A 119,722-nucleotide genomic window follows, 5' to 3' on the forward strand; every position below is an offset into this window, starting at 1 on the left:
AGCCTTTCCCAAACTTCCTGTTGGTCTCCCATATCCTGATCACAGTTTATGGTCAGACAAAATGCTCCTGTTGGTCTAAGAATTATTTTGAGATGACAACGGTTGAGATATAAAGTCTGCCATATGCTTAAATTGTTTTTTTTTATTTCCCACACTCCAGTCAAAAAGAGCAAAACCTGAAATGTGCCTTTTTTTTTTCCATGAGATGGTTTGAAAACCCAAAGCTCACAACTAATGCAGATGCATCTGTGTATTAACAGTCAAACCAAGCCCCTTCCAAGAATGACCTTTCTCTATACAGAACAATGTGTGCTAGCTGGAACCCAAAGGAACACTACTGCTGATATTCTTTTCCAACTAGTCAGAAATGTGTTTAAATTAAAATCCTTAAATTAGAATCCAAATTGTTCCAATTTTTACTAATGGACAATGCAATACAAAAGAGATGAGGAGACAACAGAATTGACACAAAGGGATTTTTCCCCCTGGTCTTGTAGCTGAATTTTTCGTGTATTAAAACCCCTGTGATACAATTATCAGCAATAATATACATTATTTCACCAATATTCCTACTACAAATGCTGGAACAGAATTTTATATAGAAAAAGTTTACTTGACAGTTACAATGTTAGGACATGTTTGTACAGCAGAAATGTACCGGATAAAATTATTTACACAAATGGAATTGTTTGCTATATTTGGTCCGATCAACTTAATGGAGGTTAAATTACAATAATTTAAGATATTTCAGGCAAAGCATTGTTCATCTAAATCGGATTTAATAAGGTTATTGGAAATGTTAGGTTGAAGTTCAGAGAAAATAAATAGGATAACAACACACAAGCACATGCAATGTGTTGTATAAACTTTAGTGAAAGAAAAAGATTGAACCAGATGAAAAGACAAATAATTGTGATACACCAGTTGACCCGCTAAGTCACGTGTTTTTTATACTACCATCATTCAAGTCCAGCTTGCAATTTATGGGTAAATGCAGTGATTTTTACGCTCCCTGTAGGGAGCCACGCTCGAAGAGTCGTGGGTTAAAGAATCAGCACTAAAGTTTTGTAACCCCTATTTGTGCCGAATTATACATCTATTAGATGAGCTGGTCTGCAAGAACCCAAACTCATTACATTTAGAGCCTCTATTGGTCTGGTTTCAAATCCAGGTCCCAGAGGTGAAAGGACGGTGTGCGAACCCACTGCACCATTCAGTCCCTTTTGGAAGATGCTATTAACAGGCATTTTAAAGGCTGCCAGGAATACTTCTTTACATAAAGAAAATTGGGATGCCACGCAGCTTTAAAATTAACATCAACACTACTAACCTCATTCATAGTGAAATTTTGTTGCACAGGTACATTTTCACAGCTACCCCAGGCAGCTGTTGCGGTGAAAAAATTGGAAGCGAACACCAGCGTCAAAAATATCCACTGCATGGTACGGTTTCGGGAGAAATCTGAAACACAAATATTTCTTAACCACTTAAACTCTGAAATTGACTGAATCAAAAACAGGGGGGAGAGGAGTTCCCTCTGGAGAAGCATAGCTTTGTCTGGGAACTCACAATCAGGTGCCCATTGAGAGAGAAAATCTCACCATTAGGTACCTTTTTTTAAAATAAGGCTGCTCCACCGTGCGGGACCACTTTAAATTAACACTCCACGGTAAGGTGTAATCCTTGATTATTCTTGTGCAAAATACTCTATTTCTAGCATTTTTTAAAAATTGCCCTCCTAAGCGGTGCTAGCCATTTCTAAAGAATTACTCAGATAAGAGTGTTGAAACATATTTCCGTGTTAAGCCTTAACTGACAACTAATGCTGCGGCACTGACGGCAGTGAGGAGTGATAAGACAATGATAAAACAAACACAAACATATTCAGTGACCCTTTTAAAACGCCGCAAAGATATCAATAATACAGCTCTCCCCAACCAGCTCCGCCCATTATAAGTACACGGGCTACTTAAAATAAATGAAATGTTATAATTCTTTATAACTTTGATTTTTTTTAAAAAACTGGCACATTGATTGTAACATTTCATTTTTCCTTCTCCTTTTCAGACTTGCCTGATCCTAGTTAAGGGGATGGAGACGCTTTCGCTGCAGCGCTCATTAAGGGTCTCTAACGAAAACGTGTACCTCTCTTCTCTTTCCAGACTGTTTTGTATTTCCAGCATGTTCTGTTTTTATTTGAGTTCCCAATATTTACAGTTTTTTAAAAATCTAACCTTCTGGCAATGCCACTCTGTAATTGGGTCCTGAGAAGAGAGAGAGGGCTGAGAACAGCTTTGATGACTTTTTCCAAGTGTATTTTCACTTGACAGTCTCGTTGCTTGGCTCTGGAAACATTTGCGAGCAGTAGTATAATAAGACCCTCAAATTCTATGTACCAGAAGTGGAGAGGTATAGATAATAAGCAGGGTAACCGCTCCCCGCAGATAACTGTTGTTGAGAGCGGCAGGAATTCAACATTCAATGTGTTGACCGTACCGGTTCCGTTACAGCCGACCTCTCAGTCCCAGCCTGTCGCTCATCACATCCTAGCGCTCTCTATAAACATATTACAAGACTCTACATTTAACATACTGTCCCCTTTCAGTTAAAAGGACTTACATGCCCAGCTCACCCTCAACCTGCGAATTTAACAGGGCTCCAGTCTGTATTTGTGAAAATCGACCGCGGTAACTCGGGTCCTTATCACGTTCCCCAGCTCCACTCACCTCAAATGTCGGTACAAATGATCGCAACTCTGTTCAGTCCATTCTCACGGTTTAATAAACCACCCCTACTCCTTCAATAGATTACCAATCTCTCTGTAGAAATAACCCGGCTCTATTCATTTTCATTTCATTTCCGTGGGGTTCCAATCTCACCCAGTGGCTTTCCTCTAAAATCTCCAACAAGCAACGCTTCGACAGTCAATTCCTTCAGTAATCCAACCAGGTGCTGACCTCATTCAAAACGTGCAGAATATTAGACAAAATGATCATATTTCAGCAATGGGGGGGGGGAGAAGAAACTGTGTCTCGGAAGCCCCCTCGTTACAAACACTCCCTTATTACAATAACTCTTCCCACTTTAAATACCCCCGGGTGTTGTAACAACCCCCAATAGCTTACCCTAGAACAAAGCGGAGACTGACCGGCGATGTTGCTGTGGATCTGGAGCTGATTCCGAATCCCAGTTGATGTGTACCGGTGTCTGGTGCGCAGACCCACAACGAGTCCTTATATCCAAGTCAGCGCTACCCAAAGAACCACGAGATCAGAGTTACTTAACAGGTAAGATCAATCCCACTCCGCGGCCCCAAGAGAGATTCCAGTAATGTACACGTCTCTACAAGTGTGTGCAACAGGTAATGTAGAAAAGTGCTAGCTCTCACCAAACTGCTCGTCAAATGTTCCTTGATTCCATCGCGCATTATCTCTTCATAATACAATTAATTACTGTGAAGTATGGTGACTTTCGTCATGTCGGTTCTGAGCACAACAGTATCCTACAAACAGCAATGCCATGAATGAACAATTAATCTCACTTTTGGGTAGTGTTGGTTGAGGGAGCTATGTTGGCCAGGACACCGGGAGAAGTCCCTGCTCTTTTTTGAATAGTGCCATGAGATCCTTAGTAGCCACCTGAGCCAGCAGATGGGGCCTTTTGGTTTGACATTTCAAGGACAGCACCCCTGATAATGCGGCACTCCCTCAGTTCTACACAGCGGTGTCAGCCTAGATTATGTTCCCATGTCTAGAAGTGAGGTTTGAACCCACAACCTGATGCTTCTGGTTTTGTAAAGCTTTATTATGATAATCCACACATTTGGAAGCCAAAGCAAGATAGTCATGTCTGTGCCTATCATTTCTTAGAACGAGATAGGCAGAATCCATTCAGACCATAAGCTAGATAGATCTCTTCCCAAACTTTCTTGCGTACAAAATTCTCCAGTTCACAGTTAAACTCATAGTATGTTACATTACATAGAATGTCCAGCACAGAAACAGGCCATTCAGCCCAACAGGTCCATGCCAGTGCTTGTGCTCCACACGAGCCTCCTCCCTCCCTACTTCATCTAACCCTATCAGCATATCCTTCTATTCCTTTCTCCTTCATGTGTTTATCGAGCTTCCTCTTAAATGCATCTATGCTAGTCACCTCAACTACTCCTTGTGGTAGCGAGTTCCACATTAGAATCATAGAATCACAGAAACTTAGGGCACAGAAGGAGGCCATTCGGCCCATTGTGTCTGTGCCAGCTGAAAAAGAGCTATCCAACCTAATCCCACTTTCCAGCTCTTGGTCCATAGCCTTGTAGGTTACTGTACTTCAAGTGCATATCCAAGTACTTTTTAAAATGAGTTGACAGTTTCTGCCTCCACCACCCTTTCAGGCAGTGAGTTCCAGACCCCCTCCACCCACTGGGTGAAAAAATTCTCCAACTCCCCTCTAATCCTTCTACCAATTACTTTAAATCCATGCCCCCTGTTTATTGACCTCTCTGCTAAGGGAAATAGGTCCTTCCTATCCACTCCATCTAGGCCCTTCATAATTTTACATACCTCAATTAAATCCCCCCTCAGCCTCCTCTGTTCCAAAGAAAACACCAGCCTATCCAATCTTTTCTCATAGCTAAAATTCTCCAGTCCTGGCAACATCCTCGTAAATCTTCTTTGTACCCTCTCCAGTGCAATCACATCTTTTCTGTAATGTGGTGACCAGATCTGTACACAGTACTCTAGCTGTGGCCTAACTAGTGTTTTGTACAGTTCTAGCATAACTTCCCTGTTCTTATAATCAGTGCCTCAGCTAATAAAGGAAAGTATCACGTATGCCTTCTTAGCCACCTTATCTACCTGTCCTGCTACCTTCAGGGATCTGTGGATATGCACTCCAAGGCTCAGTTCCTCTACCCTTCTCAGTATCCTACCCTTTATTGTGTATTCCCTTGCCTTGTTTGCCCTCCCCAAATGCATTACCTCACACTTCTCTGGATTGAATTCCATTCGCCACTTTTCTGTCCACCTGACCAGTCCATTGATATCTTCCAACAGTCTACCTCATTATCAGCCACACGGCCAACTTTTGTATCAGCTGCAAACTTCTTAATCATGCCCCCTACATTTAAGTCTAAATCATTGATTATAGACCTAGTACTGAACCCTGCAGAACCCTACTGGAAACAGCCTTCCAGTCACAAAAACACTCATCGACCGTTACCCTTTGCTTCCTGCCACTGAGCCAATTCTGGATCCAACTTGCCACTTTCCCTTGGATCCCATGGGCTTTTAATTTTTTGATCAATCTGCCACATGGGACCTTGTCAAAAGCCTTGCTAAAATCCATGTAGACTACATCAAACGTGCTTTCCTCATCGACCCTCCTTGTTACCTCCTCAAAAAATTCAATCAAGTTAGTAAGACACAACCTTCCTGTAACAAATCCATACTGACTGTCCTTGATTAATCTGTGCCTTTCTAAATGACGATTAATACCTACCATCAGAATTTTTTCCAATAATTTGCCCACCACCAAGGATAGGCTGACTGGCCTGTAACTACTCAATCTATCCCTTTCTAAACAACAACAGTACAACATTAACAGTCCTCCAGTCCTCTGTCACCACACCTGTAGCCAGAGAGGATTGGAAAATGATGGTCAAAGCCTCAGCTATTTCCTCCCTTACTTCTCTTAACAGACTGGGATACATTTCATCCAGGCCTGGCAATTTATCTACTTTCAAGGATGCTAAATCCCTTAATATTTCCACTCTCACCATGTTCATCCTATCCTATTTTTCACACTCCTCCTTAATTACAATGTCTGCATCGTCCCCCTCTTTTGCAAAGACAGACGCAAAGTATTCATTAAGAACCATACCCACGCCTTCGGCCTCCACACAAAGGCTACCTTTTGGTCTCTAATAGACCGTACACTTACCTTAGTTATCCTCTTGCTCATTCTAACCACTCTCTGGGTAAAGAAATTTACAGCACAGAAGGAGACCATTCTGCCCATCGTGCCTGTGCCGGCTCTTTGAAAGAGCTATCCAATTAGTCTCACTTTCCTGCTCTTTCCCCCTGGCCCTGTAAATTTTTCCCCTTTAAGTATTTAGCCAATAATCTATCTGGTTCTTTTGAAAGTTATCATTGAATCAGCTTCCACCACCCTTTCAGGCAGTGCATTCCAGGTCATAAATTCCTGCATAAAATGTTTCCTCATGTTGCCTCTGGTTCTTTTGCCAATCACCTTAAATCTGGGTGCTCTGGTTACTGAACCTTCTGCCACTGAAAAAAAGTTTCTCCTTATTTACTTTATCAAAACTGTTCATGATTTTGAACTCCTCTATCAAACCTCCTTTTAACCTTCTCTGCTCTAAGGAGAACAACCCCAGCTTCTCCAGTCTCTCCACATAACTGAAGTCACTCATCCCTGGTACCATTCTAGTAAATATCTTCTGCACCCTCTCTAAGGCCTTGACATCCTTCCTAAAGTGTGTTGCCCAGAATTGAACACAATACTTCAGCTGAGGCCTAACCAGTGTTTTATAAAGGTTTAGCATAATATCCTCAGTTTTGTACTCTATGCCTAATCAATGTTTTATAAAAGTTCTGTACTCTATGCCTCTTAATAAAGCCCAGGATCCCATATGCTTTTTAACAGCCTTCACAACTTGTCCTCAAAGATTTGTGGTATGTGCACTCCTGGGTCTCTCTGTTCCTGCACCTCCTTTAAAATTGTACCATTTAGTTTATATTGCCTCTCCTCCTTCTTCCTACCAAAATGTATCACTTCACAATTCTCCACATTAAATTTCATCTACTATGTCTGCCCATTTCACCAGTCCATCTATGTTCTCCTGAAATCTGTTACTATCCTCCATATTGTTTGCTACATTCCCAAGTTTCATCTCCATCTGCAAACTTTGAAATTATACCCTACATACTCAAGTCCAGGTCATTAATATATATCAAAAAGAGCAGTGGACCTAATACCAACCCCTGGGGAACACCACTATATACTTCCCTCCAGTATGAAAAACAACCATTCACCAGTACTCTCTGCTTTCTGGTCCATAGCCAATTTTGCAACCACACTGCCATTAGCCCTTTAATTTTGCTTACAAGTCTATTATGTGGTACTTTATCAAATGCCTTTTGAAAGTCCATATACACAACACCAACCACACTACCCTCATCAACTCTTTCCATTACTTCATCAAAGAACTCAATCAAGTTAGTCAAACACCAGTTTCCTTTAACAAATCTATGCTAACTTTGACTTTCATTTATTAGCCCATACTTTTCCAAGTGCCAATTAATTTTATCCCAGATTATTGTCTCTAAAGGTTTCCCCACCATCAACATTAGGCTGACTGGCCTGTAATTGTCAGGTTTATCTTTCACACCTTTTTTGAACAGGGGTGTAACATTTGCAATCCTCCAGTCCTCTGGCACCATCCCCGTATCTAAGGAGGATTGCAATTTCTACCCTTACTTCCCTCAGGAACCTAGGGTGCATCCCATCTGGTCCAGGTCACCTTTCTACTGCCAACCTTTTAAGTACCTCCTCTTTATCTATTTTTACCCTATCCAATATCACTACTACCTCCTCCTTTGTTCTAACTGGGTAGCCCAGTGGTGAAGGATAGAATACTTAGAGCCTGGTCTTCATTTGCTTCCAAGTCTTTATTCACAGATCCACATTACCCACTCCACACCCTAGATAAGCTCTCATATAAATGGATACAAGAGATTCCCCAACTGATACACACCACCTGAATACAATTAACACTAATTGATATAAATCATATAGATACAATTAACATCCTTTGCTGCTACATTGACAGCATCCTCTTCTCTAGTGAAGACCGATGCAAAGTATTCATTTAGTACCTCAGCCATGCCCTCTGCCTCCACAAGAGGATCTCCTTTTTGGATCTCCTGTAGTATACACCTAGTTGGGTAATAGCTCCTCTATTGTCCCTTAATTCTAACCAAATAGATTCTGTCTTTGATCCGTCAACTACATCATACCTTTCCAGTGCTATAATTGTTTCTTTGATCAATACTGACAAAGCCCTCCTTTCTTTCCTTCCCTATCATTCCTGAATACCTTGTAACTAGGAATATTAAGTACCCAATCTTTCCCTTCTTTGAGCCAGGTCTCTGTTATTGCCATTATATCATAGTCCTATGTGGCGACTTGTACCTGCAACTCACCAACCTTATTTACCACGCTATGCTCATTTATGCACATGCACTCCAAACTCATTTTAGACTGTCTCACAATTGCCCACTGTTTGATCCCTCCTATTTCTGAACTATTCTTTACTCTAGTACTATTTGTCTCTACCAGTCCTCTGTGCACCTTGTTTCTCCTTTCTAATATTTCATTCTGGTGCCCATCCCCTTGCCAAATTAGTTTAAACTCTCCCCCACAGCACTAGTTAACCTCCCTGTGAAAATATATTGGTCCCAGCTCTGTTGAGATACAACCTGTCTGGCTTGTACAGGTCCCTCCTGCCCTAGAAGTGGTCCCAATGCCCCAGGAATCTGAAGCCCTCCCTCCTGCACCATTTCTCCAGCCATCCATTAACCTGTCTTATCCTATTATTCCTATACTCATTAGCACGTGGCACTGAGAGTAATCCAGAGACCTTTGAGGTCCTGCTTTTTAACTTCCTCCCTAGCTCCTGAAACTCTGACTGCAGGATCTCAACTTTTTTCCTTCCTTTGCCATTGGTTCCCACATAGACCATGACTTCTGGCTGTTCCCCTTCCCTCCTCAAAATGTTCTGCAACCTCTCAGTGATATCTTTTACCCTGGCACCAGGGAGTCAACACACCATACGAGACTCACGTCGGTGATTGCAGAAATGCCTATCTATCCTCCTGACTGTCGAATCCCCTATAACAACTGCATTTCTACACTTTCTTTTGCCCCCCCGTGCAGCCGAGTCTCCCACGGTGCCATGGATTTGCATCTGACTGCACTCCCCCGAGGTGACATTACCCTCACTGGTATTCAACGCTGAATACTGGTTCGTGAGTGCCAAACTCCAAGGGGATTCCTGCACTGCCTGCATGTTCCTCTTAGTCTGGCTGGTGGTCACCCACACCCTCTCCTCCTGAACTCTCCATAGCTGCGGGGTGATCACCTCCTAAAACATGCTATCCACGATACTCTCACCTTCCCACATGCACTGTAGTGACGTCAGCCGCACCTCAAGTTCAGAAACTCTGATCTCGAGCTGGAGCAGTTGGCAGCACTTCCTGCACATGTGGTTTTCCAGGACGCACAAAATGTTCTGGAGTTCCCACGTGGCACAGGATTTGCCTGCAACAGGCCTCCGCTGTCCTGCCATATTAGCTAACAATTATTTAAAACTCTTTGTTTAGTTTTAAGGCTATTTAGCTGTTGCACTAACACTGAAACACTGAAAGTCTAACCACTAAAAAGAAACTAACCTGTACTAAAAACATTAACCAATCAACTAAATACTTACACTAACTTAACACTAACTACCAAAAACACTAACTAATAAACTAAATACATTTCTGTAACTTATCCCCACTGCTCCTGCTTGTGTTGTGACGCCACATTTTGATTTTTCTGTCTCTTTCAGACTCACCGCTTTTGCGCTACTTTATGGCCTCTCCCAGGTCCCCCTCTCGCGTCACTTTATAGTCTCTCCCAGGTCCCCCTCTCGCACCACTTCATGGTCTCTCTCAGCCCTCTCACACCACTTTATGGCCTCTCTCAGGTCCCCCTCTCGTACCACTTTATGGTTTCCCTCAGGTCCCCCTCTCACACCACTTTATGGCCTCTCTCAGGTCCCCCTCTCACACCACTTTATGGCCTCTCTCAGGTCCCCCTCTCACACCACTTTATGGCCTCTCCCAGGTCCCCCTCTCGCACCACTTCATGGTCTCTCTCAGCCCTCTCACACCACTTTATGGCCTCTCTCAGGTCCCCCTCTCGTACCACTTTATGGTTTCCCTCAGGTCCCCCTCTCACACCACTTTATGGCCTCTCTCAGGTCCCCCTCTCACACCACTTTATGGCCTCTCTCAGGTCCCCCTCTCACACCACTTCATGGTCATTACAGCTGATTTTTGGCGATTGGATATTCATGGCACTCACAGGCTGGTCAGGAAATTGCAGGTCCATACACCTTGAGTTTCCATCTATTTAAATTAATGACTGGAATAGCAGAGGCTTTGGCCTGCAATTTCTTGACCAGCTCTTCCTATGAGTGCCACAAGTGCCTGATTGGGGAATCGGTTTTATAAAGCAAAAACAACAGATGTCAGTCTGTGCAATTCCAAAATCTTTTGACAGACAGACTGTGTGATACCGTCCAATAACAAACAGCTTACTGATCAGTGGGAATTTTCTCTGGAATCAAGCAAAAATAGTGACCCAAGATATGAGAGAGATGACCTTGCAGTGAAGGTTCAGTGCTTCTAATGGCCTCCATGCCATGCACTATTCCAGAATCACGGGTTGCCAAGCCTCTGCTGCTCTGAACCGGTCAACAAGAGCAATGCAGATTTATTCTTTAATTTTCTCTCTTTCCTCAGAGGAAGTGCTTGTCTTACCGGATGGTCCAATCTGAGGTCAAGAACTTACCAAATGACCTCATATTTAAAGCTCTTTCAACGTATTCCATACTGACCTTTACAATGTCAGTGAGGGATTTAAGATAGGGCCCTGTTATTTATCAAGCAGCACCACAAGCAACAGGCCCCCTCCATATCACATTCTGCTCCTTCACTGAGGGAACAGACCCACTGTACAACCTATTGGAAAAACATTGACTTGTAATTGACAGTCTGTAAATGTAATAGTTAATTTCTCCCCACCCTTTTAAAACTATTTTTCTCCTCTAATTTTAAGTTGATCTCAATCCTGTGATAGGGCAAGTCATTTATCAATTGATATGGTAATTGAGTGATCTACTTTGCCTCTTTTTTTTGAGCTGACAGTTAGGAGCCACCCAAGAGTAGCAAGGGGCAAATTGGCCACCAGTTTACATTCCCTCTCTGTATGCAAATGTCTAATCTCTGCTAGGGGCTCATACTGTGGAGAATCATGCACATGGATTATTGGCTACCGCTCCATAGTACACTGGAGCACCAAAATATTTCTCTCTGTTATATTTATGAATTCCAGAAACGGCAAGAGGAGGTTTTATGTTCTATCTGTCAGCAAAACAAACCCTCTGCTCCATATCTCCAGATGCCACATAATGCACAAGTACACAGGGGACAGAAGATACAAATATGTAAACAGAAACATCAATTTCCACATGAACTGCTTTTTAAAGGAGCATTACAATTTATTTTCTTAAGGTACTTATACTTTCTCTTTTCTTTTGGTCTTCCCACACCACACACCTTCCCATGCAGGCTTCTCGCAATAGTACTGTTCAGCCAGCCACTGAAAGATATATGAGAATGGGCCACAATGGCTCTGCTAATGACTTTCTCAGTTAGTGATAAAGTACATGGCTTCCAATCTGCATCTGCTCACAACAGCATGACTGAGATCATTAACTCATCATGTGAAGACTCTTGGACATTAACCCATGTGTTAATGCTCCACTTTGCTGTGCACCCACTACACCCCTACATTTTCATTAAAATGAGATTGTGTTGTAACGTCTTTACTCTGGAAGGCATGGGGAGTTATAAGGACTTTATGCATTTCAAAGAAGTGACAAGACAGATCGGACAACATTAACAAAAAGAAGTGAGGGTGTTTTTTTGTATTGGTTACACCCCATAAATGGACATAATTGGAGCATAACTGACCTGAAGTATGGGCAGAGATCACATATGCTAGATCTCTGTCCATAATGAACATGATGCGCATTTTTGGAGAAGTGTATGACTGGTACAGGAAGCTCCCTCCAGAAATCCACAGAGACCTCATTCATTTCAGTATGTTAATATAGTGGAAATTAGATCATTTGTACATCAATGACGTTTTCTGGCCTTTACATTGCAAATACACTGAATCTTACTTTTGAATATATAAATTGAGTATCCAAGATTGCTAATCTGTTTTTAAAAAAACCATATAAAGGGAAAGCCTGCAACTTTAATGTCTGCTTTTCAAGTGTTATTTTCAACTGTCCTTGGTGTTGGGGTGGGTGGAAGGGGTTAAGGCCAACTCTGGGACTGAAGACAGTTTGTGGTATGGATTATAGTCCATCTATTTTTTTGCTACCTACCTACCAATTGAGATAATGGGTGCGTGACAAAAATGAAGTGTTTTTATCTAAGTTTTAGTTTAAAATTGGCCCCTTTAATTCTGTCATGTTACTTAGAAGTTAAAAAACTAGTTTCACTCACAAAATTCATGTCCCAGCTTAACTCACTCCAATATTGCAACTATTGTTCAGTTGGCCACTGAGCAGTTAGCGTAGAGGAATCACCAAGGCACTCAATTCAAAAACAAAATTGTTGCGTGATTTGTTCAGGCTTGTGTCTGATTAGCATCTGTTTGAAGTTAACAGGCAGTAGTTCAACTTCTGCTTGGCAATGGTTACTGCTTTGGAGGGACTTTCCAGCCTGCCCTTTTCAAATCACTGACTTTGATCTGGGACCTTTGAAGAGCAGTTATCTGACTCAAACTTCTGAAGAGTATTAGACAAATTGGACATCAGTGGTTGCTGAGAATTGAAAGGAACAACTGCATTAAAAAAAGAAACCATAGGCATTTCAGCACAACAGTTTCAAATTATTTATTATTGTTGCACACACAAGGATCTAGTGTAGTGTAACAGCTGTTGCAAATATATGTTATATTTCTATTATTCACTTGTTCATTTACCTTTTAATACATTTATTCAGCATTTAAAGTCTAAACTAAAGTCTAGTATTAGTGTTACCCTGCCCCACCTCAAAGATGAGGCATGGGACCAACCAGTAATTAACCTAAAAAAGGGCTATCTGTTCATTACCCCACATGATACGTATTCTACCTGAATATCAGGGCAAATGTAAACACTCTTGAGGGTGTAGGGAGTGAGGGCTCACCAAAAAGAGTAGTCTGAAACACAGAACATCCAGAATAAAGGGTAAAAGAACCCCTAATGGGTGTTCCTATGGGAATCAACTTCTGCTTGGCTATGGTTGCTTCTTTGGAGGGACTTTCTCGCCTGCCCTTTTCAAATCACTGAGTTTCATCTGGGACCTTTGAAGAGCAGTTGTCTGACTCAAACTTCTGAAGAGGATGGGAGGGATACCAGCCATGTCAGATTACAACAGAGGAGAACTGTGGGCACTTGATATTATCCTCCCAATTGCATAGATGGCAAAGATGGACTTGCTGGAATTATCTGAGGAACAGTGTATGCATAGATGAAGATTTACCAGGGAGGCTGTGAAAGACTTCTGTTGCAAGTAACCTGCAGCCAACTCCAAATCAGCCGCGGCACTGCCAGTGGCTGTCAAGATCACCACTGCCTGAACTTTTGTGTCTCAGGTTCATTCCAGGCTGTCACAGGGGACCTCAGTAACATCAGTTAATGCACAAAGAACAGATGTGTCAAGCAGGTGACTGATGTGTTTGCCACAGCTAATAACATCATCACCTTCCCCATGGACAACTGGCAACTACATGACAAGGTGCTATATTTATTCCAAATTACAAGATTCTCCCAAGTCTAATGCGCCATAGATCGCACAAATGTGGTCTTACCTGCTCCTGCAGTTAATAATTGTGAATTGATGAACCACACAAGCTATCACTCCATCATTGTGCAACTGGTCGGTGACCGTCTGCACAGGATCGTGCAGGTCAATGCCCACTTCCAGGGCAGTAGTCATGATGACTTTATTTAAGACAATCCACAGTCCAGATGTGAGCAATTGATTAGCCACACTACGAAAGGTTGTTTGGCACTGTCTGCAATGGTTGCAGCCATCTTTCATGGTTTGAGAAAGAAGACCCCTGATGTCTGGATCCTTGTCCTCAATAACTGAGGAGGGACACAAGCTAGTACCCCAGAGAGCAAGTTCTCGTTCATCATGTGCCACTACCACCTGCTGCTGCTTAGTTCTGTTCTGTTTATCAACCAGTACATTGTCCTCAACCTCATTTTCCAAATCTCTAGGGTGGATCTACCTGAGAAGGTGCTGTGCAGGCTCAGAATGAGGGACAGTTTGTGTAATATCTGGAAGTTTCTTCTGGCTTCCTTAGCTCAACTCTGCTTCATGTGATACACCTAAGAAAGAGAAGAACAACATATGATACAACAGTGTCTTGATGACAACTTTCTGCTGAATGTTTATTTGTTCTCAGGATGTGCATGACACTAGCAAGGCAACATTTATTAACCATCCCTATTCACCCTGAAGTAGTAGTGGGCCTTCTCTTTAGACTGTTGTAGTCCTTGTAATGATGGTGCTCCCACAATGGTTATAGGTACGAAATTCTATGATTTTGATCCTGCAACGAGGGAGAAATTATTCTATATGACCAAGTCAGCATGATGTGTGACTTGGAGAGAAATCTAGAGGTAACAATGTCCCCATGTTGTTGCTGCTCATGTCCTTCTCGATGGTAGGAGGTACGTTGGGGGGATTGGATATTGAGTCCAGTGGCATGGGTGTTGATCAAACGGGTTGCTTTATCTTAGATTGTATTGAGTTTCTTGACTGTTGTTGCAGCTGCACCCATCCACGTGAGTGATGAATATTCCATCATAGTCCTAACTTGCACCTGGCAAATGATGGAGAGGCTTTGATGGGTCAGGAGGTGAGCCATTCGTCACACACTACCAACCCTCTGGTCTGCTGTTGTAACCAGAGTGTTGATAAGTTTCTGGTCAATGGTGACTCACAGAATGTTGATGGTGGGGGACTCGGTGATGATGGTGATGTTGAATATCAGGGGGTGCTGGTTAAGCCTTTTTTTGTTAGACGTGATCATTGCTTGGCACTTATGTTGTTGCAAATGTTACCTTCCATTTGTCTGCCCAAGCCTGGATGCAATCCTGGTCTAGCTGAAGGATGGCGTGGCTGCTTCATTATTGAAAGAGTTGTGAATGGAGCCAAACACGAATTGGCAGTGAACAGCTCTACTCCAGACCTTATGACATAGAGAAGATCATTGATGAAGCAGCAGAAATGGCTGGGTCAAGGACGAAGCCCTGAAGTGTCAGTTTAGATCATGTGCTCAAGTCTTGGAGCAGGACTTGAACCCATAGCCTCCTGATACAGAAGCAAGGCTTTTACCAGTAGGCCAAGTTGAGTAGAACAAACATTATTATATGTCCTGGGAGTGCTTTATATTAGCACTGCGTGCCAAAAGTGGAAAATATTCAATTCCCGGTACTAGCATCCTTACCTGTATAAACACAAGTTCCCCTCCTCCACCCGCTCAAAATAAAAAATAAAAGATTGAAGTAACTATACACAGTGAACCAAGTTGAGTCACATGATTTCCAGCTGTCAGCAACATCCTTTTTGCTTCAGTGTAAACAGCTGCTTACATTTATATAGCATGATTAATGCAGTAAAACATCTTAAATGCTTCACCGAGGCAGAAATGAATGCTCAGCAGTGGTAGGAGAAGAGTACGGGATGGGGGTGGGGGGGAATGAAGGTAGGGTCAAAAAGAAAGGTTTTGGAAAGTCTCTTGAAAGAGGTGAAAGAGCAAGGTGTTTAGTAAGAGCATTCCAGAGTCTTTTTTATTGCCCTTCCCTTGTTGCCTTTGAGAAGGTGGCAGTGAGCCGCTTTCTCTTGAACCGCTGCAGTCCATGTGGTGAAGGAAGCGTTCGAAGCCTTTCCCAACACGGCAGTCAACGTCAACATAAAGGCCAACAATGACATCTTCATTCAAAAGGTGTCGGATTTGGTGAAAGAGAAAAATCGACAGGACCTCACCGTCTGGGGCAACGCCAGTGAAGATATTGTGAAGAAATGTTACAGAACGAACCTGAACATCCCAATCACAATGCTGTTAGGTCAAGTGTTCCAGAATTTTGACCCAGCGACGATGAACAAATGGCAATATATGACCAAGTCAGGACGGTGTGCGATTTGGTGGGGAATCTGGAGGTGATGGTGTTCCCCTGCACCTTCTGCCCATGTCCTTCTAGATGGTGGAGTTTGCGGGTTTGGGAGATGCTGTCAAACAAGCCTTGGCCAGCTACTGCAGTACATCCTGTAGATAGTACACACTGCAGCCACAGTGTGCCGGCAGTGTAAAGTGGATTTTTAAGGTGGTTGATCGGCGGCCGATCAAGCGGGCTGCTTTGACCTGGATGGTGTCGAGCTTCTTGAGTGTTGTTGCAGTTTTACCTATCCAGGCAAGTGGAGAGTATTCCATCACACTCCTGACTTGCGCCTTGTAGATGGTGGATAGGCTTTGGGGAGTCAGAAGGTGAGCCGCAAAATACCCAGCCTCTGACCTGCTCTTGTAGGCACGGCATTTATGTGGCTGGTCCAGTTAAGTTTCTGGTCAATGGCGGCCCCCAGGATGTTTATGGTGTTGGATTCGGGATGGTAATGCCATTGAATGTCAAAGGGAGGTGGTTAGACTTGCTCTTGTTAGAGATGGTCATTGCCTGGCACTTGTGTGGCGCATAGGTTACTTGCTACTTATCAGCCGAAGTCTGGATGTTGTTTGGGTCTTGCTATCTCTTCAGGGCTATGTTGGCTAAAGCTCTGTCACTGAAGGTGGAGCAAAGGGGGGCAGGATGAAAGGTGGCCAGAGCCAGAAGAATGGAGGGCACATGTTAGCACTGAGCGCTGGAGAAGGTTGCAGAGGTTGGGAGAAATATTACAGATGAGCAGCTCATAAGGAGGAACAGAGCAAGGGAAAAGGGGTCAGGAAAAATAACTACAGACAAAAAAAAGATAAAAAGTTATCAGTAAAGTGATTAGATGGAGAACAGTTTATGGATCATTCTTTTTCTTTTCTTGTGTATGTGGTCATTTTTCCCTGCCCCATTTTTCCCTTTTTTTGATCTTCCTTATAAGCTGTTCATCTGTAACATCTTCTGGTATAGACCTGAATCATTAACCTAACCTTTTTCTTTTCTCCATGGATGCTGCCTGACTTCCTGAGTGTTTCCAGCATTTTCTGTTTTTATTTCATGTTTCCAACATCTGCAATATTTAGCTTTTTGTTTTCAAGTCTTATACCAGGAGACAGTGAAGTGTATTTTTATTGATTCCTGGAAGAAACAAATAATGTTTCCCTTACCCACCTCAGCGGCATAAATCATTCTTTATGTAAACAATCATTGTTTTCAAATTCTCACTATAAACAAATTAAAAACACCTCCCTCTGTCACTTTATCCATAACTCTCTGTTAGAGAATTTATTTATGATCAGATGTTCTATCTCTTTCCTCAAAATCAATAAAGTTCTTGAAACATTAAGGTTAAGCATTCATAGATTTACTAAGTACATGCAATAGTACTTAAGCATACACTAAAATAGTACTTACAACCATACACCTGGTGATGTAGGTTGCGGACTCTAATGCATTACTGTTCTGAACTCAGTATTCAGGTTGATTGAAGCCTTTGAAACCACATTCTCGTTACAATTCATCACTTTTCGTACCTTTCTCTTACCCCTACTACGTGATCATCAGCATGTTATCCCACTAGCTGATGATCCCAAAAGTTAAAAACAACATACAAGGAGAAAGTACTAAGAACCTATACCTTATCAATAACTTTGTGTGTAAGCTGAATTCCTCACCATCAAACTTTTTTTCCATTGAGCTAATGAGATCAATTTCGTTATCTTATCGCATATTTCTCTTATTACCTATAATTGCTATTTCACCAAATGAAATTTCCATTTAAAAGTCTGCCCTTGGTTCTAAACTCTAATTAAAAAGATAATGTTTTGTACAGATATTTTGTGCTGCAATTATCTCAGTGTTACAGTTCTCTCAAACTTGGGACAGGCACATCTCCAATCTCCAATTAATTTAACTGCTGTGTCAGTTGTCAGTTCAACGGTTCGGTAGGTCACCACCTTAGAATTGCTGTGTAGCTGTACAATTGTAAGACATTACAATTTAAGAAGCATTACTACATTATTAAATCACACCAAGCCAATAGCAGACTTCTGCTGTTATTCTGATTAATCCTTTCCTTACATATCTGAAGTAAAAAATAAGCATTTTAAAATGGATTTCCTGTGAAATTATACCTTTAAAATGATTTAAAATTCATGTTTTAGATTGATTCCAATTCATTTGGACAAACAAACTTACTCATTGTTAAGGCATGAAGAATGTTTCTCTCCCAGTTGCATTGAGACACAGATTTGTGTAGGTTGGGAGATGCTCCACATTGCACATGCTGAGACTGTGGCAGCCTGGGAACTGTTGGCACAGATATAGTTGGTAACTCCCTTCAGCTGGCAGAGTGAAACCTCTGGAAAAAAATATGGTCTCCAACCTCAGGCTTTTGAGAAAGGTTGGGCCTCCACGTAAAACCACTAAGTAAAGTGCTCAAAGACACAAATGCAATTTTATAGATATGCTTAATCATGTTATCGAAGTATGTAATTTTTGTTTTTATTATGTTAGAAATCTTATTCTGAGCCCTGCACATTTGAGTTTGTGAGAAAGTAAAATGTCAAAGGTTTATTAAAAACTGTTTTGATTGGTTTAGTTTCTGTTCTTAATTTGTTATTATTAGTAAATTTTTGTAATAGCTGAGTTCTGACTTGTTGCAGCCTAAAGGATTTTGAAAAAAATTCATTCAGTTTCTGCTTTTTTACAGGTAGATTTTCCTCATGTTCATAGTTAGATATTGGATCTGTTGAAATCAGCTGGTAAGCAGTTTCATAAGAGTAGAAAAGAATAGCATGCAATGCATAATGTATTATTCTGATGTGGAGCTGTGTTCCTTTAAGGCACCAAATCCTAATTGTTGTGAAATAAATACCAGCTCAGATCACGTAGAGTTTAATTGTTGTTTGGTTAGGGAACATTGCACATTCTAAAGTGCTTGTCAGTTCAGAAAAACACAGCATTAAGTAGCTTTTTTTAAAGAATTTTTTAAACACTGTTACATCAGTAGCAAAGTATAATGTCTGGAGTGTGTTATGTTGCTCTCAACTTACTAATTTTAATATAAGATGGATAAATGGAGAGCTAGGTAAAGGCTGCTCCGTTATACTTGAAAAATCATCAAATAAAGTATTAAAAATTACTATTTTCTTTGGGGGGGGGCACATCACTAGACTCCACAGAAAATATATCTAATACATTATATAAGAGTACACTCACTTCTAAATTTGCCACTATTCCACTGATAATAGTGTAAAAAAATATACAATTCCATTCAAACGGATACCATGGAGTTGATTATAAGAAACATAACCACTTTAGTTTCATATTTTTATTGCCAAGAGTAGCACTCATTGCTGCAAGTTTTTTGTATTGTCGCAGTACACAAAGTAAAATGGTAGCATGCATGACAACTCAACTAACAATGTAAGTTCTAAAAACTGCGCACTTTGTTAAATCAAATAGAACTGTGATAGAATAACTGAAATGGGGCAGTCAGATAATTGTGGAACTAAAACTCACTGGGGTACATTTTCAATTTGCTGCCCAGGCATAAGATTGGAGTTGTGGATCGGTTGGCTGCCTGTTATAGAAACTACCCGACTTTTATTTCCATTGAAATTAATGGAAATGAAAATCAGGTGGTTTCTATAATGAGCAACTGATCCACAATGCCAGTTTTACACCTGGGTTGCAAGTTGAAAATCTACCCCATAGTGAAGTCAAACTGTGTAAGTCATGACTACAAAGGATGAGATGGTTTGTGCAGTATTTTCATGTACATCAGTACTAATGGGTCAGTTACCTGCTTATGCCACCTAGTTGATAGCATTAGCTCAGCCAAGTCCTTTGTAATTTGGAAAAAACATGCCAGTGCATGTGTATTGTGGCTCAACAACTTCTAATGATGGATTGATCAGGGTTTCAAAATCACCACAAGTGTTTTCGCTACTCACTTTAATTTTAATGGGGGCAAATGTTGACAACTGACCATGCTTTGGAGGCATTTGTTACTTTTAGTAAAAGTAAACTGCACTCAGTTCACAGCTCAACAAAAAAACAACACATATGATGTAAGCCCAGTTATACTAACTCAGTTATAAAGTGCAATCATAAAAACTAAAGATCAATTGATTTTGATACAGATTGAAGTGTTGATTTTGTATGGATTCTGATCACCTCTTTATGTGTATGCAGGGCAACCTTCTTGATCAGATATAACCATATCTTTAATGTTGACATCATTTGAAATCAGGATATCACGCAGGTAGTTAGTGGTATTTTCTTGTAGGTGGCGTTGTCTTGACAAAATCCAGGCATATTCCTTGTGTCTCAAATTAAAACTAAAGGAGGACCAGCAGGAGTATACCAAGGAGTAACTTGTATAGTCGGTGGATAATACCCAGTATGGCATAAAGGATAATTCTGTGAAAACACAGGACACAGAATATTAATCTGGGATAAAGCAAGTAATTTCCATCGGCTACCTAGATCATAGAAATGTTAATTGTATCATGTGATTTATATCAATTATTGCTAATTGTATTCAGGTGATGTGTGTGTGTGTGTCAATTGGAGACTCTCTTGTATCCTTTTTATATGAAAGCTTATCTAGGGTGTGGTGTGTGTGTAAGAGAGATCCCTGTGAACAAAGGCTTGGAAGCAACTGAAGACCAGGCTCTACTATTCTATCCTTCACCACTTGGCTAACCAATTTATAACAGAATTAACCTCAATAACTGGATAAACCTTTTTTTAAAAACTACAACACATCATGGCAAACAATGAGATGTGAAAAATATCTCCATCAGCTGGTTACAGACAGTCTCACTTGTCATAGAATCATAGAATAATACAGCACAGAAGGAGGACCATTGCGCCCGTGCTGGCTCTTGGAAACAGCTATCCAATTAATCCCAATCCCCTGCAAATTTTTCCAGTTAATATATATCAAAAAGAGCAGTGGTCCCAACACCTACCCCTGGGGGACACCACTGCACACTTCCCACCAGTCTGAAAAACAACCGTTCAGCACTATTCTCTGCTTTCTGTCACTTAGCCAATTTCGTATCCACGTAGCCACTGCCCCTTTTATCCCATGGGCTTCAATTTGGCTAACAAGTCTATTATGTGACACTTTATCAAGCGCCTTTTGAAAGTCCATATACACAACATCAACTACACTACCCTCATCAATCCTCTCCATTACTTCATTAAAGAACTCAATCAAGTTAGTCAAACATGATTTGCCTTTAACAAATGTGTGTTGGCTTTCATTTATTAGCTCATATTTTTCCAAGAGCCAATTAATTTTGTCCCGGATTAATATCTCTAAATGTTTTCCCACCACCAACGTTAGGCTGTCTGGCCTGTAGTTGCTGGGTTTATCCCTCGCCTCATTTTTGAACAGGGGTGTAACGTTTGCAATCCTCCAGTCCTCTGGCACCATCCCCATATCTAAGGAGAATTGGAAGATTGTGGCCAAAGCTTCCTCAATTTCCACCCTTACTTCCCTCCGCAACCTAGGATGCATCCCATCCGGTCCGGGTGACTTTTCTACTTTGAGCACTGCCAACCTTTTAAATACCTCCTCCTTTATCTATTTTTATCCTATTCAATTTCTCTATTACCTCCTCCTTTACTGTTGACATTGGCAGCATCCTATTCTTCAGTGAAGACAGATGCAAAGTACTCATTTAGTACCTCAGCGATGCCCTCTGCTTTCACAAGAAGATCTCCTTTTTGCTCCCTAATCGGCCCCACCCTTCCTTTGACCATCTTTTACTACTTATATGTTTATAAAAGACTTTTAGGTTCCCTTTTATGTTATAGCTTATCTATTCTCATACACTCTCTATGCCACTCTTATTTCCTTTTTCAGTTCTCCCCTGTACTCTTTGTATTCAGCTTGGTTTTCTACTGAATTATGAAGCTGATATTTATCAAAAGCCTCCTTTTTCTGTTTTATTTTAATCCCGATATCTTTAGTCATCCAGGGAGCCCTAGCTTTGTGACTTTGATGTCCACAGGTTGTCCAATTGGCTTTATATGTATAGATATTTACTTCACTCAACAGCCCTGTTGCCAAATCACCAGCAGAACCACTGAAGAAGTATGAAACAGCATAAAGGAATGATTCAACATCATCATTTAAGAAGTAAGGCTAGTAACAAAACAAGAGAATAAAAATATGTGGTCATGAGGACTGGGTCTTTGGACTGTCCAGGTCAGATTGTCTCACTGTATTGCTACAAAATGGGGTGATAGAGCTGCTCCAATATTTAAGATGGACCTTGATTCAAAGATGTCATAGAATCAAAGAATTATAACCAAAGGAAAAAGTAACACACCATGTCACATTAACACTGATCAGTAGAAGAGAACTTTCTACCCAGGAGGACCCTGCATTCTTCTGATATAATGTGGGATAAAGAGGAATGAACAATTGACATAACACTACCTGCATCTATCTATATCTATATCTGTCTGCCTCTCTTGCATTGCATCCAGCAAAGGTTCGTCATATTCCAGACGTTGACGTTTGCTACAGGTGTAAAACAATCTTTAAAAATAAAGAGAAAGAAAGTGAAGCATTTCTAATCTACAAAGGAAGCCCATCAGCAACAGAAAATAACTCCTAATTAATGTCGAGTCATACTGAAAGAAAGTTTACAGGTATACAAAAAGAAAGCTCGAAGGAAACTTTAGTCTGACCTCTAGTTGAGGGTTTGCTAAGAGAAAACAGCCTCTATGTGAAAAATATCTAGAGTAAAAACCCAAAAACATAACAACTGACTTCAATACAATCTTTCAATAACATTCTGAAGCCTCATAAGTGACCTTAAGAAAGTGACCTTCTGCGAGATATTCACTTCCCTATTTGGCCTGGTCTTTCCACACTGTCCCTTCTAAGTTGTGTGCCTGAGAACATGAATTCTGCATTGTATCAATCCTTAATAGCTGTCGATACACCATAGTACTCCATCAGTGGGCTGGATGCAGCAAATGTTGTGTGCCAGTTATCTCCCAGAAGAGCTTTATACATTAAGCCTATGTCTATCTATTTGCATCATGAGAAATTTTGGTGGAAACAAATCATTACCAAATATTAACTGATCTTGATTTACCCTCAATGAATGATATTGCCCATACCGAAGGACTAACAAATGTTACATAATCATTGCAAATGTAATGAGAAACAATCAGTGAATTACCAGAAATAACATGACCATTACTTGATACAGTGAAATGGATTATTAACATTCCAAGACAGGATCTGATTTCATTTGTTCAACGATGTTACACTTATTATTCAGAGAGTTGTATATTTTAGTACATACCTGGAAAGTCTTTAAAGTGTCTTAACCGATTAGCTCCCGCTGAATTAACAAAATGAAACAAAAATTAATGTACGAACACTAACCACATATGCCAAACAGGATCAAAACTAAAAGAAAAAACATCAATATTACTTTAAAAGTAAAACAACCTAAATTCAGGGTAAGTGAACGCCAGTCTCTCATCCTATCTGAAGAAGGTGAAGAGTGTCACATATTCGCCCAAATAATCAAGGGATAGATTTTTTCCCAACAATCCAGCAAACCTTTGCATAAGAAAATGTCAAAACTTAAAGATCTACATTAGGTAAGATTTACTAAATTTATTGTAAGAATGGATTTCATAAAGATTAACTTTCTTCCAAGAATAAAATTATTTAACAGTGTTATGAATTAGAAATGATTTAGAAACCAATAATAATGGAACAATGAAGCTGAAATTTTCAGCCCCCACCATAAACTCCAATCTCTTGTCATAGAACTATCTACCAGTCATTTGCTAAGGTTTAATTGAGCTGTTCAAAAACTCACCATCCTGTTTGGCCCAGAGCTGAGCTTCAAACCTGGGTGTAGATTTTTAACTTGCCACCTGTATTATCAGCATGAGCTATTGTTATTGTGGGGTGAATCGTTTCTAATCACAATTCATTCCAAAATGCATCAAACAGGTGTCAAAAAATAAATACTGGGCTGGATTTTGCTGTAAATATAACGGTGGGGCTAACAGTGCTCACCGTTATTTATGTGGAAATCAAACAGTATCTTCTGGCGACCACGTATGCGCAGTTAAACGCAGAAATCAGAAAGTTGCTGTTCGAGATGCGCTGCTCCTCCAAAACCTACATGAAAATGGCATCTCGCCGGCTGACTTACCATTCAAATGTATTGAACGGCATGAAGTTCCTGTACTGACATCGTAGATATGGACTAAACTCGCCAGGAAATGTTACGTCAAGTCATTTCAAGTCTAAGTAACCTTTTAACTGCGTGATAAGTCTTAATTCCGCCAAACAACCTCTCTGGCTCTGAAAATTAACTTTTACAAGTGTGGTGTCTCATTCCTTCAGATTTTAATTATTGTTGGACATTTAAAAAAGAAATGTAAATACATTTTTTGTTAACTTTTTCTTTCTGTCTCTTTTATCTCTGTCTCTTAATTCAATCTTTCTTTATTTCACTTTCTGTGCCTCATTTGACATCGAATTCACTAATCTAACTTATGCTTCCTGGTTCTGATTCTGCGCTGTTATTAATGATTCTTCAATCTGATTGGTTAAGGAGATACACAGTTGCATGCCCTGTTCACACAGGTCCCAGATGCCCTGTAGAGGGTGCTGCGTCGTTTGGCTGTCCCTTTGACAGTAGCTTCCTGTGCAAAAGCTCATAGAAAGTCTATGGACAAGTGCAAGACTAACGAATGGCGCTGTTCACAACAAAATCCAGCCCATTACTTGTTCTTCCACAGTTGAGGGAGAGGAAGGAAATAAAAATTGCTTTTTTCGTGGAGGACAAAAAGGGAGTAAGCGTTCAATATGATTGGGAGAGTGGGATACACGACACTGTGGGGCAAGACCAAGGAAGATGTAGTCTCTCCAATTAGGGAGGTGAGGAAGGACCCTCTTCCGATGGAGAATCCATGTTTTCTGTGATGAAAAGAGAGGGAAGTGCATGCTCACTGTGAGGGAGTTTTGAAGAATGTGTGCTTTCTGTGTCAGCATGAAAGAGGATGTGCTGACACTGTAGGAAAGGTGGAAAGAGAGGACACACCATCAGTGTGAGGGAAGGATAGGGATGAACATGTTCTCTCTATGGGGAGGTGAGAGGAGGACACATGCTCCCTCTGCGAGGGAATGAGGAAACAGACCACCGGTTGGACAAGTTCCCATGGAGGGGTGAGAGGGGAGGACATGTGCTCTCTGTGGAGAAGGGAGAAGGGAAGACATGCTGTCTCTGCACGGAAGGGAGGGAAAAGAGGGAAGAATGACATGCTCCCTTAGTGGGGGGGGGGGGGGGGGGGGAGGGGTGGGAGAAGCAAACACATTCTCACCAGGCAGGGAGTAGAATGAGTTCTTCATAGGCAGAGGGAAAGGCACGCCCACCATGTGTAGGGAAAGAGATGAGGCCATGCACATTTTACTTGAATCCAATGAAACCCTCGGAGCATGAAAGAATAATTGCCTAGAGCGTTCAGCTAACTTTACGGGGGAGAAATTCGTGGTGGGTGATAGTGCAAAGCGAGTGGTATCACATTGGCCGCCTGTTATATGGCCTACCCGATATTCACTTTCATTGAAGTCAATTCCATTTCTACCCCATCATCTTTTATTTGGAGGTGGCAGCGGGGTAGCAAAAGATGATTCACATGTAAAGGAAAAACCTGTCAAGAATTTTAGACAATAGAGGTGGATTCCACTTATCTTTGTGTACTTACATTTGAAGGCTTTAAATTGAAGCTTAGCTGTTTCATTCACACTAGCTGAAACGATATCTCCTTCAAAAGTTGCCACAGAACCATTACTCCTGCACAAAACACAGAATTTTTTTTTAAAAAAGAATAATCCTTACAGCTTTACTTCAGCATTTTGTGGCCTCAAACAAATAATACAATTTGAGATCTCAGGTGGAGTGCATGAACAGGTCTGGCTCAGTGAGCAGAGGTAGGCAAATGTAGAATTCACTCACCAATCTATCATCCTCTGTAGAAATGCAGGAGTCAATTCACTTACTGCCACTGGAGGAAAATGTTTTCTCCACCTTTCACAACACACAAATGTAGGGAGCTGACTGATTATGAAACAAAATTTCCTCCAATACTACCTTTTACAAAAAGATGGATGGAGGAGATGAAGGAATAGTGTTCACCGTGTGTAGCAATGTTCATCAAAATTTCTTCTGGTCAGTATTTCTAGGGAAATCATAAATGCTTTCAAAATTATTGATCAAAGGATGTCTTCGTGGACTTATTTAAGATGTTTCTCAATAAGCAGAAAAGTTTTGAAAACAACAACCAGTTATTTTCAGAACCTTTAGTCCAGTTGTTTCCTGTAGAAGACATTCACAGCCTCATAGGGTCTTTCTCACTGAGCTTGGAAAAGCAAAGAACTTTGTTACTGAGAATTACCCTGAGAAATCTAGTTCTATTTTCTATATTTAAGATACTCTGACTCCACTTTCTTTACTTAAAAAAGTTATTGATTGTGCACTACACTTCTTCCACTCATACAAGTGAAAAATGTGTTGAACTCAATTGTTCTGATCAGAGATGTTGGCCCTGAAATTCCATAGGGATTTCTACCAATCTCCCACTGTAACTCCATCAGGAGACCGGTGGAAACCTCAAGGAAATGGTGTAAATGGCAGAAAAAGGCCATCTATGCCAGTTGCTTGGGGGTTCTGCTGGACCATTATTCATGGAGCCCACTAGTCATATGAAGTGAGTGCATCTGCTTTTATGGATTGCCAGTTGATGTGGAGCACCCATTTAGTTCAAGATTATTGTTTACAACCAAAAAGGTCTATTTCAATCCTACCCACCCAGCGGAAACCGGGCAGGCAAAATCGGGGGTGAGACTTACCCAACGACGTCCCGCTCCCTTCCCTGACTCTTCAATTTTAACCTGCTCTTCTGAGTAGATGGCAGGGACAACCGCCTGAAACCACGGGGTCCTTCTTTAAAAATGAAAGTTACTACTGAATCTGCTTCTACCACCCTTTCAGGCAGTGCATTCCAGATCATAACAACTCATTGCATAAGCAAATTTCTCCTCATCTCCCCTCTGGTTCCGTTGCCAATTATCATAAATCTGTGTCCTCTGGTTCCCGACCCTCCTGCGAGTGGAAACAGTTTCTCCTTATTTACTCTATCAAAGACCCTCATAATTTTGAGCACCTCTATTAAAGCTCCCCTTAATTTTCTATGCTGTAAGGAGAACAAATCCAGCTTCTCTTGTCTGTCCACATAACTGAAGTCCCTCATCCCTGGTACCATTCCAGTAAATCTCTGTATCCTCTCCAAGGCCTTAACATCCTTCCTAAAGTGTGGCACCCAGAATTGGACACAATGCTCCAGCTGAGGCCTAACCGGTGATTTATAAAGGTTTAGCATAACTTCTTTGCTTCTGTAATCCATGCCCTTATCTGTAAAGACCAGCATCCCATATGCTTTTTTTAACAGCCTTATCAACTTGTCCTGCCACCTTCAAAGATTTGTGTATGTGAACCCCCAGGTCTCTCTGCTCCTGCACCTCCTTTAAAGACATTTTCTTTAGTAATTTCTGCTTAATATCATTACACTTCTTTCTAATGTTGCGTCAACTCCTTTTGCTCCTGGAGATTGCATTCAACTACTCAGCAATCACTTGCCAAGCCTCCTTCCTCATTAAACTATTTGGTTGATTAATTTCACTTCCAAAAATCGGTATCCTCCAGCCTATTGCCTATTTTATCTTCCTCCGGTCACCATTTTCTGACCGGCCCTACCTTCAGTATTTCACATGGTAATTCAGTGAAGGTTACGAGCTTATTTCTGCCCTGATCAAGTGCTTAACTGTGTCATTTTGTTACCTCCCGACTCGACTTTTCCAATGCTCTCCTGGCCGGCCTCCCATCTTCCACCCTCCATAAACTTGAGCTTATCCAAAACTCTGCTGCCAGTATTCTAACCCACACCAAGTCCAGCAACACCTCAATTTTAAAATTCTCATTCTCATGTTCAAATACCTCCATGGCCTCACACTTCCCTATTTCTGTAACCTCCTCCAGCCCTTCAACCCACCAAAAACTCTGCATCCTTCCAACTCTGGATTTTTGTCCAACCCCCACTTCCTTCGCCCCACCATTGGAGGCCGTGCCTTCAGCTGTCTAAGCCCCAAGCTATGGTATTCCTTCCCAGACCTCTCCACCTCTCTCTCTCCTCCTATAAGACTTTCTTTAAAACTTACTTCTTTGACCAAGTTTTTAGTCACCTGAGCTAATATCTCCTTCTTTGGCTCGATTTCAATTTTTGTCTTATTGCGCTCCTGTGAAGATGCTTGGGACATTTTACTATGTTAAAGGCACTATATAAATGCAAGTTGTTGTTGTTATTGCTGACAAATGATAACTGCATCGCGTAACTTACTGCTAGCATTAAATTAAGAAGTATTAGACGTGAATATTGGGCATTGACAGATCTACAGTAACTGAACAGCATTAATACCTGAACACTGCAAAAAGTGCCTTTACACTTGGATAAATAGGATCCAAATTAACTTTAAGGGCTTCTTTAGAGCTTCTGATTTTAAAATAAATTTGTTTACAGGCTATTAAAGCAATTGATTGTGTGTTTGCAATATTAGTTAGCATATTTATGCTCTTGACTTTTATCTATTGCTCTGCCCTCCATCTATTTCTGGAATACTTACATCACCTCCTGAGTGAGAAGCTTTATCCAACCATCTGGTAACAGGGTGTATTTTTCTGCGGTGCATTTGCCTTGCACAAAAGCTGTAGGAAGTCGTTGAATTTCAAACCATGTTCCCATATACTGTGAAATAAGAACATAAACTATTAGATTAATGAGCCTGAGTGCACAGATCACTCAGGATCCAACAGTAACTTAGAAAGAACTCACATTCATTTAGAACCCTTCACATCCTCAGATTATCCCAAAGTGCTTCACAACCAATTCATTAATTTTTGAAATATGATCACTGTTGTTTTTGTAGACATGCACAGCAGTTAACTTGCACAGTAAGGTCCCACAAACAGCAATGAGATGAAAGACCATTTGATGGTATTGGTTGAGGGATGAATGTTGGTTAGGACACAGAAAGAAATCTCTGCTCGTCTTCAAAAAAGTATAATGGAATCTTTTATGTCTACCTGAGCAGGCAGATGGGTTTTGGTTTAATGTCTCATCCAAAGGCAGCACCTCCAACAATGCAATGCTCTCTCAGTACTACACTGAAATGTCAGCCTAGATTATGTGCTTAAGTGGAATTGAACCCAGAACCTTATGGCCCTGAGGGGAGACTGCTACCAGGGAGTCAAGCTGACACTTATAAGAAGACATGTCAACATTGAAAAGGCAATATGCAAAAATATCTTTGCAAGATCAATATAAGGTGCAACAGTCCACTGGTGGCATGAAATGGGTTTGTATCTATGATTCCTCACACACTAAATTACCAAATTCAGCTACACCAGGAGGAGTTCCTCTCCATAGGGTAGGGAGGTACACGTGCATGAGATTGTTGAAGTGCTCCCTGCAAATCCTCTTAATAGATGGTTACAAAGCACCATAGGCAGAAAGATCGGAGCAAATCACCTGCCTTTCCTCCACTATGCTGGGGAATCATGTGGACTTTGGGTCTGAAAAGGAAAATTTATTTAATAGAGTACAAAAGAAAGAATCGCTTTTCATCTCTATGGAATCCAACTTACTGTTGAGAGTGAAGTAAGCAAAAAAGGGTGGACAGTAGGTCTGTCAGTATTTGAAAGTGAAAAGATGGGTCAACATTTTGGATGGAAATCCTTTATAAGAACTAGTGGAGAAAGGCAGGAGGACACCTTTATATGACTGACCAAAACAAGGAAGAGAGGGCAGAATAAAAGGTAAAGCTCTATGGTAACTATTTCTACAAACAGGCAGCCAATGGGTTTAAAAGCCTATTAACAGATTTTGAAAAGCTGTAAAAAAGCAAAACGTACTGGATAAGTCAACTAAACCAGGCTATGAAAAGGCAATAGATGAACAAGAGCTGAATGAAATAGTTCCAAAAAATAACAGAATGAAATAAAATGGAATATGAATGGGACAATCCAGCAAAACAAAGCAGGGAGATAGCTACATCATTAAATAAATTTAAAACAGAAATAGACAGTTTCCTAGAAGTAAAGGGAATTAGGGGTTACGGGGAGCGGGCAGGAAATTGGACATGAATTTAGATTTGAGTTTAGGATCAGATCAGCCATGATCTTATTGAATGGCGGAGCAGGCTCGAGGGGCCGATTGGCCTACTCCTGCTCCTATTTCTTATGTTCTTATGTTCTTATGTCTGAAGTTGCTAAAGTCGATGTTCATTCCAGAGCAGTGAACAGTACCCAAGAGGAAATTGAGATCGTTTTCTTGAAGTATGCATTCAGCTTGATTGTGGTAATATCAGAAGCCAAAGGTAGAAAGACCTGAGCAAGCATGGAAGAGAAGCCAAGGTGGGCCATAGGGAACTCAGGATCACGCTCGTGGGTGGAGGAGAGCTGTTCAGTAGTTGGTCACCTAATCTGTGTTTGACTTCCCCAATAAAGAGGACACCAAATTCTGAGCAATTAATACAGTACACTGTAGGATAGATTTTATAAAATTGTGCACCGGTAACACACATTGAGAATTTGGCTGCAGAGGTCAGAAGGTAAAAGAATCTGCCATGTGCTTAAGTCACTCTCTTCCCACCTCACACACGAGCATGTGCGTGCCCCATACACAATCCTCAGTCAAAAGGATTGACTCCTTATATTTGAACAGTACATAATTCAAGATTAATGTTTATAAAGGCCCTGAAATTTCTCTAGACATAATCTCAGTGGTGTCCTCCAGCGCTGAATCCACCAGAGTTTGCAGGGTCACTGGAAGGGAACCTGCTTTGCATGAGTCAGGCTGACACAAGCACCACTTCAGGAACTTTTCTGCACCCACTTGCCTATGCCTGCCAGAAACACCAGCGCCCACCTGCCAATGTGGGGAGGGGTTGCCCAGGCCTCCTCCGACCTTGCCAATACTCTCATGAGCCTCCTGAAAAAGGGTGCCAAATTGCCGATATTTTGTTCAATTAAAAATTCTTCAAGGGTTCAGGCCTCTTGCCTTGCCTGGATCCCACTGGTGGTCCACATATGCCGTTATGGAGGTTGGTTCGCAGCCACATAGTTGGCATACCAGCTTCCACTACTACACCAGGTCTCCTTCCATCCTGAGGAGCAGGAACTCCTGGCTTAGGGAATCCCCACCCCTTGTCGCCACTTGCTTTGTAAGGGGTGGATGGAAGTTCTGCCCCTTACAAGGCAGAGGAAACTCCTAGAAACAGTGGAATTATGGTGGGAGACCAGAAGAACCCCACCCCCAAAGTGCTCATGCACCTGATTGAGATATGTGAAAAAAGTAAGGAACTAAGACAATCCAGCCCTAAACTTCTAACTCTGAAATGTGCTTTATTTATTCTTCACATTTCTTAATCAGCTGAGTACAAAACTCCAAGCTCGCAACTCATACGCAGTGCATGGTACATTAATAGATAATCTTGCGCTCCTTTCCCCTTCCAAAAAGATTTCTTTCTGTACTGAATAATGTGTGCCAACCAGCACTTAAAGGAAATCTGCTACTGCTGCGTTTTTCCAACCACAAATCATCAGAAAGATTCTTAATTTAAGCCATGCAAGTTATGGAGTTGATTTGTTCAAATTGTTTTCAGTGAGAAACAACATAGAGTATGTACTATCAAGAGGAGACAACTGAACTGAAACAAAAGAGGATTTTTCTCCCCTTGGTCTTATAGCTGATTGCATTGTGTATTAAAACCATTGAGATGAAAAGGATCGTCAAAGGCAGGGTGGGGCCGATTAGGGAGCAAAAAGGAGATCTTCTTGTGGAGGCTGAGGGCATGGCTGAGGTACTAAATGAGTACTTTGGACCTATCTTCATTAAAGAAGAGGATGCTGCCAATGTCAAAATAAAGGAGGAAGTAGTAGAGAAATTGGATGGGATAAAAATAGATAAAGTGGAGGTACTTAAAAGATGGCAGAGCTCAAAGTAGAAAAGTCACCCAGTCTGGATGGGATGCATCCTAGGTTGCTGAAGGAAGTAAGGATGGACATTGTGGAGGCTCTGGCCACAATCTTCCAATCCTCCTTAGATATGGGAGTGGTGCCAGAGGACTGGAGGATTGCAAATGTTACACCCCTGTTCAAAAAAGAGGCAAGTGGTAAACCCAGCAACTACAGGCCAGTCAGCCTAACATTGGTGGTGGGAAAACTTTTACAGACAATAATCTGGGACAAAATTAATTGTCACTTGGAAAAATATGGGTTGATAAATGAAAGCCAGCACAGATTTGTTAAAAGAAAATTGTATTTTATTAACTTGATTGAGTTCTTTGATGAAGTAATGGAGACGGTTGATGTGGGTAGTGCAGATGATGTCATGTATATGGACTTTCAAAAGGCGTTTGATAAAGTACCACATCATAGACTTGTTAGCCAAATTGAAGCCCATGCCCATTAGGGACTGTGGCTGCATGGATACAAAAATGGCTAAGGGACAGAAAGCAAAGAGTAGTGGTGAGCGGTTGTTTTTCAGACCAGAGGGATGTGTGCAGGAGTTGGTGTTGTGACCACTGCTCTTTTTGATATATATTAATAACCTGGACTTGGGTACACAGGGCATAATTTCAACGTTTGCAGATGACGTGAAACTCAGAAATGTAGCAAACAATGAGGAAGATTTTAAGAGACTCCAGGAGGACATAGACAGACTGGTAAAATGGGCAGACACAAGGCAGATGAAATTTAACACTGAGAAGTGTGAAGTGATTCATTTTAGTAGGAAGCATAGGAGAGGCAATATAAACGAAATGGTACAATTTTAAAGTGGGTGCAGGAACAGAGAGACTTGGGGGTGTACGCACACAAGTCTTTGAAGGTGACAGGACAAGTTGAGAAGGCTGTTAAAAATGCATACGACTCCTTGGCTTCATAAATCGAGGCAAAGAGTACAAAAGCAAGGAAGTTAATCTAAACCATTATTAAACACTGGTTCGGCCCTAGCTGTTTTGTGGCCAATTCTGGGCACCACGCTTTAGGAAGGATGTCAACACCTTAGAGAGGATGAAGAGGAGATTTACTAGAATGGTACCAGAGATGAAAGACTTCAGTTAAGTGGAGAGACTAAAGAAACTGGGGTTGTTTTCAATAGAGCAGAGAAGGTTAAGGGGAGATTTCATAGAAGTGTTCAAAATCATGAAGGGTTTTGATAGAGTAAATAAGGAGAAACAGTTTCCAGTGGCAGAAGGGTCAGTAACCAGAGGACACAGATTTAAGGCAATTGGCAAAAGAACCAGTGGAGACATGGGAAAATAATTTTTACACAGTGAGTTGTTATGATCTGGAATACAGTGCCTGAAAGGGTGGTGGAAGCAGATTCAATAATAACTTTCAAAAGGGAATTGGATAAATACTTGAAGTGGGAAAATTTGCAGGGCTATGGGGAAAGAGTAGAGGAGTTGTTCTAATTGGATAGCTCTTTCAAAGAGCCGGCACAGGTACGATGGGTTGAATGGCCTCCTTCTGTGCTGTATCAGTCTATGATTCTATAATTCTATGAAATTATCATTAATAATATACTCCCTCTGAAAATCCATAAGCAAACAGTTTTACATAGGAAAGGTTAGCTTTGTTAGTTAAATTTCTGAGAAGTTTATATAGCTGAATTGTACTGAGACATCAGTGAGCTATTTAACATGCTCTTAACAGAAATCAGTTAAAGAAAAACATCCAGGACATTATGCGATGAATAATGATTACCACTAAAGCAGAGGATTTGGCTGAAATAAGCTTAGTGGTATTACTTGCTGTGGATACAACCAGATGACAACACAGTGTAATTTTTAGCAATGACTCAGAACTAATCATATGGTGTGCTTGGTAGCTTCTTCTACATTGTTTGTTTCTTTGTGTAAATTTTGCAGTCATCAAGGGGGTAGATGTCAATGCTTGAGAATGGAACCATATTTGTCAACCATTGTGAGCATCAAGGACTCCAGTTCGGGCATAGCACACCCAGATCCAGAATAAAGCTCTCTCAATTATCTCAAACATTTGTCTTAAACCCAATCTCAAAAGAAGACTTCTTATTGCAATTATTTAAATTTGGTAGGTACAACAACCATACTTTAGGCCTCTTTAAGTGAATCTGCTAATTTAGTACTGATCTGTGCTGAATAATGCACCCACCAGATGAACCAGATTGTAAGAACCAAAACTCATTTCACATAGGACTTCTATTACCAACAGGAGAGAAGAACCGATTTCATCAGGCTGGGCTGAATTGAAATGCAGGTCCCAGAGGTGAAAGAGCCATTTGCTAAAGCACTGTACGATTCAGTCCCATTGATTAGTGTTGTTTATTAACATTTCTAGAGGCTGCCAGGAATATCTCTTGATGTAAAGGAATTGGTGATGTCATATAATTGTTATTAACTACTAACCTTTCTTAGAGTGAAATTTTGTTGCAAAGATAGTTGGGGACATTGGCCCTTGTTGGACGTGCTAGCTCTGGTGAAACAAATGGAAAAAGCTAACAGCAGCAATAGTAACCCCTTCATGTTACCGTCTTGGTAGGATCTGAAAGACAAAGAGGTTATATTAGGTTTCTCAACCTCATCACTCTGATCTTGGCATTCAGAAACAGGAGAGTGGCGTTTGAGAATAATAGATAATGAGAAACTGTGGCGTCTGTTTAAAGTGTAGCATAGAGGGCAGTCACTTTTTAAGCAGCCTGGGTTGCATGTTGTGTATTGCGTTAACCTGCATCAAAATGTCAAAAAAAGAACATAAACTTTAAAAAGGAATGTTTTTAAACACTGATTTTCATTTTGCCATATCTATTTCCAGGCATCGACAATCCTCAGGTGAATGGGACAGACTCGAGTACACAGGTTCCTTCTTTACCCAGGCTTCGTTTTGTTTTTTATTTTCCCTATTGTAAAAAGTGTTTCTTTTCATCTTTTGGTTCCTTCCCTACCCGTGCATTATTTTTTGATGAAAGCACACAGCTGACCCATTGATCGACAGTGCCAATGTCGCTCTTCACCTTGAGGTAAAGTTGGCCTCTGATATTTTCCCTCTCATTACCTGTGTGGGGAGCATAGCTGTATCCGGGAACTCTTAGTCAGAACCCATTTAAAAGAGTGAAAGTCTGCATAAAGGTAGCCCTTTTAGAGAGAGAATCACCATTAAGGGGTCTTTTAAAAAGGACGCCTCGCCCTGTTTAAAGAATCACCATAACATCCTCCTTTATAAATCCAACAACGAATTATGAACAAAAGATCTTTTTGCTTTTATTTCTTTCTAAAGATTTTATAAAAATATATAAGTGCTGATGAAAACATTGGGAGCCACTGAGATGAGGAGAGACGAACTAATAATGCCGGATAATCAGATTGCCTCAGTGGCTTTATCAAGCCAACTGAGTATTTTAATCCAGCTCCTCCCAATCATTTCCATCCATTATGTAAGGAAAAAATCACTATTTAAACAAAAGGATTGCCATGTTTAGTTTCATTTTTAAAATGGCAGAATTATAGTGACTCATTGAATTATTGCATTCTCCGTTCCTCTTTCAGACTTCCCTACACCAATCTCAGCCGAGAGGTTGGACAGATCTCCTTGAGTTCTGATGAGGTGTCTCAACCTGATGCATTTCCCTCCATTTTCTCTTCCCAGATGACAGACCTACTGTTGTATTTCCAGCATCTGCATACATTTCAGTTTCCAGCACTTGTTGGTCGTTCCTGCAAATCCAGGATTTTTTAATGCCTTTCTTACTCGTTAATCTCGAAACGATATTTAAACAGCTGGAGCAGTAAACAAGAATATATTCTGTCGCTCATCACGTCTCAGCGCTCTCTATAAACACATTACAAGATTCTACATTTACCATCCTGTTCCCTATCAGTTGAAAGGACTCATGCCCAGCTCACCGTCAACCTGTGAATTTAGTAACTCGGGTCGTTATCGGCTCCACTCACCTCAATGCAACACAGTCTATCTGTGTAAATGAACCAGACTCTATTCATTTCAGTGGGGTACCAATCAAATCGCACGGTCTAATAAACCAACTCTGCTCCTTCAATAGATTACCAATCTCTCCGTGTAAATACACTGCCTCTATTCATTTCCAAGAGGTCCCAATGGTTTTCTTCTAAAATCCCCAATCAGCAAACGCTCCGACAATCGATTCCTTCAGTAACACAACCAGGCACTCATTCAAAATGGGCAGAATGTTGGACAAAATTATCACATTTCTGCAGGTGGGCGTGTGCCGGAAGCCTCCTGGTTGCAATTGAGGGATTGAGTCTTGTAAACCACTCTTATTAGAATAAACCCTTCTCCGTTAAAATAACCCCCCGCGTTGTAACAACCCCCAATAGCTTACCCTAGAACAAAGTGGAGACTGAACGGCGATGTTGCTGTGGATCTGGAGCTGACTCCGAATCCCAGTTGATGTGTACCGGTGTCTGGTGCGCAGACCCACAACGAGTCCTTATATCCAAGTCAGCGCTACCCAAAGAACAAGATCAGTTACCTAACAGAGCCAGGTAAAAGCATTCCCATCCCCCGTCCCCAAGGGAGATCCCAGTAATGTACACGTCTGCACAAGTGTGTGCAGCAGGTAATGTAGAAAATTTCTAGCTTTCACCAAAGTGCTCCATATCGCACTCAACTTTATTATTTTTGATGAAAGATGGTATAATTTATTGCAATATACAATTATATGAAGAATCTTCATCAAACAACTCTGTCGCTTTCTGCGTTTGTTGGAAGTGCAGCCCCTAGCTTTGAAGAAAGATGCATTTATATAGCTCTTTATCGGGGCTCTCAGAAACAGCTCAAATACTTCACATTCAATGAATCGCTGACGATTGTTATCTAGGCAAAAGAGACTAGTTTGTACAGCAAGATCCTACAGACAGCGATTAAATAATAACCAGTTAATGTTTTTTTTGTTTGGTGGCGTTAGCCATGAGACAGATAAACCTTCCAGTATCTCTTCAAAATTAAAAATTTCCCACCTAAGCATCTCCATAGCATGTACCATTCCAGCATCAATGGGCTGCTGGGCCTTTACTACTTTAACTGGTCAATAATGAATGTGCAGGAGCCATACTGATTTACTCACCCTTTTTTTTTGCTCATTTCCTCAAAGTGCCTGCTTTACAAGATGGATAGTCGGAGGTCAAGAATCTACCATGTGACCTTATAATTAATGCTCTTACAGCCTTATCTTTAAGAACTGTTACGAGGATTTATGATAGGGCCTTGCTATTTATCATGGAATACCACAAGCAATAGTCCCCCTCTATATCACATACCACCCCTTCACTGAAATCAACAGGACAAACCTATTCAAGTTCCTTGGAAAAATATTAGGCTAGAACTGACAGTGGATTTAATAATTCATTCCTCCCATTAAAAAAAATATTTTTTTTCCCTCCTAATTTAAGCTGTTCTCAATCCCAATGCCACAGATCATTTGTCAGTTGGTACAGAACATGGACAGCCTACTTCCAGGCCTCTGCCTCTCTTGTTTTCGAGCTGGCAGTGAGGAGATGCCCAAGTGTGACATGAGGCAAATCACCCCAATGATTTATGCTACCTCTCTGTAGGCGAGTGTTTGGCCTCTGCTCAAGGACTCAAGCTAAATAAAGGAGAATCACACACATGAATCATCTGCTACTGTCCCGTAGTACAACATATTATAGCACCAAAAAGCTGCTCTCCATTCACACACATATATACTCCAGGAACAGCAAGAGGAGGGTTCAAGTTCTATCAGCAAAACAAACCTACCACTGCATACCTCCAGCTGATACATAATGCACAGTATACAGGGGATCAGATATAAATATCTAAACAGAAATATCAACTTCCACATGAACTGTTTTTAAAGGAGCACTATGCTTTATTTTCTTGACATTCTTAATGTTTAGCCTTCCTTCGATCACTCCGTACCACGTATCTTCCCATGGTGGAAACCCTGTCACCAGGCCTCTGGAAATAATGTTATGGAGCAAACTCCTGGGAGTGTATGAAAATGGACCATAGTGACTTTCCTTGTGACTTTCCCTCTCAGTCAGTGGTAAAGTACACGGCTTCCATTTTCCACCATATCACAAAAGCATAACTGAGATCAGTAATGTACTGTGCAACCATTGCCAGCCTAAATTTTCATGAAGGTAAGGTTGCACCATAACATGCAAAAAGCAAAATGCTGCAGATGCTGGAAGTCTGCAACATAAACAGAAAATGCTGAAAACTCACAGGAGGTCAGTCCGTATCTGTGGAGAGAACAGACAAGTTTGCGGTTCGGGGGTGGACCTTGCTTGAGGGGTTTTCACTACAGTTATGACAGTGGAATGGGAGTAGCTCCGAAGAAATTCCAGCTTCAAGTCTGGTTGCTGAGACATTTAAGCACAGGATGCAGTGCAGAGAAGATTGCTATCTAGTGATCCTTGCTGAAAGGTGAGTGTATATGGATCTTACAAAAGAACAGGAGTAGACTTGAAATTGATACTCCATATAACTGAATAGCCTGCCAATACTCACTGCCTAGACTCACACATGAACAGTGGCCACTTGGGTGAGAAACTAGAGGACTGCAAGCATGCAACATTGCTTCAGAAGAAGTGAAAAGAATTGGGATGGGCAAAGTGAAAGTAATGCTGAGTTTGGGAATTCCCCAATGTGGAGAAATTAAACCTCCATTCCTCATTCTATGGCATTATTTGTTGGTTCTCCTTGGAAGCTATGCTAAACCTTTAAAAAAAACAATGGGTAGTGCCTCAGCTGGAGTATTGTGTTCAATTCTAGATATCATACTTTAGGAAGGATGTCAAGGCCTTAGAGAAAGTGCAGAAGAGATTTACTAGAATGGTATCAGGGATGAGGGACTTCACTTATGTGGAGAGACTGGAGAAGCTGGGGTTGTTCTCCTGAGAGCAGAGAAGGTTAAGAGGAGATTTGATAGAGGTGTTCAAAATCATGAATGGTTTTGATAGAGTAAATAAGGAGAAACTGTTTCCAGTGACAGAAGGGTTGATAACCAAAGGACACAGCTTTAATGTGATCGGCAAAAGAACCAGAGGCGACATGAGGAAACAATTTTTATGCAGAGAGTTGTTATGATCTGGAATGCATCGCCTGAAAGGGCGGTGGAAGCAAATTCAATAATAACTTTCAAAAGGGAATTAGATAAATACTTGAAGGGATAAAAAATTATTGGATTATGGGGAAAGAGCGGGGGAGTGGGACAAATTGGCTAGCTCTACCAAAGAGCTGGCACAGGCATAATGGGCCGAAAGGCCTCCTTCTGTGCTGTAACATACTATGATAATATGATACTTTCTGACATATATTGCACCTATTATTAGAACAGTCTGAGAATGATGCATTCCTGATTATAATATTACACCCTGCACCTCTCGCTATAACACTCGTCGATACACCCAAAACCCTCACTGATATCCCACATCCCTTACTAAAGTATCCTCCACTATCTCTTTTGTCCTTCATTACAACCAATCTTATATACACCATCCAATAATATTATCTGCTATACTCCCTGCCGTCTCCATAACACTCTGATACAGCCTACATCCTTTACAGGGGCATTCACTGATATTACATGTCCTCAGATTACCAATATTATTTAGATTTCTCTTATTAATAGGGAAAATGTATAAAAGGACATATTCTAAAGCAAGTCACTTGCCAGCAGGTGCCACTAATAGTACATTATAGAGAGTATCTAGTACAAAATGGATCCTAAAGGAATAGATGAAGGGGCAAAACCCTCTGGGGAAGGTTAACACCCCTTCCCAACTCAGAATGAAAGGTATCACATACTGAAAAAGCTTGTTTTCATTATACCTTCTGTAATTAATCTCCATACCCAATTCCCTACACCTTAGTCTGGAATATTTTGATGTGGAGATGCCGGTGATGGACTGGGGTTGACAAATGTAAGGACTCTTACAACACCAGGTTATAGTCCAACAGTTTTATTTGAAAATCACAAGCTTTCGGAGGCTTTCTCCTTCGTCAGGTGAAGTGTGGGATTCCTTGAAGGTTACCGCATTTATAGTCAGAGAACAATACCTGGTGATTACAGATAATCTTTCCAACTGCCCGTTGTCAAGGCAATCAAAGTGTTCAGACAGAGAGATGTTACATACAGGACCACCGAATATACAAACGGCCAGAACAAAAGACAGAGAGAGAGAGAGAGAAACATCTGGAAGGAAGAGAAAGAGAGAGAATGACCCGTTGTATTAAAAACAGATAACTTTTTTTCGCTGGTGGGGTTACGTGTAGCTTGACATGAACCCAAGATCCTGGTTGAGGCTGTCCTCGTGGGTGCGGAACTTGGCTATCAATTTCTGCTCGACGATTTTGCGTTGTCGTGTGTCTCGAAGGCCGCCTTGGAGAACGCTTACCCGAAGATCGGTGGCTGAACTTCCTTGACTGCTGAAGTGTTTTGCACAGACATGGGATTTTGTAACATTACATATTTAGTTGGTTTTTTAAAAACACGCAGCTCTAATTGAAATGAGGTTCGTCACATGATTCTGATTCAATGTTTTCTTTCTGAACATAGGCAGGTGTTACTATAAAGAGGCATCAGAAAAACAGCACTGATCAGACAAACAGTAAGATCAAGCTGCACATGAGACTGATATTTCCAGTCAACAGTGTGATTTTCCATCACTGTACGGCTTACTGCTGCCCTTCTACTAAAAGCTCTGTTTCAAAATAGAAAAACTAAGGCAGAGGTCAGTCACTGCAACCCCATATCAGTCTCTGGTCTCTGCACCAACCCCCGCACCCCCCTCCCCCCTCCCCCCACCATCATCAAATATATGGATAGTTTTTCTTTTAAAACAAAAAAGTCATGTTATTACTTTTTTTAATTCAGAAATGTCTTTATAAGATGATCTCTAAAATGTAGCTAGTAAACTCAGACTCCTCGGGTCCTAATTGAGAAAGAACTTAGGTCATCGTAGTGCCTTTCACAACCTCAAGATGTCTCAAAGCAGTTCACAGCCACTGAAGTACTTTCAAAGTGCAGTCACTGTTGTAATGTAGGGAAACATGTCAACCAATATGCATGCAGCAAGGTCCCAGCAACGAAACAGTAATGAAATAAATGACCAGATAATCTGTTTTCGACGTTGGTTGATAAATGTTGGCCAGGACACAGTGAGAACTCCCCTGTTTACCTTTGAATAGTGCCGTGGGATCTTCTATGCCCTCGAGAGGGCAGACAGGGCCATGGTTTAACATCTCATCCGAAAGTCACCACCCCCAACAGTGCAGCATTCCCTCAGTACTGCATTGATTATGTGCTCAAGACTCTGGAGTGGGGCTTGGACCCACAACCTTCTGACTCAAAGGAGAGTGCGCAATCACTGAACCAAGGCTAATACTTAGTCAGAAATAGACCCCCTCCCCTCTCCTAGAAAGATACACACAAAATCCAGTAATGACTGTATGATCCCTTATTAAAGGGGAACTTCAGACTTCAAGTAACTTCTTTATAGAATACCTAAGTACTACTCCACTGTCTAATCCTTATACTATTTAATTTGCATTCCTTTCATCAACACAGGGGAGAAAGAGATTAAAATGAAATCTCTTTCACTTATGGAGAGGAGCCTTTGGTCACCAGGGCAAAATGGGGATAATGTTGTTCTATTTTCTACTGCTAATTAAAATTAGAAAAAAACTTAAAACAAACTAAATTCTAACCCAATTTTAACTCAGGCCAGGAAGTGAGAAAGCGGCAATCCGTCCTGATCTCGGCAGTGTGAGGCCCAGGCAATTTTAACTCTCAGGCCTCATCTGCATGCCCCCAATCAGTTGCCTGACCAGAACCCGCAGGAAATGGCAGCTGGCTGGCAGTTAGAAGTGGAATGTCAGGTGGCAGAAGGCCACCATACCTGTTAGGGCATTTTCTGGCCCCGAATCTTCTTTCCGCTGGGTTCACAAGACTTTCCCGTTCAGGCCACTGGTTAAAATAGCATGACATCATCTGCATATTTAAAGGAGCCCACTGGTTTCCAGCAAGTGTCCTTCCCACCTGCTCAAAGGAGCAGGTTAAAATAGAAGGGAGCGGACAGGATTAAAATCGCCCTTCTATACTCTTGTATAATTTCAACCTACAGCAAACAGTACGACATTATGATCTGTTGCCAAATGGCCGCTAAGGGTGAAGTGGTTGTGGTCACTAAGTGGAAAAGCTTCCACTCCAATACTTGTTTTACTGTGTGAAACATCAAATAGCAGAAACTTCTTATGCAAGAGTTCTTCGTATATTAGGTAAAAGTAATTCGGAGAATAGAATATCCCTTTAAGAACACCATTACCATATTAAAATGAGTAAATTTGTTCCCATGGGCCTCATTAAATGTTTTTGTGAACCTCCTGATCGCAAGGTTGCTATACTTGTCAAAACATGCTTATTGTTGCTTTAACAGCATATTAATGGTCTACTGTATAAAGAATAACAGATGGCTCTGAAATATACTCAAGAGGCTTGGATGATTTCAAAACCTGTAAAAGCAAGTTTCTCACAGTTTGTACACTAATCAAATCCCAGAAAGTTACTGATATTGATATTACAATGTTGCCAATTTTGAATTAAACTCCACCATCTGACTTTGACCATGTGATCACCCCTAATGCTCTGATATCAAAGAGTATTGTGGACAAATGTGAAACTTTACGGTTCAAATTTGCAGAAACTCTTAAAAATAAACTAGCATTGTCACAATTTTTCAGATCTCAAACATACAGAAATCTGTAATAAATAACCTTGATCATCATCACTTGTCTTTATGGCTCTCCAGGAAAACAAAATCAGTGACTGACTCATCTCCAGGATGCTCTTTCCCATATTCCAGATCTTGATATGAGCAGGAATCTCAAAAAAGGGCAACTGCCTTCTCCTGAAGAAAGTGGAGAAAAACAAGGGTCCAACAGATATTTAAATATAAACCAGGCTTTTGAGGCTAAACTTGCAAAAAAAAATGTTTAGTTGACTGATGTTCACAAAATGTATGAGTCTTGCTTGAGAGGGCTCAACATGCATTTATTGTAAGATGCACCAAGAATTCAATTGCTTTACAAAAATGTCAAATGGCTAAATGCTTAGAATCCAAGTGGATGGTTTGCCACAACTCCTCCCTTGGCCACAAGCTCTTTTGATATAGCCTTCATGTTGCTGATGACCTGCATGCTGGACTCAGACTTTAGTGCATTCAGATTGTTGGTTATACGAGCAAATGCCTGAAATAAAGACAGAAAATTAGTTAAATCACTGCATGCATTTTCCAAATAGCATTCAAGCAAATCAGAACGTGCACAGGGGATCATTATTTTTGATTGTGTTGTAATGTAGCATTCCTGGAGACACAGAACACATCATAAAGGTGACCATGTATCCTTTCTAGTGAGGAATATATTTTGGGTTTTTTTTAAGAATAAAGGGGTAATTGCTAATATATTGTAACAAAAAATCAAAATTAGTTAGTATTAACAAAAGGAAACAATAATCAGAATCCATTTGTTATAATATTGCTTTATAGAATACATTAAAGTCTACATGCTCGTAATTGTAAGTATTTCTAGAATTAATACAACCTTATCCTTAAAAGTTGGCGTAGTGGAGCTGGTTGCCTCACCTTCCTCTGGGATGATGGTGTTAGTCTCCTGAGATGTCAGGGTGATGAACCTCTGTCTGTGGAGGTACTATCCGTTCCTCCTGAATCCCCTGCTCCTGGGTTAATTCACATTCTGCACTGGTAGTTTTATTTGGACCAGCTGGCTTATATCTCGACCCTTGATCTTAGGGAAATGTACATCTAGGTGATGCACTTATATCTGCCTGTACCAAACTGACACAGCTGTAAATTTTCAACTTTTTGTAATCTCTCTCTCTCTCTCTCATCCTTTCAGAGTCTGATGTAAGGAATCTTACAACACCAGGTTATAGTCCAACTGTTTTATTTGAAAATCACAAGCTTTCGGAGGCTTTCTCCTTCGTCAGGTGAGCGAGTGTGGGATTCCATGGAAGGTTACCGCATTTATAGTCAGAGAACAATACCTGGTGATTACAGATAATCTTTCCAACTGCCCGTTGTCAAGGCAATCAAAGTGTTCAGACAGAGTGATGATACCTACAGGACCACCGAATACACAAACGGCCAGAACAAAAGAAGGACAGAGAGAGAGAGAGAAACATCCGAAAGGAAGAGAAAGACAGAGAATGACCCGTTGTGTTAAAAAGAGAACTTTTTTCGCTGGTGGGGTTACGTGTAGCGTGACATGAGCCCAAGATCCCAGTTGAGGCCGTCCTCATGGGTGCGGAACTTGGCTATCAATTTCTGTTCGACGAATTTGCGTTGTCGTGTGTCTCGAAGGCCGCCTTGGAGAACGCTTACCCGAAGATCGGTGGCTGAATGTCCTTGACTGCTGAAGTGTTCCCCGACTGGGAGGGAACCCTCCTGTCTGGCAATTGTTGCGCGGTGTCCGTTCATCCATTGTCGCAGTGTCTGCATGGTCTCGCTAATGTACCATGCTCCGGGGCATCCTTTCCTGCAACGTATGAGGTAGACAACGTTGGCCGAGTCACAGGAGTATGAACCATGTACCTGGTGGGTGGTGTCCTCTCGTGTGATGGTGGTGTCTGTGTCGTTGATCTGGCATGTCTTGCAGAGGTTGCCGTGGCAGGGTTGTGTGGTGTCGTGGACGCTGTTCTCCTGAAAGCTGGGTAATTTGCTGCGAACGATGGTCTGTTTGAGGTTGGGTGGCTGTTTGAAGGCGAGTAGTGGAGGCGTGGGGATGACCTTAGCGAGGTGTTCGTCGTCATCGATGACATGTTGAAGGCTGCGGAGAACATGGTGTAGTTTCTCCGCTCCGGGGAAGTACTGGACGACGAAGGGTACTCTGTTGGTTGCGTCCCGTGTTAGTCTTCTGAGGAGGTCGCTGCGATTTTACGCTGTGGCCCGTCGGAACTGTCGATTGACGAGTCGAGCGTCATATCCCGTACTTACGAGGGCGTCTTTCAGCGTCTGTAGTTGTCCATCGCGTTCCTCCTCGTCTGAGCAGATCCTGTGTATTCACAGGGCCTGTCCATAGGGGATGGCCTCTTTGACGTGGTTAGGGTGGGAGCTGGAAAAGTGGAGCATCGTGAGGTTGTCCGTGGGCTTGCGGTAGAGTGAGGTGCTGAGGTGCCCGTCTTTGATGGAGATTCGTGTGTCCAAGAAAGAAACCGATTCTGAGGAGTAGTCCATGGTGAGCTTGATGGTGGGATGGAACTTGTTGATGTTATCGTGTAGTCTCTTCAGCGATTCTTCGCCATGGGTCCATAGGAAGAAAATGTCGTCGATGTATCTGGTGTATAGCATTGGTTGGAGGTCCTGTGCAGTGAAGAAGTCCTGCTCGAACTTGTGCATGAAAATGTTGGCGTATTGGGGTGCGAATTTGGTCCCCATGGCTGTTCCGTGTGTTTGGGTAAAGAACTGGTTGTCGAAGGTGAAGACATTGTGATCCAGGATGAAGCGGATGAGTTGTAGGATGGCGTCTGGGGATTGGCTGTAGTCTGAGGCTGCCTTGCTCAGAGATGCACTTTCTGCCTCTTGCAGAGACACCCTTGTACATACACTAGACAAAGAACTCCTGTCGTAACATAATATTATCATGTAAAGCTTAAAGCTACCTAAAAACTTCTACTTCCACTAAAACACCAAGTTGTATATCCTTGATTCTCAAAGAAACCTCCTCAGTTTTTTCATGAACCAATCTGAGTGACACATGTATTAAAAAAGTTCACCCCATCAGGAATCAATCATCTCAAACAGCCTTATTAGTACCCATCAAAAGCAAAATATTGCGAATGCTGGGAATCTGAAATAAAAAACAGAAAATGCGAGAAATACTCAGCAAGTCAAGCAGCATCTGTGGAGAAAGAAACAAACATAACGTTTCAGGTCAATGACCCTTCTGACGAAAGGTCATCGACCTGATACGTTAACTCTGTTTCTTTCTCCACAGATGCTGCCTGACTTGCTGAGTATTTCCAGCATTTTCTGTTTTTATTATTAGTACCATGATAGCCTCAGGTTAATGAAGCACCAGAATCCAGACATTCCAGGTGGCATTTTCACTCTCCTAACTTCTCCATTTTCTTTTTTATCAAAGAGCCTTACACTTTCAGATTAGGAATGACATTTTTTATTTCCTAACAAGCTATCTTTGAGCCTGTGGCCTTGATTACTTGTGTCTCCCAATTCTTGTAAGGAATGCTTTGATTCACATAAGCATTGATGGTTGTAATTAGCTTTAGCTTTTTGGGTTTCACAGATGTTGGCGTAAAGATTGGCTGACACCACACCTGTTATACAGGCATAAAACAGGCACCAAAACATCCAATCTGGTGGGGGAACTGCACGCGCACATTCCATGCTGGAAGTGCGCCACCCACCGCATTGGTAAATGCAGAAAACGAGGCATCTGGGGCCCACACCTGAAACAGGCATTAGGCCTGTTGCATATGCAAATAAGGGGCCAAATGCCTCTTTGCAAAAATGGTCTGCCCTCAAGACAGCCGGCACCGGACAGGCTGCTTTCAGGAAAGCATGGTGTACATGCACCCTAACCAGCAGTCCTTAAAAGGGACCACTTGAGGCCACCACCAAAAAGGTAAGTTTGTTAAAAAAGTACTTTCCGGCTGAAGAACGTTATCAGCTCCCACTCGATCCCTCCTATTCGCTTCCCCCATCTCCTGATCACCCTCCTCCCTCCTGATCGCTCCAAATCACCCCTCTCCATACCAATTGCTTCCCCCCTCTCCCGATCACTTCTCACCATCCTGATTGCCTCCCACTCCTCCCAGGGCCTACCTGAAATCAAATGCTGATTCACCGGTGAGCTAGCCTGAGGATATCCAGCACACATCTGTAGCTCACCAGTCTAATTTAAATGTGCCCCGAGACCCAATATCAGGTGTACCTCAGGCCTACCTGTTCCGGCACATGATCGTTCCCAATGAAGTAGTCATCGTTGTAATGTAGGGAAACGTGGCAGCCAAATTGCACAAACGGAGGTGCCTCAAATGAGATAAATTACCAAATAATCTGTTTTAGTAATGTTGGGTGAGGGATAAATGTTGGCCAGGGAGAACTCCACTGCTCTTCTTCAAAATGCATCATGGGGTCTTGTTCTCAGAGGGCAGATGGAGCCTCAGTTTAATATCTCATGCAAAGGATGGCACCACCGACAGTGCAGCATTCCCTCAGTGCTGTACTCAAGTATTGGCATTGATTTTGAGCTCAAATGTCTGCAGTAGGGCTTGAATCCACTACCTTCTGACTCAGAAGCAAAAGTGCTACCACTGAATCAAGGCTGACACTTGTATGTACAAAAAAGGACACATACGGCAATCTTGATGGCATTGCAAGTTGATCTAACCCTGACGAGGGCTGCAAACACTCTGTTTGTATAGTAGAAGTTCAATGCAATTGTTACTTTAACTGCCAATGGAACAGCAGTCCTAAAAGATAAATAGGTCTGCAGATCCTTTTCTAAGAGGTGACTTAGGAGAATTAGGAGTCTTATCTTAGGTCCAGGTCATTAAACTTCTACCTACATTTCAGCCAGGTCCTTGCTGCAATGCTCCTGGCATTGACCTGTTTAGCCACCTCCCACCTCTTGCCGGGATACTTGTCAGGAGACCCTTCTGCGGCTGCCCCCTCTCCCACTTGCTGGGACAAGCGCCTCCCTCCTCTTACAAACCCCCTCCATGATGCAGCATCTGAGAACCTGGGGGCCCTAGCATTACTAGCTGTTCCTGCCATTTTCAATGATCACAACAGAATTGAAGTTGCCTGCATCTCCCCTTTAAAGGTGCAGGTGCCTTTAAATGGCATCGGTGGATGCTTAATATCCACTCTCCCCCACCCATTAGACAAGCTGCCAAATAAGCAGCGTGAGTAGTGGCGACAGTTCATCTGTTTTAATCAAATATTGTTCATGCCTCTTGCCCACATGAGCGGGCGCACGGAGCAACTGTTCTGCACACTTTCCGACCAACTACGGACCAGACAAATTTTTCCCCCTTAACACCTATCCCTGCTTAAAAACAACTAGCACAAATCATTTGCTAAAATCGAGTTTCTATCAGAGAACAATGGTACAGGAATCTCACCTCAAGGCACCAGGTTTCACAGAGAACTTTCTCATGTTGAGCTGCTGGGTGCCTTTGGTCAAGAGCGCGAGATGCCCTGGAATACAAGTGAAGAGTAAATAAGTTTCGTAATAAGTTACTGAAATAAAATAAAGTATTGAGAGGATAACATTTCAGTGATTCTGATGAAACCACAATGGAGATTATAGGATTTTGTGTTCCTAGCATAGATCTTTACCTAGGAGCATAGGTACAAGGGTAGGCCATTCAGCCCCTCAAGTCTGTTCCACCATTTAATTAATACAGATCAGCCATGATCTTAACTCCATCTACCCACCTTGGTTGCGTAACCCTCAATACCTTTGCCCAACAAAAACCTATCAAACTCAGTTCTGAAATATTCAGTTGACCTAACAGTTCCAGGGCCGAGTTTCCACTAGATCGCGTTGGCTTTTTAAGCGCAAAACATCGCTGAATTTCGATCTACACTGGGCGTAATTTATGCCGAGCTTAATTCGAGTTTCCACGATGTTTTGCGCTGGCTAAAAAAAAAAATTGGCTGAAGCCAGTCCTGCCACAAAACTGACCACGCCCCCCCTTGGCCACATCAAGGATGGTGTGTTTCCGTCGATTGCGCCCGCCTGCAACCATTCAAGGAGAGTTTCAAAATTAAGCTCGCTTTCTTAGGCTCAAAGGCACGGTTTCAATGTTTCTAAATATTAAGAAATATTTAACTTACTAAGAGACTGACTAGTGTACACCAATGAAAGTAGTAAATGGTTCAGTATAGTTCTTTTAAAAAATCATTTTCAGTGATTTAAAATCAGCTTACTCGCAGATGGAGGACTAGACACTCTTACTAAGAATGCTTATTGTTTCTAATCAACTCATTTTCAGCTGTATTAATATAACTGCACCAGGTTACCGCTCTTAAATACATCTTAAAAACATCGATGAATATTTTTATTGCAAAAAATATTAAACGATTACACTCTATTAAGTTGCCAGATTGCACTGATTCATGGAAGATTTTATGTTTGTGATTATATAATGCATTTTAGCGGAAACTCGCAATAAAACCCAGCCGGTGCAATTTTCGGGCGCGGCAAATGCTGATTGTGCCCAAAGTGGAAATTCAGGGCTCAGATTTCCACTACCCTTTGTGTGAAGAACTGCTTCCTGACAACACCATTGAACTGCCTAGCTCTAATTTTAAGGTTATGCCCCCTTGTTCTGGACTCCCCCACCAGAGGATCTAGTCCTTCTCTATCTGCCCTATCAAATCCTTTAATCATCTTAAACATCTCAATTAGATCACTCCTCAATCTTCTATAAGCAAGGGAATACAAGCCGAGTCGATGCAACTTGTCTTCATAATTTAACCCTTTTAGCCCCGGTATCATTCTGGTGAATCTGCGCTGTAGCCTCTCCAAGGCCAGTATATCCTTCCTGAACTGCGGGGCCCAGAACTAAACACAGTATTCCAGATGAGGTCTAACCAGAGATTTATATAAATGCAACATAACTTCCACTCTTTGTATTTCAGTCCCCTTGAGGTAAAGGCCAACATTCCATTAGCCTTTTAAATAATTTTTTGTACCTGTCCACTAGTTTTTAAGTGATTTCTGTACTTGGACCCCATAATCTCTCTGCTCTTCCACAGTTCCTAGTGTCTCACCATATAGAAAATACTCTGATCTATCTTTCTTAGGTCCAAAGTGGATGACCTCACACTTCCCCACATTAAACGCCATCTGCCACAGTTTTGCCCACTAACTTAATTTATCAATTTCCCTTTGCAACTTTCTGCTCCCATCTACACTATTTACTGTGCCACCTAGCTTTGTGTCACTTAAATACAGTACATTGTACAATTTATAATATATATTGTAACACAGCATAGACATTCCACGGATTCTAAAATACATTGCACCATATGCTCTTTGTAAAACATTGTACATTTTATGCTATATATTGTTATAAGAACATAAGAAATAGGAGCAGGAGTAGGCCAATCGGCCCCTCGAGCCTGCTCCGCCATTCAATAAGATCATGGCTGATCTGATCCTAACCTCAAATCTAAATTCATGTCCAATTTCCTGCCCGCTCCCCGTAACCCCTAATTCCCTTTACTTCGAGGAAACTGTCTATTTCTGTTTTAAATTTATTTAATGATGTAGCTTCCACAGCTTCCTGGGGCAGCAAATTCCACAGACCTACCTACCCTCTGAGTGAAGAAGTTTCTCCTCATCTCAGTTTTGAAAGAGCAGCCCCTTATTCTAAGATTATGCCCCCTAGTTCTAGTTTCACCCATCCTTGGGAACATCCTTACCGCATCCACCCGATCAAGCCCCTTCACAATCTTATATGTTTCAATAAGATCGCCTCTCATTCTTCTGAACTCCAATGAGTGGAGTCCCAATCTACTCAACCTCTCCTCATATGTCCACCCCCTCATCCCCGGGATTAACCAAGTGAACCTTCTTTGTACTGCCTCGAGAGCAAGTATGTCTTTTCTTAAGTATGGACACCAAAACTGTATGCAGTATTCCAGGTGCGGTCTCACCAATACCTTATATAACTGCAGCAATACCTCCCTGTTTTTATATTCTATCCCCCTAGCAATAAAAGCCAACATTCCGTTGGCCTTCTTGATCACCTGCTGCACCTGCATACTAACTTTTTGATTTTCTTGCACTAGGAACCCCAGATCCCTTTGTACTGCAGTACTTTCCAGTTTCTCGCCATTAAGATAATAACTTGCTCTCTGATTTTTCCTGCCAAAGTGCATAACCTCACATTTTCCAATATTGTATTGCATCTGCCAAATCTCCGCCCACTCACCCAGCCTGTCTATATCCCCTTGTAGGTTTATTATGTCCTCCTCACTCTCTACTTTTCCCTCCCACCTTTGTATCATCTGCAAACTTTGATATGTTACACTCGGTCCCCTCCTCCAAATCGTTAATATAGATTGTAAAGAGTTGGGGACCCAGCACCGACCCCTGTGGAACACCACTGGCTACTGGTTGCCAGTCCGAGAATGAACCATATATCCCAACTCTCTGCTTCCTGTTAGATAACCAATCCTCCACCCATGCTAGAATATTACCCCCAATCCAGTGATTCTTTATCTTGAGCAATAATCTTTTATGTGGCACCTTGTCGAATGCCTTCTGGAAGTCTAAATACACTACGTCCACTGGTTCCCCTTTATCCACCCTGTACGTTATGTCCTCAAAGAACTCAAGCAAATTTGTCAGACACGACTTCCCCTCCGTAAAGCCATGCTGACTTTGTCCTATTAAATTATGTTTATCCAAATGTTCCGCTACTGTCTCCTTAATAATAGACTCCAAAATTTTACCCACCACAGATGTTAGGCTAACTGGTCTATAATTTCCAGCCTTCTGCCTACTACCCTTTTTAAATAAGGGTGTTACATTAGCAATTTTCCAATCTGCCGGGACCTTTGCAGAGTCCACAGAATTTTGGAAAATTATTACCAAAGCATCCACAATCCCTACTGCCTCTTCCCTCAAGACCCTAGGATGTAAGCCATCAGGTCCAGGGGATTTATCCGCCTTGAGTCCCATTAATTTACTGAGTACCAATTCCTTAGTGATTTCAATCTTATTTAGCTCCTCCCCCCCCTAGAGCCCCCTGTTTGTCCAGTGTTGGGATATTCTTAGTGTCCTCTACCGTAAAGACTGAAACAAAATATTTGTTCAGCATTTTTGCCATCTCCATGTTTCCCACCATTAGTTTCCCGGTCTCATCCTCTAAGGGACCTACGTTTGCCTTAGCCACCCTTTTTCTTTTTATATAACTGTAGAAACTCTTGCTATCTGTTTTTATATTTTTTGCTAATTTATTTTCATAATCTATCTTCCCTTAATCAATCCTTTAGTTACTTTTTGCTGTCTTTTGAAGACTTCCCAATCTTCTATCCTCCCACTAAGTTTGGCTACCTTATATGTCCTTGTTTATAGTCGGATACTATCCTTAATTTCTTTGCTTAGCCACGGATGGCTGTCATTTCTTTTACACCCTTTTTTCCTCAGTGGAATATATTTTTTCTGAAGGTTGTAAAATAACTCCTTAAATGAACACCACTGCTCATGTACCGTCTTACCCTTTAGTCTATTTTCCCAGTCCACTTTAATCAATTCCGCTCTCATACCATCATAGTCTCCTTTATTCAAGCTCAGTACGCTTGTTTGAGAACCAACCTTCTCACCCTCTAATTGGATATGGAATGTAACCATGTTATGGTCACTCATTCCAAGGGGATCCTTAACTAGGACATTATTAATTAATCCTGGCTCATTACACAGGACCAGGTCCAAGGTTGCCTGCCCCCTTGTAGGATCAGTTACATACTGCTCAAGAAATCCATCCCTAATACACTCAATAAACTCTTCCTCAAGGCTGCCCTGCCCAATTTGATTTGTCCAGTTAATATGATAGTTAAAATCCCCCATAATTATAGCTGTTCCCTTATTACATGCCCCGACTATTTCCTGATTAATACTTCTACCAGCAGAGTTGCAACTATTCGGAGGCCTATATACTACGCCCACTAGTGTTTTTTTCCCCTTATTATTCCTTATCTCTACCCAAACTGTTTCATTGTCCTGATCTTTTGTCCCAATATCATTTCTCTGTATTACAGTGATTCTTTCCTTTATTAACATAGCCACCTCACCTCCCCTTCCTTCCTGCCTGTCCTTCCTGATTGTTAAATACCCTGGCATATTTAATTCCCAGTCGTTGTCACCCTGCAGCCATGTTTCTGTAATGGCCACAAGATCATACCCATACGTAGTTATTTGTGCCGTTAACTCATCCATTTTGTTACGAATGCTACGTGCATTCAGATAAAGAACTTTCAAATATGTTTTGTGACACTTAGTTCCTGCTTTTTCCTTTTTTAACACTTTACCTTTTACTCCATACCTTCTGTCCCTTCCTGACACGCTTTCCTCTGTCTCCCTGCTCAGGTTCCCAACCCCCTGCCACAGCTTTGATGCTGGGTTAATCGCCTTGCGCCTTCTAGTTTTTATTTTATCTGTCGTGCCTAAAGTACACTTTCTTTCTGCTGCTCTACGCTTTTCCCTTTCACTTGTTCTTGAACAACTGTTTGTACTATTTGTATTGTAGATTTCCCTTGGGTCTTCCCCTCTCGTGCTGCTCTCAACTTTATTCTCTTCTGACTCCCCGCTCAGGTTCCCATCCCCCCGCCACTCTAGTTTAAACCTTCCCCAACAGCACTAGCAAACACCCCTGCGAGGACATTGGTTCCGGTCCTGCTCGGGTGTAACCCGTCACGCTTGTACAGGTCCCACCTTCCCCAGAACCGGTCCCAATGTCCCAGGAATCTAAATCCCTCCCTCCTACACCATCCCTGCAGCCACGCATTCATCCTGTCTATTCTCCTGTTCCTATACTCACTAGCACGTGGCACCGGTAGTAATCCTGAGATCACTACCTTTGAAGTCCTGCTTTTTAATTTATCTCCTAACTCCTTAAATTCACCTTGCAGGACCTCATCCCTTTTTTTACCTATGTCGTTGGTTCCAATATGGACCACGACTACTGGCTGTTCACCCTCCCCCTCCAGAATGCCCTGCAGCCGCTCCGTGACATCCTTGACCCTAGCACCAAGGAGGCAACATACCATCCTGGAGTCACGTTTGCGGCCTGTCTGTTCCCCTTACAATTGAATCCCCCATCACTATAGCCCTGCCACTCTTCTTCCTCCCCTCCTGTGCAGTAGAGCCACCCGTGTGCAGCAGAGCCACCCGTTATATATTATAATTTTGTCATTGAACTGTACATGTGTATCCAAGAATCAAACTAACAAGCAGAAAATATTCTTTGACTCTTCCGAAAGGCAATGAAACAATGGGGGCGAAATTCACCTTTAGCCAGGGCGCAAAATGGGTGGTAGCAGCGGTCAGGGGTCAGGGCTAGGGGTCATAACCAGGAATCGCAGGGGGTGGAGATCACAGGAGCCGGGGATCGGGTGTCCATGAAGGAGATCGGGGCCAAGAACCATGGGGGTCGGAAATAGTGGGGGCTGGGGATGGGGAGAGAAAGTTTGAGGGTTGGGGTCAGGCTCTGGGGTCATTGTGCTCAGGTAAGTTACTTACCTTCTTGGTTGGGCCTAGCAAGTAATCCTTATGCCTCGCTTACCTGAGTGTAGCCGGCATTGGCGCGGTTGCCTCAGGACAAACCAATCTTGGAGAGGAGGCCTCAAACAGGCATTAGGCACTTTATTTGCCTAAGCAAAGGGCCTACCGCTTGCTTCAGGCGTGAATAAAGGAGGCATATTTTTTAGTCCTTACCCAGTATGGCAGGCGACAAACTTCCAGTCGGAAATGTGCGCACACTTCCTGCCCGGCATATTAGGGCCTCAGTACTCCAAATAGCGCCTGAAAAACGGGTGCTGTGTGGACTAATTTCTAGGCTGATTTCTCTGACGAGCAGCTCATCTGCCAGTCAAAAAATTCAGAGCTTAAGAATGTCATGGTCTAGCTTTTCCTCCCATCCAAGTAGCTAAATGCAGCATCAATTCACAGCAATGGTTTGACTGAAGATTTTCTGCAGAAGGACTCAGGATATAATACATAGAGAACTCTGTTATACACAGAATGTGCCATATGATTTTCTAACAATAAAGGAAACATAACTAATATATGTTACATGAAAGAGAAAGAGTTTTATAATGAGTGACATGGACTATATCGGAATTTTCTGGTGTGTGGGGTGTCAAACAGTATTCTAGTGAAGAGTATACAGAAGTACGTTATCATGAAATAGCAGCAAATTTGTATTTCAGGAGTTTACCTGGAGATGACCACAGTCATGGCATAAATATCAATGGCAGCATCAGCAACTTTCTTCAATAAAAACTGCTGATCTGAAAAACAGCAAGAAGTTAGTATGGGGGTGGTGCCATAGGACTAGAGAATTGCAAATATTACACCCTTGTTCAAAAAAAGGGTGCAAGGATAAACCCAGCAAATACAGGCCAGTCAATTTAACCTAGGTAGTGGGGAAACTTTTAGAAACGATAATCCGGGACAAAATTAACAGTCACTTGGACGAGTGCGGATTGATTAGGGAAAGCCAGCACAGATTTGTTAAAGGCAAATAGTGTTTAACTAACTTGATTGAGTTTTTTGATGAGTAACAGAGAGGGTCGATGAGGGCAACATAGTTGATGTGGTGTATATGGACTTCCAAAAGGCTTTTGATAAAGTGCCGCATAATAGGCTTGTCATCAAAGTTGTAGGCCATGGAATAAAAGGGGCAGTGGCAGCATAGATATGAAATTGGCTAAGTGACAGGAAAGAGAGTAGTGGTGAATGGTTGTTTTTCGGACTGGAGGGAGTTATACAGGGATGTTCCCCAGGGGTCGGTATTAGGACCATTGCTTTCCTAGATATATATTAATGACTAGGACTTAGGTGTACAGGGCACAATTTCAAAAATTGCAGATGACACAAAACTTGGAAAGATAGTGAACAGTGTGGAGGGATAGTGATAGACTTCAACAGGACAGACAGGCGGGTGGAATGGGCGGACATGTGGCACATGAAATTTAACGCAGAAAAGTGTAATGTGATACATTTTGGTCGGAAGAACGAGGAGAGGCAATATAAACTAAGGAGTACAATTCTAAAAGGGGTGCAGGAACAGAGAGATCGTTGAAGGTGGCAGGGCAGGTTGAGAAAGCAGTTAAGAAAGCATACGGGATCCTGGGCTTTATAAATAGAGACATAGAGTACAAAAGCAAGGAGGTTAAGATGAACCTTTATAAAACATTGGTTCGGCCACAACTGGAATATTGTGACCAGTTCTGGGCACTGCACTTTAGGAAAGATGTGAAGGCCTTAGAGAGGGTGCAGAAGAGATGTACTAGAATTATTCCAGGCATGAGAGACTTCAGTTACGTGGGTAGACTGGAGAAGCTGGGGTTGTTCTCCTAAGAGCAGAGAAGGTTGAGAGGAGATTTGATAGAGGTATTCAAAATCATGAAGGGTCTAGACAGAGTAGAGAGAGAGAAACTGTTCCCATTGGTGGAAGGGTCACGAACCAGAGGACATAGGTTTAAGGTGATTGGCAAAAGAACCAAAGGCAAAGTGTGGAAAACCTTTTTTTTTACACAGCATGTGGCTATGATCTGGAATGCACTGCCTAAAGGGGTGGTGGAGGCAGATTCAATTGTGGCTTTTAAAAAGGAATTGGATAAGTACTTGAAGGGAAAAAAATTACAGGGCTATGGGGAAATAATAGGGGAATGGGACTAATTGGATAGCTCTTTCAAAGAGCCGGCACAGGCATGATGGGCCAAATGGCATCCTCCTGTGCTGTACCTACTATGATGTTAGTAAGGGCACTGTTACACGGGTTTGATACACCAGAGCATAGACTGCTATACAATTCCCTGTATAGTAAATTCCTATTTTAGTTGGTCAGGGGAACATGAAGAGCAGTAGTTCTTTTATGCAGAGCAAAGAAAATAATGTTTAAATAAACAACAAAAGGATTAGTCAACCAGATGTTTCCACATTTTTCTGTTTTGATGTAAAGGTGTTATAGAGCACTGAGTTCTGCAGTGCAGTGACAGTTCAGCAAATTTTCTGATTTGGTGTCCATTCAGATGGTGGATTATTAGCACCCACCCAACCGTTACCCCGCTGGCCCTGTCTGATTTTGCAGCGTCAGCTTCATTTACATAATGGGCCTAGCATTGAGAGCTCACCAGTGGGATCAGGAATCTCATGTAAGTAGACCTTAAAAAGGGCAGGGGCAAGATTGTTGCTGAGGTACAATTGCATACCTTCTGGCAAACCACTGATTAACATCAGAGACCTTCTGCACTCTTGGCCATAGGGAAAACAAGAGGGGAAATTACCCACAAAAAGGTTACCAAAAAAATGGTATTGAGTTTTCCTCCTGCTTAGATACACATTCCAAAAAACTATATGAAAGCACAAAAAATGGATATTGGCAGACCAGAATATACCACTATTGATCACACTTAGATTGTGTACTGAGAACTGAGCATCAATGAGCAGGTTGTTGGTGAGTAGGTGTCACTGGATGGCATTATTGATCCATCAATTTACTGATGACTGGGAGGAGGCGGATAGGGCAGTAATTGGCTGAGTTAGATTTATCCTTTTTTTTTGCAGATAGGATATGCCTGGGCAATCTTTCACAATATCTGATAGATGCCAGTGCCATAATTGTACTGGTACAGCTTAATTCATCCAGCAAGGTACAGATAGTCAGAGAGGCACTGAGTAAGCAGATTGCCCTGACAAAAGGAAGATTGCAGCACACCAATATGATGCGGGAGACTTTTTGTTAGCAATAGTATAGGGAACCCCCAGACGTTTCGAGACATCTGAACCTTTGTTTGAGGAGCCCTTTAGTATCCTCAATTATGATCTTTGTGGTTCCATGGCTTTGATTATACCTGTGTTGTTCAGGTGTGGTGGGGTTGCAGAGGGCTGTTATAAGCCATTTATGTAGAGGGTATCCCTTGTTCCCCTGGAGCTATCCTGTCACATTCCTGGAAGGGTCAAATATTGGGAGGGATGGTTGAGTGTCGCAGGATAAGAGCATTGTGGCAGCTGCCTGGGAACCTTGCACAAATTTGCATTATCCTGTTTCTATGGCTTTCTTACCCTGACCTCCTCCACCAGGACTTCCAGGAAGGCATGAGAAAACCTGGGAGCAGCACTCCGATTCATTCTGCTAATAATCCTTCTTTCAGAGTGGCATCAGGGAATGCAATCTCGCTTTAAGAGGTGCAATCTCGCTTTTAAAAGGCCTTGGATGGCCCACCGGAAATTGCACCACTAAAATGGATAGGCTGATGGTTTCACGATGTAATTGGGGGGCAGCCCAATCATATTCAAACGTGACCTGGGAGTTAAAATTGTCTGGGCCGCATGCTGGCAACATCAGGGGGATTTGACGCTTGCCCTGCCCTCCTCATGCCCAATTCACACTCCAGGTTAAAATCAGTCCGAGAGCGGGAGGAGAGTCCGAGAGGTGAGCGCAGTGTTAAAGGAGAGTCCCGAGAGCGGGAGGAGAGTCCGAGAGGTGAGCGCAGTGCAAAAGGAGAGTCCCGAGAGCGGGAGGAGAGTCCAAGAGGTGAGCACAGTGTTAAAGGAGAGTCCCGAGAGCGGGAGGAGAGTCCGAGAGGTGAGCGCAGTGCAAAAGGAGAGTCCGAGAGTGGGAGGAGAGTCCCGAGAGCGGGAGGAGAGTCCAAGAGGTGAGCGAAGTGCAAAAGGAGAGTCCCGAGAGCGGGAGGAGAGTCCCGAGAGCGGGAGGAGAGTCCGAGAGGTGAGCGCAGTGCAAAAGGAGAGTCCTGAGAGCGGGAGGAGAGTCCGAGAGGTGAGCGCAGTGCAAAAGGAGAGTCCCGAGAGCGGGAGGAGAGTCCAAGAGGTGAGCGAAGTGCAAAAGGAGAGTCCGAGAGCGGGAGGAGAGTCCCGAGAGCGGGAGGAGAGACCGAGAGGTGAGCGCAGTGCAAAAGGAGAGTCCGAGAGCGGGAGGAGAGTCCGAGAGCGGGAGGAGAGTCCGAGAGCGGGAGGAGAGTCCGAGAGCGGGAGGAGAGTCCGAGAGCGGGAGGAGAGTCCGAGAGGTGAGCGCAGTGTAAATCTAAGGCAAGTCATGGCAGCAGAGCTCGCACCCGTGATATGCTCCTCCTGCACTATGTGGGAAGTCATGGACACTACAGATGTCCCTGGCGACCATGTGTGCAGGAAGTGTGTCCAGCTGCAGCTACTGGTTAACCGCATTTTGGAGCTGGAGCTGAGGGTGAATTCACTGTGAAGCATCCGCGGTGCTGAGATTATCGTGGAAAGCACATTCAGTGACGTGGTCACAACGCAGGTAAAGATTATGCAGGCAGAATGGAAATGTGTGACTGCCAGGCAGAGTAAAAGGACTAGGCAGGTAGAGCAGGAATCCCCTGGGGCCATCTCCCTCTCAAACAGATATACCGCTTTGGATACTGTTGGGGGAGATGGCTTATCGGGGAAAGCAGCAAGAGCCAAGTTCATGGCACCATGGGTGGCTCTGCTGCACAGGAGGGGAGGAATAAGAGTGGCAGGGCTATAGTGATAGGGGATTCAATTGGAAGGGGAACAGATAGGCGTTTCTGCGGCCGCAAACGTGACTCCAGGATGGTATGTTGCCTCCCTGGTGCTAGGGTCAAGGATGTCACGGAGCGGCTGCAGCACATTCTGGAGGGGGAGGGTGAACAGCCAGTAGTCGTGGTCCATATCGGTACCAACAACATAGGTAATAAAAGGGATGAGGTCCTGCAAGGTGAATTTAAGGAGTTAGGAGATAAATTAAAAAGCAGGACCTCAAAGGTAGTGATCTCAGGATTACTACCAGTGCCACGTGCCAGTGAGTATAGGAACAGGAGAATAGACCAGATGAATGCGTGGCTGCAGGGATGGTGAAGGAGGGAGGGGTTTAGATTCCTGGGACATTGGGACCGGTTCTGGAGAAGGTGGGACCTGTACAAGCCGGAAGGGTTACACCCAAGCAGGACCGGGACCGATGTCCTCGTGGGGTAGTTTGCTAGTGCTGTTGGGGAAGGTTTAAACTAGAATGGCAAGGGGATGGAACCTGAGCAGGGAGACAGGGAAGGGGGAAACAAGTATAGAAACAAAAGACAGAAAGGGAAGAAGCAATAGTGGAAGGCAAAGAAAACAAGGGCGAAAAACAAATAGGGCCATAGTGCAAAATAAAACTAAGATGACCAGCAATCATAAAAAGACAAGTTTAAAGGCATTGTGTCTTGATGCGCGGAGCATTCGCAATAAGCTAGATGAATTAACAGTGCAGATAGATATTAACGGTTATGATATAGTTACGATTACGGAGACATGGCTGCAGGGTGACCAAGGATGGGAATTGAACGTCCGGGGTATTCAATATTTAGGAAGGACAGGCAAAAATGGAAAGGAGGTGGGGTAGCGTTGTTAGTAAAGGAGGAAACATAGAAACATAGAAAATAGGAGCAAGAGTAAGCCATTCGGCCCATCAGGCCCGCTCCGCCATTCAAAATTATCATGGCTGATCGTCTAACTCAGTAGGAGAGTAGGAGGTTTAGGGGTGATCTTATAGAAGTCTATAAAATAATGAGGGGCATAGATAAGGTAGATAGTCAAAATCTTTTCCCAAAGGTAGAGGAGTCTATAACGAGGGGGCATAGATTTAAGGTGAGAGGGGAGAGATACAAAAGGGTCCAGAGGGGCAATTTTTTCACTCAAAGGGTGGTGAGTGTCTGGAACGAGCTGCCAGAGGCAGTAGTAGAGGCGGGTACAATTTTGTCTTTTAAAAAGCATTTGGACAGTTACATGGGTAAGATGGGTATAGAGGGATATGGGCCAAGTGCAGGCAATTGGGACTAGCTTAGTGGTATAAACTGGGCGACATGGACATGTTGGGCCGAAGGGCCTGTTTCCATGTTGTAAACTTCTATGATTCTATTCTAGTACCCTGTTCCCGCTTTTTCCCCATATCCCTTGATCCCTTTAGTATTAACATGACTTGGCTTCCACTGCCTTCTGTGGTAGAGAATTCCACAGGTTCACCACCCTCTGAGTGAAGAAATTTCTCCTCATCTTGGTTCTAAATACCATACCCCGTATCCTGAGACCATGACTCTTGGTTCTGGACTCCCCAGCCCTCGGGAACATCCTCCCTGCATCTAGTCTGTCTAGTCCTGTTAGAATTTTATATGTTTCGATGAGATCACCTCTCACTCTTCTAAACTCTAGTGAATATAGGCCTAGTCGACCCAATCTCTCCTCATACGTCAGTCCTGCCATCCCAGGAATCATCTGGTAAACCTCCGTTGCACTCCCTCCATGGCAAGGACATCCTTCCTCAGATAAGGAGACCAAAACTGCACACAATACTCCAGATGTGGTCTCACCATGGCCCTGTATAATTGCAGTAAGACATCCCTGCTCCTGTACTCAAATCTTCTTGCAATGAAGGCCAACATACCATTCGCCTTCCTAACTGCTTGCTGCACCAGAATGCTTGCTTTCAGCGACTGGTGTACAAGGACACCCAGGTCTCGTTGCACCTCCCCTTTTCCAATCTGTCACCATTCAGATAATAAACTGCCTTTCTGATTTTACAACCAAAGTGGATAACCTCACATTTATCCACACTATACTGCATCTGCCATGTACTTGCCCACACACCCAACTTGTCTAAATCACATTGGAGCCTCTTTGCATCCTCTAGAGCCTCTTTGCATCCTCTAGAGCCTCTTTGCATCCTCAATCAATGCAATAATGAGGAAGGATATTGGCTTGGATAATCACGATGTGGAATCTGTATGGGCGGAGCTAAGAAACACCAAGGGGCAGAAAACGTTGGTGGGGTTATCTATAGGCCCCCAAACAGTAGTGGAGATATAGGGATGGGCATTAAACAGGAAATTAGAAACGCATACAAGAAGGGTACAACTATAATCATGGGTGACTTTAATCTACATATAGATTGGTCAAACCAAATTAGCGATAATACTGTGGGGGAGGAATTCCTGGAGTGTGTACGTGATAGTTTTCTAGACCAATACATTGAGGAACCAACTAGAGAACAGGTGATCCTAGACTGGGTATTGTGCAATGAGAAAGGATTCATTAACAATCTTGTTGTGTGGGGTCCCTTAGGGAAGAGAGACCATAATATGATAGAATTCCTCATTAAGATGGAGAGTGAAGTAGTTGAATCTGAAACTAGGGTCCTGAATCTAAATAAAGGAAATTACAAAAGTATGAGGTGCGAGTTGGCTATGATTGGGGAACTTTACTAAAAGGGATGACTGTAAATAGGCAATGGCTAATACTTAAAGAATGTGTGTAGGAATTACAACAATTATTCATTCCTGTCTGGCGCAAAAATAAAACAGGAAAGGTGGCTCAACCCTGGCTTACAAAAAAAATTAGGGATAATATTAGATCCAAAGAGGAGACATATAAAATTGCCAGAAAAAGCGGCAAGCCTGAGGATTGGGAGCAGTTTAGAATTCAGCAAAGGAGGACAAAGAGATTGGTTAAGAGGGGAAAAATAGGGTATGAGAGTAAACTAGCAGGGAACATAAAAACTGAGTGTAAAAACTTCTATAAATATGTCAAGAGAAAAAGATTCGTGAAAACAAATGTAGGTCCCTTACAGTCAGAAATGGGGGAAATTCACAAAGGAGGACACAAATAACCTCCCAGAAATGTTAAGGAACCAAGGGTCTAGTAAGTGGGAGGAACTGAAGAAAACCAGTATTAGTAAAAAAAAATAGTGCTCGGGAAATTAATGGGGCTAAAGGCTGACAAATCCCCATGGCCTGATAATCTACATCCCAGAGTACGAAAGGAAGTGGCCCTGGAAATAATGGATACATTGGTGATCATCTTCTAAAATTCTATAGACTCTGGAACAGTTCCTACAGATTGGAGGGTGGCAAATGTAATCCCACTATTTAAAAAAGGAGGGAGAGAAAAAACAGGGAATTACAGACCAGTTAGCCTAACATCAGTAGTGGGGAAAATGCTCGAGTCTATTATAAAAGATGTGATAACAGAACACTTGAAGGGCATTAATGGGATTGGACAAAGTCAGCATGGGTTTATGAAAGGGAAATCATGCTTAACAAATCTACTGGAGTTTTTTGAGGATGTAACTAGTAGAATAGATAGGGGAGAACCAGTGGATGTAGTGTACTTGGATTTTCAGAAGGCTTTTGATAAGGTCCCACACAAGAGGTTAGTGCGCAAAATTAAAGCACATGGGATTGGGGGGAATATACTGGCATGGATTGAGAATTGGTTGACAGACAGGAAACAGAGAGTAGGAATAAAGGGGTCTTTTTCCGGGTGGCAGGCAGTGACTAGTGGGGTACCGCAGGGATCAGTGCTTGGGCCCCAGCTATTCACAATATATATCAATGATTTGGATGAGGGAACTAAATGTACCATTTCCAAGTTTGCAGACGACACAAAGCTGGGGTGGAATGTGAGCTGTGGGGAGGATGCAAAGATGCTCCAATGTGATTTAAACAAGTTGGGTGAGTGGGCAAGAACATGGCAGATGCAGTATAACGTGGATAAATGTGAGGTTATCCACTTTGGTTGTAAAAACAGAAAGGCAGATTATCTGAATGCTGATAGATTGGAAAAGGGGAGGTGCAACGAGACCTGGGTGTGCTTGTACACCAGTCGCTGAAAGCGAGCATTCAGGTACAGCAAGCAGTTAGGAAGGCGAATGGTATGTTGGCCTTCATTGCAAGAGGATTTGAGTACAGGAGCAGGGATGTCTTAATGCAGTTATACAGGGCCTTGGTGAGACCACATCTGGAGTATTGTGTGCAGTTTTGGTAGTCTTATCTGAGGAAGGATGTCCTTGCCAGGGAGGGAGTGCAACGAAGGTTTACTAGACTGATTCCTGGGATGGCAGGACTGACATCTGAGGAGAGATTGGGTCAACTGGGCCTATATGCACTGAAGTTTAGAAGAATGAGAGGTGATCTCATCGAAACATATAAAATTCTAACAGGACTAGACAGACTAGATGCAGAGAGGATGTTCCCGAGGGCTGGGGAGTCCAGAATCAGGGGTCAGTCTCAGGATACGGGGTATGCCATTTAGAACCAAGATGAGGAGAAATTTCTTCACTCAGAGGGTGGTGAACCTATGGAATTCTCTACCACAGAAGGGAGTGGAGGCCAAGTCATTAGATGTATTCAAGAAGGAGATAGACATATTTCTTAATGCTAAAGGGATCAAGGGATATGAGGAAAAAGCGGGAACAGGGTACTGAGTTAGACGATCAGCCATGATTAAATTGAAATGGCGGAGCAGGCCCGAAGGGCCGAATGGCCTACTTTTGCTCCTATTTTCTACGTTTCTATGTTTCTTTCAGGGTTTGTGTTCCTGAATCTCTGCATACACTTTTTGCATATGCTGATGTTCAGTCAGATTTCCCAGTCATTTACAAAGCAGTGTTCCCACCTTGCTATGCTCAATCTCAGCTGATTTCACATAAGGCCTGAAGTTCCAAGGCATCAATAACAAAACTTCTATGAAATAACTGTTGCATGTGACTCCATTTTAGCATTAACTTCAATTTCATACAATTAAAAAAGTTGTGATAAAACTACAGAATGATTATAAAATGATAGAACAAAACCTGTCACAAGATAAATCAGGGTGTGGAAGATTGTTTGTCATCTTAGCTCATCGTATCATCAAGGCATCGGATTGTTTCATTTTAAATGATTCCAGGGTTTTCACCTCCACTATTCTATATGTTAATCATCCTTTGTGTGAAGAATTTCCTGCTATCGGTCCTACATTTGCCTTTTATTGGTTTGAACCTGTGAGCCCTTGTCCTACTTTCACATATTAGTTTGAAATAATTGACCAGATCTACCTTTTTCATACTGTTTACTATGTTATATCTCTATAAGTTCAGCTCTCAGGCCCCTATCATTGCTTCTTCTGTTTGGGAGCATATTTTTTTTAACAAGGTAGTTTCTAAGTGTGCGGGAGTTAGATGAGGAAAAGCCTCAGATAAGTGTAGGGCAGCCATCTCCACCCCCAACCAGGCATGGTGATTTTACTGAAATAAAAACAGAAAATGCTGGAAACACACAGCAGGTCAGACTGCATCTGTGGAGAGATCTGTGGCTGGATTCTCCTTTTTGGGACAGGGTAGGAACAGGGCAGGGGTTATAAGTGCTGCAGGAAACCTACCGCTATCAACCAGGAACATCAGGCAGCACAGCTTCAGCGATGAATAACTCACAGGAAAATGTATTAGCACTTCTGTAAAACGACTTTCTACAATGACAAAGTCAATAACGTGTCTCACACAGATGGACACCTTGCATTCTATCATGTGCTCCCTTATGTTTTACTTAGTTTTGCATCACATGAGTAACGACACACATACTTATTATTTCCTTTCTGTATTTCAATAGTAGATCTTCAATGGATGCTCCAAAGTGGTCAACAGCTTTCACCACCTGTAAAACATAAATCCCATTGTTGTTTTTTAAAACTGAATATTGACCTTCTTTGAGGGGAGGAGCTTATCAAGGGACATTAGTACTAGGAAACACAGCATTTCTACCTCAGGCAGCCAAAATCAGCATCAACAATAACTTGCATTTAAATAGCGCCTTTAGTGTAGTAAAATGTCCCAAGGAGGGTTATCAGACAAAATTTGACACTGAGCCACATAAGGAGATAGTAGGACAGATGACCAAAAGCTTGATCAAAGAGGTAGGTTTTCAGGAGCGTCTTAAAGGAGGAGGAAGAGGTAGCGAGGCAGAGAGGTTTACGTATGTTAGAGGTGGGAGAATTTTAAAAATCAGAATGCTAATTTTACTGGATTTAAAAACAAAATTGGATTATTTTCTCTCCCACTCTGCACTTACAAAATCTTGCATGGTGCATTGAAATAAAGTTAAGTGAAACAAATGGGCCAGGAAATTCCTCAGAGTTGCTGCCGCTCTGTAAAGAGAGTTTCCGCCATGCTTTCAGCAAAGTAATGGCATTGGAGCGGGAGCAATTCCAAGGAATTTCCCAGCCACGGTCTTCACAAATTCATCGTGCATAAGGTGCCTGTCACTCAATGAACTACCCCCATAGCCACCAAGGTAGAGTTTCAGTGCATGTTGCTCCAAGAATTGGCCTGTCCTAAGAGTTACCCACAGTCCTGACTGTCTCTTTAAGTGATATTATATTCATTGTAGTATCAGAAATCATTACCAACTCCCCACTCGTGATCAGATCAGGATGTGTTACATTCCTCAGCGATAGATTAGTAGCTATGCCCAGTTTTCTGTGGAATATAGGGAAGAGATTAAAACACATCAATAACCAAGTAGAAAAGATAACTCTTGCATGTTGCAAATGACAAGATGAACCTCATCTTTCACCTCTTTACTCCATGTCGCTTGCATGAAAAATTAACCTGTGATAATTATTGTAAAATACAGCATACAATGCATTCGAAAAGACTATCTGTGTCCAGAACTGCATTGAAGATGCAACACTTGAGTATTGGGAATTTCTGCCTCTTGTTGGCAAAATCATCCTGTTTATTTTACAGGACAGTTTCACCAACAGATGAGAGGAAAATATGACAGCGACCATGCAAAACCACAGCTGACACCTGCCTGCCTTTCTTCTGCCCTCCATTTCTATCATGAGTAACTTATAGGTGGCTCCTCTCAATGTGGTTTAGAAAAGGAGCTTAAAAAGTTCAATTTCTTTTTTCAAAAGTGCCAACACTCGACTAGTAACTATATGTGTGAGGTATTTAAAAAATCTTTTGTCAGTAAGTTTAGATTTGATGGAAGATCTGATTATGAACCTTGAATTTCCTGACAAGCACAGGAAGCCAGAAATCCAAATGGCAAATGTCTGCTACTTGTCATTTGGTTAGCAACTAGTTTCCAGAAATTGTCAGTATAAAGTAAACTGGAGTAGCTCTTCCAATTGACAAACTGTAGCAACAAGTTTTTCAAGTAGATCAGGAGGATTTGTCGAAAATAATCACATTGTAATGATCACTAAAATGGCCATTTGATCCTGTGTCACTGGATCATTTAAAAACTGCTGGCATTTAAAAAAAATGATTTGACAAATGTGTCCTCATAAAATGAATTTGTTAACAGTGACATTATGTAAATAATTCCACTGTGGGTCCAGCTATCCCACAAGCTGCAGGAACATTATGCACAATATCCCCACGGCAAGACATCACATAGCCAGCAAAGAGTGACTCCTGCTGAGTAAACTGAGTAACTGAGCATAGGTAATCTGAAGGGCAGACCTTTCACTATCTTGTATTGTATGCATACAGTTGGCATAACATATTAGATGTGAGTAGATGGTTACATGGATGCTTATATTAATAAGAATAGGCATAGATATACAAAGACATATATGAACCCAACAGTAATCAATGTGAATGAGGTTTTTTTTGCCTATTTTGTACTGTAAATCTTCAGGAGCTGACACTGAAATCTATACATGCCATATAGTAACAGAAATGAATTGTTCTCTTTTGCCTGGTATATACTGTACTTTTTGTTAAACTAAAAACCAAGGTGAAGGGCTAACTTTGGAGTATGCCATCAAGGTTCGGGAAGTAGAGATTAGATGACAATAAGTTTGGGTTTTAAAAGTCTACAGATTGTAGGAGACATGAAAGAACTCCAGAGGTAAGGAGTATCAGCATTTGGAGGTAGAGTGGAAAATTGTGCAACGTGACGATTTCAACAGGAATAGAAGGAAGGGTGGAAATAACAATATATTTGCTGCAGAGGGTGCTGAAGGAGGAAGCTTATGTAGCATGACATACTTGCCGTTTCGAAGAAGCAAGAGAGAGAGTTGGAAGAGCGTTGAGCATGGTAGTATTGATAAAATAGAGACAAGTAAGGTTGCAACAGAGAGAGGGAGAGAAACATTGGAAGTTTGAGGTGAAAGAGGACAAGTTTTCTCTTATATTATGCCAAGGTGTGTGAGAAAGGTGCTGGAAGAACCTCTCAGATATGGAGGCAATATTCAAGTTTTGAACAGAGTTGGGCTTTTAAGAGTTCAGAATTGTTGAGGTGAAAAGCAATGTTTGGTGTGAAAAAGGAGCACATGTACAGGACCTGATATTGGGATATGCACTGGTCATTTGTACAGCCCCGAATGTTTCCCCCTCCATGTTAGCTGCTCATAAGCCCATTATCTTTCTTGTCACCAAAGAAAGACAAGAGCCCTGGAAGTAACGGGGAGGCATAAGAGAGCGGGCGGTGCGGTGGTGGGGGGGGGGGGGGGGGGGGGGTGGGGAGGAGATTTAGTGGCTGGGAAATCCGGAAATATGACTTTTCTGGAAACAGCAGGACTTGTTTTAAATTTTTCAAATTTCTAGATTTAGTGGCTGGCTGTCGGGTGGGAAGGCCTACGGCACCAGGCTGCATACGGGGAGCGGAGAGGGAGGGAGGGAGAGATTGTGGGCTGTGGAGGACATGGGGGGCCGTGGAGGCCATAGAGGAGGACCTGAGTGAATATCGCGGGCCGGGGGGAGGAGATTGGTAGGGTCAGATGCCGGGAAATGGGGGGGGGGGGCGGGGGGAGGTCCAATTCTGGGAGGAGGAGATTGGGTGGGGGGAGGAGGTCGGACATCAGGGGTCCGATCACAGCAGGGTTCAGCGGATCAAGAGGATCCGGTTGCGAGAATGGAAGCAGGTAAGTTCGGTGGGCTGGGGAGGGAGCACTGTTGCTCCTTCTAGCCCACAAGCAGTGCTGGAAAGGCAGTTACCTGTTCCATTCTGCCATTCTCGCCTCTCTTCAGCTACTGGGTTTACCCAGGCCCGGAAATCCCGGCCCCCAAGAGTTAAATGGGAAACATAGGTCAAATTTGAGGCACCAGCCTCTTTAAAATATTTTAAGGACAGACCCGCCTCCGGAGTCGCAAGCCCCCCCAACCCACCTCCGTTAAAACCGCCCGCCCTGGTGCTTTAAAATTACCTCTAAGGCATCAGCACTGTGCGGAAAACTGGTAATAGCGGATCAGCCATCCATTACACACCCGGCCTAATTTTCCTTTCCATTGAAGTTGATGGAAAGCAAATCTGTGAGGATGTATAATGGGGTAGCCAATCCACAACGTCGAGTTTATCACCCGGCGGGGAAAGTTAAAATCTGCCCCAGAGTATCTGCACAGGCCATCCACTATTCCACCCACCAAGAATGTGCCCTCGAAGTCTGTAAACAAAACGAAAGCCAGCTCTCTCCCTCCACAAGATAACCCAGTCATCACCAGGAAAAGCTACAGTCTAGGGACAACCAAAGTCAAATGCCAGTCAAGTCTATGATTTGACCTTGGATTTCCCAGTTGGGGGTCTAAACGCTCTTAATTATTGGGTCACTCCAACAGAACTCACGATACCGCTTAGCTCTTTTCATGACTTGCTCCATTACTGTTCCAGGATTATTGAGCGGATTCTTCATGATCGTCTGCAGATTTTTCAAGTAATTTCCTGCTTTCTGTAACATCAGAATTTAGAAACATGTTGCAAAATAAAAATCAGTAAGAACATTGCATTCAGAATTCATTGATTATAGCTCATCAACATACTGCTTACACTGCATTCTTACCGTTTCGAGTAAGAATAAACTTTGAAACGGAAAGTTGAAATTTGCTGCTTTTTTAAAAAACAAAGATCAACTTTTTTTTCTATCCTCTTCCCTTCCCCTCTTCTGGATTTCCACACATCATTATCCACCCCTGGTTGAGACTATGGATAATTAACCTGATCCCAGATTTTTTCCAATATTGCAATGTAAAGGGCTGCTGAGAAGTGAACAAGGTTTAGGCAGTGGTGACTTGCTCTCTAATTATCCCTCACCAGGTAATGTAAATTGGGTTACCTCAAGTTATTAGTCTGCTTCCCAAGTACTTTACCTTTGTTTTATACCTCACAGCACATTTGAGATAAAGGGCATATTATATGGTGAATCATTGGCAGAAATCAATTTTTACTATCCAAGCTACTCTGCAATTTCTCTCAATGACAACTGGAAACTCACCATGTGGGGAATCCTTGGGGTTTGACCCTGTATTTTACGGCACGGTATATCAGAGCATCAAATCATTTTGCCATTGCACCACCTCATAAGAAAATTCTGATCAGATATGGGCTAGATTTTCTTTCGCTGATTCTGAATGGATAAACACTAAGTGGATAGAAAAATAAACTCTAAACTATATTGAAAAGACTATTCTTTGAATTGGCAAAGCAAAAAAAAAAATCATTGGCAACTCTCGTGTAGAGGGAAAAATAATACTGTTGATCCAATAACAAATATATGATACAGTATGAGAGTCAAGTCTGTACCTGTAATAATTCACTATATGGCAGGGGCTGAGTGGCCGGGTCCTGCTCCTACTTCTTGTATTCTTTAGATTTGAGGTTAGGATCAGATCAGCCATGATCTTATTGAATGGCGGAGCAGGCTCGAGGAGCCGATTGGCCTACTCCTGCTCCTATTTCTTATGTTCTTATGTAGGTACCTGATCTTAGTTGTGCCAACAGATGACAAGAAAAGGGAATGTGTTTAGGAAAGAAAATCAGGGCCAATATAAGTCAAGCTGCTCTTGCACACCTTCTAGTGGCTTGATACAGAATAGCACTGAGAAAAACTGGGCGGCAGGAGATGCAGCTAACAAGAGAGGCAAGTGCATTGTACTGTATTGGATAGGTAAGAATACTAAATTGCACTACACTATTACTACCCTACAGAACAGAGAGATGTAATACATTGGCCCAGAATTTCCTGTAGCCGGTCAACAAACAGCACCTGCCATTAGTTAGATTTGCCCTTGCCCGTTTAATTTCCATGAGATTTTGCATTGCAAGTTGCTGGAAATGCGAGATGGAAATGGTGTGGTGCCCTCTACAGGGCATCTGGGATCTGTGTGAACAGGGCAAGCAACTGTGTATCTCCTTAACCAATCAGACTGAGGATTGTTAAATGAACAGCACAGAGTCTGACTAAGGAAGTGTAAGTTAGAATCAGGTATAGAAAGAGAAATAAAGGGAGGGAAAGAAAGATTGGATTAAAAGAGAGAGAAAAAAAAGAGACAGAAAGAAAAAGTTTTTTAAAAATATTATTTTTTTTAAATCTCCAACAATTAAAAGCTGAAGGAATGAGACTCCATATTTTCAGTGCCAGAGAGGTTGTTTGGCTGTCATTAGGACTTATCACACCATTAAAAAGGGTACTTAGACTGAAATGGACAAGCCCCAACTTTCTGTGGCAACTTTAGTTTACATCTACCATGCAAATACAGGAACTTCACGCTGTTCAATGTATTTGAATGGTGAGTCAAACAGCGAGATGCCGTTTTTGGGAAGCTAATGGCGAACAGCGCATCTCAGACAGCAACTTCTGGATTTTCTCGTTTACCTGTGCATCTGCCCTCGACTGAAGTTGCTATGCGATTTGCATATAAATAATGGTGAGCACCATTAGCCTCACTGTTACTTTGACAGCAAATTCTGGGCCATTATTTTGTACTGCATAGGTAGGTTTATTATCCTATACTATAATATTACTGCATTACATTATATAGTAAGCAGTCAGAACATACTTGAATACCAGTTAGTGCAATAAACAATCGGAGAATGTCGTTGGTTCCCTCAAAAATACGGAAGATGCGCAGATCTCTCATCACTCTCTCTATACCTGTTTCCTGTAGGATTGCAAATAAACAAATATAGGTATATAACATACACATACATACCAGGTACATAACATACACATACATATTACTTACATCTATAGATTTCAACTCTTGGACATTTTTATTTTATTGTACGTCCTATAGAAAAACAAAAACAAGCATACGCAATATTGTTAATTCTGCAACTAAGGTCATCGCTACCTCAGACATCCCATACAGCAGCTTCATAAGACTTCTACAGTTCCTTCACAAAAACAAAAACATCATGCACCCTACAGTACATTCCTACATTCCATTCGATATGTACATATAGACCATACAGCATCCAGTACCTTTATATATTCCTACAGTACCTGCATATAGCCCATGCCTCCCAGGATCTGGATACATTCATCAGTCACATACCAGGCAGCCTCCTGTAGAGATCATGAAAACAATGAACAGTGTATCTGGGCAGAAGATATTTTACTGATTTTTTTTTTCAGTATGTGGTTTAACTCATCAAATATTTAATTGGAAATAAAAATTTCAACCCACGATTGCTCCCATTCTCTTCTGCCCAGGACTTCCCTCGATAATTTCATAAGGGTTTGCATTCATCCGCTATTGGAAGGGTGTAAGAAATCAGTGAGATATGCATTCTAATTACATTCTAGTAAGTTCAAACACGATAGCTACTCGCCCTCAACCAAGTCTAATGTCCAATCCTTCCTGAGGGCATCCCAGATGCTTCCACTGGTGCTCACAATCCATATTTCATCTTTAATGGAAGGAAACCCTTTTTTGATATTCAAATATGTCTGTCTTAAATTATTTAAATTTTATTGTGAATATTCTAGGCGCTATATATATTAGATACATTTGAAATTTCTCATTGCAAACCTTACGATTTCAAAATCAGCAAAACATCTTTCTTACTAAGGTTTTTCTCTCCCCATTTTTTATTTGAAACCTCACTGCAAAATGCTGAGAGGATGGGATTTTTTTTAATTCGTTCATTGGATGTGGGCGTCGCTGGCAAGGCCAGCATTTATTGCCCATCCCTAATTGCCCTTAAGCCACCTTCTTGAACCGCTGCAGTCCATGTGGTGAAGGTTCTCCCAGATGCTGTTAGGTAGGGAGTTCCAGGATATTGACCCAGCGACGATGAAGGAACGGCGATATATTTCCAAGTTGGGATGGTGTGTGACTTGGAGGGAAATGTGCAGGTGGTGTTGTTCCCATGTGCCTGCTGCCCTTGTCCTTCTAGGTGGTAGAGGTCGTGGGTTTGGGAGGTGCTGTCAAAGAAGCCTTGGCGAGTTGCTGCAGTGCATCCTGTGGATGGTCCACACTGCAGCCACAGTGCACCAGTGGTGAAGGAAGTGAATATTTAGGGTGGTGGATGGGGTGCCAATCAAGCGGGCTGCTTTGTCCTGAATGGTGTCGAGCTTCTTGAGTGTTGTTGGAACTGCACTCATCCAGGCAAGTGGAGAGTATTCCATCACACTCCTGACTTGTGCCTTGTAGATGGTGGAAAGGCCTTGGGGAGTCAGGAGGTGAGTCACTCGCCACAGATTACCCAGCCTCTGACCTGCTCTTGTAGCCACAGTATTTATGTGGCTGATCCAGTTAAGTTTCTGGTCAATGGTGATCCAGGTTTTTGATGGTGGGGGATTCGGTGATGATAATGCCGTTGAATGTCAAGGGGAGGTGGTTAGACTCTCTTTTGTTGGAGATGGTCATTGCCTGGCCCTTGTCTGGCATGAATGTTACTTACCACTTATCAGCCCAAGCCTGGATGTTGTCCATGTCTTGCTGCATGCGGGCATGGACTGCTTCACTATCTGAGGGGTTGCGAATGGAACTGAACACTGTGCAATCATCAGCAAACATCCCCATTTCTGACCTAATGATGGAGGGAAGGTCATTGATGAAGCAGTTGAAGATGGTTGAGCCTAGGACACTGCCCTGAGGAACTCTTGCAGCAATGTCCTGGGGCTGAGATGATTGGCCTCCAACAACCACTACCATCTTCCTTTTTGCTAGGTATGATTTCAGCCACTGGAGAGTTTTCCTCCTGATTCCCATTGACTTCAATTTTACTAAGGCTCCTTGGTGCCACACTCGGTCAAATGCTGCCTTGATGTCAAGGGCAGTCGATCTCACCTCACCTCTGGAATTCAGCTCTTTTGTCCATGTTTGAACCAAGGCTCTAATGAGGTCTGGAGCTGAGTGGTCCTGGTGGAACCCAAACTGAGCATTGGTGAGCAGTTACTGGTGAGTAAGTGCCACTTGAAAGCACTGTCGACGATACCTTCCATCACTTTGCTGATGATTGAGAGTAGACTGATGGGGCGGTAATTGGCCGGATTGGATTCTTCCTGCTTTTTGTGGACAGGACTTACCTGGGCAATTTTCCACATTGTCAGGTAGATGCCAGTATTGTAGCTGAACAGCTCGGCTAGAGGCTCGGCTCCTTCTGGAGCACAAGTCTTTAGCACTACAGCCTGGATGTTGTCGGTGCCCATAGCCTTTGTTGTATCCAGTGCACGCTGCCATTTCTTGATATCATGTGGGGTCAATCGAATTGGCTGAAGACTGGCTTCTGTGATGGTGGGGATATCGGCACTTCTGGCTGATAATGGTTGCAAGCACTTCAGCCTTGTCTTTTGCGCTCACGTGCTGGACTCTGCCATCATTGAGGATGAGGATGTTCATGGAGCCTCCTCCTCCCGTTAGTTGTTTAACTGTCCACCAGCATTCACAACTGGATGTGGCAGGACTGCAGAGCTTTGATCTGATCCATTGTTTGTGGAATCGCTTAGCTCTGTCTATAGCATGTTGCTTCCACTGTTTAGTATGCATGTAGTCCTGTGTTGGAGCTTCACCAGGTTGGCACCTCATTTTTAAGTACGCCTGGTGCTGCTCCTGGCATGCTCTTCTACGCTCCTCATTGAACCAGGGTTGATACCTTGGCTTGTTGGTAATGGTAGAGTGAGGATTATGCCAGGCCATGAGGTTACAGGTTGTGCTGGAATACAATTCTGTTGCTGCTGATGGCCCACAGCGCCTCATGGATGCCCAGTTTTGAGCTGCTAGATCTGTTCTGAATCTATCCCATTTAGCATGGTGGTAGTGCCACACAACACGTTGGATGGTGTCCTCAGCGTGAAGACAGGACTTCATCTCCACAGGCACTGTGCGGTGGTCACTCCTACCAATATTGTCATGGACGAGGTCAAGTAAGTTTTTCCCTCGTATTGGTTCGCTCACCACCTGCCGCAGGCCCAGTCTGGCGGCTATGTCCTTCAGGACACGGCCAGCTCGGTCAGTAGTGGTGCTACCGAGCCACTCTTGGTGATGGATATTGAAGTCACCCACCCAGAGTACATTCTGTGCCCTTGCTACCCTCAGTGCTTCCTCCAAGTAGTGCTCAACATGAAGGAGGACTGATTCATCAGCTGAGGGAGGGCGGTAGCTGGTAATCAGCAGGTGGTTTCCTTGCCCATGTTTGACCTGATGCCATGAGATTTCATGGGGTCCAGAGTCAATGTTGAGGACTCCCAGAGCCACCCCCTCCTGACTGTATCCCACTGTACCGCCACCTCTGGTGAGTCTGTCCTGCCGGTGGAACAGGGCATACCCAGGGATGGTGAAGGAAGAGTTTGGGAAGTTGGCTGAAAGGTATGACTCTGTGAGTATGGCTATGTCAGGCTGTTGCTCGTCTGTGAGACAGCTCTCCCAATTTTGGCACAAGTCCCCAGATGTTCGTGAGGAGAACTTTGCGGGGTCAACTGAGCATGGTTTGCCTCTGTCATGTCCGGTGCCTAGTGGTCCGATGTCGGTGGTCTTATTGTGACTTTCCATAGCGAGATTGTACAACTGACTGGCTTGCTAGGCCATTTCAGAGGGCAATTAAGAATTAATCACATTGCTGTAGGTCTGGAGTCACTTATAGGCCAGACCAGGTAAGGACGGCAAGTTTCCTTCCCTAAAGGACATTAGTGAACCAGATGGGTTTTTACAACAATCCATTGGTTTCATGGCCACCATTGATACTACTAGTTTTTTTTTTATTCCAGATTTTATTTAATTAATTGATTTTAAATTCCCCAGCTGCCATGGCAAGATTTGAACTCATGACTCCAGATTATTAGTCCAGTCCAGTAACATAACCACTATGTTACCATATGGTAGGGCTGGAGTACGGCTCCTGGGCCTCATCCCAAGCTGCTCTTTAGCTGGCTACTAGGAGGCACCTTAGTCAACTCTTCCCTCCAATTTTCCTTCCGTTCCATTGAGGAAATTTCATGCTTTTGCTCAGCACCTTCCCACAAAAGCGTGGCTGAGTACAGAAACTGAGTGTGAGTGGAACTGCAGACACAAACCACCACCCTGTTACTTTGTTGCATCATCTTATGCTCTTGTAATATTGTCTTTATCAGAGATTCATTCTGTTGAGGATTCGAACTAATGTCCTACTATAATGTAGCTACAGTCTGAATCAAGCAAGCAAAGAAGCTTTGTTGCAAAGGAAGATAGGTAGTAAGAGTTTGTAACAAGATCCAACCACAACAGCATTTCCTTACTCCAATACTCACTGAAGCGAAGACTTTGCTAATTGCAGCCTCAATCTGGAATTCACTCGCACCTGTATCCATATTACCACTGACTATATAGGCCATCGACTGTAGGAATACACAAATTTCAGTAAGAAAAACATTATGGCATGAATTACTTCACAGTTAGTCCTTTCACTTGTGCATGTATCTACTGGAATGATGGACTTACTATTGACTCTGCATACTCTTGTCAAGTCAAAAGAAAATGTGTAAACCTTTTTAAAATCAAATTAGTTCAGTGGGTTGCTGAACTCAAATCTCATATAGAATGCTGTATAAATGGAGAGGAAATTACAAAGGCTGAATTGATACCTGATACAGTAAAGTAATGTGGACTGACACACAAGGTTGCTAAGATTCTTTGTGGCTTTACGTGGCATGGTATCACGGTGATCACAGGCCTGTTGTAATTGTAAATTGCAACTTCTCCACTGCACTAAGGAACAAGCTAGCCTTGATTTATATACACTTTTTAAATTTATTATAAATGGAAAGTGTTTGCAGAGTGCACCATACTTTGATAGCACAATAGACTCTTGATGTGCGCAATAATGAAAAGTGGCAACTTCTGAAATGACCAAGGAGGAGATAGGTAACTTATTTGATCTGGAAAGGGAACTAGAGGGTGTTGCAGGAGGTAAGTAGTGACACTATTCACATTACTACCAACAGGTCGAACAGCTGTGCAAACCTAAGGTAAATAAATTACAGGAGCTGGATAAGATGCATCTGAGGATCCTTAAGGAAATAAGAAAGGAGATTGCAAGGGAGCTCTTGCCAATCTAACTTAACTGGTTTTCTTTGAGGGTGTGACAAAGCAGCTTGATAGGGGTACGGCAGTGGATGTGGTATACTTGGGTTTCAGTGAGGCCTTTGATACAGTTCCTCTGGAAAGGATGGTACTGAAAATAAAGAAAGTGGGAATCAGTGGAAATATTTTACTATGAATACGTAATTGGTTGTGCAATCGAAGCCAGAGGGTAGTGGCACAGGGGTTGTCATCAGCCTGGGAGAATGTTACTAGTGGGTCCCACAGGGTTCTGTCTTGGGATCTTTTTGTTTAATATCCTCATAAATGATCTGGAGCTAGGAGTCACAAACACAATGGTTAAATTTTCAGATGATATAAAGCTAATGAAGGTGGCAGACTCCAAAGCTGAACAGGATAAGTTATAGGAGAATTTGAATATAATTGGGAATTGGGCAAACAGGTGACAGATCAAATTCAATGTAGAGAAATTCACATGGGGACAAAAAAAATCTAAGAAGGGACTATTACTTCAATAGAAAGAAAATAATATACATGGTAAATAAAAGATCTGGGGGTCCTGATTGACAATAAATTGAAGCTAAATCAACAATGCTCAGTAGCAATGAGTAAAGCAAATCAGATGTTGGTATGTATTAAAAGGACGACATTGAGCCAAAATGGTGAGGTAATCCTGCCATTTTATAAATCATTGGTGCAGTTCTGGTCACCGCAGTACAAAAAGGATATTGCAGCTATTGAAAGGACACAGAAGAGAGCAACCAGAATGATTGAAAGAATAAAGAGATTAGATTATGAGGAGCGATTATGTAAATGGCACATGTTCTCACTGGAAAAGGTTGAGAGGTGATATGATTGCTTTTTTTAGGATTCCAAAGGGACTAGATAATGTAGACCATGACAAGCTGTTTCACTTTGTCCAGAACAGCAAAACCAGAGGATACGACGTGCATTTGAAGGGGGCTAAATTCGAAACTAATCTGCGGAAATGTTATTTCAGAGAGCAAATGATCAATCTATGCAACAGGTTCTCTAGGCAGAAAGTGGAAGCACTTAGTATTGATTCATTCAAATGAAAATGGGATAGATTCTTTCAGAAAATAGTATTTTGGGATATAGTATATGAGTAATTTGATACTTATCAAATTACTCATATACTATATCCCAAAATAGTATTTTGGGATATAGTATATGAAATACATATGATGATATTTATCAACATATGGTAATTGTAGCATACTTGGGAGGAACAGGTGACTTTGGATCTATGGCTCACAAAGCTGTCCACCACGGGGGTTTTCCTCACGTCATGTTTGGGTCTGTTATAGAATAATTGGTAGAGAGTGATTGCTATGATAATACAACAATTCCATTATTGTTGTATTAAGCGACTATCAGGATGGTTGAAGGTGAACTAGATGGACCGTGGTCTTTTTTCGTCCAGCAATTCCTATGTTCTTATGACATTTATCTACTAAATACCCTTATTTATTTTATGAGGATCAATATATAATTCATTTAGTGATAGTGTTAAAGTGAAAGTGACAGTAATAGGTATCTGTCTACGACAAACCTCATTCCCCATCACAAATTCCTGTACGTTTCATAATTTTGTAATTAAAACATTGTAAATGAGACAAAATAAAATTGAAGCTAATGATAACATAGGTTTATTCCAGTTGGGTATGAGTACAGAGGCCTGCTTCATACCACTGTGATTGCGGTACAAGCTTGTGTGGAGAATAACATTCCAATATACTTATTAATATGAATTTCATAGTTTCACTGCCAATCCACTAGGTTGAGGATGCAAAACTGGGATGGGTCTGGAGAGAGGATTAGACAGTACAGAAGAGAAGACTTTAAAACTTAGGACGGGTTCCTATAGAACACAGCTAAGTAGCAAGAATCCTAGCCCCAGAGATAGTTCTAATTTGCCAAGTGCCATTAGTGAGCCCAACTGGCTGGTCAGTCATTGGCAGTTCCCTGGAGTACTGCAGGCCTGCCTGGTTGAGATAGCTGATTACGAGTCTACCACCGAGAATTGACTTTGTTCTAGTTCCAAATTTCAATCACCAGCTGTGTCATATTGGAGACACTTCGACCCTTAAGAGACACTACTTGAGCTGTTCAAAAGGCATCAGTCATCCTCCTGTACCTTGCCCAAGTAGCCATTCCTCACGTGTGAGCTTGGACTGTGGGTGTTGGCAAGCCCTTCAATCATGAGGGTCATCTCAGTTCAGTCTAATCCTGATCTCATCTAACATTCACACATATGCACTTCCAAGGAGGAGTCACTAACTAGCAAGCAGGAACCTGATCCAACTTTCCCAACCCTAGGCCAGGGCTGTTGAGACCATGTTAATATGCTTGCTGCCATCCTGGTTGAGATCAGCTAACTCAGTACAGACAGCGATCAAACCTGGGACTTTCTAGTCTGTATGACTCAGTTACACACAACCTTCACCAAATGAGCCACTAGGAAGCTTTGAGAGGAATGTCTTTATGGATTTTTTTACCTCAGTTACATACTGCATCATAGCCATAGTAGCAATTTTCTCTTGGATGAGGCCATAGTGGTGAATCTTGCTACCGAACTGTGTTCGATTGGCAGCATGGTCCACCTATTAAAATAGGGTTGCAAAAGAAAATGCAAAAGGACATCAGATAAACAACTATGGTCATTAAAGTTAACAATCATAATCTTTCAAGTGGAGTTTATTGCTTTAGCTCTGTTCACATCAGACTTGATGGCCCCCATATTTACGGGGAGGGAGCAGGGGCAGTTGTAGTGGTTAGGAAACACAGAAATGCGGGGAATGTGGAGGTCCTGCCGAATTTAACATCAGAACTTCATTTGAGTTTTTTTTTCTCCTTTTCCCAGCTGGCAGCCAACCAGATTGAGAGGCTGTCAGGTGGAAAGGCCTGCACTAGAAGGCCGCAGCTGGGGAGCGGAGAGAGGGAGAGAAGGAGGAAGGGAGGGAGAGATCGCAGGGGGGGGAGAAGAGATCTTGGGCGGGCTGGAGATCCGATCTCTTCCCCCCGCGACCCCCCCCCCCCCCCCACCCATGATGTGATCTCCCCCCCCCCCCCAATCTGATCTCTCCTCCCCGCAATCCAATCCCTCCATCCCCGAGATCGCTCCCCCCCCCCCCCCCGCGATCTGATCTCTCCCTTCCCGCACCCACCGCGATCCGATCTCTCCACCTCTGATCTCTTCCCCCCCACCCCCACAAAACCCACGATCTCTCCCTCCCTCCTCTCTGGTGCCTGGCTGCAGCCTTATACAGCAGGCTTTCCCGCCTGGCAGCCAGCCAGCCTCTGCCCGCAATGCATAATCATTTTATCGTATAATACAGAATTTGGTCCTAGAAATACAAACTGCATACTCAAAACAAAAATTGAAGCTGAACTCTTGTTTTAAGTTGTTTGAGACCTGGAGTAATTCAAAGCAATGTTTCACAACATACTGGAGTATCATTGTACTGCAACACCATTAGATTTCTCAACAACAAAGAAGTACATTAACTAAGTACCATTTTGTAAGTCCAGCCAGGCACTGTACAATCATTTAAAACCATTAAAGACCAAGCCATAAGGAGTTCAGAATGACATCGCTGACAAATCTGCAACCACTTGGAGATTCAATAGGATGATTTCTCTTCAAATGTTTGCTGACCTACAGGCCTGGGTGTCACAAATGAAGGGAAAAGATTCCATGGCACATGCTGAAGGATGCACAGACTTGTTCCCATTCCATTTATAATTGTAAAGAAAATCCTTTCTTACATGGTATGGAATCTACTGACCTAGGTCGGAGTCCAGATCACATGGCTAGGGAAAGGCTCCATCACATGTTCATCAATCTCAATTTAGGCTTCAAAATATGCACACTTTTGACAGATCATTCAACTTATACCCGTTTTTCTACAGGCAGAGCTGTTAGCATGCATGTTTCCTGAATTAAATCTAATACACCAACAATTTCTGCTTAAAATGGCAGCTCTGTGCTTTTATGCCCTAATCTTTCTTCCTGATTATAATCCAGCAAGAGATCAAAATGTCTGCAAAATCTCTTTAAATTCTACACAAATTTAACTTGGTCACATGGTCTGCAAATCAACATATCATCAAAAGCTTAAAATTCCTTGTGTTTTATGCTTAACTAGTTCAGATGGGCGCTGTTCACAGTACAAGCACATGATGTAGGCATTACAGCTTCAAAAAGTCCAGCACAGAAACATGTATTTCACTAAGTGCAGGTATAGCACGATAAAATTCAATTTGCCAAGAGCCTGGGGATGGGTTGTTATCCAACTCTGGCAAGGCTGAAAACCAAGCCAACTTTCCACTTTACAATCAACATCAGTAAGTTTCCCCCTCTCCAAATTGTTTCTGATCCTTTTTCCGCCCTTCATAATTAAATTCCTCCATTTAAAGTTTACATAACAATTCTGGTCTGTGAAAGTAGATGAGTTAAAAATAAAAGTTCTATTTGCCAACCAGGCAGGCAGATTTTACCTGCTGGAGCTGTTCACATGATAGAGCATAAAAAGGTAATACTGGTCCTTTATCGGGGACAAAGATTAATATGTACTTTTGGAACCATTGCTTCAACTGCTTAAATGCATGTTCTGATGCAAGGCATTTGCAAGAGGATTCTAATGATAAACAAATTTATACTTACTGCTTTAGAAATCGCGCCAATCATTGTTCCTGAGAGAGCAGCAGCCATGCCGAATCGGCCATTGTTCAGTATGTTCATGGCTACTTTAAACCCATCTCCAACCTCACCTAGCACGTTTTCTGCCGGCACCTTCACATTGTCAAAGTAAACCTCAGCTGTGTTGGAAGCCTTGATTCCCATCTTCTTTTCAGGAGGACCACTGAATCAAAACAATAACAATATTGTCATCATTGTCTGAGGCACCGTGTGCCTTCATGATGCATCAGGCAGTGAGGAAGATCTGAGTAGAACAAAGAGAAGAATGCATTTTCCATACATAATTATTTTTTAAAACAAAGTATTAAAAAAAATATTTTGTTCCCCTCCTTCTAGGTCCTACCCCAAAACTCTGCACTTACACCATCCCCTGAGAAGGCAAGCAAGTAACAGGGTCCAAGATTTCTGCCAGTTCTGCTTTGTAACTAGGTGTGTGCTTTGTGGATTACTGAATACTTTTGCTTTTTCCATACAGAGTTTTGAGGATAGTAAGAAGTCTTCAACACATTGCATCACAGAATGATAGAATGCAGATTTGTGCCCATGATCCTCCGCACAAGAGAGTCCCCAATGCCAGCCACATCAATCATCAAGGGTGCCAATCAGAGGTCAAGCACTTCCCACGGGGAAGGAAATGCAGGGAGAATCACCTCAGACTGCTGTCACATACCTAGCTGGATTAGCAGAGGCTAGGAAATATGTTGGCCACTTGTCTTCTTAACTAGAGATAGTGTATAACCAAGAGGAAGAGGAAAGAAATTATCTTCAAAAACAAAAGTACCAGCCAAGAATTTATTAAATATAGAACAGGCTGACACAGTAGAGCTTAGCAGGGACCAATATTCTAGGATACAAGGTAAACTGAATGGGGGTTAAATTGGTTAATCCCCAAAAAGAGACGCTGAGATCGCGGTGTGCGCTTAACCCGCGCCCAGTTGTTGAGATGCAGGCAGCATGTAACATTCGTGCGGCCTGCTGTTTTACATGATTGCTGCGTGCAGCCACGCTACCTGTGCTGTTGAGTGGCTGCTCACCAGCAAGGGGCCCAGATATTGCGAGTGGCTAGCACCACTTGAAGGCAGCTTTCTTGCTGGAGAAGGTGGCGCATAACAGGAGGAGCAACTGGCAGTGGCTCCATGGAACATGAACCTGCTGTCCTCTCTCAGGATAACAGCATTCCTATCCCACTCCTGCCACTCTGCCAGTGCCCTTGCTGTTGCCCATCAGCTAGCCAGCCCACTCCCTGTGGAGTATTGAAACTTTATTATAGGAACGTTGGTACAGGAGTAAGCCATTTAGCCCCTCGAGCCTGTTCCGCCATTCAATGAGATTATGGCTGATCTGTGACCCAACTCCATATACCCGCCTTAGCCCCATATCCCTTAATACCTTTAGTTAACAACAATCTATCGATCTCAGATTTAAAATTAACAATGGAGCTAGCATCAACTGCCGTTTGCAGAAGAGCGTTCCAAACTTCTATCACCCTTTCCTAACTTCAATCCTGCAAGTCCTGGTTCTAATTTTTAGGCTATGTCCCCTCATCCAAGTATTCAAGTATAGGAAACTTCCAAAACCAGGTACAAATGCATCAGCAGCCAGAATCAATAATCCAGCAATGTACCTGTGACTTCTGCATGATCCCTTTAAATGCACTGGTGGGGGCATCCTCCATGCCGTTTCAGACCTGTTCAGCTGTGTGAGGTTAAGACAGTGCATTGGCTGGAGCATGGAGTTCCAAAATCTCATCTGTCCCTTTAAATCAGCGTTGCACACTGGTCTACCGCACAATCTCCCTACTTTACATGCTGCCAACGTTCGTTAAGTGCGCGTGCGCAAACGCCTTTACCAATATGGCGTCCAGCGCATGTCACGCCAGAAGTGTGCACGTGCATCTCAGATGCCATTTTCAGTGCTTAGGAGTCCATGTAACACCTACACAACGAGTGCTATGCAGCCCAATTTAGTCCAAATAATCTCTACAGAATCAGCTAACGAGAATGTAAAAATGTTCTATGCATGTCAAAAGTAAATACTGGTCTGACAAAGACCAGCTCTTCCTTTCTATTTAACTTTATAAGGTATGAAAATAGTTTATAAAATTTCAGCAAGTTTAAAGTTAACTACCATACTTTCAAACTTGCTTGACGACAGAATTGATTTTCTAGAATAAGAAAACATTTCATTTGCTACAAATCCCCTAAATAAACATCCATATTGGTGAAACGGTTAATGTAACTTTCCAGTATAAATCACTAGCAGTAAACCTTTTAAATATCTTACAAGCATTGTTCAATCTAGGTTTAATTTGAATGTCAGGTGTCTGCTAAGCTACTATAGAAAGGACAGTCAATATAATAAAATCAAAGGACATGAAATATTGATATTCCGCCACTAGATGTCACTGGCACATTTAGTAAATAGTATAACCTTGCAGCTAACCAAGCGAAAGACAAATGCAGTTGAACATTAATACATGAACTTTTTCTCCACTTGAATCCAGTACTATAGCAGTGTCCAAACTTTTTGTTTGCATGGGCCTCAAAGGTGTATCATAAAGCCTTGACAGCCACATTTCACAGCTAAATCCATGTTCCTGTTAATTTTGCTATCTTTGCAGCTGCTGATACTAACAGATCTTGATGTTCTGATGTAGGATTTACCTAGACATGAGGCAACAGCATGAGGAATGTCCTTTCCAAAACTCCTGACCCACAAAATTTGAACAGTACAAACCAGCAAATAAATAAGTGCAAATAGGACAGGAGTACATGGGCATGATTTTGACCCCGAGCTGGGAGAGGGTGTGGGGGGCGGGGTTCAAATTGCGGACGGGAAACCCGGAAATCGGTTTGCCATCCGACTGACGGGCTGATTGACAGGCGAGTCAGTCGGACGGGAGTGCACGTGTTCAGGTAAGTCTTTATGGATTGGGAGGGGGGGGGAAGCATGGGGGGAAGCGGATGGGCACGGGGGGGGTGGATGGGCACGGGGGGCAGGGGTGGGCACGGGGCACCAGGGAGTCAGTTATGGAGGGAGGGACCGGGGGTCAGTCACTGGACGGGGGGGTCGGGGGTCATCGCGGGGGTCCGCGATTGTTTGGGGGGGGTTGTGGGTCATCGCGGGGTCCGCGATCAGGGGGAGGTCCACGATTGTTGGGGAGTCATTGCAGGTCGTCTTATTGGGCCTGGAGGAAGCACTCCTGCTTCTCCAGGCCCACAAGCTGTGCCAGAAAGGCACTTACCTGCAGCTTCGGGCCTTCTAGCCTCCTTTCACATGGCGTGAAGGAGAAGGCCCAGGAATCCCGGCCCCAAGGGGTTGAAATTGTAAAACCTGCAAAAATGGAGGCCCACAGCCTCCTTGAAAGGTTTTGGTCACCAACTCGCCTCCTGAGAGCGATTTTGAATGCCCACCCACCTCCACCTACCCGTTTTTCAATGTTAAAATCATGCCCCATGGGTTTCAAGGGCCAGACTGCCAGATCTCGAGGGCTCATGTGACCCATGGGTTGCAGCTTGAACAACCCTGAAATGGGGAGAAAAATGCACATGAAAATTTATTTAAAAGTTTTGTACTTACAAATTTTGTGTCAATTTTATCTTGTTTCCCCATATTCTCAGTAATTGTCTCAATGATATGTCTGGGCTAAATTCAAACATGCTCCTTACATTATTTGTTCAGCCCATAGTTAGTTGTAAGGAAAACAGCAGTATTTACTGTGGCAAGGTATAGATTCTGGATATTCAGATTTTGCACAATAGGTTTTAATGATAGGCTTATTAGCTGTCCGAATTTCAAGTGTACTATTAGCACAGCAATTTACTTACCAATCTGTTATGATCATTTATTATTGATGTCAATGTCAATTACTGTCTTAGGACGAAGCGAGAAAAAGTTTGCAGGAGAAACGGCATCAATAGTCAAATGTGTAAGAGAAACAGATCGTTAAAGCTCCCACTGATTTTCAAGGGAACAAGAACTGACAATAATTTTTGGCAACAAATGAAGGATAGTGCTATAATGGTGGATAGTACACACTTAACCAAAGGAACACTTTTAACAAAATGCTCACCAGAAATTTGAGACATAAAAAAATCCTTAAAATAAATTTTTCACTTAACTGAGACACTCCTCCAAATTTTCTCTCCACAATAAAAGCCGTGATCTTGTCCTTTTTTCCAGTGTCAGTTTTGGCAAACACAGTGAAGATCTCGGCCATGCCCCCGTTACTGAAAGAAATTCATATATAAATAGCTGATGAAAATATTCAGTCTCTGAGCAATCAGTTCTCTGCTCCATGCCCAAAAATCTTTGTCTTACTGACAGCTTAACCCTGCGATGAGGTGCAAACCCAGTCAGGCAACTGGATTTCACATTCCAACAATTTGACTGGATCTACAGACCTAAAGCATCCAATCTGAGAGGAGTTGAAGTTCAACTAAGTCCAATAGATTCAGCAGTCTGAATTTTCCTCTTTGGAGTGGAGTTTCGGTGGGGCAGTACTTTCACCAACTCCCCTGTACTCACCCCAGCCCCAGCCCCAGCCCCAACCCTAGGTCAGGGCTCATTAGAAATGCAATGCAGGCTCCCAGTGGAATTCCTGCTGTTGAGATTAAGCAGGAGCCCGCCAATGCCAGCAAAGAAACTCCAGAGATGCTGCAGCGGAGACACCACTGCAGCACCCGAAGGTCCAATGAGGGACTTGAAGGGGTAGAAAACCCACGAAGATCGGAATGAGGCCTCCCACTGTAGGTCTCATCCGAGAGTGAGGCCCTCAGCAGGTAAGTCTTTGGGGCCATTTGGAGGGAGAGGAGGCCACGACAAGACCCTCTCCATCCATTTGGGTATTTACCGCCACTTCGCAGGACTTACCACCATCTACCACATGGTACACCCAGGAAGCGGCAAAGTTCTCTAATCATTTAACACTTTAAATACTAATACTGGTAATACAGTTGACTCTCACCTAATCCAGAGTTTTCCCCCATTCAGAATGTAGTTTTTGCCCTTCTTCACAGCAGTTGTTTTTATAGAGGCTGCATCAGAGCCACTAGCCGTCTCAGTGAGACAGAAGGCAGCAATTGTCTCACCTACAAATAGATAATCAAAAAAATAAATTGCTCTATCTAGTGGGGAAAATGAGTTCAATGGGTTAGACATGTTCTTTTATATCTTGGACCTGGGTTGAAATCCAATTTAATGGGATAAAAGTCTTTTCAGTCTGCTGGCGATAAGCCTCCGACATGAAATTAGTTTTGGCAGTCTTAATCCAGGTTCTGTAGGTGCCCATGGCACAAACTGCGCCCAAATGGTGCTAAACTCACAATAGTCATAGGATGACTAATTTGGAAAACATAAAAATGTCACACTTGTGCAGTAAGGGGGAGAACTAGGGGGAAATGTTACTCTGCATGTAACCATGCTTGCTTTGACTTGATAGTGGCTGATGCTATGATTGGGTTCCCCATAGGGAAAATTCCCACAAATATCTCTTAACTATATATGAAAAAAAATTGCAAAGCAAAACTCTATCAAGATAAACAAAATCCAAAGACCATAATTCACTGCATGTAACATTGTGCTTAAGTATTCACATATATAATGCTCTTTTTGTTTTGTTATGGTTACCACTACTTAATATACTTTATTTTCTTACCCTCTTTGCTCTCCCTGAAACATGCACCATTCTAGGCCAGGCTAAGAGAGTTGGCAAAATCCCTGTTCCCAGGTCCCTGCCAATGCTACCCTGTAATTAGCACAACAAAGCACTTGACAGCAATCATTGCAGAACTTCACCCTTGAATTTTTTCTGTGGGGAAGTGCCACACCAGCTCCAAAGTAACAGGGTTCTGACTCTAATCAGTTCACTGCAGTCATTTTCAAAGCTAACCCCGGGAGTGCATATGCCAGTCTCTTCTTAACCACTTCCAAATATCTTCACAGCAAGGACCAGCAAATAGAAGAATCCTGACCCTCAGTGAATTTATATAATTATCATATGCACTTAGCCCCAAAAAGTGTCCGTATAGGAGGCTCAGAAATATGCAGATGTGGGTGCACCTCATCTCTAATGCTTAGACAGTCTTGATAACTCTAAATCTGTGTTTTCCGGACTGTATCATAAAATGATGAACCTATAGATATCTGTAGAATTCTTTATTCTCCATGTAATTATCCAATTTCAGACTGCGAAAAATCTTACTAAAGTGCCCATAATCAAGCACCAAATCTCTCTGGTTATAATTCCCACGTCCAAGTGATCTAATTCAAACTCTGCCTGGAGATCCAAATGGGCCCATACAAGAGTGCAACTCAGAGTACCTTGATGTTGGTCTTGAGATTTTCATGTTCTAAGTTGCGTCTGGTTTGTCCTTCTGAGTTTGAAACTAAAATGCCTGAGGTCTAAATTTCTCCAATCCTTTATCAGTTAATTAAGATCTCTCCAAGTACACTTACTCAAGAAATCAGTATCACTTCTGCCAAGTTTGCCTCAGACTCACTCTGTAGGTCAGAAATGCATTCTGGAGAACATACTGGACCTGAGCCCCAGCCCCCAAAAAATGTTTTTATCCAGCTCCAAGATGTTGTGGCCAGTAAAAGCTCCACTCCATATTGCATTTTGTTTCATTATTCTACTCCAAGCCTATTCTGTCTCCCTTACACTCCTCTCAAAATAGCAACTGGTGTAGGGATATATTTCCACATTTGGCAGCAGCCCACAGGTACCTCATTCAAATTCTCATTCTTTGTGAGTATGTCTGAACAATTAGTGATGACAGGCTAATTCATAGCGGGGGGTAACAGTCAAGAACAATCCTATCCTAATATGCATACCAGTGAAGGTCATAGGATAGAAATCAGGAGAAGGAACCCTGACCAATCTGAATCCTCACCTGCATGGATGGTAAGGGGTGGGAATGGGAGGGATGATTAGATAGTAGATTGGGCAGCCCTTCTGGACCAACTGCTCTTTTCCTATCCTTTCTTATGTTCGTAAACCCCACCCTTGCCCACGAATTGTATCACCCCAGGTGAGGTCAGCCACTCAGCACAGAATTAGAATTTATCTTTTGAGCCAGTGCAGGTGCTTCCAGATTGCACTGTAAATGATGAACTTGTAAATATAGCTGTAAATTTCTTTATTCTCCAAGCGATGGTCCAGCTTTAGTTCTTCAAAGAATCTTATTGAAATGCCCAAAATCAACCCCCAAATCTCTTTGGTCATAATGCTTCCCAGGTTTAAATCCTAAATCTAAATCACAAGAATGAAACTCTGCATGAAATTTAATGAGCCCAAACTAGTGTGCACCTTTCAGAGTATATAACACTTATTATGTATTGGCATCCAGCCCTTTAATATATATGAGAAGAATGGACTTGTTCTAATATCCTCAGCCAATTTATTTACACAACTAAACAAGAGGAAATTAAAGTACAATGCCTCTTCCATACATCAACATCAACAACAATAGATACCACTCACTCTTGGAATTCTAATTGAAAGTAGACTAACCCACCTGATGCAAGTTTAGGCAAATATTTCTTCTTCTGTTCATCAGTGCCAAACAATAGGATTCCTTTGAAGCCAATGGACTGATGAGCCCCAAGGGTGATGCCGACTCCAAGGTCATGAAGACCAACAATTTCCACCAGTCTAGCATACTATAAGAGTGTAGAGTTTAAAAGTGAATTTTAAAAACACAACAAAACACAAAATAAGTAAACAGATGCAATTTATCCCAATCTGTACAGGAATATGGATATGATAGTGTAGTGGTTATGTTACAGAACTAGTAATCCAGATGCCTGGACTAATAATCCAGACGAACTACCACCATGGCAGTTTGAGAATTTGAATTCAGTTTTTTTAAAAATCTGGAAATAAAAAGTTGGTATCAGTAAAAGCTGCCGGATTGTCGTAAAAACCCATTTAGGGAAGGAAACCTGCTGCCCTTACCCGGTCTGGCCTATATGTGACTCCAGTCCCACACCAACATGATTGACTCTTAACTGCCCTCTGAAGTAGCCTAGCAAGCCACCCAGTTGTATCAAACCGCTACAATTGCAGAGGTTCAAGAAGAAGGCCAATCACCACCTTCCCAGGGCAACAAGATATGGACAATAAATGTTGGCCCTGCCAGTGACATCCACATAAAAGAGAATCAGACAAAAGTCAATGATAATCCTATATTGTAGGACCATTTCCATCCTATGATCTAAATTTTAGTCCATATGTTCCTCTACATGAAAAAAGGAGAAATCTTATTTTCTTCATAATTTATTACCTGCTAATGAAATCATTTTTTTTATTAATTCACAGGACTTCATCTCCACTAGGACTGTGCGGTGATCATTCCTACCAATACTGTCATGGACAGATGCATCTGCGACAAGTAGATTGGTGAGGATGAGGTCAAATAGGTTTTTCCCTCTTGTTGCTTCTCTCACCATCTGCTGCAGGCGTAGTCTGGCAGCAATGTCCTTCAGGACTCGGCCAGCTTGGTCTGTAGTGGTGCTACCGAGCCACTCTTGATGATGGACATTGAAGTCGCCCATCCAGAGCACATTCTGTGCCCTTACTACCCTCAGAATTCCTCTAAGTGGTGTTCAACATGGAGGAGGACTAATTCATCAGCTGCGGGAGGGCGGTAAGTGGTAATCAGCAGGTGGTTTCCTTGCCCATGTTTGACCTGATGCCATGAGACTTCATGGGGTCTGGAGTCAATGTTGAGGACTCCCAGGGCCACTCCCTCCTGACTGTATACTACTGTGCCGCCACCTCTGGTGGGTCTGTCCTGCCGGTGGGACAGGATATACCCAGGGATGACGATGGAAGAGTCTGGGACTTTGGCTGAAAGGTATGATTCTGTGAATATGGCTATGTCAGGCTGTTGCTTGACTAGTCTGTGGGACAGCTCTCCCAATTTTGGCACAAGTCCCCAGATGTTAGTGAGGAGAACTTTGCAGGGTCAACTGGGCTTGGTTTGCCTTTGCCTTTGTCATGACCGGCACCTAGTTATCCGATGCTGGTGGTCCATCCGGTTTTATTCTTATTATGACTTTTTGTAGCGGGATTGTACAACTGAATGGCTCGCTAGGCCATTTCAGAGGGCGATTAAGAATCAACCACATTGCTATGGGTCTGGAGTCACATATGGGCCAGAACGGGTAAGGACGGCAGGTTTCCTTCCCTAGAGGATATTAGTGAACCAGATGGGTTTTTACTACAATCCAGTAGTTTCATGGTCACTGATACTGATACTAACTTTTTTATTCCAGATTTTATTTAATTAATTGAATTTAAATTCCCCAGCTGCCATGTCAGGATTTAAACTCATGTCTCCGGATTATTAGTCCAGGCCTCTGGATTAATAGTCCAGTATCATAACCACTGTGCGACCGTACCCAAGAACATGATCATAAGAACACATGTGCAATTCCTGATAATGTGATTTGTTAGCAATAACAAAATAAAAATATTAGTCAATGTAATGATACCACAATGCTTCTCAAACAAACAAAGAGATGATTAACTGGTATAAATTTCGGCAGTGACCAGAGTCCCTCACTCTGTCAGTTTAAAGTCCAGTTTACTAGCTCCCCAAAGCAAAAAAAAAAGAACACTGTAAAATATGCAGGCAAACCTGAGATGTGGGCAAAATTTGTCACGTAGTTGTAGGCAGCTTTGTAAGGAGCCCTTCTGCCAGGCTCAGCTGATTTTGATAAGCTACTAAAACTCATTTATGTGGTTATGTTATATTGAGTGCAATTGGGTCATTCCAACATCTTATAAGAATTCCAAAATCAGACACTATCATATCATTTCCATCTCATTTGCACATGTGCATTGCTGGTGGGATGGATGGAGGAAATGCGCCCCTCTCCCCCACCCACCCATCCACCCACAGAGGACCAGAAATTTCAGCTGGCACAAAATGGAGTGAAAACCCAGCAGAAATAGCTCATGCCCAAAAATTCATGACCAGAAAATGACATGCATCCACATCTCACTCTATTTTTCTTAAACAAACAAGGATATTCAAGGCCTTTACAGTATCATAGAACCACTGTACAATATTAATTCAAATAGAATAGCATTTTTTTTCTGCATATAACCTAAAAATTTAAGTTATCTTTTCACTTCCTTTTTAAAATATTTCAAAATTCTTAGTGAGGATAACAACAATATGATTAGGGCAAGAATATTTATATCTAATTTTACCCTTTTAAATAGTAAAAAATGAGAATTTATCTCCAACACCCATGTAGTATTCTATGTTGAAAATAAAAGTTAATTAAAGATATCTGTCTGGATCTATTCTACAGAGAAAGATCCTCTAGAGTTCAAACATTTATAGATGTAGCTATTACCTGAGTATTGCTGAGTCCCAGCCCCCCATGTTCAACAGGCACTTGCAGCCCAAAAGCACCCATATCCTTCAATCCTTCCATGGTCTCATCCTCCACCTTCCCCAGAGTATCATTTGTATTAGCATTATTGACTTCCTGGAACAAAATGCAACAATTAAAACTCAACATTATAACTACTAAATTTCTTGCCTACTTTCTCTGAAAAATGTGTAAGCCTTGATAGCAAGTGTTAGCTGGCTTTCAATCACAGGAAACATCACAGCTGAGCTAACCTTGTCCTTGCCCACCATCCACAGATGCACACTTCCAAGAAAGGCTGCTGGAAAAGGATTAGGAATGGGAATGGGAACCCCAGAAGATTTTCACCTCCCTAGCCCAGTGGCACGGAGGTCAACTGTAGCACCTTTACCACCATGTTGGCCGAGATCAGCTAACGTAGCACAGATTGGGGATCAAATAAAATTCCACGTGGCTCAGCAACTCAATGTTGAGTACAAAAAAAAATTAAGTGAAATATTTCTTCTGAACAAACAGTGTGATGTTAAAGCATTGTTATATTAAAGTTCTTGCACAGTCAGTCACTCTAATTATTCTGTTTTTAACTACTAGAAACAGTCACAGTTACAAAAATAATATAAAAGAAGAAAAACAACATTATGTTACTTGCCAAGAAAAACTTGGAGACTGGGCCTACTAGTTCCTGAAGAAACTGTGCCTGCTCACTATTGAGAACTGCATGAAAGAAAAACACAATCAGTATTTAAATTGAATTCTCAAATTTAAAAAAATCTCCAATTAAAAAAAAAACTCTTATATAAGATCAGATTTTTTTTACACCTCAAAGCAGGCTGGAGCATTTACTAACTCTTTTTCTGCACCAATACCACAATGGTTCCACTCTTACATTATTGATCATAACCAGAGCATCTCCAGCAATGGCTATTTTTCCATCCAATGCATCACTACCTCTGGAGACCCCCAAGGATGTATCCTTCACACCTACTCTTCTCATCTACATGCTTCCCCTTGGTGGCATCAACCGCAGACATGGGGTCAGCTTTCACATGTAAGCTGATGATGCCCAGCTCTATCTCTCCACTACCTCGCTTGATCCCCTCCCCCCACTGCCTCTGTGCTGTTGGACTGTTTGCCTGACATCTAGTCTTGGATGAGCAATTTCCTCCAGCTAAACATTGGGAAGACCAAAACCATCATCTTCAGCCCCCACAACAAAATAAGTATCCTTGCCAATGATTCCATCTCCCTCCCCGACCACGGTTTCAGGTTCAACCAGACATTTCACAACCTTGGCATCCCCTTGAACCCGGAGCTGAGCTTCTAAACCCATACTCTCTCCATCACAAAAACTTCCGACTTCCACATCCATAACACCAGACACCTAGCCCCTACCTCAGCCTATTTGCTGCTGAAATCCTCATCAATACCTTTGTCATCTCTAGACTCAACTATTCCAATACTCTCTTGGCCACCCTCCCACCCTCTCAACTTTAGTTCATCCAAAACTCTGCTGTCCATAAGCTATACTGCATCAAGTCCCATTCTCCTGTCACCCTTGTCCTGTGTGACCTAAATTTACCCCTGGTCCCCCAATGCTGCAATTTTAAAATTCTCATCCTTGTGTTTAAATCCCTTCATGCTCTTGCCCCTCCTCATCTCTGTTATCTCCCCCAGCCCTGCAATTCACCACTATCTGAACTCTCCATTCTTCTCACACTGAACTCTTGTATGTCCACTTTCCCTTCATTAGCCATCATGCCTTCAGTCGCCTAACCCCACATTCTGGAATTATCTCCCACCTTTCCTCATTTAAAATTCTCATTAAAACCTCTTTGGCCAAGCTTTTGGCTCTGTGTCCATTTTTTTAAATTACACCCCTGTGAAGTGCTTTGGGATTTGTTACTATTTTAAAATGTAAGTTGTTGTTGACAACTACTGCAGTATAAAAGCAGACTAAAAATACGATAACACTGACTGATAGGTTGTGAAATTATGCCATGCGTCACTAGTGATACTACCATTAAAGCATTTAAAATTCCCCTCGCCGCTATTTTAGCAGAGGTATTAAACCATTTAAAAGAACTGGGTTAACAGAGTCATTAAAATATTGCAGAGAGAAATCTCAGATCTTAAAAATATAAGCAGCCTGGAGTGATTTCAAGCCAATAATTTCTGGCTAATCTCTGGCTTAGATGATGATTACAAACTGCTCATCTCATGGTTTATGACATATTAGGCTATCATTGAATCAAGCAGTTTTTCAGTTATGAAGATTACAATTTGGAAAAATGCAGTTTACAATTAATTCTATGTGTTAAGTTACAGGTGTTAAATAAACGGTATAAAATATTTTAGTTGGGTGCCTATAGGAACCAACATCAGTGCATTGTCTCTGGAAGTTCAGAATTGTTTAAGAAATTTATTGTCTTCAGCAAAGTTTACCTATCTGGATTAGTCATAGTATATATGTTAAATAGCACTCATAATTTACTTTGTTGAATAAGTTACGGTACAAGTAAAATCACACGGCATTTGCGTTATATGTAAATTTGACATTTCCAAAGGAATTGTGATAAATGTAGGGATATTTTTTTTTTACTAAACTCCCGATTATAATGACGAGTAAAATAATTTTTCTTTAAATTTATACACTGCGGAAATATACCATGTAGAGTCAGAAACACCAAAAATATCAAAGATTGGTAAGCGAAAGGTTATGTACCGTTATGTAGCTTTACATTTAAGCAGGGTTGAAGTCGCTCCTTAGTAGGTAGGTGCAGGCCTAACAGGGGAAGGCAGAGTCAGGACATGATGGTGACTGGGCATGAGCAGCAGAGGTGGCTTGGAGTTTATTATAATATTTTGAAAGGCTGGTGATTGTCTTGTTTATGATCTCCTGGGGCAGAGTTGTGGAAAAATAGGACTCAGCCTGCAGGAAGAGGACTTAAGTTTTGGTAATTTTCCAGCTCGAGGCACAGCCCATGTAATACTCTTTCAGATTGGCACATTGAAATTTTTCCGTGGATCCAATGTGAGCAGAATAGTTGTTTGCCATTTAATTTACAGCAGCAATTTGTATTCATATAGCATATTTAATGTAGAAAATGTGTCCTAAGGTGGTCTACATAGGGGGAAAAAAGAGATTAGCAGAGGTGACTAAAAAATTGGTCAAAAGAATGGATTTCAATGCAGTTTTTAAAGGCGGAGAAGTAAAGAGGTGAAGAGGTTTAGGAAGGAGTTTCAAAGAATAGGGCCAAGATAGCTGAAGGCTTCATCACCAATGGTGGGTGAAAGGAGGGGAGGACGCACAGAAGTTCAGAGTAGAAGGACCAAAGAATGCAACAGAGATATAAGGCTCAAGGAGGTTGCAGCATTAGGGTGGGGCAAGGCCAGTGAGGGATATGATGATAGGAGCAAGAATTTTAAATTCAATGAGTTATGGAATACACAACTGCTGCAAATCAGTGAGCATGGGGGTGATAAGCTAGTAGGATTTAGTGAGGGGTACAATATGAGTGGTTGAGTTTTGGATGAGTTGGAGTTTAAGCAGGGTGGAGGATGGGAGACTGGTAAAGAGAGTATTTGAGAAATTGAATCTAAAAGTGGCAAAAGCATAGATAAGAGTGTCAGCAGCAGTGCAGGTGAAGTAAAAGCAGAGGCAGGGATGATGATTATCCATCACAGACCACAGTCAAAAAAGGCGGAAAGAAGCATGGGAATCCTCATTTCAGATACGGACAGGCAGAATAATAATTTTTAAAATAGTAACATTTTCACACCTGATTCGTTTCATAATGACAGATGGTGTCGTTTCACAAGAAAACCAAAACCAAAAATAATCAGAGCCCTTTGTCAATGTTCCCTGATGGAATTCCTCCTCCTTCCCATTTCCATATCTTGCCCTATCAGTTTAAAAACAACTTATGAAAAAAAAACATTGAAAGCTTAAACAGTGGCAACACAACCATCCTTCCTCTGTACTATCAGTGCGCAGTGGCTTAAGTGCCCAATCAACAAATGGAAGGTTTCACATGGGAATAATTGGAAATTTAGCTGTTTGAATCATTTAGTCCTTTGGTTCCCAAACTGGTTGATCGCTGCTTTTGGTTTGGCTTGAGATAATGTAGTGTCAAATCTGTATCAAATCTGTTGTACAAATCTCCAAGAGTCTTTAAACTCTTGGACTTCAAAAACATGCAACATTGATCAAAGCTCATCAGAACTCAAGTTTAAAAAAATAACATGAGAAGAATACGCCACAGTCCTGATGTCAATGCCTCTGTTTTAGTCAGTCGTATCCAAGCTCACAACTCGAACACTTCTACAAAACACAGGATAAAAATATTACATTTCTGGGGTTGGATTTTCACACCCCCGAGCGGGTGCATTCGTGGCGGGGGGGCTCCAAAAATCGGGGATTCCCGGGGTGGGTCCGGAGCCCGGCTCCAACGCGCCCACTTCCGGGTTCCGCGTGCACAGCCCCCGCATGTGGGACTCGATGCCACTTAAAGGTAATTAACTAGGTACTTCAGGTCGTTTACAGACCTGATTGACCTGATATTTTAGGAGGGGTAGGATTTTCAAGTCAACTGGGACTGTTTCCCGTACTGGGGGAAACACTCCCAGTTGAAATGGACGTGTTGCAGCCATCAGCCTGTGGCAGCTGCAAAGGTCCATTTGACAGGTGGGGTGGGGGGGGGGGGGGGGGGGAGACCCTCACTCATTGCAGGAGGCCACTTTGGACAAAGTTTGGCCTCCACCACCCTCCTCCTAACAATAAAATTCACCAACTTGCACACTGACCCCGGTGTCCAGATACATTTACCCACCTTGCGGACCCCCTCAAATGTACATCTTCTGGATGGGGGCTGCTGTAGCTGCAGTCATGACCTCCTCGGAGGATGAACAGCATCACCAGCCTCGCCGGCCATGCCGTCCACCTCTGACACGTGGAGCTCCACAACACAGTGCTGTGACACATCCACCTGCACAGCAGGAGGGAGGGCAACCGCAGAGAGAGATGCGTCGCAGAAGGCACTACCCTCGCCACAGGGTCGACAGACGGAGGCTCAGCTTCCTGGACCTCTCTGAGCAGCAGTGCACACGGAGGCTCAGAGTCACTCGACATGTAGTCGTGGACATCTGCAGCCTCCTTCATGCCGAGCTGCTCCCGGCTGGCCCGAGCACCATCTTCTTACCTGTCGCTGTCAAAGTCACCACCGCCTTCAACAACTTCTCCTTCACGTCCTTCCAGGGTGCCATCGAGGACATCGCCGACATCTCTCAGTCGTCAGCACAAAAGAGCCCTGCAAATACACCCACACCCACTCTGCATTGACACAATGGGTGGCATCAGTTGTGGGTCTTCATAGCGATCCTCAGGAAAGGGCATTATTGCACAAACCAGACAAGATTCGCAAAGACGTGGCAGTAGTGGTGACAATATAATATGTAATGTGAGTTGATCAGAAATTAAATATAAGTAAAAAGCATGACAAACCCTTAAACACCCTTGTGCATCCCCTTCATGCTCACGACACGTTTGCCTTACGCTTCCTACTGCACATATGTGATGCATGCCCTGTGGCTGCAGCACAGGTAGTGGCAGGTTGAGTGAGGCTGACCGTGAAAGAGATGCATGAAAGGGTGAGTATGAGATAGAGCCATGAGATTGTATGAGGATTGGGTTGAGTGGTAATGGTGGGATGAGTACTGGCGAGGTGAGTAAGTGCAGGTAAGATGAGGATGAGCTTTGAGTGGGTGTGAGGAGTGATGTGATAGAGTAGTGTTGGCAGTGCAGAAGGAGATGTGGGGTGGGGGCGGTGATGTGGCAGACGGAGTGTAGGGGAATGAGTAAGTGTACTCACTTCGGCTGACTTACTTAGGTCATTGAAGCGCCTCCTGCACTGTATGCAGGTGCGCGATATGTTGGTGGTGCTGGTGACCTCCTCTGCCACCTCGAGCCAGGCCTTCTTGGTGGCAGAGGCAGGCCACTTCCTCCCGCCCGCCGGGGAGAAGATCTCTGTCCTCCCCCTCCTCCTCACCCCATCCAATAAGACCTGGAGTGAGGCATCATTAAACCTGGGAGCAGCCTTCCCCCTGGGCTGCTCCATGCTGTAATTTTACCTATTTTCTGCAGCATCAGTCAGTGGAAGACTGCCCCTTTAAATAGGGCTCCTCCAGCTGACAGCCTGCTGCGCAGCTTTCCAGCGCGAAACCTGGAAGCAAAGGTAAGTACCTTCCATCAAGCTGCGATCGTGTGCGGAGCACCTCGATTTCACTGGGCGCGTTACCCACGCACCCGGTCAACCCCCCGCTGCCAACCCGCCGCCCTCCTAATATTGGGCCCCTGATGTCAAATGTAAACAGCAATGCGCTCACTTGCATTTGCTTTTCGCAAATGAAATAACTTTAAATCGGATGAGAAGAATGCTTGCAAGGCACTTTACCACAATGACATTGCCCTTTAACGATAGGAGCACACCAGAACAACCATTACACTTAAAACGTTTATTGTGCAATATGATAGTGCCTGTGAAATCTGCAAGCATCGATCTTTTCTTTACACAGCAAAACATGCTGATAAGAGTAATTTCCTAGCTCCCTATCTGCCTGACAACACAGACAATGAACAATATGTTCTGCACCATCATTGATAGTTATGGAAAACATGCAATACTCTCCATAAATGGGCTAATAAATAAAAGTCAGCACAGATTTGCTAAAGGCAAATCATGTTTGACTAACTTGCTTGAGTTCTTTGATGAAGTAACGGAGAGGGTTGATGAGGGTAGTGCGGTTGATGTATGTATAGACTTTCAAAAGGCATTTGATAAAGTACCACATAATAGACTTGTTAGCAAAATTAAAGCCCATGGGATTAAAGGGACAGAGGCAGCGTGGAAACAAAATTGGCTAATCAACAGAAAACAGAGCATAGTGGTGAACAGTTGTTTTTCAGACTGGAGGGAAGTATACAGTGGTGTTCCCCAGGGGTCAGTATTAGTGTTAATTGTAACCATATGATTTATATCAATTAGTGTTAATTGTATTCAGGTGGTGCATATCAATTGGGGGTTCTCTTGTATCCATTTATACGAGAGCTTATCGAGGATGAGGTGAGGGTAATGTTGTTGTCTGTGAATAAAGGCTTGGAAGCAACTGAAGACCAAGCTCTAGTATTCTATCCTTCACCACCTGGCTATCCAATTTATTACACGGTAGCAGAGAATGGTTGCCTAAAGGTGGAGGTTGGAAACTACGATTTTTTTTTGTTCTTGAAAGCCTAGTGGCCATTGTGAAAAATGGCAGAAAGCAAGTTTAAATCGTCGAAGAACGATTTCTTTCCAACGTTCTTGGAGTTTGAACCGTATGACCGGTGAAAGAATGAGATTGATATGCGGACACGGGTTACTACTCTGCCATAGAGAAAACATGGCATGGCCTCGACGTTGTCGCTTCCTGAACGAAGTAAAATCAGAAGTAAGGTATTTTCTGAAATGAATGCAGATCTCTTGGATAATAATGAAGGTTTTACCTTTCTAATAGAATTCCTGGATCAAATCTACAAGAAAGATGACCTATTAAGTGCCTATGAGGCCTGGTCAGCATTTGATAGATTTCGGAAAACAGACTGTCATTCATTGGAAGACTATATCATGGACTTTAACGAATTGGACAAAAGGTTAACAAAGTTCAAGGGAATCCCTGGATCGGTACTAGCTTTTAAATTACTAGATTGTACTAAGGTGTCTCCTATGGACAGGCAACTGGTTCTAACTGGCGTCTAGTTCTCGGAAAAGGATACTCTGTTGGATCAAATGTCTGCCATCTTAAAAAAATTCCTGGGGAAACAGTCATTCCCTTCAGCCTTCATGGAACAAATGAGGCCTTCCGTGTGACACAAAGAATAAAAGATTCGATTGTTACCAGGTTTCACAATGTTCCAGATACTAAACGCAGGCGCCAGACCAGATTTCAAAATTTTCAAGAGACCGGACGCAGGCGTCAATATGACAGCAAGATTAAAAGCAGCCAGATTGGTGATGAAAGCAGGTACAGCAAATCCAGTTTATTAACAGAAGACAAAATTGGGACAGTGATAACAGGTGAATGAATTCCAGGAATGCCCAAGGAAAAATCATTATATGCTTTAGATGTGACTCCAAGTATGGAGGATGAAGGAATCGTGGCAGCTGCCAGGGTATCTGGCGCACACTTGAAGGAATCTCTTGCGGTGGTCACAGATGAGCTGAGTTTTGATGGAGTGAAAGGCCTTCCCTGTTGATGAACAGTCCTGGCTCAAATGGAGGTGCTCGCATTGCTATATGGGTGCCATCGATTACACCCTGCACCCATGGGAAGCCAGCCACAGTGAGGAATCCCACTGCCCTCTCCGTCTGGCTGAGGTCATCCATGGGGAAGTGAATATAGTGCAAAGCCCTGCGAAACAAGCCGTCGGTGACCTGCCTTATGCATTTGTGTGCAGGCGACTGAGAGACCCCGGCGATGTGCCCGGTGGCACCCTGGAAGGAGCCGAAGGTGAAGAAGTTGAGGGCAGTGGTGACTTTGACAGCAACAGGTAAGAAGATGCTACTCGGTCCATCCAGGAGCAGCTCGGCATGAAGGAGGCTGCAGACGTCCGCAACTACCTGGCGACTGATTCTGAGCCTCCCTATGCACTGCTCCTCAGAGGGGTCCAGGAAGCTGAGCCTTGGCTTGTAGACCCTGTGGCGAGGGTAGTGTCTCCTGCTCTCTCTGTTGTTGCCCTCCCTGCTGTTGTGCAGGTGCCTGTGGCACAGCACTGTGTTGTGGCGCTCCACATGGCGGAGGTGGACGGCGTGCCTGGTGAGGCTGGTGATGTTTTTCGTCCTCGGATGAAGTGATGAATGCAGCTATGGCGCACCCCCCAACCTGTCCGTGTGAGTTTGAGGGGGTCCGCAAAGTAGGTAAATGTGTTTGCACAGCAGAGTTTTGGATAAATTAATAATTTTGAGTGGAAAGACAAAGGTGTTGCAGCCAAAACTTTGTCTGAGGTGACAGAGTGCCCTGCTGCAATAAATGAGGTTTTCCCCCCAACTGTCAAATAATCCTTTGTATTTCCCACTGGCTGCTGACTGAAACACGTCTGCTCCAACAGGGAGTGTTTCCCACAGCACGGGAAACGTGCTGAGGATCCTTCAAAATTGCACCCCTGCTAAAATCTCCAGTCAAAGAGGTCCGTCAAGAACCTCAGCTGCCTAAATAACAATGTAAATTATCATCCCGCCGGCTTTAATTGGTTCCGAACCCGCTTCAGGATTCCACAATTTTCGGAGCCACCCCGCCCCCGATCCAAAAATCGGCCCCATAGAAGTGGAAGTAGAAGACATAGCTTGACTAGGTCAGACAATGAAACAAAAACCACAGAACAGTCACATAACAGAACTAGAAGCAGAAGTCCTCATGATCGTAAAGTTTTGGTGGCTGCCAATAAACTCGAGGGTAAGGGAGGCAAAACAAAGGGAGTTAGATGGTTGGAAAGAATTTGGAGTTTATTCTGAGGTAACAGATAAGGGTCAACCAGCTTTGTTGCATAGATGGATTTATACTGAAAAAGTCCTTGCAGATGGGACTTATAAGGCTAAAGCGAGGTTGGTAGCTAGGGGTTTTGAAGAGAAACTGGGTGATACAGATGTTCGAGTGGATCGTCCAACTGCTGGAAAGGTAATCTTAAAAATCTTTTTGGCTCTTTTGGCAACATATTCATGGGAGTGTAGGGCAAGTGACATAAAAGCTGCATTTCTGAAGGGTGATACTTTTCAGAGAAGTGTTTCTAAGAAACCGCCTAAAGAGCCAGCAGATGTGGAAGGAAAACTCTGGAAACTAAACAAATGGGTCTATGGCTTGAATGATGCTTCCAGGCTATGGTATTTTTCGGTGAGATCTGTTTTGTTGGAAATAGGTTGTGTTCAACTAAAATCAGATCCTGCAATGTTTTATTGGTACCTTAATGCAAAACTTTCAGGCATCTTAATGATGCATGTTGATTTCTTATGGGGTGGTACTGCGGAATTTGAGAACTTCGTCATTAATAAGATTAGGGTAGAATTTAAAATTGGGAGTCAGGCCTGTGGGGCTTTTAAATATATTGGATTAGATATTAAGCAAAGTGGGTCTGGTATAACTTTAAATCAATTGTCCTATTTAGAGAATGTTTCTCCCATCCCAGTGAATCGTACTAGGTCATCACGGAAAGGTGATGTTATATCTAAAGAATAGGCAGAGCAATTACAAAGCTTGATTGGTCAATTGAACTGGTTGTGCACTCAGACTAGACCAGATGCTAGTTTTGATGTGTTGGGGTTAAGTACTTCAATGAAACACCCTATAGTAGAGAATGTTTTACGGGCAAAAAAAGTTACAGAAATTAAATATCGATAAATGCATACTTAAGTTCCCATCCTTAGGTGACCCCAAGAAAATGAAGCTAGTTATCTTTAGTGATGCTTCACATGCTAATCTTCCTGATAGGTCTTCTAGTGCAGCTGGTTTCATACTGTTTCTTATGGGTGAGAATGGGAAATGTTTTCCTTTAGCTTGGGAAGCTAAGAAAATGAAAAGGGTTGTTAAAAGTACTCTGGCTGCTGAAACACTGGCTCTTGTCAATGCAGTGGATATGGGATTCCATATAGCAAATATTTTGAGTGATATCCTGTACAATTGGAGTACTGAAGATAGTATACCCATTGAATGTTATGTAAACAATCGTTCATCGTGGGATAATGTACACTCTACGAAAAATGTGAGTGAGAAAAGATTACGGATTGACCTCGCTGGCTTGAAACAAATGCTGGAGAGAAAGGGAATCTCTAAAATTGAATGGGTGGATTCAAGCCATCAACTGTCGGATTGTTTTACTAAAATAAGTACATGTACAAAGAAATTATTTGGGGTCGTGGAGAAGGGTTGCCTCACAATGTAATGCTTTGTATAAGTTGTAAAGAGTATGAAAGTTTTGAAGTTTGAAATTTTTGCTTCTGTTGTATCCATAAAGTTTTTTTTTATTTAGAGAGAGGGGAATCTGAATTGTATCCATATGATTTATATCAATTAGTGTTAATTGTATTCAGGTGGTGCGTATCAATTGGGGAGTCTCTTGTATCCATTTATAAGAGCTTATTGAGGGTGTGGTGAGGGCAATGTTGACCTCTGTGAATAAAGGCTTGGAAGCAACTGAAGACCAGGCTGGTATTCTATCCTTCACCACCTGGCTATCCAATTTATTACAATTAGGTCCACAGCTCCTTTTGATATATATTAATGACCTGTACTTGGGTATACAGGATATAATTTCAAAGTTTGCAGATGACACTAAACTCGGAAATGTAGTAAACAACGTGGAGGATAGTAATAGACTTCAGGAGGACATAGACAGACTGGTGAAATGGGCAGACACATGGCTGATGAAATTTAACACAGAGAAGTGTAGAGTAATTCATTTTGGTGGGACGAATGAGGAGAGGTAATATAAATGAAATGGTACAATTTTAAAGGGAGTGCAGGAACAGAGGGACCTGGGGGTGTATGTACACAAATCTTTGAAGGTGGCAAGACAGGTTGAGAAGGCTGTTAAAAATCCTGGGCTTTATTAATAGAGGCATAGAGTATAAAAGCAAGGATTTTATGCTAAACCTTTATAAAACACTGGTTAGGCCTCAGCTAGAGTATAATGTCATTTCTGGGCCCCACACTTTAGGAAGGATGTCAAGGCCTTAGAGAGGGTGCAGAAGAGATTTACTAGAATGGTACCAGGGATGAGGGACTTCAGTTATGTGGAGAGACTGGAGAAGCTGGGGTTGTTCTCCTTAGAACAGTGAAGGTTAAGGGGAGATTTGATAGAGGTGTTCAAAATCATGAATAGTTTTGACAGAGTAAATGAGGAAAAACTGTTTCCAAAGGCAGAAGGGTCAGTAATCAGAGGACACAGATTTAAGGTGATCGGCAAAAGAGCCAGAGGCGAAATGAGGAAACATTTTTTTAACGTAGAGAGTTGTAATGATCTGGAATGCGCTGCTGAAAGGGTGGTGGAAGCAGATTCAATAGAAACTTTCAAAAGGGAATTGGATAAATACTTGAAGGGAAAAAATTTACGGGGCTATGGGGAAAGAGCAGTATAGTGGGACTAATTGGATAGCTCTTTCAAAGAGCTGGAACAGGCTTGCTGGGCCAAATGGGTCCCCTCCTGTGCTGTACCATACTATGATACTATGATATATCACAGTGATAAATACAATAATGTCTCCCTGCCACTCTCTTACAGACTATGGATTTGCATCCATGATTCCCACATTGTCAGTCCACAACCTCAACCAACCTGAAGATACTGAGCAAATATAAATGTGAGTGAGAGAATCTTCAGCAAGTGAAAGAGAAAATAAGCAGGTAGCAAGTCATTATAGGCTACTCACATACATGGCCAGTTATAGACTGACATTGGAAGAGGCTTGACTACAAGTTCTTATCTACTTTTGTCAATCAGGATACATGAGGGGTAGGGGTACTTGAAGGCAGAAGAAACAAATGGAGATAACTTTTTAATCAAAATTAACAAAACAAAACTAAGTCACACAAGAGAGGATGATTTTCAAAAGCTCACCTTGCTTTTATAAAAGGCTATTCATTCATATACTTTTAAAAACTCTTTTAGACACAAGTAGGTAATGAAGTTAACAAGTGCTTTTATTAACTCACCGACAGGTAATCTGAGAATCATAGGGTGCTGTCCTAGATTTCCAAGATCATATCAGAAAAGAGTTCTCAATAGAATCAAACACAAACAGCTCTAATCCACGGTGGGAGGGGGTTTAGGGAGTTTTAATAATAACAGGGAATCCAGTTAAATCGAGCCTTAAGTGCCAAGTATATATTTCAGCTCCGACCATCTCAAAATAGTATGACTGGCAGTTTTCAGAACGTCCCTGTATGTGTCATTGGACATCTGTACAAGTTTATACATTTAGGGAATAATCAGAAAAGAATTCATAAACATGCCCTCTTTCCCACTTTACTAAACTGCTCACCTGATGGATAGGGAAAAACTTGTTCAGTGCTGATCTTGCCCTTAAAAATGTTTACACCAAAGGATACTGACTCCTACAGAGGAAGATAATCACATTACTTAAACAAAACACCCAGGAATATTTCTCTTTTAGAACTTGGAGGAGCTATATAACTTTTTATCGGTATATAAACAATTAAATATCAAGTTGCATTATTACTTTTCAGATCTAGAATTACCTCAATATTCTACCAATAATTTCAACTGCATTATCATTTGTGATTTGTGATACTATTTCTGAGGAAGAACTGGCTGGTGTGGTTGGTTAAACACTTTCGCTTTTAGAAGCTGGGTTTCATTTCAGCCTTTACTAATAGGATGAAAAGCTTCCTTTGTGGGCTCCAAGGGTTCCATGTGAAATGAGTTTGGACAGTCTCAACACAGTTCTTAATAACAAACACACACACAAAGATTGCCTTTAATTTGGCCGTAATTGGCGCCAAGTTGCAAATTTCACTTGGAGAGGCTACTGGATGACTCGCCAAATGCCCGAAATGAAAGGTTTTCATCACTCGATGAGCACAAAACTTACAAAAAGCTTATTTTTGTAACCAGTTTGCAGAAAATAAAATTGTGCTTTCAACAGGGAAAAGTAACTGAATAGGACACCAAAATAAAAACACAATAGCTAATTCTGTAAATTATTTCCCCAGTATTAATCTTATGACATCACTTAAGATGTTCCAATCCCTATATCTAACTTGCAAAACTAATTGTATCAAATTGTGACAATGGCGGTAGACGGCAGGTGGACACCAGGGTGACCGATGAGGCCGGGTGGGGGCCAGGGTGGCCGATGAGGCCGGGTGGGGGCCAGGGTGGCCGATGAGGCCGGGTGGGGGCCAGGGTGGCCGATGAGGCCGGGTGGGGGCCAGGGTGGCCGGGTGGGGGCCAGGGTTGCCATTTTCCATACTACTATATTTCAGAAATGGTCATGTATTCAGGCACAGGAACGAACTGTCATAAACACCTACTACACACATTTGATAAGACGCAGCTGCATCTGATAAGTCACTAAAGGACCCACAGTTTTTCAAATCTCCGTGGAAGCAGTTACACAAAATCCTAATTGGTTGGGTTTCTCTAATTATGATTCATATAAAGTTCTCATTAGAGAAGCACAACGAATTAGGATTTTTCTTTATGATTCATATAAAGTTCTCAAGAACAGGGAGGCTTGGTGGAGACAGGCTGGTGCACTGCAGTTGATGGTTCCAACAAAGCTGATCTCACACTCATGACTCCCTGCATGGCAAATTCCCAATCTCAGCTGTGCTATCAAAGGGAAATTCAGAGGGAGCCGAGATGGTTCAACGCATTGGAACATTGCCCTTTCTGTTCCAGAAGAAAAGTTCAAATCCAGCTCCGAATGATGAGATGGAAGTCTCCTCTGTCTGCCAGATACAAGTGTCCCTAATACAATAAATGAAGGCATTCTCAAGTGTACAGCTCAAAATTGCTCACTATTCAACAAAATTGACAAAAATTGGCAATCTCACTCAGGATGTCTGGTGTGAGGAATGGAAACATTCCTAGTGGGGCAGTAGAGTTTGAACTGAATAATACTGTTCGGACACAAGAGAAAGTAATTTATCCTGCAGCTGTCATACTGTGCCCGATCTGAGACTAACTGATTCTGACACTGTGTGCAAAAAATGGGAATGTTTTGCAATCCTCAACATTACCATAAAGCAAATAGGTGAATCACGCTGCATTCAAAAAGGACTTGCCAAAGGATTGTAGCTATTAAAAAATACAAACCACCATGTGCAGAAGGCTTTTGAATATTACTGGGGAAATACAGGAGTAACACTGCGATACTGGCTCAGACATTTTCACAGGAAATATACACTGTGTTCAAATTCCTGAATTATTGATAGCATTCAACAACAACAACTTGCATTTATATAGTGCATTTAACATAGTAAATGCCCCATTGGAGAAAAACAAGCAATAAGAAGTAGTAAAAGGAGTCCAAGAGGTGAGCACAGTGTAAAAGGAGAGTCCGAAAGGTGAGCCTAGTATAAAAGGAGAGTTCCAAGAGCGGGAAGAGAGTCTGAGAGGTGAACGCAGTGTAAAAGGAGAGTCCAGACAGCGGGAAGAGTGTCCGAGAGGTGAACGCAGTGTAAATCTAAGGCAAGTCATGGCAGCAGAGCTCGCACCCGTGATATGCTCCTCCTGCACTATGTGGGAAGTCATGGACACTACAGGTGTCCCTGGCGACCATGTGTGCAGGAGCGTGTCCACCTGCAGCTACTGACTAACTGCATTTCGGAGCTGGAGCTGCGGGTGGATTCACTGTGAAGCATCCGCGGTGCTGAGATTATCGTGGGTAGCACGTTCAGTGAGGTGGTCACATCGCAGGTAAAGATTACGCAGGCAGAAAGGAAATGGGTGACTGCCAGGCAGAGTAAAAGGACTAGGCGGGTAGAGCAGGAGTCCCCTGGGGCCATCTCCCTCTCAAACAGATATACCGCTTTGGACACTGTTGGGGGAGATGGCTTATCAGGGGAAAGCAGCAAGAGCCAAGTTCATGGCACCACGGGTGGCTCTGCTGCACAGGAGGGGAGGAATAAGAGTGGCAGGGCTATAGTGATAGGGGATTCAATTGTAAGGGGAACAGATAGGCGTTTCTGCGGCCGCAAATGTGACTCCAGGATGGTATGTTGCCTCCCTGGTGCTAGGGTCAAGGATGTCACGGAGCGGCTGCAGGGCATTCTGGAGGGGGAGGGTGAACAGCCAGTAGTCGTGGTCCATATCGGTACCAACGACATAGGTAAAAAAAAAAAGGGATGAGGTCCTGCAAGGTGAATTTAAGGAGTTAGGAGATAAATTAAAAAGCAGGATATCAAAGGTAGTGATCTCAGGATTACTACCAGTGCCAGGTGCTGGTGAGTATAGGAACAGGAGAATAGACCAGATGAATGCGTGACTGCAGGGATGGTGAAGGAGGGAGGGATTTAGATTCCTGGGACATTGGGACCGGTCCTGGGGAAGGTGGGACCTGTACAAGCGGGACGCGTCACACCCGAGCAGGACCAGGACCGATGTCCTCGCGGGGGTGTTTGCTAGTGCTGTTGGGGAAGGTTTAAATTAGAATGGCAGGGGATGGGAACCTGAGCAGGGAGTCAGAGGAGGGGGAAACAAGGATAGAAACAAAAGACAGAAAGGGAAGAAGCAATAGTGGAAGGCAAAGAAAACAAGGGCGAAAAACAAATAGGGCCATAGTGCAAAATAAAACTAAGATGACTAGCAATCTTAAAAAGACAAGTTTAAAGGCATTGTGTCTTAATGTGCGGAGCATTCGCAATAAGGTAGACGAATTAACAGCGCAGATAGATATTAACGGTTATGATATGGTTGCGATTACAGAGACATGGCTGCAGGGTGACCAAGGATGGGAATTGAACATCCAGGGGTATTCAATATTTTAGGAAGGACAGGCAAAAAGGGAAAGGAGGTGGGTTAGCGTTGTTAGTAAAGGAGGAAATCAATTCAATAGTGAGGAAGGATATTGGCTCGGAAAATCACAATGTGCAATCTGTATGGGTGGAGCTAAGAAACACCAAGGGGCAGAAAACGTTGGTGGCGGTTGTCTATAGGCCCCCAAACAGTCGTGGAGATGTAGGGGAGGACATTAAACAGGAAATTAGAGACGCATACAAGAAGGGTACAACTATAATCATGAGTGACTTTAATCTACGTATAGATTGGTCAAACCAAATTGGCATTAATACTATAGGGGAGGAATTCCTGGAGTGTGTACATGATGGTTTTCTAGACCAATACGTTGAGGAACCAAGTAGAGAACAGGCGATCCACGACTGGGTATTGTGCAATGAGAAAGGATTAATTAACAATCTTTTTGTGCGGGGTCCCTTAGGGAAGAGTGACCATAATATGATAGAATTCTTCATTAAGATGGAGAGTGAAGTAGTTGAATCCGAAACTAGGGTCCTGAATCTAAATAAAGGAAATTACGAAAGTATGAGGTACGAGTTGGCTATGATAAATTGGGGAACTTTACTAAAAGGGATGACAATGGATTGGCAATGACTAATATTTAAAGAACGTGTGCAGGAATTACAACAATTATTCATTCCTGTCTGGCGCAAAAATAAAACAGGAAAGGTGGCACAATCGTGGCTTAAAAAGAAATTAGGGATAGTATTAGATCCAAAGAGGAGACATATAAAATTGCCAGAAAAGCGTCAAGCCTGAGGATTGGGAGCAGTTTAGAATTCAGCAAAGGAGGACAAAGAGATTGATTAAGAGGAAAAAAATAGAGTATGAGAGTAAACTAGCAGGAAACATAAAAACTGACTGTAAAAGCTTCTATAAATATGTCAAGAGAAAAAGATTAGTGAAGACAAATGTAGGTCCCTTACAGCCAGTAATGGGGAACAAAGAAATGGCAGAACAATTAAACACATACTTTGGATCTGTCTTCACAAAGGAGAACACAAATAACCTCCCAGAAATGTTAGGGAACCAAGGGTCTAGTGAGAGGGAGGAACTGAAGGAAACCAGTATTAGTAAAAAAAAAAGTGCTAGGGAAATTAATGGGGCTAAAGGCTGACAAATCCCCAGGGCCTAATAATCTAAAGGAAGTGGCCCTGGAAATAGTGGATGCATTGGTGATCATCTTCCAAAATTCTATAGACTCTGGAACAGTTCCTACAGATTGGAGGGGGGCAAATATAACCCCACTATTTAAAAAAGGAGGGAGAGAAAAAACAGGAAATTACAGACCAGTAGTGGGGAAAATGCTGGAGTCTATTATAAAAGATGTGATAACAGAACACTTGGAGGGCATTAATGGGATTGGACAAAGTCAGCATGGGTTTATGAAAGGGAAATCATGCTTAACAAATTTACTGGAGTTTTTTGAGGATGTAACTAGTAGAATAGATAGGGGAGAACCAGTGGATGTGGTGTATTTGGATTTTCAGAAGGCTTTTGATAAGGTCCCACACAAGAGGTTAGTGTGGAAAATTAAAGCACATGGGATTGGGGGGAATATACTGGCATGGATTGAGAATTGGTTGACAGACCAGGAAACAGAGTAGGAACAAACGGTTCCTTTTCCGGGTGGCAGCTATTTACAATATATATCAATGATTTGGATGAGGGAACTAAATGTAACATTTCCAAGTTTGCAGATGACACAAAGCTGGGGTGGAATGTGAGCTGTGAGGAGGATGCAAAGAGGCTCCAATGTGATTTAGACAAGTTGGGTGAGTGGGCAAGAACATGGCAGATGCAGTATAACGTGGATAAATGTGAGGTTATTCACTTTGGTTGTAAAAACAGAAAGGCAAATTATTATCTGAACGATGATAGATTGGGAAAAGCGGAGGTGCAACGAGACCTGGGTGTCCTTGTACACCAGTCGCTGAAAGCGAGCATTCAGGTACAGCAAGCAGTTAGGAAGGCGAATGGTATGTTGGCCTTGACTGCAAGAGGATTTGAGTACAGGAGCAGGGATGTCTTACTGCAGTTGTACGGGGCCTTGGTGAGACCACATCTGGAGTATTGTGTGCAGTTTTGGTCTCCTTATCTGGGGAAGGATGTCCTTGCCATGGAGGGAGTGCAACGAAGGTTTACCAGACTGATTCCTGGGATGGCAGGACTGACGTATGAGGAGAGATTGGGTCGACTAGGCCTATATTCACTAGAGTTTAGAAGAATGAGAGGTGATCTCACTGAAACATATAAAATTCTAACAGGACTAGTCAGACTAGATGCAGGGAGGATGTTCCCGATGGCTGGGGAATCCAGAACCAGGGGTCACAGTCTCAGGATACGGGGTATGCCATTTAGAACCGAGATGAGGAGAAATTTCTTCACGCAGACAGTGGTGAACCTGTGGAATTCTCTACCACAGAAGGCAGTGGAGGCCAAGTCATTAGATGTATTCAAGAAGGAGATAAATATATTTCTTAATGCTAAAGGGATCAAGGGATTATGGGGAAAAAGCGGGAACAGGGTGCTGAGTTAGACGATCAGCCATGATAATTTTGAATGGCCTACTCTTGCTCCTATTTTCTATGTTTCTATGTTTTTAAAAGGTAAGAGAGATGACCAAATACTTGGTTGAAAAGATAGGTTTTGAGGAGGCAGGGAAAGAAGTCGCAAGGCAGATAGGTTTAGGGAGTGAACTCCAAACAGTGTGGCAGAGATGCTAAAGGGTCTGTCACTAGTGGTGGGGTTGAGTGGATCAAAGGGAGTAGGGACAATACGCAGGAGTTCAGAGACAAAGAACCAAAGTGATGGATTGGGACATAATGCTAAAGGGGGTTGCAGAGGTACGGTGTGATGAGACCAGAGGATGAGGAATTTGAATTGGCAGCAAGGAGACCATGGACATCAGCAAGGATGAATCCAGACTCAATAGTAACTGAACATTTTGATCATCAGATAAGGTAATACAGTCCAAAGAAAACTTGTACAATTCTGTGACCTCTTTTATTTATAATATAAAAATGAACATTTATATATAAAGCTCTCATAGTTTCAACGGTTTGGCTCACCTTTCTTATTTCACTTGCATAGTGGGCATTAAACTGGAAGGTTGGAACAAACTTTCCAGGTAAAATACTACTGAAAAAAAGGAACGCAATATATAGAGAATATCAGAAAACCATCAGTATTGCACAGATACACTCTATAACTTTACAGATATATTTTGATATTTTACACCAAACTTCACTATTTAAAGACAACTGATTTTAAAGCAGGCCATGACAATAATGTTCTCAATAAATTACAAAGTAATAATCCAATTAATTGGTTTTGTATACTTAATTTGTTTTAGGTTTATCCACCTGAGATCCCAATCTTCTGACTGGTTTCTGGTCTTAACTTCCCACACCCATGGCATAGTGCAGTGACACTGAGTATTGAAGCAGAAATGCTCAGAGTCAGAGTGGGGACAGTGCTGTTCAATCCCCATTCTGATTTGAACTGTGCCAAGTGATGAAATGTTGAGCAAACACTTTGGCATCTGCCTGTAAAGGGAAAGGAAATAATTTACTAGCTGAAAATTTAAATAGAAAAGGCTACCTTGGAAATAAATTACTGATATGTGTCTGGTGTTATTTATTACATACAATAGTTAATTTTACTGCTAAATTAGGTTTTCTTACTTTTGCAGTGTATGTGCTTGTATCTGTTTTCCAACGAAGGTGTGTATAACTAATCTGGTCCAAGGTGGGGAGTTTCTGGTAACAGTCAAGTGGGATAGCTTCAGTTCAGTCAAGGCTTAGCTGAACGAAGTTCTAGACAGTCCTTGACTTAATGTTGAACTGGCTGTTACACAGCTCAGCAACAGTCATAATGTTTGGCTTTGTTGTGTAGAGGTAAAGCTCGGTGTTGTCAGCATACATATAGAAGCTGATTCCATGCTTACAGATAATGTCACTCTGAGGCAGTAGATACATGAAGAATAGGAGGCGAGGCACAGCAGGATGCCAAGGCAGCCAAGCAGATGGTCTCAACTTAGGGATAAATAAATTCATGAGCCTATCTGCTGCATGACAAATACCCAATTCTAATTCATTATGAAGAGAGTATCTCAGGTGCATTTCCAATAGTATACGATTCCTTAAAATATGACAATAATACTTGCATTCACAAAATAACTTTCCTATTGAAACAAGTCAAAGTAGTTTACACAGTGAATTACTTTTTGAAGAGCAGCCATGAGACAAACATCTGTTACTTCTTGGCAATGCTGTTGTATAGTAACATCAAATGTTTTCTGGTGTAGTCCTTCACAAACCATCGCACTTAACAGCTTTTAAAAACAAAATAGAAGTAAATATATAACATATGCACCAATCTGTGCTACAAACTTTGCAAGTAGCATTTTCCTGATACTGAGTGGCTCTGCATCAGCTTCCAACTCCAAAGCTGCAATCCCCGATAAGATAAATGGAGCCACTCTGGGACAAAGATCCCCTTCCCATCAGTGTTGAGGAATTATGAGGAAATAACAGGAAAGAATGAACTTGCATTGATACAGTGCCTTCAATAACCTCGGGACATCCTAAAGTGCTTCTCAACCAAGGAAATACTTTTGAAGTGTAGTTACTGTTGTTACATTAGGGAAACGCGGCAGCCAATTTGCACACAGCAAAATCCCACAAACAGCAATGAGATAAGTCCAGAGCAAAGGAGACTGCATTGGGATAAGAAGTTTAACGTGTTTTAAAATTCTACGGATTATATATTTTTTTAAATGCAGACATGGAGAGAATACTTCCTTCCTCTAGATTTCCTTCCCTTTTATTGGAAATTAATTTACTCACTCCTCTCCTAAAGGAACCAACTCCTGCTAGGGACACATTCACAGACACCAGCAACTAGCCTAAGTGGTCATTCATCATGCGTGAGCCTAGAAGCATCACAGTAACTCTGCTGCTGTTGACCTGCTAAACTGCTTCCTCACTTCTGCCTTTGATATCCTCAATCACATCAAATCATTCACTGTCTCCCCCTCTTCATGCTCAGACAGTGAAGATGAAAATTACCCCCATGGTTTTCTCATTATAAATGTTGACGTAAAAAGTATGACACATGAAGCAATGTTAATGTGAACAGGGATTGTGCACCATACCAGGGTGGACACATCTCATTTTGTTGAAGCAAAAGCATGAAAGCTCTGCAGCAAAAATATACTGTAATTTTATATTTTTAGCCCACATATCACACGTGCAACAGATCATCTTTGTCAACAAACAAGCAAAATCAATGTTCTCAATTTTTTTTAAAACAATCAACTCATGCCTCCACAACAAAGAATATGGAAATGGGTAAATTTGGGAGAAAAAAAAAATCTTCCCTTTGGTGTCTTTCTCCCTCACTTTCACTCCTGTGTTTCTCTCTTCCCCTTCTCTGTGTGTGTCCCTCTTTCTTTTCTTCAGTTCTGTGTTTCTCTCTTCTTTCCCTTTTTATGTTGCTTTCACTGTCCCATCTTTATCCCTCTCAATTCCTTCCCTTGTGTGTTTCCTTCTACTCTGTCCTTTCTGTCTCTTTGGTTCTTCGCTTCTGTCTCTCTCTGCTGCTTTCCTTCTGCGTGTCTGTTCAATACTAGGAACAATTGCTTATTTGATGCTTTACCTGTGTTTCATCTTGTATGGTTCCACTCCTACCTTTCCAAATGTGTCCGGTGCATTTCCAGCAATGTCTTTTCTTCCCACCCCTACGCCATCACCTCCAGAATTCCCCAAGGATTATATCCTTCCTCCCTCATCTTCCTCGTGTACATGCTGCTGGTCAGTGTCATCATTCATAGGCATAGGATCAGCTTCCATATGCTGATCATAGTAGGTACAGCACAGGAGGCCCATCGTGCCTGTACCGGCTCTTTGAAAGAGCTATCCAATTAGTCCCACTCCCCTGCTCTTTCCCCATAGCCCTGTAAATTTTCTCCCTTCAAGTATTTATCCAGTTCCCTTTTGAAAGTTACTACTGAATCTGCTTCCACCATCCTTTCAGGCAGTGCATTCCAGATCATAACAACTCACTGCATGAAAAAATGTTTCCACATATCGCCTCTGGCTCTTTTGCCAATCACCTTAAATCTGTGTCCTCTGTTTAGCGACCCTTCTACCACTGGAAAAAGTTTTTCCTTATTTACACTGTCAAAACCGTTTATGATATTGAACACCTCTATTAAATCTCCCCTTAAACCTTCTCTGTTCGAAAGAGAACAACCCCAGCTTGTCCACTCTCTCCACATAACTGAAGTCCCTCATCCCTGGCACCATTCTAGTAAATCTGTTCTGCACCCTCTCTAAGGCCTTGACATCCTTCCTGCTGTCAGACTGCCAATCTGACATCAAGATCAAGAAGGGGATTTCCAGCTGATTGTTTCCTCTTGCCTCACACAGAATTGCCTCTGGCCAATTGTTGTTCCCCCAGCTGAGATGAACTATATCAGTACTGACTAGGAATCAAATCTGGATCTTTTGGTCTGTATAGTTCAATGCTACACCAAGCGATGGGGTAGAATTTCAGTGAGATTCTTCTGATCGTCCACCGTAACTTCAGCAAAAGATCGGTGGAAATCTCAGAGAAACTGTTTTTGGCCAATCCTCCGCCAAATGTACTGTGGGAGATTGGGAGAAACCCAACAGAAATTGTACCCCAATGTCTTTATCCATCAGAGACCCATCTTCCATTCCCTTCAGTAGGGTTACTGGTTAACATAATCTATTATTAGAATAATGATACAAATTTACAACACAGAAACAGGCCATTTGGCCCGACTGGTATGTGCTAGTGTTTATGCTCTTCACGAGCCACCTCCCACCCTACTTTCTCTAACCCTATCAGCAAATCTTTCTATTCCTTTCTCCCTCACATACTTATCTAGCTTCCCCTGAAATGCATCTATGCAAATCACTTCAACTACCCCATGTGGTAGCAAGTCCCACACTCTAACCACTCTCTGGGTAAAGAAGTTTCTCCTGAATTCCTTATTGGATTTATTAGTGACTATCTTATGTTTATGACCCCTGAATTTTGGACTCCCCCAAAGTGGAATAAACATCTCTATGTCTACCCTATCAAAACCCTTCATAATTTATAATTGGTTTACTGGTGCTAATTGATAAATGTTGTTGCTATATTTTGATATTAAAAGAACCGTGAATACTGATATATATATTAGTTGATTTCCTGTGGCATTGTACACAGGAATTCAAGACCAACGTGAAGCAGTTACAAACCAGATGAGTGGACTAGAGCGCTCCAGACGTCCCTTCAGCCCCTCTTTTAAATTCATCTGCCTGCAGTTCAATGTTAATGAATTAGTAATATTGGTATCAATAGTATTGATCGGTGAGCAGTGTACGCACCTATCGGCAATGGGGCTAGGGCGCCACCTGGCGTTTGTTCGGGATAGGGTCCGAAGGGCGTTGCTCTGCAGCAGGCGGCGGAGCATCATCTGGTCCCCGAACCCCCACCCACCTGGAGGCGGCAAAGCGTTCAGTGCTCACTGGCCCACACAGACAGTCACTGCCGCCATCCCGAGCACAGCACCTCTGCAGTTTATTTTCACTACTCAAAAGTAGCTTGTGGTTTGTTTTGGTTTGGTTTTTTTTTCTCTCCGCCCCACCACCCACCCCGAGAGAGGAGGCGATGCAGCTTCGTCTGGCTCACCACATCCTCTTTTAAACGGGGAGGGGGAGCGTCGTCTCCATGGCAACCGTTCTGTGACGCCACCAATGACACGTTTGTGTAAACTTGATGAAAATTTGCCAGTGGAACATTTGAGGGTTTTTTTCCTGCCTCTTGGTTCCTCACTTGCTCTTGTTTAAAGGGTCCCAGAAAGCGATCCACTGAGTTCAGTACCTGATTACAGTCTGCACTCTCTTTGGGCTGGCTCCTCTTTCAGTGGCAGATTTGCTTTCATAAAGCACCACATTGTAGTCATCACCTTTTACAAAATCTCTTGTTCTTCATATGGCTGGGATGCGCACCCAAATGTAAAGGGGTGCAGTGTACATGGGCAGGGTAGATCATAAAAGTTTATTTTATTTAAGTGTCGTACATTTTATGTAAATAAAATATCTATTTGTGTTACTTGCCCTCCTCTCTTCTGAGGGTTGGGATATTGGGGCAGAACCTGCTCCCGAAATAATGGAGGAGCTCAACGGCGCTCTCTGTTTTTTATGGCGAATCGAAGGAGCAAGTCGCCGCATTTGCACATGCGCAGTAAAATGCGGAAGTCATGAACTTGGTCCAATTGGTTCGCCAGCGATTTGACAGCTGCGAATTAAAGGGCCATCACACCCTACAATCATAGAAATCACGGAAAGATGGCAAACTTGCTCATCCGCCCAACTGGAACGTAACTAATTACGCCACCAGAAGGTACGTTTGAAAATACCAGGTCTAAACTAAGTTTTAAAAGCACGATAACTATGACTGCCAAACAGTTCCTGAATACTAACTTTAAATGAAGTCTTCTTGCCTGCTTGTGGGTGTGACTTCTTTTCCTGACAGATTTTGTGTGGGCGTCTTCTATTCTCACAGACATTTCCATGCGAATCAACCTACGCTGTTCAGAGGCTAGGTTGATAGCGCACAATTCTTTTAAAAGTTCAAAATCACGCATGACAACGCCACAGAGCCCGCAGTAAGTGCATTCATAAATTTATTTTGCAGGAGCTGCAGCGATCGTTACCAGGCCGCTCTGCACAAGTTTCTGAAATAAAATTTTTAAAATGTGGGGCTTGATTTTACCATGTTGGTGGGTTGGCAGCGGGAGGGTGAAGGTGCGCATGGCAAACCCGCATGAACAAAACTTACCGTTTCCGATGCGATCGCACGTTGATCGATGGTAATTAACGTCCTCTCCAGGTTTCACGCCCGACAGCCAGCCTGACTAGCAGGCTGGCTGCCGTCAGGAGCTGCAATGCGAGGGAGGCGGGGGGGCGAGAGAGTGAGCGAGACGGCATCCGGCGCTGGAATGGAAGACCGGGGCGGGAGGAAGAGGGGAAGATCGGTGTGGAGAGAGGGGAAGATTGGGGGAAGATCGGGGGGGTGAAGAGGGGGACATGGGAGCGGGAAACATCGGACCAGGTGTGAATCAGAAGCGGTGGGCAAGCCACCCAGGTAAGTTAAAAATCTTTCTAAGTATTTGATCTGTCACAGGTAAAGTGGCTTACGTACCTCAATGAGGTACATTTGGCTCTTTAACTGTCATCCTGCCGGCTTTAATTGCCCGCAATTGCCTCCTAAAATCACCCCGATGGAGTTTTAAAATATTACTCCTTATTTCAATAGCTTTTGGTCATTAAAAATGTTTTTTTTAATATAAAATTTAATTTTTTTTACTTTTCCCTTCTGTCTCTTTAATTTAATTCAATGATTTGACTTTTTATATAAAAAAAATTGTTTACAATGACTTCCTGAATACTAACTTTAAATGAAGTCTTCTTGCCTGCTTGTGGGCGTGACTTCTTTTCCTGACAGATTTTGTGTGGGCATCTTCTATTCTCACAGACATTTCCATGCGAATCAACCTACGCTGTTCAGAGGCGAGGTTGATAGCGCACAATTCTTTTAAAAGTTCAAAATCACGCATGACGACGCCACAGAGCCCGCAGTAAGTGCATTCATAAATTTATTTTGCAGGAGCTGCAGCGATCGTTACCAGGCCGCTCTGCACAAGTTTCTGCCCCATTATGTCATTAATTCGCGTGGTCTTATTATCGTCTGTTGTTAACTATTTTGTGTTCATTCCATTTCTCCCGTCTCTCAATTGCAAGATCACAAATATGGATGAGAAAAGCCACTGGATCGATTATACCTCATCCATCAAGAATAATTTAGTCCAACCTAATCCCTCTAGCACAGTGTCCAATTGGTTCTTAAATGATTCATGGGTTTTTGCCTCTAGTACCCAAATTGGAAGCCCAATTTACATGTTGAACAGTCTTAGTTTGAAAAAGAATTTCCTGACATGAATCCCAAATTTGTCTTTCACTACTTTGAGCCTGTGTTTCCTTGTCCTACTATTACAGTTTAATGTTCTGGAATTACCTTTTTGTTTCTGTGAGTGGTGGGACATCCCTTACAATGGGGAGGGGTGGGGTGGGGTGGTGGTGAGAGATACAGGTCTGACCCTACTCTGTGGAGGATGAGGTGAAGGCAGCAGCATGAGGTGGTTTCCACTGGCAGCTGGGTAGCTAGGTTGGGGGAGAAACACTCTTCATTTCTTTCCTCAATTAGCTTGCAGAATAAGATTGGTAGGACCTTTATCCCATCACTGGGGCCATAATTCCATCCCCACTCTTTTAATCAGCCCTCTCCCTTCATACCTGTGGGCATCCCGCATCACTCTAGTCAACCTGGGGTTAGGCATCTTCTATCAACTGCACTGGTGCTTTGATGATGAGGGATATCCTTAGATTGTCATCCTTTTGTTTTAGTGGATTACATCTTTCTGGGGCTCTAATATTCATGTGTGAGTCTGTGTTAACAAGTTGTCATAGTCGGTGTCCTGAGTGTCTGCATTTCTTCCTTCCTCTATAGGTTGGCAGTTGTGAGAGTAACATGGGGCCAAGGTTTCCATGGGTGGGTGTGTAGTATGTTTCTGCCTTTTAAGAATATTCTGGCTACGTTGAGCATATCAAAGTGGGAGGGGAACCATCTGTTAGGATTTCAAGTCTGGCATTGTAGGCCATCCTACATTCAATGCCTTTATTTCAGAAGGCAAACTTGATACCATCAAAGTCCTACATTTCCAGAGGAATTTAGAGGGGTCTATGAAGGTGGATATATGCTGGTCCTGGAAATGCAGGTGGCCTTTAGCCCTTGCTTAAGATATTATCATCTCCTTAATCTGGAAATTGTACACATGCACCACAATGGTTCTGAAGTGGTCTGGATCCTTGGTATGGGGGCCAGTACTTTATGGGCTGTGTCCAATGTCAGGTCCACT

The 119,722-nt window shown here is 42.5% G+C and overlaps 2 protein-coding genes across 2 annotated transcripts; both read right to left on the reverse strand.

The window, feature by feature from the left end:
• Positions 1-19,773: 19,773 nt before the first annotated feature.
• On the reverse strand, positions 19,774-34,742 carry LOC137331758 (apolipoprotein D-like). The gene is made up of 8 exons (XM_067995740.1): positions 34,626-34,742; positions 28,797-28,918; positions 25,826-25,914; positions 23,398-23,436; positions 22,591-22,619; positions 22,122-22,220; positions 20,670-20,689; positions 19,774-20,472 (listed from the first exon to the last, which is right to left on the reverse strand). The coding sequence occupies exons 1-8, from the start codon at positions 34,740-34,742 to the stop codon at positions 20,241-20,243; spliced, it is 747 nt and encodes a 248-aa protein (XP_067851841.1). The 3' UTR covers positions 19,774-20,240.
• Positions 34,743-43,279: 8,537 nt separating this feature from the next.
• acadvl (acyl-CoA dehydrogenase very long chain) lies at positions 43,280-114,398 on the reverse strand. Its single transcript, XM_067995741.1, has 19 exons — positions 114,388-114,398; positions 111,798-111,867; positions 105,227-105,299; positions 92,815-92,879; positions 92,148-92,282; positions 89,294-89,438; positions 86,743-86,866; positions 85,898-86,005; positions 81,741-81,939; positions 79,573-79,677; positions 76,264-76,350; positions 72,037-72,099; positions 71,591-71,692; positions 69,386-69,483; positions 66,208-66,280; positions 65,387-65,459; positions 55,235-55,307; positions 48,404-48,479; positions 43,280-43,485 (listed from the first exon to the last, which is right to left on the reverse strand). Exons 1-19 carry the CDS (start codon positions 114,396-114,398, stop codon positions 43,348-43,350), a joined length of 1,818 nt encoding a protein of 605 aa, XP_067851842.1. The 3' UTR covers positions 43,280-43,347.
• Between the last annotated feature and the right edge of the window lie 5,324 nt (positions 114,399-119,722).

Source organism: Heptranchias perlo, chromosome 13 (assembly GCF_035084215.1).
Source record: "Heptranchias perlo isolate sHepPer1 chromosome 13, sHepPer1.hap1, whole genome shotgun sequence".
NCBI classification, from domain to species: domain Eukaryota; kingdom Metazoa; phylum Chordata; class Chondrichthyes; order Hexanchiformes; family Hexanchidae; genus Heptranchias; species Heptranchias perlo.

Excerpts from the sequence above, each read along its gene's own strand:
- acadvl (XM_067995741.1), bottom strand. Across the intron at positions 79,678-81,740 it reads TTGGCGCGATTTCTAAAGCA|GTGGACCATGCTGCCAATCG; the intron begins GTAAGTATAAAT and ends CTATTTTAATAG. Across the intron at positions 71,693-72,036 it reads GAGGCATGGGCTATATGCAG|GAAACAGGTATAGAGAGAGT; the intron begins GTACTGTAGGAA and ends GCAATCCTACAG.
- LOC137331758 (XM_067995740.1), bottom strand. The coding sequence starts at position 34,742 with ATGAAGGGGTTACTATTGCTGCTGTTAGCTTTTTCCATTTGTTTCACC. Across the intron at positions 23,437-25,825 it reads TCAATTTAAAGCCTTCAAAT|CGGGAGCTAATCGGTTAAGA; the intron begins GTAAGTACACAA and ends TTGTTAATTCAG. Across the intron at positions 22,221-22,590 it reads CACCTGTAGCAAACGTCAAC|CCTTACTTCTTAAATGATGA; the intron begins GTCTGGAATATG and ends TTTTGTTACTAG.